Source organism: Pinus tabuliformis, chromosome Q (assembly GCF_031772625.1).
Source record: "Pinus tabuliformis cultivar Carrire ecotype Pingquan chromosome Q, CPIR1, whole genome shotgun sequence".
In the NCBI taxonomy this organism is placed as follows: Eukaryota; Viridiplantae; Streptophyta; class Pinopsida; order Pinales; family Pinaceae; genus Pinus; species Pinus tabuliformis.
The window spans coordinates 598,927,441-599,071,619 of NC_142296.1; the positions used below are offsets into that span (position 1 = coordinate 598,927,441).

Below are 144,179 nucleotides of genomic sequence, written 5' to 3' on the forward strand. Positions count from 1 at the left end.
AACTAAGGGGAGGTCATTTTATGGGGGTGGTTGTGATGGCATCAAGTAATGATAAATAATAGGTGTGGGTGGGGCCTTAGATCTATGGTAGCATTAAGTGCCTCCCACAATTAACTTGTGGAAATAACACCAAGTCACTTACACAAAGGGCCAAGTAAATAGGGGTGCATAGAGGTTCCAAATTTGGATGCAATAACCAAAACCAAGATAGTGAACAACGAGATTACCAAAGGAAAATCTCTAGTTCTATTCCCATGGTATTTGTGAGCATAGAGGTTATAAAAGACATGGTAGTTATGGGAAAGGATTGGATGTTTAATAAATGGTTAGAGGCCAAAAGAGTGAACCAAGGTTAGTTTAGAAAAATTAAATGGAAACATGTAGGTAGTTGAATACAAAGATACAAATTGAAATAGTAGGATATTTGACTGAGTACATCCTACATTAAGATCTAATCCTTGCGTTGCATCAGTAGTAATGGAATCGAGTCCTTAGCAAAGAAATCCATAAAAAAAAAGTATTCTTCTAATCCCTATTCGCCATACTGAAAGTACTCATCGGACCATGGAGGAATTAATGATGATGCTTTTTGAGCTATACAGGTCGTATGGAAGATAGTTCTTAAGCCCATTGTATGTATAAAAGACCCTCCTGGAGACATAATCAATTCAATGAAGCTCCTTCTCCTGAGCCTTCTAATATTGAATGCATTTTTCCTCGAGCATCACAAGAATTCAATGAATTTCTCTTAAATTTGTGTGTGAATGTATTGAAGAGTGGGTTATTTCAATGAGACAGAGGTAATGAATCGAACAATGATTCTGACCCTATGTAGTGTGAGTGATACCAAAGTGCATCCTTGAGCCCTATGTGCCATATGGGGGTAAGAAAGAACATAGTTGAAGATGGTAGTTATAAAAGAACTTTTTAAGGGAATTTTTGCTAATACATTGAAAATCTAAGGGCCAATTGTTGAGTAAAAGATGTGTGCATAGAAGATAATACTATCTAGAGCGATATTGTGTTATGGAATGCAATAGTGTGTGTGTGTGAGAGTGTGCCTCTGGAGAGGAGAAGGCTAACATTAGTGTGAAGTTGTGAGACTTAGTTATTTTAGCATAGCATGAATGGGCAAGCTGAGAATGAAGAGTTGTTGAAGCATAGGTTTTTCAGAAGTTGAGAATGCCGAGAGCTAAGTGGGATGTGTAGAGTGAAGGTTGTTTTGGAGAGAAGTGGGTTGAGATTTGATTGAAGCTATGCATCACGCTGATGAGAACCATAATAAAGGACAACCAATTCTTGATGGACAATAAGTTGGTGCCTACATAACAAGAAGTTGGTGTTCCCATCATAATGGGCGCTTGATAAACAACTTAGGGGTTGGTGCCTCCTACAAGTGGGATCTTGCAAAAATCAAGGAGTTGGTTCTTCTTCTAAGATAATTTGTCATCGACAAAGAAAGAGTTGGTGTTTCCAACAAGTTGGTGCTAGGAAAACAATTTCATGGAGTTGTTGCTTCTTAACAGTGAGTTCTCGCGAAACATGATGTAATATGAGTGGTGCATTTAGATTCTCATGATAACAAAAATAATATTTGTGGTTTTATCCATTTTTAGGTTTCCACATTAAATCTCTATCTTGATATGTGTATGTTTGTCATGGTCTTGTTGTGATGTTCACTTGTTGATTCATGTTGTTGTATACATAATATGCTATGGAATGCTCACATGAATGGTTCCCTAGTAAATGAAATTATAAATTGGAACTAACTAATTAAATTAGAATTAATATTGATTCAACCGCCTCCTCAGCTACCCCCCTCCTCTCAAAATTAATATTGTTTCCAACGACAATTATATCAACTAATCCTAATAATAATGTTAAGTATTCCTAGCACGAGGGAGATATTTTTGTGAACCATAAGGTAAACTAATACATCCATATAAATTAAATGGTTGGCAAATGATGATAAGAAACAAACTATTTTACTAATTATACATCTCACGTTTTTAATATTTAAAAAATCATACAAATTAGCTAAATTATAACTTGTTTTTTTGTTAAGCTTGGGAGGACCATTCCATTTTCTAATTAACATAAGTAAGTTTACACCACATAGATTGAACATGTGCCCTCAACTTGCCCCGAAGGGAAGTCAAGTCTGTTAGCCACCTGTCTGCATTGTAGGCCATCCAAAAACAATAAAGTCTTAATCTCTCTAGCCAAGCTAGATATGTCTCTATTTTGTGTCCATACACGACGTACCTATCCAAATTGATATTTGCAACACATAAATTAAAAGCTATCCGCATAAAACAAAAATATTCATGGGTAAGAGTCTATTCCTTTTGTTCCTCTAAGGAAGATTCAATAGGTGTCGGATTCTTGGCAGATGCCCCTGGCATGTGATTTTGCTTCAATATGCAAGGGATATGGTGGTCAATTATATCCAAATCGATATCTTGTTTATGCAGCTGTAAGAGGATTTTCTGCAAATCCCGCTTATAGCTCGGCATTCCCTGGAGTGTCATTGCCATTCCCACGGAAATATGTCTCATTGCATTGCCTAATAATATCTTCAATAACCAGTAAAGGTATAGAGTTTTCTTAAACTGTGTGATTCATCCTCGGGTATTGCCTGGATCCAGGACTAAGGTCCTCCAATTGTCCATTTCTTCCTTTGTCTCATTGCCTTGTTTTACTTCCTCCTCCCACTCTTGTAACAATTTCCAGATTCATGCATCCGTCCCCTCACGGTAAGCCTCCGTTGCTTCAGTGATAAGGTCTTTTATCGACTTCCTGCCCCTGTGCAGTTTCGAAGTGCTTAGCTCCTTGTCTTTCCTAAGTGCTAAACCTCTCCTGCCACGACCATGTCTCCTCGCAGCATGAGCCACGACCATGTCTCCTCGCAGCATGAGCCACGACCTTCTTTCCAAAGCACTGGTAACAATAACCATTAGTTAGATTGACACACACCATTGCAGTTATGTTCCACCCATGGTGGATCTGTTTTGATTTTTTTTTCCATTGTTAGGCATCATCCCCTGATTCTCCTCTCCATCGGCTCTCATGGTTTTCGAGATGGGGTGGTCCTAAGACCACAACCTGCAATGGGGAGGTCCATAGACCAAACCCCCTATCGCACCCTTTTTCCAATCCCCAGTACTAGCATTCGCATGCAGGTCAGCCAACCCTTGCCTAAGCCATTCTTGCAGACCCCTCTTTCTTCTTACAGTTTTCTCGGAGTAGTTTAGGTTCCTTTCCCCCTCTACCCAAGGATTAATGGCACTGCCCCTTAGTTCCACCCAATTGGGTTTCCACTCGGATTCTCTGGCCTTGCCATCGGTCCAATAGGAATTTTGATTAACCCAGCACTTGCTTTGCATGCAGTGGGAATGGCTGTGCCCCAAGCCTCCTACCATTTATTTTCCCATGCCCCCTTCTATCATCTTTTGCTCCTCATACACTCTCTTTCCATAGTTAACCTCCCCCCCAAGCATTGTTTAAGGAGCACGATGCATTGAAACCCAACAGCATGCAATTGTCCCCCCCGGCGGCCATAGGCATTACCTGTATGGCAGAGGGTATGGATACAAAACCAGGCAATTGTCTTCCCCATAGCCACCAACAGTTTCCTATCCCCCAGGCCCTCTTTCTATTTACCCTCCTCTCCTCCTAGCAAAACCCCTACCATAACATAATTACAGTGGGGGAGCAGAGCTGAATTACATAACCGAGATCAATAGGTGTTTGTTGTCGAGCTTGGCATCTCTATTTCTGACATCCTTTCGCACCACTGTGATACCACCTTTCTCCACAAGCTGACCCTGTTACACTAAAAAATGTCACCTTGACTACTTACAGTTAGTATGGCTCAAATCAACAGTCATACTACCCTCTTAGGCAAGTCTCATGCCTCTGTTATCCATCTCAAACTCAAAGAAGAGAGAAAGTCTTGTAAAAACTATGTTTATCTTTGGGGTCGCAGGTTCTCTCTAGCCTTACCTGCGGGGACGCTGACCATGTTCACAAAATCTGCGTCCATGGACGCTCTGTATGTTAAGGGACAGGTGCGTCCCTCTGTAAAAGGCAAAATGCGCGAGTTTTATCTTGAAAAAGTTACTTGTGGTTACTTCTAGAACATTCTAGAGGTCGGTTTGATGAAATGGATGCGCCTCCAGTTGGTTCATGTATCTCTATTAAGGGGGAACTTATCCCATCAATAAGGGAGCTATCCCACCCAAAGAGGGGGATGATCCCATTGATAGTGGACCTGAATAACCTCTTTACAGCACTATAAATAAAGACATTGAGCCAGAGGGAGAGGAGGTTGGAGCTATACATTTTCTTTGGGTAAATGTTGCAGGAATTAGGTCTTCCATTAGAGCCTTTGTGAGGAGAGATTGTCTTCACTTGATTCTACTTGGAAGAGGGTGAGCTTTGTCAAAGTAGAGGAAAACCCTTGATGGACCCTGGGAGGAACTTGCACAACACCAAGGCCAGGTTGTAAGAGTTTCTTTGTTTCGTTATTAATACAAACTGGTTTATTTTTCTCAATAGCTTGTGTTAATGAGTTATTTCATGTGTTCCTTGGTCTGCATGTTGAATATATGTTTTATTATATGAAATGCAAGTGCTTGGTAATTGTTTGATTGTTTGTGGTTGCAGGAATTGACTTGAAGGAGGAGCTCATCCGGATCGTCAAGAACGGACTTCAACAACAGCGTTTTGGAATAAGGTAAGCCTAAACACTTGTAGTTTTCATGTTGTAAAAGGTGTATTTAGAGAAAGATCACTCCATTTTGTCTTGTTTGTCATTAGAATGTCTTAGACTTCTAGGAAGGTCAGCTGTGTCTGCACCCTTGACAAATTCCGTGTGACAAATTGGCGACTCCGCTGGGGAATCCATTAATGTGAAAGTCTTTTCCTTTGTGTGAACTTTGCTCTGAGAAAATCATTTTTATTTTCTGGTTTTTGACTGTGAGAATTATTATTTGGGTGGCTTAGCTTTAGATTTAGTTAGATTTGGTTTTTCTTAACTTTTCCAGAAGGACGCACCCTCTGAGTACTGCATAGTGCGTCTTTGGACGCGCTGTTGCCGTTTGCACAGAGCGGGCCCGCGCCTGTTCTAACGGGTTGCCTGCGTCTTCCTGTAAAAATTTAAGAAAACTCCATTTTTGCTTTAATTGCTTTTAGATTTTGGTTTTTCTTAGTTTTTTCTGCCCAGATCCTTTAGTACCCTGTCAAAAATTTTCACCTGAACTTGTTTCATTAGCATTCCTGCTTTTAGCTTTCATCAATTGGGTGTTTTGAGTCTCTTTTTTGAGAAATTCTTAATTTGATTTCCTTTGGTCATCACTTGGAGGTTTCTCTCAGTCTTTTCACAATTTTGCATCTTTTTGCTTTTGTTTTTGCAAAAAAATTTCCCCCTCATTCGCCGGGGGGGGCTAAATTGTGTATGAGTGTTAATCGCCTTTGAGTGTTTTTATGTTTTGATCTTTGGAACTCTCACCCAATTTTCTCGACTTGCACTTGATTGGTTCTTAGATTACATTAGAATCATCTTGTGTTTGAGAATTCTCTTGCATAGATCACATTTGCATAATTAGAATTCTCATTTTTGGAATATGAATGGAAAATGTGCATAGATTACATTTGCATACTTTTCAAGTGAATTGTGCATAGATTACCATTGCATAGTTTACATTCTGAAAAATCAATTGTAGATTTAGATCAGCTTTCTTTGATTTGAATTTACACAAAAATAAAAATAAAAAATGGTTTGGAATTGATTTGCATTAGTTTTTCTTGATGAAATTAGTGCATTAGAGAATTTGTTATATTTTCTCTTAGTAATCAATTTTTTGCATTGTTGGAAGTGAATGGAAACTCTCTCCTTACTCTAGTTAGGATTCATCGAATTGAAAGGATTGCATTATCATATTCGATTGCATTCAGTTGAGTCGGGTCATAACACCATTGGTTTCATCTCCATTTACCCATTTGAGTAATAACAGCCTTAATAACACAGCGCTTAATTAAAATTCATCTAGTAATTTTTACATTTCTAGGGCTCTGAAACACCAACATAGCTTAGGCTAGGGTCTTGGAGTAGGTAAGTACTTAACTCTCCAAGACTACAAAACCAAACAGATAGTTTATCTTGAGTAGAATAAATCCAATTGTTTCAATTGCACTCTGGGAAAGCTCCTCTTAAAGGAGAAGCACGAGCTCGTGTCCGAACCAGTGAGGGGATCATTCCCCCCTCGTTGGGAACGACGCCAGACAGTACGTATTACAAATGGTAAACCTTGGATTAACCATTGTCGAGGAGCCAGGGGTCACTTATCGGTAAACCTTGGATTATTGTCAAGGAACCGGTAAGGGGATTGAGCTTGCTACTCTGCCCTTGCGTGCTGTCGGAGTTTAGACTGTTCCCCCAGGTGTATTTGTTACTGTTGGTGACCTTAGCGACCATAATCTTTAGGGTTCTACCGAGGTGACGGTGGAGGGAAGGTCCCACTGTACCTGGAGCAGACGTCGGTTATACTCACTTGGATTTTCCGGGGGGTTCACTTCACTTCGAGACGGTTAAAGTGGAGGAACTTGTGCCGGTCTATTCATTAAGCAGGTTGCCGGGGTAACTGTTCCACCCGCCATTTCTGTACTGAATTCTACGAGGTTGGGCTTCATCACCAACTAGTGTTTTCGGTCCGGAGAGCTTACTGTTTATGTATGGTTTGACTCCTAGATTTGATAGCGCGTGTTAATTTGTTTGTTTTTACTTTTAGAGACCATAGGTGTGAATTGTGAATTGTTAATTTTAGTTTTAAATTGTTAATAAAATTCACTGAAGTTGAATATAATGGCAAATGTTCCGGAATTTATCAACCTAGGAACCCCTCCTAATGAGAATCCTAGTACTTTTCCTTACTTTGGAAATGTTGGTCCTCCTTATATGGCTACTTTGTCATTACCTGGATTTACAATAGGTTTACCGATATGGTTATTTTCAACTTCGTTGGCCCAAAATACTCCAATTGTTCCATCTCAACCGGATGCTTCACCTCAACAGAGTTCACCATCTCAACATCACCAACCTTCCGTTGACCCTTTACCTTCTTCGCCTAATTTTTCTTCCTCCATTTCTTCCTCTTCGCCTGGTAAAAGCCTTGATGCTAGTAACCAGGAGGCTAAGAAGAAGAAGAAAGGGAAGAAGAAGAAGAAGAAGAAGAAGCAAGATAAGAAAGAAGTCAACCAACCAACCATGGCTGTAAGTGTTAGTTGTGTTGAGGAAAATTCCGACATGCATCGTAAACCCAAATACCCTTGCAGGCTTTGTAAGGGTGACCACTTCCTTGTCAACTGTCCTGGTATTCCAAAGGTCTTGGAAGTATGGTCAGAAAAATCCCATCAACTTTCCGTTGATCCATCAACCAGTGATAGTCAGGTTTCTGGGAAAAAGGGTAAAGTTAGGTTTCCTTGTAAGTTATGCAAAGGGAGTCATCAAACTCACATTTGCCCTCACATGGATGAAGCCTCAACATTGTTGGAAAAACTTACTGTTCCACAGCAAGAATTTCCAACTGGTTACCGTAAACTTTCTCCCAACCTACCGTTAACTGGCGGAGTGATTGATTTAAATTCAAGTACAGTCGATCACACTCTCCCATTGGAGAGTGAAACTCATGTCACTCAGGTTGATGATCCGTTAGTTGATCAAGTGGTCGATTCAATTTCACATTCGGTCGATCACACTCTCCCTTTCGAGAGTCAATTTCATACCGCTCAGGTTCTTCTTGTTACATCAGATTCTTCTATGCCGGGGGCATTTCACCTGTTTCTACAGAACCCCCTCCAAGTACTGAGGTCTTTTCCTTTGATTGGAATAGACTAACAGAACCTCGTCTTCCTTCCTCCATCCCTTTCCAAATCATTGTCAAGGCTGGTGGTAGGGACATACATCGTACTCAGGTAGATGAAGGTGCTTCTGTTAGTATTTTATCCTCAGTTGTTTGGAAAGCTTTGGGTTCCCCTCAGCTTGCGCCTATTACGCAGAATCTGAAAGCTTTTAACAGAACAATTAGTGAACCTTTAGGAATCCTTCCTAAGTTTTCTATTACCTTGGAAGGTAAAACTGTCTGTATTGATCTTATGGTGGTTCGAGGTCCCTTGGATTTCAATTTACTCCTTGGGCGAGACTATGTTTATGCAATGAAAGCTGTCGTATCGACACTCTTTCGCGTGATGTCTTTCCCTCACAATGGCAGTATTGTGACTGTAGACCAGCTTTCGTTCCCTAGTCTTGTCTCAACTACCAATAATATGACAGCCCTAAATGTTCCTGAGTCTGAAGTGGTATCTACCCTGCCACGGGTTAATTATGTGGCAACTGGTCCCATGTTTTCAGTTACCGACGTAAGTGAGCCTCTCACTGTTTGCTCATCTTCCTTTGATTTAGCTCCGGTAATTGACATGGAAAACTCTATGGGATTACTTGAACACGATGTTCTTATCCCTTTTGAGTCCCTTGACATGTGTTCCTTCCCAAGAAGTATTCTTCCTTCGGATGAAGACCTCTTGGAAGCCATGATCAAGGTGTGTCCATTGACATGTCTTTCCTCCAGTTGGAAGCCATGATCAATGTCACGAGGAAAGTTCCTTTTACTGTGTCAACCTCGTTAAAAAATGAATCAGTGTATGAGGATAGTTATTTTACTGAGTCAACCTCATTAAAAAATGAATCAGGTAGATTTTAGGATATGTAGGTAGATTGTAGAAAGTAGGATTTTGAGGACAGTTCCTGTTACTGAGTCAACCTCATTAAAAAATGAATCAGGTATGAGGATAGTTCTTTTCTTGTGTCAACCTCCATAAAAATGAAACAACTCCCTTTTCAAGTTAAATATTGAAAGTAAACCTTCATTTCATCCAGCCGGTTGAATGCAATGAAGCCTGGGGGGCATGTACCTCGCTTTGCATCATTATGCTGGGGGCATGCGAACTTTTTGAGCATAGTTCCTTGTCTTGTGTCAAGCTCGTTAAAAAATGAAACAAGGGTAGGTTAAGTAGGTAGATTAGTCATGAGCATAGTTCCTTGTCTTGTGTCAAGCTCATTAAAAAATGAATCAAGGTTCTTTGAGCATAGTTCCTTGTCTTGTGTCAAGCTCATTAAAAAATGAATCAAGGTTTTTAGAGCATAGTTCCTTGTCTTGTGTCAAGCTCGTTAAAAAATGAATCAAGGTTTTTTAAAGTAGAGTTTTTGTTAAGTAGATTGTAGAAAGTAGTTATGAGCATAGTTCCTTGTCTTGTGTCAAGCTCACTAAAAAATGAAACAACTCCCACGAGTCTTTCCAAGATCTTGAAAGTAAAGCTTCATTCCATCCACCTCATTGAATGCAATGAAGCTTGGGGGGCATGTACCTCGTTTTGCGTCATTATGCTGGGGGCATGTGAACTGTAACAAGCATAGTTTTTCGTTTCAAGCTTGCGTAAACATGAAACCGAATTCGAGCATAGTTCTTTTCCTGTGTCAAGCTCGTTAAAAAATGAAACAAATCCTCCTCTACTTGAGTCGAGAGATTGGCTAGATCTCATAAATGTTAAGTTTTTAGGTTAGTTATTTCAGTTTTTTACATAATTTTCTTATAGTTTTAGGTCGAGTCTTTCAAATGATCTCGTTCATGAACCTTCATTCCATCCAGCTTGTACTTGGTTGAATGAAATGAAGCTGGGGGGCATGCGCTCTAGCAATCATGCTTAGGGGGCATCAAGCACAGTTTTATCTCTGTTTCAAGCTTGTGTAAAAATGAAACTACTTCGAAGCATAGTTTTTCTCTGTTTCAAGCTTTTGTAAAAATGAAACCTATGTTGAGTCAATTTCAGTTATTTTCAAGACTCGTTAAACTCATGAAAATCTCGAGATTATTTTGCTATCTTTCATTCTCGTAAAACAAATGAAAATGCCGAGTTCTTTCCGTCTTTTCCTGCTCGTAAATTAAATTGAAAGTCGGCCACATGAGTACATTTTTATCATTTTTTCAAACTCATTAAAACTTATGAAAAAGTGAAACCTCAGAGTCATCTTTTAAGCCCTTTTCTGACTCCTAAAATATGAAAAGATTGACGAGCGTTTCTTTTACACTCGTTAAAATGGAATTAAAAGACGGTCCCCTTTTAGCTCTTTTCTGACCGTAAAATCAGGAAAAGATTGCCGGGTTTTTGTCGTTTCAAACTCGATACTGGAAATAAAACGACGTGTCCTTGATCGCTTTTTACTTTTCAGGTCAACGACACTATTATGAAAGTACTCCTTGGTCGCAAGATCAAGCGGTTCCCCCAGGTATTATTTTATACTTTTTCGGGCTTGAGGGACACAAATGTACGAAAAAGTTCAACGTGGAGTCTCCTTTAGTTTTTTCAGACTCTCTAAAATTGAAAAACGCCGAGTTTCTCCTATACTGGGCTCGTTAAAACTTTTACAGTAAAGGACCTGTTCAATTACAAACAGGAACGAACCACTCCTTCCTGGGGTTCGAATTTAAACTAGGTTGGACTCGTCCGAAGGATGAGCTTATAATCAAGCATATGTTATCCTCCTCAAGCTTGTTAAAAATAAAGAGGTACTTGCCAGAAATGGTGGGGGAAAAGAGAGAAGAATGAGCCTATTTGTTACCTTTTGTCTCAAAAGAAACTTTATTACCACTCTTGAACACGACACTTTTCATTCACCTGGGTTGGGAAATCTTTTACCTCACAGTTGACCAAACCACTTTGAAAGTCTTTAACCGGGTTCCGGGATTAACTTTGAGTTATTCGTCACCAAGCTATCTGTTGTGTCGTTATGTGTTCAAGAGGTCTGCAAGAAAAACTTTCATCTGCAAAATACTTGTCATCCATTTGACCATCCCTGAGTCAGTCCTTACAGCAACATTTCTTCAACTTGAACAATGATTTCGTGTTGTGGGCTTGCCTGCAACGGGTCGCTTTCTATCGACATCGACACATTATCTAGAAAGATGACTTAGGAATCGACAGTACCTTGAAGTCTGCATGCATCAATGGCAGGTTTCTCGCCTTTGACGTCAGTTTACATCATTGACTTTCGATCAAAGGATTCCGTGAAGTGTTCGACATCAAAACATCTATTCACATTTCACGGGTTGTGCTTGGTACTTTGAGGACCATTGACATTACTGGTGGTTTCTCTCACGCTTGTTAACAGTTTGCATCAGCGACTGGTAATCAAGTGGTTTCTAACATGTTCGACATCGAATCATTTAATCACATGGCTAGAATCGTACCAATTCGAGAAGTAGAAGTGAAGACCCTAGATCTAGTTTCTACCATCCAGGCTGCGAGGAGTTTTGTATTCATTATCTATGTAGACTAATCATAAACAGATGGCTGCGTCCATACTGTGTCTACAAAAGTCTATAAAAATGATGTACTGCAAGATCATTCCTGTATCAGAATAGTTAGTCCATTAGTTAAAGTTTTGAATCTGAGTATGGGAATGCCTACCTCAGTGATGATATAATCTTATCCATGTATTTTGTGTTGAAAATTGCAGGTTCCAACCAGGCCATCCACAAGACAATCCTTGAAATGATAAAGCGCTTCACCCTTCCTAGAATTACAAAACCCTACTCTATTCCAGGCTTCGCACTTTAGGGGGCAATCTGTTACACTAAAAAATGTCACCTTGACTACTTACAGTTAGTATGGCTCAAATCAACAGTCATACTACCCTCTTAGGCAAGTCTCATGCCTCTGTTATCCATCTCAAACTCAAAGAAGAGAGAAAGTCTTGTAAAAACTATGTTTATCTCTGGGGTCGCAGGTTCTCTCTAGCCTTACCTGCGGGGACGCTGACCATGTTCACAAAATATGCGTCCATGGACGCTCTGTATGTTAAGGGACAGGTGCGTCCCTCTGTAAAAGGCAAAATGTGCGAGTTTTATCTTGAAAAAGTTACTTGTGGTTACTTCTAGAACATTCTAGAGGTCGGTTTGATGAAATGGATGCGCCTCCAGTTGGTTCATGTATCTCTATTAAGGGGGAACTTATCCCATCAATAAGGGAGCTATCCCACCCAAAGAGGGGGATGATCCCATTGATAGTGGACCTGAATAACCTCTTTACAGCACTATAAATAAAGACATTGAGCCAAAGGGAGAGGAGGTTGGAGCTATACATTTTCTTTGGGTAAATGCTGCAGGAATTAGGTCTTCCATTAGAGCCTTTGTGAGGAGAGATTGTCTTCACTTGATTCTACTTGGAAGAGGGTGAGCTTTGTCAAAGTAGAGGAAAACCCTTGATGGACCCTGGGAGGAACTTGCACAACACCAAGGCCAGGTTGTAAGAGTTTCTTTGTTTCGTTATTAATACAAACTGGTTTATTTTTCTCAATAGCTTGTGTTAATGAGTTATTTCATGTGTTCCTTGGTCTGCATGTTGAATATATGTTTTATTATATGAAATGCAAGTGCTTGGTAATTGTTTGATTGTTTGTGGTTGCAGGAATTGACTTGAAGGAGGAGCTCATCCGGATCGTCAAGAACGGACTTCAACAACAGCGTTTTGGAATAAGGTAAGCCTAAACACTTGTAGTTTTCATGTTGTAAAAGGTGTATTTAGAGAAAGATCACTCCATTTTGTCTTGTTTGTCATTAGAATGTCTTAGACTTCTAGGAAGGTCAGCTGTGTCCGCACCCTTGACAAATTCCGTGTGACAGACCCTCCAACACTAAACTTCACTCGCCCTCTTATATGCCTTGCCTTACCTCCTGTCCTGCCACCTCCCCAGCATGCATTCATGCCAAGGGTCACTACACCTCTTGCCTTGACCATGTGGGGGGTGGCGGTACTAATTGTCGGGGTACCGTTCATTATTACAACCAACCTGTCCCAATTGTCGGCTCGCATCCCGATCGAGGTAGCTAAATTATAACTATTATTATTATTATTAGAAAAATAATTAATATATTAGTTAAACATATATACATTTAGAAAAGCATGTAACAAGATTGTTAAGCATGGAGAATGACCCGCAATTTCCTATAAAAATTCTTAACCCATAAACAGACTTTGTTATGTTACCATGACATAATACAATGACATACTAATACCACATCCCAAAAAACCATAAGTCATATTTATATGGGTTTTTTTTTAGTTCCTCATTTAATTAAAAGTGAAGAAATGACATAATCACTTTTGATATATAAATTTCAACCTTTCATTGATTACTATCACTAAGAATATTCTAGAGTTAAATTTCTACCATATACCTAATAATTCTTGATAACAAAATTAAAATTTAGGAAGTCTAGAATAAAAATAGTAATAACTAGCACAACCATATAAACTAAATTACTACTAAATATATATAGACATCAACATAAGAGTTACTTTCAATATTCCTTATATTCATGTAAATAAACAGATTTACCAAGAGTTGTTGCCCATCATAAATTATGCAACTCTTTGCATAAATTTATGTGGAAGTAAAAATCTAAAATGAAAATTTATCAAATTTCATGCCCACCAAAATTTATACATGTTTTTTCATAAAGTTTAGGTAGAATGATTATTGATATCGTCAATTTTCCTATGGGATTAAAATTAGATAGTGAAAAATAAAAGATAGTCTGGCGATTCAAACTATCCACCCCTTTCAATTTAAAAACTTTACAATTCCAACATATATACATTTATCGTTGTAATAAATTATAATACATATATCAATATTAATTTTTTTACATAATACTAAGTTTTATAAAAATAATAATGTTAGATCTAAGACTTTTGTGATCCATATTGCAAATGAGAATGTATTTCAACCCTAAAGAATAAATAGAAAGAATGCATCAGGTTGAGAGTTAGTTGTTAGGAATTAGTTATTAAATTGAGAAAAATAATAGCATAAACAAAGGTTGTAAATATCTTTATCACCGTGTCTAAATTAATAAATTAAAATAATATTCATTATCATTAAAACTAAAATTTACGAGGAAAATAAATGAGAAATTATGCCAAACTAATCAATATTGAAATTCTAAAGGCTTACATTTCAGAGTGGCACTTGAGGTAAAGTCTATGTCACATATTACATTTGTAAGTTTAAAGTTTCGAAAAATTAAATTATATATGTATAGAGAGAGAGAGAGAGAAATTTTGTTTTTTTGTTAGGTTATGTGAATCTTAAAATGATTGACATGTCTAAATTGTGGATTGATTAGCTATGAACTAAGTGCATCTAAGTTTCAAAATTACTGTAAATCCCATGAGGCTTGGCTACACTAGCCCTTAGCATGGTTGGATTTTTTCCCATAAAGTTTCGAACCAATAACATTTACACCATAGAGTTCCTTAACCAAACAACTTATCATAGTCTACTCTACACCCCATGCCCATGGTTGGATTTTTTCCCATGAAGTTTTGAACCAATAACATTTAGACCATAGAATTCCTTAACCAAACAACCTACCACAGTCTACTCTACACCTCATATGGGTGCACATACAGTTATAATTATTGAATGTTTTCTAACATATATTTTTTCAATTGTCTTTTATATTATATTATTAGTTACTAGTACAATTATAGAAATTAAACTATCCTAGATCCATCTTAACCCTGGATATACTAATTATAGAAAGATTTCTAACATATATTTTTTAATAATATTCAATTGTCTTTTATATTATATTATTAGTTACTAGTACAATTATAGGAATCAAACTAGCCTAGATCCATCTTAACCCTGGATCTACCAAGCTCCGAGAGGGATCAAATCTCCTTTCACTTTAAGAGATCTTTGAATATCAAGAAATTTGGTCCCTCTCAGTGCTTGGTATATCTAAAGCTAAGATGGATCTAGGTTGGTTTAATTATTATTTATAATTATAATTATAATTTTACTTTATTGATTTTATTTTTATCCCATCAAAATGTTAAATATTACATCTCTACCATATTGGGACGAAATGTTTACATAAGAGTTAAGTTTAATTATGAACCTCCAATATAAATATTTTTTTAATAAAAAAATGAATAGGGTAAGGGGAAATCTTGGATAGAATACAATATTACAATATTATATGTTAGTCAATATTTATTACCACCTGCACCCAATAAAAAGTGGCCATGGGTGGGGGAAATACTGATTAAAATGGAATATTATTACATTTTCCCTAATGTTTCCCGTCACGCCCCAATCTAAATATAACATTTTACTCAATATTCCTCCTCACTCCTGCTAATTTTATAGTTGAGTTTGTTTACTTTTAGACTTCAAATATAAAGAAAAGTAAGAAATTGATATGTTGAGGGGAAACATTGGGTAAAATGTAATATTATAGTATTATATTTTACCAAATATAACCTAGTAAAAATTGGATGGAGGTAGGAAAAAATATTAGATAAAATGTAATGAGTACATTTTTCCTAATATTTCCCTACCTTTGATCATATCCAGACAAGCATATCCATAAAAAAGTTTTACCTTTAGACGCTACATGAATTCAAGACCATCATTATTGCGGCTAGAGGCCCTCTACAACCCAAGCGGTAGATCTCACATAAACATGTAAAAGTAAACATAAATGTAAACATTTAATATGTAATGTTTAACTTTTAACATTTTTAATCTAATGTCGGCCCAAAATAAATTATATATAAACACAATCTAAATTTGAAATATAAAGAGGTTTATGAACACCCAAAAAATAGGTATGTTAAATAAATAAAAATATAAATAAAGTGGATGTAACATCCTACCTATGTATATATATATAAAATTATTTCGTTAATCTAACAAGCATTAATCATTATAATAGTAATGCCTTGTCTACCCCTTGGTCCATCATAACGTAGACTTGTATGATTGATGTGGTAATGAATTGGGTTAACGTTTGCGATTTGGGTTAGAGTTGGAGCTGCAGAGTTGAAAAGGGATCACCATGCTGGCAGCCTATGTTGTACATTCCACCGCTACCGGTATTGTTCCCATGCTCCTTCATCATCCTCGGGTAGGTTGCCTTCCATTAAAGTTGCAGAGTCCCAAGGTGTCCTCCTACCTAGATTACGTGTGCTCGTCCTTGCCACCTGTGATGGTGTTAATGCCCTTACCTAACTTACCGTGGAAGGATCCCGAGGTTGGGCTGGCTATCTGTCTGTCGTCTGATTGGCATCAATTGATGGTCTTGATTGTTCAAGCTTGGCTGAAGGGTTTATCAACTGTTTTAGCGGAATGGATAATTCATTTGGTTAGTCTTTACTTTGATGCTCTACTCTCTCATGGCGAACTTATGAAACTCTTCGGCCAATTCACCTCTGAGACTCCAAGTTCCATCTTCATCCCCATTTTGCTCGTATTATGTTGTTATGCCTTGTTTCTTCCACTAAGGTTGGGTTATGACAGTTCTAGAGTTGTTTAACAGGTTATTGACATTATGGGCAGCAATAGAGAGCTCGACCTGGTCCTTAGTGGTGTTGAAGAAAGGATCATTGCTCCGACATTCCGAGGTAACATCTGTTCCACTATGATAATGTCGTTGAGTCTTCTTGCAATTATTTTCCAATTCTTTCCTCGCTGAGGTGGTCCAGTTCCATACAGGTCTAGTCACAGCTTCAATGGCTTCCCAACTCACATACAAGTAAGCCTAATTACATTTCATGGTTGATGTTGCTGTCGAGTTATTACAAAGGTGGTCTTTTGCTCATGGTTGCTTATTGTGCAGGTATTACCTCAGGGTCTGGTTTGAAACCATCATTTAGTTTGTGCATTGTTGAGGATGATTCTAGTGTTAATCTCCACTTCTTCCTACTCCTTCCAGGTGTGTTGGAAAACTCATTTATTGTGCCTTGGTTCAGAGAATCACTCTCTGAGATAGACGGTTTCAAGTGTTGTAATTTGTTTGATGTTGCGGCTTTGGCCAAGATGAGTTCTAGACTATGAATTGTAATATTAATTAAGGTTTTGGGTTTATTTCTACTCATACGAGCCACCCAGAATTAATATAGTTCAATTCTCTGTTGAGCATATGACAAAACTTATTGTAATTTTGTAAAATGTTTTTCAGCTGGACTAGATTTGACAAAATATAATTATATCAGACTTGTTAATGAATTATTGGTGTTTATTTACGTAAACCCTCATTGCTATATAATCAGTTGTTGAGCTTTGGGATTTGGTTGATTACCGAGGGTTATTTTCTGTGCATGATTTTCTTCTCATTCGTTGTGCAGGCTATGGCATTCATTTTTGTTTAAAGTGCTTTATGTACATATTTGTGATCAGTATGATTAGAATTCATGGTTTAGTTTTAAGAAACCGGGGTACATGGCTATGGATGGGTTCTTTACAAACTCGTCCGCGGCTCAAACCCTAGGTATGTAAAGAATTGTAAAGTAATCGCTTAATTAACTGGAAGCATGGGGAAGGGTTTGCCGAGTTGACTTCTTTCTACAGTTTAAGGAAAGTATGAGGAAGGTCTGATATTTAGACATATATATTGCTATATGAATATGTTTACAATTCGTATAATTTATTTATTTTTTTCTAGCAGAAAACTGATAGGCATCTACTTTACAGTTTATATACTTATGTGTTTCCAGGTTAAAATGACATTCGTTGTAATGCTATTTAGCTTATTAGTTCAGCATTGATTGCTAACTAACAGTTGTACACAGTTCTCTAGATGTGTATGAGTATCCATTAGGAAAGCATGCATCATCTATTTGCCTTACTATTCTACTCAGAAATTAGTGAATGATAATTATCTATGCTAAACCATTTCCAAACTATCTACTTACAACAACCAGGTCATTCACTATTACTATGTTAACTAACAGTTGTACGCATTTCTCTAGATGTGTATGAGTATCCATTAGGAAAGAATGCATCATCTATTTGCCTTACTATTCTACTCAGAAATTAGTGAATGATAATTATCTATGCTAAACCATTTCCAAACTATCTACTTACAACAAACAGGTCATTCACTATTACTATGTTATTTCAATTTACAGTAAAAATTCAAACTATTCTACTACTAATGATTACCATGTTATTTCCTTAGGTATATATTAAATAATTAGAAGATCTCACCAGCTAGCCTCAAAACTAGAAATTACGTCCAGGTTCCCCCTCCGAGCCGTTCCACTTCTGCTAATAAGGAACAACTGGATACCTTGGGCGTAAGGTTCCCCCTCCGAGCCCTTCCACTTTTGCCAATAAGGAATAGCTAAGTACCTAGGGCATTAGGACTCTGTCCAACCTCAAGTCCCGTGCTAATAAGGAACAACTGGGTACCTTCGGCCTCAGGATTCTGTCCAGCCTCAAGTCCCGTACCCCACAGCTTGTTACCTCAACTTTATTTCCCACTGGTTATGTTTTCCAGGTAAAGGAAGAATACAACACAGTCCTCCTCTTCCAACACCCTAGGGTTCTGCCCTCTTTTCCCTTCAAGGAAAAAGGGTGAAGGAGTAATTGTAACGGTTATGAGAAGTTTGTTCAACTATTTCTTTGATTCTTTTAATAATCTGGTCCAAAGTCTTTTAAATAATAATTAACAGTATTTGTTTTGGATATTTTAAGCCCAATAGTTTTAATAGTTAAATAACATAAATGAAACTAAACTTGGTAAAAACAACTCATGATGTCTCGCTGTATGTTACAGTGGAGGTATGGTAAATAAATAAAACCTCTTTTTATATTTAGTCCATAAACATCTTTCTATTACCATTTTAATACCATGGGCCAAATGCCATATTTATAAAATAGGTATGGTAAATTAATAGAAATATAAATAAACTAGAGGTATGGTAAATAAATAAAATGTTTTTTTATATTTACTCCATAAGTCACTTTATAATTACAAACACTCAAAAAAGAGGTTTTATTTAGGTGAAGCCCATGGGCCAAATACCATCGGCCAAATTATTATTAATACCATGCAAAAAAAACATTATTAACCCTAATATTAATATTAAAAAAAATAAATATGTCACATGGTATTGACCCACTATATTGAGAATCAATAGTATTGACCCATGGTATTCACGTGGAATGTAGTATATTTAAAGGGGGGAATTAAACCAGCATAGATCCATCTTTGCTCTGGATCTACTAAGTGAGATGGGTCAAATTTCCTCATATGCAAACTAGCATAGAGTGAAAAAATATTTGATCCCTCTCCATGCTATGGTCTACAACTAATTATGTATCTAAATATAAAATCAAACTAAGATGGATCTAGGCTAGTTTAATTCCCCCCTTAAACATGTTATATTCCACATGAATATCATCCGTCAATACCATTGATTCTTAAAACAATGGGTCACTACCATGGGTCATTTTTATTTTTTATACTATTTGATTTTTATAAGGTTATTTTTATTTTATTTTCACCATTACTTAACATTACACATTTCTAGCATACTATAGACATGTGATCTAAGCTCAATGAAGGAATTACATATATGCCTCATAATAAAAAGTAGTTTTTTAATTCCAATTACTTTATCTCACTATATAAATGTAAAATAATGGTGAAAATTGAATATTTTATTTATGGTGGACATTGATTTTTAAAATAAAGTTATTAATTTTGTTTAAGCAAAACATATATATATTTTTAATTTTTTTTTAATGTAACATTACATGAAAACATCTCCCTCATGTAGTGGGTTGTAAGGTGCAATGATTAATAAACAAAAGTAAGCATCACTTCACCATCGACATCAAAACACTTACCTCAAAATACATCTCACAATGCCATGAAATTTTAAAAATATGATAAAAGTTAACTGAATTACAACTTTATTTTAAATTATTACTATCATTATTAAATACAAAAAAGATAAATATATAAGTTAAACATATATACATTTAAAAAAATATCTAACAAGATTCCTAGTTTGGAGATTCAACCCAATTTATCATGGAAATTCTGAACGTGAAAACAATTTTTATTACAGAATACTATGTGCCAATGTCATGACTTATCAATATCACATGCCCAAAAAACCATTACACACATAATTTTAATTTACTTTTATAACATTTTTAAAATTAAATTAAAAATAATACAAGATATAACTACTTTTAAGCTAAGTCCCAACTCTTTATTTTGACAACTAAAAATATACCATGGATATTTAGTTTAAGTTAATCTCTACTATCCAATTGTTACATATGGATTGTTAAATTAAAATTTTGGAATACTATTCCAAAATAAGCGCAACTCTCTCTATATATAAAATCATAAAAAACTAATCAATATTATAAAGTAATAATAATTAATTTTGATTCTATTAATAACGTTATAAACATATTATTTAAAGAAAAATGCATATGTATTTCACATGGGGATAACCTAGGCTCAAACATACTCTTGAGTCAACCATAAAACAAAGGTTCATAGGTTCATATTTGTAACTATGATATTTCATAATTTTATATTTAAAATTACTTAATAAATATAAAATGACGCTACAATATGTTTGTATCTCTATGTATTATCAAGTGTTTTAGTAAAATTAAAAATAGGAGTGTTTTCATATATAGAGATGTGCAATTTATATTAGATATGAATAATTCTATTAAGAAGCAACATAAATACATCTTATTCCATATACATCACTCGCTAAGAAGAATCATATTCTATGTTGTTAACAATAATAATAATGCCTCTACCAATTTGGTAGATTTGGAGTTATGATGGGTCTATGTTGGTGACAATAATAATAATCAGATTTTAGGGTCATGGCCAGGCCAGACATCAAAATTGGTATTTGAGATCCCCTTTGTCACGCCCCTACACCTGCGGTGATCTTCCAACCGCTTGTAGCGAGGTGCGGCACCACCGAGCGCTTTCTTTTTAACAATACTAACACCCGTGGACTACGCCTACTTCAACATGAACATACTTAGCTTATGTTTTTGAAACTGAATAAAGCATTATCCTTTATACTTTAGTGAAGACCATTCTCAATTATTAACCATGAACAATAAACCGAGAACATCAACAATAAGCAAGTACAAAGGGAGGGGCAACTCCCAGAAAGTCTGCCCAACAATATATTATAATAGCTCCTTCAATATTACAACACAAGTAATGCTTGGCAAACTCCAAGCCAATACTTAGAATAATTTTACAACAAGGCATAGAACAGCCTTTTACAACATTTTCTGCACCTTTGCATAAGAAGGAGTGCTCACCCGAGCCACTCAACCTTCCTACCAAATCTTGCATAAAATTGCACACCAGAACCTCCTCAAACCTTGGCGCACTTGCCAACCATTCACATAAGACAAACTTGCGAAGTCCTTAATTCTTATGCGCATGAGATATGCGCATATCCTTCCAAGACTACGCACCTTTTCCCCTTGTCCTTATGCGAGAGTGTATGAGCGAATGTTCGTTGTTGTTCCAAATGAACCTGCGCCTCAAGCTTTTATACGTTCACTTGGTGTGTCGTCCCTCCACGCGGCCGACCTTCGTTTCCATAGTTGTAACGCCCAACGATCATGCAAAACTCCGTCGGCTTACCCCAACGCTCTGTGCATACCTTCGTCGGCTCGTTCATAAGGCGAGCTGCCTGTCCGCCTTATAAGTGGGCGAGCGCACTCCACAACCGCGCGCATTCTCACACATGCCTTCGTCGTTTACTCCGCGCCCGCCTTGCGCCCGTCGTTCATCTCTCGGAGGCCTTACATTCTCCTCCACCTGAAATCGTTGTCGTCCTCGACAACATATCATCCTGGTAGCTCTCCACCAAGATCATCATTCATCCACGATGTCGACCTTTCTACACAAGGCAAACATCCTTGCAACATATGTAGAGACTCTTTCTCCACTATGTCCCGGCCTAGTGACTGCTGCCACCAAGCTCACCATACCAAAGTATGTATCTCCATAATCCATGCTCAGGTCCATGGAAACTCCATCCATCTCATCTGCAACATGTTGCCCATATGTTTGTCTCCTCCAAGTGAAGAGAACATCTCCTCAAACCGACTCTTGATGTGCCCCATTCAGGTCCATGAAGCTCTCTTCATCATCTGCAATGTGCCACCCTCAAGTCTTCATAGAAACAAGTATGCACTCATCTCACCTATCCATGTGCTGCCCATGATCCTCAATCAAATCAGCTCTCATGTATAGAAAGTCGTTGAGTCTCGGCTCAACCCATGCTCAAGTGTATCACCAAAGCATCATCATCATCATTGTAACTCCATCACTCCAAAGTGCCTCATTTCGATCCTCTACATCAAGTCACCCTTCCAAGCCATGCCCATACATGCACTTTGAAAGTATGCATCCCATACCGCATCAAAGTCACCTGACCTCAGCTCCTCAATGTATTAGATCTTTAAGTCCATCATACATGAAGTCCCTAAAAGTTACAACAATCTCATGTCCTCATGAGCTCCATAACCCGTTCCCATGTAGTAGGAATGCTCCATAGCTGCTCACAAGTCCATCCAAGTCTTCAATCTTACCAACTCTCGATGTGCCCCATTCAGGTCCATGAAGTCCTCTTGCATAACATTTCTGCCTTAGCACTCCTCTTTGGATGTCCCTTGACATCTCTACAAGTGCTTCCACACAATGTCCTTGCATAGGTCTGCCATGCTTCATGTCTTCAAGTCTCCAACCTGATGTCCATGACTAAGCTGCCCATGTAGTCCAACCAAGTAGACACATCACAACATCTGGCCATCTCATCCAAGTCTTCGATCTTCGGTTTAGTGAACTCGGTCACCCAACCATCTCATCATCATGTCATGAGTCCCTTCATCATAGCTCCTCCACCAAAGTGTCCATCAAGACTTACTCTTGGTCTCGGCCATGACAAGTCCACCCAAAACATCATCAAATGTGTGCCCTCCTCAATCTGTCCATGAGTCATGCCGGGCACTTAGCCAATTCTCCATGTGGCTAAAGCATGACTCAATCTTCCACAACGATCATCAAGTTCCACCCTTGTCACGGGTCCTTGCACCTTTCATCATAAGGTCACAAGTAACCCCAACAAGCCTTGCAACAATTGTCAATCCTTGCTTCTCCATACAAGGTTCCATCATAGTCATCCATGGTAAGATGTCCTCTTGCCTTGGCAAATTGGCTTTGCCCTTCACTGCACACGGTCCATCTCCCAAATGCCCAAATGAAACACAAGTATCATTACTTACTTCATCATCACGAGGCTCCTCCATGTGAGTGACCTCATCAATCCAATTTGACAAACTACACGATCCTGGTTCAACTTGATCAGCCTCAAGTTCATCCTCCATCGTAGTCATGCCTGCAACATCTTCATCATAGAAGGGGACAACAATAGCCTTGTTGCCCTTCAAGAAATCTTGTCCAAGTATCACATCGAAGTCGTTCATCTCTATCACTGTGAAGTCCAACTGACCCTTCCAGCCTTTCATCTGCACAGGTATATCATGTACCAAACCTGCCACCTTAGCTCTAGGGTTTACTGCCTTGACCTCCATATCTGATGGGGAGATCATCAGTCCAGCCTCTTTTGCTAACCGTGTCGTCATAAAGTTATGTGTAGCACCTGTGTCTACCAGAGCTTTAATGGTCTTGCCATGAACCATCAAGTCGATGAAACCCAGACTGTTCATCCATGATTTCTCCATAACCTTATCTGCATCGGCTTCACCCGCCATGAGCAACCCAGCTCTATCAGGCTTCACCATTTTACCTTCGTCACGAGCAACCCTGCTCACCAGCTCCGACCGAGCTCTGATACCAACTGTCACGCCCCTACACCTGCAGTGATCTTCCAACCGCTTGTAGCGAGGTGCGGCACCACCGAGTGCTTTCTTTTTAATAATACTAACACCTGTGGACTACGCCTACTTCAACATGAACATACTTAGCTTATGTTTTTGCAACTGAATAAAGCATTATCCTTTATACTTTAGTGAAGACCATTCTCAATTATTAACCATGAACAATAAACCAAGAACATCAACAATAAGCAAGTACAAAGGGAGAGGCAACTCCCAGAAAGTCTGCCCAATAATATATTATAATAGCTCCTTCAATATTACAACACAAGTAATGCTTGGCAAACTCCAAGCCAATACTTAGAATAATTTTACAACAAGGCATAGAACAGCCTTTTACAACATTTTCTGCACCTTTGCATAAGAAGGAGTGCTCACCCGAGCCACTCAACCTTCCTACCAAATCCTGCATAAAATTGCACACCAGAACCTCCTCAAACCGTGGCGCACTTGCCAACCGTTCACATAAGACAAACTTGCGAAGTCCTTAATTCTTATGCGCATGAGATATGCGCATATCCTTCCAAGACTACGCACCTTTTCCCCTTGTCCTTATGCGAGAGTGTATGAGCGAACGTTCCTTGTTGTTCCAAATGAACCTGCGCCTCAAGCTTTTATACATTCACTTGGTGTGTCGTCCCTCCACGCGGCCGACCTTCGTTTCCGTAGTTGTAACGCCCAACGATCATGCAAAACTCCGTCGGCTTACCCCAACGCTCTGTGCATACCTTCGTCGGCTCGTTCATAAGGCGAGCTGCCTGTCCACCTTATAAGTGGGCGAGCGCACTCCACAACCGCGCACATTCTCACACATGCCTTCTTCGTTTACTCCGCGCCCGCCTTGCGCCCGTCGTTCATCTCTCGGAGGCCTTACACCCTTGTTTATGGAACAAGGGACCTACCTTCACATACCTATTTACTTGCTAACTTGCAGGTTGCTGCACCTAGCCTAGGTTTATAGTGGCAGCCAGTTGGATTTGATCCTGGGCCTGCCCAGGATAACTCTCACCAGTTACCGATTGTCCTAGTGTTAAAAAAAAAAAAAAAATCTTGATGTGAATAGTTGGAATTGCCAATAGCATTGTTTGTTCTTTAATAATTTGAGTTCATTTTCCGAGAGACATGTTTAGCCCCTTTTAATAAGAAACATGTTTAGCCCCTTTTAATAAGGTTCAAAAAATAGATACCACCTAGGTAACATGCTGTCTATTGTTAAATAAAAAATTATTGTTATATATGTTTGGTGTTATAATAATAGTCCAAATGCATTGCCAATTTATAATGATTAAAAAAATCTTAATATTATAATATTTATGAAATATGAAATAAATAATAAGAAATACGGAATATTTTTATATAAAGATGGTGTATTATCTGCACTATAAAATAAAATATAAATATATTAAAGACTTGTGTTACTCAAAGTGAATACCATAAACGAACACAACGTCATGGACAGTTTTTTTATTAGTCCCTGCCATCTGGCATCCGGCAAGGACTATAGTGATCGATAGGACCCCCACTTAGCATTAATTGACCCCTGCGTTTCTCTGTTATACGGCGGTTATTAGTGGGATATGCTAAGTTTTGTTTGCAGTCATTCTTTGGCCATCGTGCGCCATCTTATTTGGCCTCTTCCCGAGGCGGAAGAGGCCGGACCATAGCTTAAAGGAGGAATAAACCCGGTGCATTTTCGCGCTAACCGTCACGGTGTCTGGTTTAATGCTAGCATTACTTCTGCCCGGTATGCGGTTTAGTAAAGCTCGGTGTTCCCTCTTGCAATGTTCTACATTGGCAGCTGGTGCATGCCATGATGCACCATGGTTCAACAGCTGTTAGCCTTCGTCGCACTTGTCAAAGCCCAAAGCCGGTTGGAAGCAACTTCTCCGGAGGCAAGGTAAGCGCTTGAGGTCTCTGCGATTGCTGATGAAGTTGCTGAACGGGAGGAACGGGAGGCCTCTGCGATTTCTGATGAAGTTGCGAAAAGGGGGAGGGCTTCAAGTAATAGTTCCTCGAAACCATTTCCCAGATCTCCTAGCTCTTCAGGTAAGCTTTTGAACTGTGGCTTCGCCAGTCTCAGTACTCGCAAATTGCTTAGTTGCTGAATACATTGGGAAGAGATTTTTATTACTAGCCTGCTGAATCATACGAACCTGCTTTTAAATTTTATTTTATTGGCTTTAGGTTTCTGAGGTTTTGTCCTCGTTATCTTTGTTACAGATTCTGGGGACTGGGATGGATACGCAAGATACATTCCCATCTGTTCTGCTGTTTTTTGATCAACAGCGCTTCATATTCAATGCTGGAGAGGTGAGTTCAAGTTAAACTAAAATATCATAGCTTTACCAGGCCATAAAAAAATAGAGAGCTTTCCACACAGGACTGGAGTCCCCGATGGTGGGGATATCTGCTTTCGGTATAGTGTTAAAATTACCGATTGAATCCATGTCGCGTAGGCAATTGAAGCACTTTGTGGGTTTTGAAACTGTGACTACTGGTTGGTACTTGCAACTATTGATTCCTAGACAAAACAGGCCAGCTAGTCGCTTCCTTTTGAACTCAATGAATCGCTTACAGTCATAGGTTATGCGGCTTTTGGGTTAAAAGTATGGGTAATCGTGCTGGTATTTTCAATGTATTTGAACATAAAATCTGGTCAACATGTCTCTGAATGGACTATTCTTTTTTGTATCAGGGGCTGCAACGCTTCTCTGCTGAACACAAATTCAAGCTATCAAGAGTAAGCTGTGCTTTTGAATTAGTGTTATTTGGATCACTTATATACAGCTTTATAAATCATTGTTTTCTTAATGTGTCTGCCTTCTCTGTAAGATAAAATATTCAAGTTTACTTGAGCCGTTAGACACCCAATAGCAAAATATCACGCTCTTAGATTTGATAAGATTATTATGCACATGGACTGATAACCTATAAGGGTTGGCTCTCAGTTAGATCACATATTTCTTACCCTGGTTTGCTCAGAAACTGCGGGTGGCATTCCAGGTTAGTTGTCGGAATATTTGGTCAGTTTTTATCTATTGTACGCAGAACTAGGGTTGATATGCAGGCAACAGGAGTGATCTTTTTCTTTTGAATTGGTGTCTATACCTAGATTATGATTTTCTCAAGCAATCACAAATGGAATTACACCATGATCGTGCTTTGCAGGTCTTCTCCTGACGATGGCTGGCATAGGGGATGATGCAATGACAGTAAGCAAATTTTATGCCCTCTTTTACGTTGGAAGATTTTTTCTAGGAGGTCAAATTGAACACTAAAGTATTAAGACATCCTTATACTAGTGAAAATTTATCATGTTCTAAAATTTGTAGGTTCCTATGTTTTAACAGGTTAACATCTGGGGTCCATCAGATTTAGAATTTTTAACTGGTGCAATGCGGTCATTTATTCCAAACTCTGCTGTTGTTCACACCAATAGTTTTGGTCCAGGGCAGTACGTCATCAACCTCTAAAGTCTTCTTGTTCATTTAGTCTCTCTGAGTTAGGCTTAATGACCCATTGGTGAGATTTATATTGTTTGCTTTCTTTAAATGACGTGTGTTTGCTCCAAAGGCTCCAGCAAACTAGCCAGGATGTTGAAGGATCACGTCTGAGATAGAAGGGTTATTCCTAAGATTTTCTTGCTGCGGATATGTAACAGTATTTTCACATAATGCAGTGTACATTTAGCGAAACATATAAAGTATGTACAAAATGCATCCGTCAGTTCTTTAGCGTATAATGTTTGTTTACTGCTGAGCGTATATCGTTTGTACATATTCTCACTGTAAAGCCTATATTTTAGATATTAAGAGTAGTCAAACCATTGTACTAAGTTTTTATCATGTTGGTACTTCGGTCTCAGAACGCAAAAAGTCATCTCAATACAGGGGTTGACTCGAATGAAAATTGTGGAAGAAGGGGTTTACTCTTCTTCTTTTTTCTGAAGATAATTATAAACTAGAAAGTATTGTCAAATCCCCTAATCGTTCATTTTCTTCTAACATGCCACTCAGTTATAGCTTTTTGTACACTCTTAATGTAAGTTTGCTAAGGAGTCCCTCTGTTCCAAAATTTACTTTAGAATTATATTATGTGAAGGTTCTAACATAATTGCTTTATTATAGCAGTTTTGGCTTACAAACCCCCAACTCAGAATTTCTCAATACAATAATTTAATTTTTCTTTAACTTTTAACATCCATTAACATTACTCTTCTTCCACAAGTATTTAATGATATGGAGATTAAGGTTTTGTAATCATAAATGCATATGCTTCTTCTCAGCTTATTGTATACGTTTTCAGCATGCTCAACCTCTAGTATGTTGTACTTATCTCGATACTTTGTTTCTTAACAATTTTTTCACTTAAATCCACAGTATCAATAAGAAACTTGTTTTGGAATCCTTTATGTTTATATATATTGTATTAATTTCGTATGACTAGGGTTCCTAAACCTACCATTTTTTCATAATTATTGTATATAATTTAAACATGTAATATGAATACAATTATGTATGCGTGTATGTCCATAATTCCATGCGGTTGTTTTGCATATTTCATGTAAAGCTGAGGAGCAACCGGAGAAATACGCTGACAAGTATCTACGAGATGTTATTACGAATTTCATGATAGCTGGCCGGGACACAACTGCAGGAACCCTTTGTTGGTTTTTTCATTTGCTTTGCAAGCAACCTGATGTTGAAAAAAAGCTTCTTCAAGAAATTCATGACGTGGTCAAGGAGAATGAATGTGTGACCATTAAAGAATCTATTACTATGTTTTCTCAGAGTCTGCCCAACACAGTATTGAATAATATGCACTATCTTCAAGATACTTTATCGGAGACCCTAGGATTATTTCCAGTTGTTCCTATGGTAAGACACTCGTGTATTTTTCTTGCGGCAACTCTTTAATGCACTGGCACACTCATATTATAAAACTTTAGCTATGATAACTTTATATTCTTATAATTTTAACTTGTAAAAGTAACTTGGCAGGGACTTGCTGCGATGCAGCTTCCCTTGTTTTTTTATAACCTGGAGCTTTCAGCAATGACTTTTCTTGGCAGGCTAGATGGCAAGCTGGTAGAGCATGCAAGAATCCTAATTAGAGGTAATTTCTTTTCTTGGCAGGCTAGATGGCAAGCTGGTAGAGCATGCAAGAATCCTAATTAGAGGTAATTTCTTTCAGGTCAACCTGGCTAGGTTTCATAAGGAGCATGAATCATGACAAATATTTGTAGCGTAAGCAACGGGTGAACATATCACCATGCATCTCTATCAAGGTGACAAATATTTGTAGCGTAAGCAACGGGTAAACCTATCACCATGTATCTCCAGCAAGGTTCAAACGGACCCACCCACCCATCTGCCATTTTTTTTTAATCATATGGTGAATCTGTAACTGTCAGTCCTAATTTACCCAGAATCAAACTTCATAGTTGCCACTATAACACCAAGAGAATAACCAACCACCTGCAAGTCGGGTATATTAAGTTCCTATGATTTTAGCGAGAGCAGACTCATGGGAAAGGGGAATCCGCCCCTCTAACCGCCACCACAGTAAGTCATTGTACTCAATGAGATTTGAACTTCGGTCTCCTTGGGCTTCGCCCATGTGTCATCTTTACTCTTCGTGTTTCTTGCTACGTGTAGTCATTGCTTGTATCAATAACTCTTGTTTAATAATCAGATGATCTAAAAGTGGAATGTATGAGTGACTCTCTTTTAATAATCAGATGATAGAAAAGTTGAATTTAATTACATTTTATAGTAATTTTAAAATCTAAGAAAAAAAGGCGATAAAATATTCAGAATAGAGCTTGGTCCTTCAACTAGCTCTCAGGAGCGTCTATATAAATTCGGTGGATATTGTACATTTTCAGCATCATATTGTTGCAGACTGTTGTTTATGGTGCTGGACTATGGCAACACTCAGTGCTTTATATGTTATGTCAATCGCTGCTGTTGCTTTCTACGCTTTATCATATCATGAAAGTTGCGCCACCAGGGCCGAGACGAAAGCACTTGCCACTCATCCGCATGGTCGCACTTTAAGAGTGGATCTTATACGTCGAGACTCCCATCTCTCTCCGCTACTGGGTGGCCGGAAGCTTTCAATTGCGGCAAAACTGCGCCGTGCTATTGAACGAAGTCATATCAGGCACCGCAGGATTCAACATTTGACTTCCCACAATGCTTACGGTTACTACAGCCCCACTAGCCCTACTAGCACTGGAGGCGGTGAATTTCTGATGCAGATGGAGATAGGATCTCCGGTTCCGTTAAATTTGCATTTCGTCCTCGACACCGGCAGCGACTTGATGTGGACGCAATGCCAACCTTGTGGTGATTCGTGTATTGCTCAGAATGATCCAATGTATAATCCCTTCTAATCGTCGTCTTACACCAATGTTTCTTGCTCTAGCCGATTTTGTTTAGCCTTGAACTTATTAGATGACTGTCAACGTGCATGTGGAGTATGCGGTAACCGGGACAATTGCATGTACAAATACGGGTATATGGATGATGCCTATACCCATGGAGTCTTAGCTCAGGAGACGTTTAGTCTGGCGACAGCAGGTTCCCCAGAACGGACAGCATCTCTGAACCTTACGTTCGGCTGCGCTCACGATCGAGGAAGCGGTAATTTATCAGATCCTTGGTCCTTGCGGGCCGGTGTAATAGGTCTTGGAAGAGGGCCTCTATCACTGATTTCCCAGATTGGATCCTCCACTGACAACGTCTTTTCCTATTGTTTAGGATCCATTTATGATGATTCAGCGACCAGCCCTTTATTCTTGGGTAGGGCAGCAACGTATGGAGCAAATTTTAGCGTCACTCCTCTGCTTCAAAACAAGGCCTTCGCGAGTCCCGAGTTACTACTGGAGTTTCTACTATCTCAGCCTCCGTGGAATCAGCGTGGCCGGCAATTTACACCCCATTCCAAAGGATACATTCCAAATTTATCCCAACGGAACCGGAGGCCTTGGCATTGATTCTGGAACGACTCTAGGGTACTTGGTGCGCCCTGCATTCAAGCTCTTTCTGTCTCCTGTGCAATCCAACATTCAAGCCCAGCGAGCTAATTCAACTGACTCCGGTTTTGATCTCTGTTATAATGCTACGTCTGATCTTCGGTTTCCAACAATAGCTTTTCACTTTGCAGGTGGCGAAATATCTTCTGCCAGAAAATAATTCATTATTATCACTTGATGGGTTACAAGATAATTCCTTCCTATCGCTTGATGCGTTACTTTGCCTTGCGTTCGGAGACGCAGGACCACCAGGTTCTATATCGACATTTGAAAACATTCAACAGCAAAATTTCCATATTGTCTACGACCTCGGCCATAAGCAGCTCTCTTTTGCTCACAGTAAATGTGATTTTCGAAAATACCTCTCGGTATTGCTAGTTTTTTTTTACCTCTAGCATGTAGTTTCTTATGTTACTGGTGTTTCTATGCTGTAGTGTTTGTAATGAGCTTTGTAGAAGCATATAGCTGCATCTTTACATCGTTCGCATGTTACTGTTTGTAATAAGCTTTGTACCAGCATATATTAGCATGGTCAGCATGTTATAGTATTTAAAATAGCCTTTGTTTTCTAAAGTTTTCTGTTATTATAAACAATACATCCATCGTTAATTCTATGTTGCTTTCTGTTATTATAAACACTATATCCATCGTTAATTCTATGTTGCTTTCTGTTTTTATAAACACTTATCCATCTTTGATTCTATGTTCTTTATCCTTATCGTCTGATGGCAGATTTCTTCTAATAACATTTTTATGGTTTTTATAAATCAGTCGCATTTTTCCCTAGCCTGGGTGCAGACCTTGTCATTTTATAATACATAACAGGAAAACAACTTATTAGACCTTGTCATTTTATAATACATAACATGAAAACAACTTATTAGGTACCGAATAATCATCCGTCTCTTACATTTTTAATAAAATTTTGAAATTTAAAAAACAATTAAAAATATTCTTTAAAATATAATGATAATATAAAATAAAAAACAATTCTAATACCTATCAAAAGTTCACAAATTCGAAGCCCACATACAAATCCAACCGTATCTCTATAACCTAAACGAGATCCTATCCATCCTTGATATTAAGTACTTTAATGATCTATTGGCCTGAGTTTCTCATCTCACGAGTTAGTCCCTCAGAAAATATGTATATCTTGGTTATTGGAAAATTTTGTGTTTTTTTTTTTAATATACTTGTTTGTTAAATATTGTTATAGTAAGTTTGGCAGCATCTTTTTATTTTCTATTAAATATAAATAAGTTTACACTATACAAATAAATGGAGTGGCTTCAATTTGCTTTGAAGGAAAACCAAGTCTATTGGCCACCAGACATCCAAAAATAATATTGTCTATCAACCTAAAACAAAATTATGCATGGGTGTAGTTTTAATCATTTTTTTCTTCTGTGACAAATGCAATAAGTGCTGGGTCCTGGGCGAATGCTCTAGGCATACCATACAGTGCCATGACGCAAGGTATATGGTGGCAATTATGTCTAGCTGAATATCATGCTTATGCAACTGAAAGAGGATTTTCTCCATATCCTTTTTGTAGTTCAGCAATCCTTGGTATATGGTGGCAATTATGTCTAGCTGAATATCATGCTTATGCAACTGAAAGAGGATTTTCTCCATATCATTTTTGTAGTTCAGCAATCCTTGTAGTGTCACCGCCATCCCCACTGAGATAGACTTCATTAGCCAATACAAGTACATAGTTTGCTTCAATTGAGTGATTCTTCCGTTCCTTCATCCCCTCTCGGTAAGCTTCTGTAGCCTCTATTATAAGATGTTCTACTGATTTTCTGCCCTTGCATGACTCCTACATGCTTGGCCCCTATTCTTTCGTGGTGCCTGGCCTCTCCTACCACACTCACGGTGCTTGTTATATATATCTATATATATATATATATATATATATATATATATATATATATATATATATATATATTATAGTTATTTATTAAATATGATTTTTTTTGGTTATATATTTACTTAAATTTAATAATTTTTTTAATAAATTTAGAAAAAGATTATAATTTTTGTTGTATGACAAATATTTTGCAATTTAAATTTAATTTCAGCATAAGATAAACAATTATCAGAATAGGTTTTTCATCTTCAACTTTTTCAATATCAAAAATATTATAATTTTGGTTTTGTGATAAATATTTTGCAATTTAAATTTAATTTGAGCATAAGATAAACAATGCAAGAGAATATGTTTTTCATATTTAACTTTTTCAATGTTATAAAGGTGATAGACTCTTTTGTCACGTGATATTTTTGGAATGGAGAAATGATTATTTTCTTCTTTAAATTCGTCAATATAGAGAAATAATTTTGATTGTTTTATTTTTCAATATTTTGATTGATCACTTCATGATATCTTAGTTTCTCTTTCCGGCTAACTATTTATCACTCAGTAACTTCTTAAATATTGATGTAATAATGTTTTTAATATTATCTTTATTCTTCACAATAATTTCTTCCTTTATCCCGGAGTGGCACAATAATTTCTTCCTTTATTCCGGAGTGGCCTAGCCAAGATTCAACGTCCTTATGCCATCCTTGCTTTAGCTTAATGTGGTTTTGGCTAGAGTTAGAAATGATTTCATGAAACATGTTGTCTTCCATGTTGTTTAACCTTTACTAATAGGATACCAAGTGATGGCCATGCTTTTAGAGTGGTAATGATTTGCTTTGATAATGAGAATATGATAGGGTATAATTCCTTCAATCTTAAGAAACCACTTTTCAATTTATTCTATCTTCCTCCGCTAGACTCTACAATATGACATATTTAGGCATTACATAAATATAAAAAAGTGGGAGTGACAAGAGTCTCAAAGTGCCTACATACATAAAAAATGAAAAAAAATGGGAGTGACAAAAGCCTCAAAGAGCGGCGTTTCTAAATCCCATATCTAAATATATGCTAACTTATAATTGTTTTCGACACCATAATAAGATTTCCATCTTCCATTTCCATTTTTTGGATGTTATTATTTTAGATGAACTTTTGATGGACATTGATTCCAAGGTATTTGTAAGAAGGAACTTCCTCTAAATTATTATTCTCGTATATGAAAGGTATGGTATATCATCTTACTAACTTAAATTATCATGATTTGTTTTCTCAATATTAAAATTTGTTCCTATTTTGATATAGAAATGTTGAAAGATTGTTACACATTTACAATGATAATATAGACTTAGTGACAAAAATATAATTATTAGTATAAAAAAGAACAATAATAATGAAAATAGTGAAAAAGGTTACCACAACCCACTTCTTCTAAACAAACCCACTTCTTCTAAACACTTTTCTGGCTTATCAATTTATATGCCCCAAAAAAAACACTTTTCTGGCCTATCAATTTATATGCCCAAAAAAAAACACTTTTCTGGCTTATCAATTTATATGCCCCAAAAAAATAGAAGACGCGGAAACCGTTTATTAACTTCAATATACAACCTTATCATGTAAACACTCGAGTCAAGTTAAAAGGGAACCTTTATTTTTTTTATATCGTGTTTCAAAAATATATCTTGAAAATAATGTCAAACACTTGTATGTAATTAACAAAGCATAGCATAATATAGTTTATATGTTTATATTTAATTATTAATAAATTATAATGAATAAAAATAATATTTTTATTGAAATTAATTTCATATTTTAAAGTTGAACATATTATTATATAAACAAAAAAAACTATAATAAAAATATAAAATATTAGCTTATTATATTTATTTAGAATATTTGAAATAAAATTTCAAAACAATTAATAATAAAACCATGCTTAAAAGTACTTTTCTTAGCTACAGATTGACACAATAAGGCACCATACATATATGTAATGAAATGTGATATTAGAGTTGTAATGACTAAAGCCAAAGCATGTTTTTATTGAATTTGAGTTTATTATAAATTATTAACTATGGAAGAGAATTTAAACTAACATGTTATTATCATGTTATTAGTAGTTGTAGTAATTGATTCTTGTTAATGAATTAGTTATTGAATATTTCAAATCATAAATCAAGATAATTAAAATAAAGTTTTGTTTTTTTTTTTATTGATGACTTTTTGCTGAAATATCATATTTTGGCAACAAATTCCTTTAACCAGTAAGAAACTTGGAGGTCTTATTTGGCCTCTTCCTCGAGCATCTCTTACAGTACAATTAGTCATATCTTTGTTAAAAGATATATTTCATGAATTGAAGTAATGTTGGCATGATGGCCTCTAGCATTACCTCGTATCCTTAAATATTTGCTCATATATCATCTATAACATGTTTGACATAACCCATATCCATAACATATTGCAATGTTTAGAGGAGGTGGCTCTCCTGCCACCTGCCATAACATAGTCTATAACATGTTGCCACATCTAGAGGAGGTGGAGAAACAAGTTTCAAAAGTTTTTGAGTTGTAACAGATAATTTCTCGATTTTCTCTAGATTGCAATGTTGCAATAGGCAGAAAAATGATTGACTTAGAACCAAGGAGTCTCTAGATGGAATCCATCTAGAGACTCTTAATAGTGGTCTTCATGCAAATAGAGGACTACCGTGAGTTTTCTTTCAATACCCTACTGCAAGTATTTGGTATACTACAGTGAGTTTCTCGAGTGAAATGTTTTTAAAATCTAGAAAAGAACCAACTTATACATACCTTGAGACCACCATTGTAAAAATGTGCATAGCCATGGTTGCAAGCTAGTAATCTAATTGAGAAGGATACATCCTTATTCTTTTTAGTTTACCATTTTTGCGAGGATTTCAATGTAACTTCTTACTCATCGATATGCTTCTAGTTCTACCTTTTCCTCAAAGGTGTAGAGAAAATACTTGAAAGCCCAACTACATGCTAGTGGTTTGTTGTTTCCCCTCGAAGAGCTCATTCACAATTACTAAGCATGGAGGAGGAAACATTATAAGCATATGAACCAACAACAACAAAGTTACTTTCATCAATACAACTGCCTAAATATCCACAAGATTTTGAGAGCAGAGAAATGAAGCAATATTTTTAATGTAACGAACCGCTAAACATACCATAAAAAAAAATTGTATCTTTTCCCCACTAAATTACAACGTCAAAAGTATGCATGGTGAATGGGTATTACAAGTGGTCGGTGTAATGATACTAGTTAATATATAATAACATAAGTTAGATTCCATTGTTTTTTTTCTTTCTGATTATTAGCTACCTATACACTAGGCATCCTAACGTTTTCTGAACAATTATTTTGTTACTATTCATACCCATCATGGGTTTGTCCTACACACTCCACCCTTCACACTCGCTCCACTAGCCACGACCTTGGGAATTATTTCTCTAAACCCAGGACAGGTTACGCGTCTATAGTGGGGGTATTTAATATAGTGGTAAACATAGTTTTTGGATGAGTTGGCACTATACATGATCCCCCTCTCACCGGATGACTCACTCCTTTACTAACAGTCTCTTGTACCTATCCCCCTTCCCAACTATTTGTTTGTCAATGTCGGTTAATAGACTATTACCTGTACATCTTCGCCCATGTGAACCTAGTACAAATGGTACAGTTCTTAAGGTTTATTATTTCAATGTTTCTCAAGGGATGAGCATCATTGGGTTTAGATCTATGGCTCTAATAGTTTGGGTCTAACCCTAACCATCCTCGAATACCTATGTTCGTGCATGCACTTCATTCTATGTTTTCTCTGTGTAGTTTGACAGAGTGGTGGCTCTTACATTTATCTTTCCTTCTTCGATTCATAACCTAAACTAAATAGAATCTATTTGAGACTAGTTTTCTTGTTGCCGCCGTATGAGCTCAGTGCGGCTCTGCAACTTGAGTATAAACCAATGTCGTCTTCGGTGTTGGCAGATTCTATCGCACAACTAATTTTCGAAAGAGGGTTTGAGCACAGATGGGGAGACAACAAAGACTCGGTATCTGGCTATGAAACCATTCAACCAGATTCAGGTAATTTCTCTAATCATAATGTTTCTGTCGATTTTCCTCAATGCCCTTACTCATTTTAAGTTTCCATGGTGTGTCTTTTGATTTTTTCCCATTCTAATGATTTCTTGTTTACTAGTGTAGGTGTGGCCCAAGGTGTTGCCTAGACCAACGCTTTCTTCTGGCTTAGTAATTTACTCTCACCACTCAGGTAAGTTTTCCTTATAGCCCATTTTAAATGTTTCTGGATTCTAGTATTTGATTCTTCTGTTATCCAAAATCGACTAATGATTTCGTCTTTGTCTCCAAGAGGGTTCTCAACACCTTGGTTCAACAAGCTACCTTAGGTAAAAGTCGTTTGATTAGATTTTGATTCCCCTACACCCCTATTCGCATATTCATTCCAAATTTCAAGGTTCTTCTTACCCATTATAGTTCTCCCTTTAAGTAATAGGGTTTTGGGTTGTCATTATAGGTAAACACATTGTTGGGATTCCATTCGGACGCTCTTGGAGGCAAATGGGCACTCTTCCTTTAACAATTAATTTTTTGTTCCTGGGTTGGTGGTCTCTTGGCTTAGAACTTCCCCTATCGAAGGGTTTCCTACTTGTGAATATTATTCTTCTCATTTCTTTTAGGCTGGAAAAGGCCCTACATAAAAAGACATAGCTACATGCCACCGTGGGGCTGATGTTTACCTTCGGTCTACATTTTTTCATGAGGGATATCAATGATTTCCCTCGATTCTTTCATTTGAATGTTTGTTCTTCAGTTTAGTCAACTGGCCTTTGCTTGGGTTGGCAAGTTGGAGGCATGCCAATGTACTACTTGTATTTTGTTTGTTCCTCTCTATGAGTGAACTAAAATATTAAATTGACATTTCATAGAATTGTTACTACCTTCGAATATTTAAAATCTTTGTATAATATATTTTGTTTCCCTCTACCTTCGTACTTGGCTGGGTCTAGCCTTAGGCTCATGGATTAGCTATAGTGGAATATCATGGTGTTGATTAAGTTGCAATCTGGACTGGGGTTTCTTCAAATTAATATGTTATCAAGAGTATTGAACTCTAACTGAATAGGAAATCTCTTGTATACAACAACTGTGATCCATTAACTTACTTTATTTTTTGTTTTAATTAAATATGCATGGCACTGTTTCGAGAAATGGGTTAACTATCTATACATTCTGTAATTGTGAGCATGACAATTCTCTAGAGTTCTACAAAGTTTAAGATTTCCTACAAAGATAAAATGTATCTTGTTTTGTTATGATTGGGCCTTGTGGAGAGAAAATAGATCATAATAACAGTCATTTTTTAATAAATCGGCTAGGAGTCACTTGATTCAGTAGAGTGTGCTTAGGTTGGTCATGAAATCTATGAAAATGACCAGGTAATTCTTTTAATTTGATTTTCATTCTACAGTTGTATTTTATTCATGTGCTAGTTGCTTGAACTGCATGCGTCCTCTCTTGTTCTTTTCTTCTATCCCATCATGCACCCACAAGTAGGCATTAAATTACTTTCACCATCTTCATGCACAGCTTACCATTTTTACATACTATGCATCAAACCATTTCTTTTCTATGCCATGAACCTATAACAACACGTATGAGCTTACTGGAAGATACTCAATATGTGCATGCAACCTATACTTGTTAGTTATTATCTACTGATGTCTGATGCAACTCATCTATTTTTTATTTACTGTGGTTTACACCATGTCATGCGCCAAACTAAAATACTATAATGAGATGCATATTTTCTTTCTGCAGATAATTTTAAATATGTCATTCAACTAGTATGCCATTCATTTACTCTTCTATTTACTTCAGTATAACTACTTGTAGCAGGCATGCATGATATTAAGAACATTCACTCGCATATTTATTGTACAATAACTTATATTAGGCATGCATGAAATTAAGAACATTCACTAACATACGTATTGCACAATAACTTGTATCGGGCATGCATGAAATTAATAACATTCACTAGGATATTTACTGCAAAATGACTTGTATCAGGGACACATGAAATTAAGAACATTCCCTAGCATATTTACTACACTATAACTTGTATCAGACATGCATGTAATTAAGAATTAACTCGAATCATAAGCCCCAACCAAATATCCAGCCTACTGTATGCTACCAACCATATATTAAGAAATTCCATAATTATATCAAAAATGAATTCTATAGTATATTCTTAGCATTCAATATCAACCTGTACATTCTATAGCTAATATATATACACAAACAATCATAACTTAATTCACACATTTTGTTCTCGCCATAACCACATAATTATTAATACTATTAAAATTAGCACTGAGTACAGGATCCTTTGACCAGGACTCCAACACTGCAAATCTATGGCTTGTAGCACTGATCCACCCAACCTTGAATCACCTCTGATTCCCCCAAAGATATGATAAACTTTGCAGGCCTCAGTAACCTCTACTGATCCTTGATCATGTTTATTTAACATTATCTTGCTCACATATGTTTCCTTGGTAGTGTCGTGCCTTCTGGGAATCTGTACACTTTAGCTTATGCTTTTTTGGTCTTTTTCCTAAAAGAAAAAGCCAGCTTTTCTCCTTGCAGCACTTTTATCCTTATTCTTTATCTCCCACCAAGATATAATATATATCCATATATTTTAAAATTTAGGCAAATCAATGTGAATCTGATTCTTCTCGGATTCTGACAAGTGCCATTTAATCCAGTGTCATCCATCATGATTTCCAGAAATAAAATAACAACTTTATTTATTAATTTAAAAATTCTTTTTCAAACATAATCAATTTGTCTCCATCATAGTAAAACCACTAGTAATAGCAACCATCAAACAACTAATTGTTTTAATTACAATGGGGGTGTTACATCTTCCCCCCTTAAAATTAACACCATCCTCGGTGTTCATTATTGCTGTGGAAATAATCCTGGGTAGGATGCCTTGATAACATATTCCTTTTCCCAGGTTGCCTCCTCAAGCATAAAGTATCGCCACTACACCTTAACCTGAGCAATGACCTAATTCCGCAGTACGGTTTCCCTTCGCTCCAAAATATGGAGTGGTTCGGGCAAGAAGTCTCCTTCGGGCTCCACCTGTAAAAGATGTCAATCAATTATATAAGAGTTTTCATGCACATATTTTTTTAATAATGACACATGAAATACATTATTCACTTTAACATGAGGAGGTAAATTCAGTTGGTATGCTAATATACCTATTCGATCTAGTACATCAAACAACCCACAAAACCGTGGTGTTAGTTTAGCACAACTACCAGTAGTGAGGGTGATTTTGCGAGGCTTGAACCTAGATACACATGCTCCCTAATACAAAACTCATTAGGAACCATTTTTTTATCTGCATAGATCTTTTGACAGTCCTAAGAGGTTTTACTGTTCTGCTAAATTCTCCACACGGTCTCCTCCATTTCAAGCAAGACACTAGCCCAAGGACTAGTCTATCTTCTGGTTGACTCCAACTGAGTGGGGTATGGAATTTTCTTCCATAAAGAGCTTCAAAGGGGCTCATTTTAATGGATTCCTGATAACTATTGTTGTAGGTGAACTCGACTAGATGTAGAAAGTCTTCCCATTTTGCGGCTCTATCCATTACATAAATTTGTGGATGGTAGGAAGTATTGAAGTTCAATTTAGTACCAAGATTCCCAAATAATACCTTCCAGAAATTTGAAGTAAATTCTGTGTCCTTGTTTGATATTATCATTTTTGGTATGTCATGCAGTTTAAAAATATCTTTCATGAAGATGTTTGCAATTTGTACAGTACCAAAAATAGATTGCACGGGAATAAAGTGTGTTCCCTTAGCCAGTACATCTACTACTACCATGATGGTACCATGCTGGTACTTGATCCCTGGAAATCCGGTTATGAAGTCCATGGAAATAACTTCCCATTTCCATTCTGGAATGTGTAATGGATTTAATAGACTTGTAGGATGTTTATGCTCTACTTTCACCTGCTAGTATCGTAGGCATTTAGCTAAATAATCAGCTACTTTTTTTTCCTTTATGGGGCAGAAAAATTGTTTTTTAAGAGAAGTTACCATTTTCTAGTATCTTGGGTGGCCAACATATGGTTTCTTATGCTTCTCGTCTAAAATCATTTGTTTTAGTGTAGTCACATTGGGAATGACACATCTATTTTGGTAGGTGATCAATCCTTGAGGATAATACCATACCAAATTTTTCTCCGTGTTGTATTTTATTTTGTAACTCTTGATATTGTAGATCTTTCTGCCCTGCCATCCTTACCTGCACCTCAAAATCTGTCCTTACAATTGTTCTTGTATATGAATTCAAGGCATGAGCATGTCGACTTAAGGCATCACCAATTTTGTTCTCTTTCCCCTTAATATGTTTGATTTCGAATTAAAATTCTCAAAGGAAGGCTAACCATATAGCCTGCCTTGCATTCAAGTTTGGTTAACTAAAAAAATATTTAAGACTGATGTGGTCGGTCACCAAAATGAATTTCTTACCCAATAGATAATGCCTCCATATTTTTAAGGCATGAATTACCAAATCTAATTCTAATTCATAAACATCATAATTCTTCTCATGTTTCTTCACTTTCTGGGACTCATATGCTACAAAAACATTGTCCTGCAGAAGTACCCCACCCAACCCTCTAAACATGCATCTATGTGTTAGGCCCCCATACTACTAGTGTAACCCCTTATTATTATTAATACAACTCCCTTATTATATTATTGTGCCCATGTAGTCCCCATATTGTTATTATTGTGCCCCATAGAAGCCCACTATTGTTATTATTGTGCCCTTACATTATTATTGTTATGTCACCTCTGATTATATTATGACCCCTTAGACTCCTATATATAGAAAGGATGTCTTGTCATTTATATCATCTAATAATTGTTCATTTGTGTAATGTAAAGGAGGTTTCCCCCTCAAAGAGGCTTAATTCTAAGGCGTTCATCTATCTTTTCTATCTTTTTGTGAGCTGGTTTCATAACATTTTGTATCAGAGCTTTGGATTCTAGGGTTTCGGTGCTCCAAATAGGTCATCATGGCATTTTCGCTATAACCTATTTTCTGCAACGTCTCAGAAGTGAAAAAAAAAACCCATTTGATACGAACCCGCGCTAAACCTCGGGTCCGATTTTTAGAGCTTGTCTCACTATATTTTCGGAGATATGATCTGAGGAAGTTAGGGTTTTTGCAAGCTCCAGAATTTCAACTAAAACAGTCATTGTGGTATTTTTGCTATAACTGTTTCGCTATAAAGTTTCAAAAGCTCAACCAAAAACCCATTTGAGACAAAATCAGTCTAAATCTTGGCTCTGAATTTCAGATCCTATCTCACTATAGTTTCAGAGATATAGTATGAGGAAGTTAGGGTTTTTGCAGACCCCCGAATTACATTCCAAAAAGGTCACCTTGGGAAAATCACCATAACTGTCTCTCTGAGCATCAGATTGAAATTTCTTTAGAAGTAGCAGAAAGAGGATGAACTATAGTTTCATGTATATATTTTTTAGATCCAAAGGTCAAAATAGTGACACGTGGAACTTCATACAAGTTCACTCTTCTGAAAATGTATATAATTAGGTCATCTTGGGAGATTGTGCATAACTCTTTCTTGGAGAATCCAATTTTGATCAGATTGGCGGAATTGGAAAGAGGACACAGCGGCCTACTGTAGGTAGCAATTTCAAAACTGGAAGAGATAATATTACAAAGTTATATTCGTTTCAATATCAAGCTCCTAAAATCAAGAAAAGGCGATATGAGGAATTTTGATGGCAAGGATCCGGTAAATTGGATACTATAGATGGAGCAATATTTTGATCTACATGAGGTGAAACTATTACAAAAGGTATGTATTGCATCTTTATATTTAGAACCAGATTAATTTTTATGGTATAAAGGGCTTTGTTCTCGTAAAACACTTGTTACATGGTCAATTTTCATGGAGGAAATGATAGCACATTATGAGGATACAAAGTGAAACACCTTCTTTAGCCAATTGATAAATCTCATAAAAAAAAGTGTTCAATGGAAGAGCACATTGAGGAATTTCAAAAATTGAATATAATAGTAAATGATATTCCAAAGAAGTAAAGGATTGATGTCTTCATAGGTACTTTAAAGGATAACATTCACATGAGGTTCGTCTTTTGGAACCTGATTCATTGGAGATGGCATTCAGGTGGGCAAGAAAAAGTGAAAGCGAAATTATGGAAACAAGGAATCCCATCACTCGTGACTATAATTATAGAAGTGTTTCTTCTCCTAGCCTTCCACAACCTACAAGGTTTACACCACAAAAATTGGAAGAAAAAAGAGAAAAAGGGCTTTGTCACAATTGTGATAGCAAATACACTAAAGGTCATAAGTGTGCTGAGAAGGAATTATTTTACATAGAGTATGAAGAGGAGGAAGAAAAGGATCAAGAAACATCAAAAGAAGAGGATATACACCAAGACCCAACCCCAGAGAAAGAAGAAATTAATCCGACCATATCTTGTAAAGCATTGGCAAGAATTACCACTCCTCAAACTCTCAAGATAAAAGGACACATCAAGAAGAAAATGGTTCAAGAAGTGAAAGATCACATCAAGAAAGAAGAAATGAATCCAACCATATCTTGTAATGCATTGGCTGGAATTGCCACTCCTCAAACTATCAAGATAGAAGGACATATCAAGAAGAAAAATGTTCAAGAAGTGAAAGATCACATCAAGTGTCAAGAAATGAATCCAACCATATCTTGTAAAGCATTGGAAGAAATTACCACTCCTCAAACTCTCAATATAGAAGGATACATCAAGAAGAAAAAGGTTCAAGCAGTGAAAGATCACATCGAGAATCAACAACAAGTTCTCCAACTTTTAAGGGATAACACCACTTTGGTGCAGAATCGAATGAAACAACAGGTAGATCAACATTGTAGTGAAAATAGTTTTGATGTAGGTGATTGGGTATTTTTACAGCTACATCTCAAGCAAGCTATTTATGAGAAGAAAACGTTGGAAATACTACATGCACTTAAGAAATGGCGACCTTACCCAATGGGAAGACACTTCAAGGTAAAAATGGATCATGGTAGTCTTAAATACCTTTTAGAACAAATATTATCTTTAGAAGAATAGAAAAATGGGTCACAAATATGTTGGGTTATGATTTTGACATCATCTACAGAAAAGGGAAGAAAATTTTTGTTGCAGATGCACTCCCAAGAAAGGATGAGGATGTGGAAGGATTGTTTCGTGCTATTTCTATTATCCAACCATATTGCATAAACGAAGCAAGGGATGAATGGAAGAAGGACAAAGAAGTGTGGCCACTCATTCAAAAGTTGCAGAATATCTCAATTCAAACAATATTGCTAGAACTTGAAGAGGAAGGAAAAATCATATTGGAACCTGGAGCAGTCACAGCAATAAGAACCCGACAACGACGAAATCGATCAATTTCAGAGTGTCTCATCAAGTGGAAGAACTTACTTGTTGAATATTCCACATTAGAGGACAAGAATTGTATACAGAAGCATCAAGATCTACTCAAGCGTTGAGGACAACACTTTTTGAAGGAGCGGGGCATGTTCGGCCCCTATACTACTAGTGTAACCGCTTATTCTTATTAATACAACCCCCTTATTATATTTTTGTGCCCATGTAGTCCCCATATTGTTATTATTGTGCCCCATAGAAGCCCACTATTGTTATTATAGTGCCCTTACATTATTATTGTTATGTCAGCTCTGATTATATTATGATGCCTTAGACTCCTATATATAGAAAGGAGGTCTTGTCATTTGTATCATCCAAGAATTTTTCATTTGTGTAATGTAAAGGAGGTTTCCCCCTCGAAGAGGCTTATTTCTAAGGCGTTCATCTATCTTTTCTATCTTTTTGTGAGCTGGTTTTATAACACTGTGCATACCATAAACTCCTTATCTAGATGTTCTATATGTAGGACAGGAGTAGTTGTTAGAATTTTCTTCAATTTATTGAAGCTTTCTTGGAATTTTTCCATCCACTCAAACTTCACTCCTTTTTTATGCAATGAGGTGATGGGGTATGCTAGCTTGGAAAATTCCTTCACAAATCTGCGATAGTACCTAGCAATTCCCATAAAGGAATGAACTATAGATACATCTTTTGGTACTAGCCACTCTAGAATAGCTTTAACTTTCTCTGGGTCAACCGCCAACCCCTCCTTAGAGATGACATGTCCTAAGTATTGTATCATGGGTTTAAAAAATTCACACTTACTGCCTTTTTTGTACATTTTTTGCTCCCTTAATCTTTGCAACACTAGCCTTAGGTGTTCTTTATGTTATTCCTTCTTTTTAGAATATACAAGGATGTTGTCAATGAAGACTAAGGCAAATACATCTAGATACTTCTGAAGTACGATGTTGATAAGACACATGAAGGTTGCAGCTGCATTGGTGAGGCCAAATAGTAGCAACATGAACTTGTAATGCCCATACCACATTCTAAAGGTTGTTTTCTAAACATCCTCCTCTTTTATACACAACTGATGATAGCCCGTTCTCAAGCCAATCTTTGAGAAGATAGTTTCTCCTCTGACTTGATCAAATAAATCATATATTTGTGGCAGGGGATATTTGTTTTTAGTTGTTAATTTGTTCAATTTTCAGTTTTCAGTATTCAATACACATTATGTACGTTCCATCCTTCTTTTCTACAAATAGTATTGGAGGCCCCCAAGGAGAAACATTGGGTCGAATATATGCCTTATGTAGCAGTTCTCATAACTGCATTTTTATCTCCAATAATTATGGAGTACTCATACGATATGGAGCTCTAGAAATGAGAAAATCTCTAGGTACTAAATTTATAGTAAACTCTATATCTCAAGATGGGGGTAATCCAGGAATTTCTTCCAGAAATACATCTAGGAACTCCTTAATGATCAGCACAGTCTCCAGAATTTCCTTTTCAGCCAACTGTGCTTTAGTTTCTACCTGTGCCAAGTATAGTTGGTAGCCTTTCCTGGAACTTCTTTTCAGCTGTAATGCTTAAATCTATGGGACTTATATTGGTTTTTTTTTCCTCTAATTATTTTAGGGATTACATCCATACTAACACATGCCAATGTTTTTTCTAAATAGTTTCTAATAACAGCTTTCTATTCTAATGAATCCATATCAATCAACAAATCATATGAACCGAGCGTAATAAGTTTCAAATCTACCATGGAGGAATACCCATTAAAATCAACCAGACATTGTTTCACGTGTCTGGTCATTGTTCATTTGGTTCTGGTTGTGATTTGAACCAGCCATGCATCTCTGAAATTTTTTATTTTCAGATTGCACTTTTCTACAATTTGGGGGTTGGTATAATTTATACTAGCCCACATATCTATCAAAATAGACACAGGTTAGTTTAGGATGTTACCTTAAATTTCTAGTATGGTAGCCTAATATTCATCTTGTTGATTATCCAAGGTTGCATTGATCCTAGGTATATTCCTCAGAACGTCATGGATGGTGTTTTCCTCACAAACTGCCTATATGTTCTGGACGAGCTTGGGATTGTGTGGAAAGTCCCTCAACATATGCGACTCTCTGTATCCCCAACATCTTAATGATTATTTGGCAGTACCATTTTTTTTGTTGTTTTGTTGTGTGACTTTTGAAGTATTATAATATTGGGTCTATAAGGGTACCTCTCCTTTGAGTCCCTTCTTCCTTTGATGATCTCTACCAAATTTTTTCAAGTAGAGTGGTTTATGTGTTTTCATTCCCCCATTGACTCTATTTCCTTTTCATTCTTCCATAAATTTCCACCTTCATTCATAATTTTGAATTGTTGATAGCATAACCTGGCCTTCTGACCACCTCATCCATGGTCTTTGGGTTATCAAACTCAATTCTCTCCTTATAGGAGACTGGTAAACAATTTAAAAACCATTGGATTTTTGATTTTGGATTTTTCCTCCTTCAAATAGGCATGTATCTCAATAAGTTGGTGAATTTATTTACAAACTCATCCATGGTCAGTTTCCCCAACTTCAATTCATGGAACTCTTTAGCCCGGTCATCATAATATCGTTCACTCAGATAGCATGACTTGAATTGCTTCTAAAATTCTTCCCACGAAATCGTCTTTTCTTCTAACATTTGAACACTCTTCCTCTCCTACCATCATAGTGTAGCCTTACCCTATAATTGATAAATTTCCAACTGTGCCTTTAGGTTACTTTCATATTCATAAACTTGAAAGTGCTTAATCATGTTCAGCAGCTATGATTTTGCATCTTCCTCTTTCTCGCCATCAAACACTGGCAGTTTGATCTTCCTAAATTCACCTTGTAACTCCACTTTTCTTCTTTTCTTATGTTCTTTTGGAGACTCAAGATTAGAGTCTCCTCCACTTCCCGACTTGTCAGACTCTGCCTTCTTCATGCCTTCAGTCTCCCAACTCTTGTGGCTAGAATTCTCAGTCCAATCTCTGATGAACTTTTCTTACATTTGACTAGCTTACAAAAGCCTCTTTTTACTTTTACGGGGTTGTGCCAACTCAAGTTGGAGGGTCTTTACCATATCCACCAATTGGGAGGATTGGGTGGCACTACCTTCTTCCTCCAGTTCCACATACATTTCTTCTCCCTGTATGCTAGTTGGTAGAAGTTCTTCCATCTTTCCTCAGAATTTCCAATTCCTACGAAACAACCCAAAGTACATAAGAACAACCATACATCTAGTTTTGTTTTTGCGCACACAATTCCTAACGTTGATGCTCCTGTTCAGGCTCAAGAGTAGAACTTTGCTCTGATACCATTCGTAACGTACCTCTAATCATACCATTAAAAAAATCCTTTCTTTGCCCCACTAAATTATTGTTGGGTTGTGTTATATTCTTTCCACGACTAGCCCACGTAGTTAACCGGGGGGTTAGGAGGGGGGCAGAGCCCCCCATTCGTTGCATCGACTGCGTAGCGGGGGGGGTCACAGGGGGTTTGAGGGGTGCATGTAACCTCACTCTATGGGGTCTGGGGCAGTTCCCCGGGAAATTTTGGTTTTGGACCCTATGTTAGGTTGGGTGGACCTACCTATGGTTTTGTGCATGTTTTTGGAACATGGTTTTGGACGTGATGGTTTTTGGTCCATGGTATTGGATGCTTCGACATGTATAAATATGTATTGTAACATTGAAAGGAACATAATGAAAAATCAAGTTGGTAGTCCCAGTTTTGGGATACAGGGGAAAATCTCTGTGTATATGTGTTTTATGTGTTATGCTCTCGCATTGTCTATTTTCTGTGTTTTAGAATTCGTATGTAGGTAATTTATGTACGGGGTTAAAACCTTCATTTGGTATCAGAGCTATTTTGACTTCAAGGGGACTCCTTTGTTGTTAAAGGGTTTCGATCGGGCCTATGGTAGACCCCGTTCAGTGGGAGATCTGCGGGATCAATTCTAGTGGTCAAAGAAGATGGTGATTAGTGGAAAGATAGAGATCGAGAAATTTAATAGTCAGAGTTTTGAGTTGTGGAAATTCATGATGGAGGATCTGTTGGTGGATAAAGATCAGTGGATCGCAGTAGATTTGGGTACTAAAACAATGAGAGTGTGTGGTGAATAATGGAAGAAGTTGGATTGGAAGGTAAAGAGCACAATACAATTGTATGTCTTAGATTTAGTATTATTGAATGTATCAGGGGAAGCTACAGCGAAGGCTTTGTGGGACAAGTTTGGGACTTTGTACCAATCTAAGTCTTGGGTGAATAAACTATTCCTACGGAAAAAGTTGTATAACCTGAGGATGAAAGATGGAGACTCGATGACAGAGCATCTGAATGCATTTAATACTATGGTAAGTCAGTTATATTTTATTGATATCAAAATTTTAGATGAACATAAGTGCATTAGTTTGTTGTGTTCTCTACCATATTCATGGGATAGTCTGGTTATTGCAATAGGTAGCAATGCAACTGCCTTGCCGTTTGATGAAATAGTCTCATCCTTGCTGACATAGGAGATGAGACAGAAAAATATGCAGAGCCAGAATGGTGATGCCTTGTCTATACGAGGACTATCCCAGAACAGAAATAGAAATAAGTCATCGAGTGGGAGATCTAAATCTCCAGGAAAACCTGTAAAGGTGGTGTGTTGGAAATGCAGAAAGGAAGGGCACTACAAAAGGGACTGTAAATCTAAAGCTCCTAACAAAGGAAAGGGATCTGATGATGCTCCTTCTCCAGAGGTGAAAACCACCTCAGATGAAGGTGGGGATGTGTACATGGCTTCTTCAAGTACAGATGTAGATCATGAGGCATGGTTGATTGACTCAGGTGCATCCTTTCACTTCACACCCCATAGAGAGTGGTTCTGCAAGTATGAGAAATACGATGGCGGTAATGTCTTTGTAGGGAATGATAGGAAGGCTAGAATCGTTGGTCTCAGAAAGGTAAAGTTGAAGTTGCAAAGTGGAAGGGTTAGAACACTTCTGGGTGTTCTGCATATTCCTGCATTGGCCAGAAATCTAATTTCTGTAAGCAAGCTAGATGATGCAGGTGTAAAAATAGTGTTTGAGAAGGATACCTGCAAGATGGTTTGGGGAGCACTGCTATTAATGCGGGGAGTTCGTATTGGAACTTTGTACACGCTGCAAGGTAGCACTATTGTTGATGGGTGCAATAGTTCTGTGTTTCTTGAAAGTGGAGCAGAAAATCTAGTGGTCTCTGGAGAGAAGACCATGCTGTGGCATCAAAGGCTTGGACATATTAGAGAGAAGGGCCTTTGAATACTTCATGGTAAAGGTATGGTAGAAGGTATGAGTAATAGCTCTCCGGATTTTGATTTCTGTGAAAATTGTGTATATGGGAAGCAGAATAGGGTGAGTTTTCCCCTTTGGTGGTAAGAGGGCAAAACATATATTAGACTTGTGCACAGTGATGTGTTTGGACCTGTGAAGGTTCCATCACTGGGTAAGTCTATGTACTATGTATCATTTATAGATCACTTCTCAAGGAATACATGGACATATTTCCTTAAGAAGAAATCTGAAGTCTTTGACAGGTTTAAAGAATTTAAGGCTCTGGTGGAAAACCAAATAGAGAAGAAGATAAAGTTGTTGAGGACAAATAACGGTGGAGAGTTTTGTAGTAAGAAATTTGAAGAATTCTGTAAGAAGTGTGGTATAGCATGGCAAAGGACTACTCCATATACACCTCAGCAAAATGGAGTTGCAGAAAGAATGAGCAATACGTTGATGGAAAGGGAAAGAAGCATGCTTAGTGGTGCCAGGTTAGGACAGGAATTTTGGGCAGAGGCGGTGGAGATAGCATGTTACCTGATCAATAGATCACCTTCATCAGCGTTGGAGGATAAAACTCCATAAGAGGTATGGACTGGTAAGAAACCCTCTCTTTCACATATGAGGGTATTTGGATGTGATGCATATGTACATGTTCCAAAGGAGAAACAAACCAAGTTGGATAGTAAATCTGAAAAGTGCATCTTTATTGGGTATAAGGATGGTTTAAAGGGTTATAAGCTTTGGAACCCAGTAATAAGGAAGGTTGTGTACAGCCAAGATGTGGTGTTCAAAGAGGTGAAAGATGTTATTAAACATGAAGTCCAACCAAAGGAACCTAAGAAGATAGAGTTTGAGCTCAAGGAGGAAGAATCGAAATCTACAGCAGAGGAGGAATCATAAGATGAAGAGCCACAAACTCCGGGTGTGAGAAGATCAGTTCAAGAAAGAAGGCAGCTAGTAAGGTATAGTCCATCTGATTTTTGTTCAAATTTTTCTTTATCTATTACTGATGATGATCCCAGAACATTGAAGGAAGTAGTAGATACAGAGGATGGAAAACTCTGGAAAGAGGCCATGGTTGATGAAATGGCATCTTTTCACAAAAATGAGGCTTAGGATCTGGTGGAGTTGCCAGCTGGAGGGAAACCCATTGGAAGCGAATGGGTGTTCAAGAAGAAGACAAATGCAGAAGGAAAGGTGGAGAAATACAAGGCTCGGTTGGTAGAAAAAGGTTATTCCCAGGTGCTGGGAATTGATTTTGGTGATATTTTTCTCTTGTTACCAAGATAGCTTCTATTAGATTACTTTTATATATTGCTGCTGCTTTTGATTTTGAGGTAGAACAAATGGATGTGAAGAAAACATTTTTTCATGGCGATCTACATGAAGCAACCTGAAGGCTTTGCCGCGAAGGGTAAGAAAGAATTGTATGCAAGTTAAAGAAGTCTCTGTATGTGTTAAAACAGTCACCAAGGATGTGGTATCAGAAATTTGATACATTTATACAGGGACTTGGCTTCACTAGAAGCAAAGAAGATCACTGTGTGTATTTTAAATTAATTGGTGACCATGTTATTTATCTGGTCTTATATGTGGATGATATGTTTCTAGCTGGAAATGACAAAGAAATTGTCCAATATTTGAAGACCCGATTGTCCTCCAAATTCGACATGAAAGATCTTGGTGCTGCAAACTATGTTTTGGGAATGGAAATTAAAAGAGATCAGGCAAAGAGGAAGCTCTGGTTAAACCAGAGGAAGTATGTCGAGACAATATTGAAGAGGTTTAATATGCAGGATAGTAAACTGGTGAAGGTTTCTATTCCTGTAGGCGTAAAGTTGTCTGTTGAACAGTGTCCCAAGATACAAGAAGAGGAAGAGGATATGTCCCGTGTTCCATATGCAAGTGCAGTCAGTAGCCTGATGTATGCGATGGTCTGTACTAGACTAGACATTGCACATGCAGTGGGAGTATTGAGCAGATTTATTTCAAAACCAAGGAAGGAGCATTGGAAAACAATGAAGCGGGTTTTCAGGTATTTGTGTGGCCCTAGTGATTATGGTTTGTGCTACCAAGGAAGACCAGGATTGGACAGAGTTTTGGATATCCATGGCTTTGTTGATGTAGACTGGGCTGGAGATTTGGATCAAAGAAGATCTACAAGTGGGTATGTGTTTAACCTATTTGGAGGTGCAGTCAGTTGGATGAGTAAGAAACAATATGTAGTGGCACTATCAACTACAGAGGCAGAATACACGGCAACCACTCGTGCAAGCAAGGAAGTAGTTTGGTTGCAGAGATTGTGTTCAAGTATGGGGTTAGTACTGGGAGCTATAAGGATAGATTGTGATAGCCAAAGTGCAATTTTCTTTGCAAAGAACCCTGCTTACCATTCAAAGACAAAGCACATTGATGTTCAGTATCACTTTGTGAGGGATATGATAGAAGACAAAAAGGTGTTGCTGGTAAAGGTGGACACTTTGAAGAATACTGCAGATGCATTGACAAAAACTATGAGCTCTGAGAAGTTCTTTTGGTGTAGAGAAACAATGGGAATTGCACGGCTAGATAAATTACTATGCTCTCTTGTGGCCCCCTGTGGAAAGAAAACAACAAGTGGGAGAATGTTGGGTTGTGTTATATTATTTCCACGACTAGCCCACATAGTTAACGGGGGGGTTAGGAGGGGGGCGGAGCCCCCCTTCATTATGCCAATTGCATAGTGGGGAGAGTCACAGGGGGTTTGAGGGGTGCAAGTAACCCCACTCTATGGGGTCTGGGGCAACACCCCAGAAAATTTTGTTTTTGGACCCTATATTGGGTTGGGCTGACCTACCTATGGTTTTGTGCATGTTTTTTTCACATGGTTTTGGACACGATGGTTTTCAGCCCATGGTATTGGATGCTTTGGAATGTATAAATATGTATTGTAACATTGAAAGGAACATAATGAAAAATCAAGTTGGTAGTATCGGTTTTGGGATCCAGGGGAAAATCTCTATGTATATGTGTTTTATGTGTTATTCTCTCGCATTGTTTATTTTCTGTGTTTTAGGATTCGTATTCAGGTAATTTTTGTACGGGCTTAAAACCTTCAATTACAATGTCAGAAGTAGGCGTGGTGAAGGGGTATTACAAGTGTTTGGTGTAATGATATTGGTTAATATATAACAACATAAGTCAGATTCCATTGTTTCTTTTTCTCATTTTGATTATTAGTCTACCTATCCACTACGCATCCTAATTTTTTCTAAACAATTCTTTTGTTACTGTTCATAACCATAAAGGGTTTGTCCTAACCACTCCACCCTTCACACTTGAGCCACTGACCATAGACTTTTCCATTAATGCTCTAAACCTAGGACATGTTATGCATCTACAGGTAGGGGTAGTTAATCTGGAGGAAAACATGATTTTTGGATGAGTAGGCACTATACATACTCCACCTATCACCAAATGAATCACTCCTTTACTGACCGCCTCCTATACCTATCCCCCTTGCCAGCTATTTAATTGTCAGCGCCGGCCAATATAATATTACCTGTACATGTTCACCCATGTGAACCTGGTACAAATAACACAGTCCTTAAGATTTATTATTTCAATGTTTATCAAGGTCTGAGATTCATTGGGTTCAGATCTGTCTCTGATGGTTTGGTTCTAACCCTAACCGTCCCTAGCTACCTATGTTTGTGCCTACACTTCATTCTCTATTTTCTCTGTGTAGTTTGATAGAGTGGTGGCTCTTAATTTTATTTTTCCTTCTTCGATTCATAACCTAAACTAAACAGAATCTATTTGAGACTGGTTTTCTTGTTGTCACCACATGAGCTCAATTCAACTCTACTACTTGAGTATAAACCAGCATCCTCTTCGACGTTGTAAGTTCTATCACACAGTGGGTTTTCAAAAGAGGCGTTGAGTATAGATGGGGAGACATCGAAGAGTGGGCATCCGGGTATGCCACCATTCAACCAGATTCAAGTATTTTCTCTAATCCTAATGTTTCCCTTGGTTTTCCTCAATGCCCTTTCTTGTTTTAAGTTTCCATGATGCGTCTTTTGATTTTTTTCCCATTCTAATGATTTGGTGTTTACTGGTGCATTTGTGGCCCAAGGAATTGCCTAGACTAGTGATTTCTTCTAGCTCAGTAGTTTCCCCTCAGCACTCATGTGAGTTTTCGTTATATCCCATTTTAGATGTTTATGGATTCTGGTATTTGTTTCTCCTGTTATCCAAAATAGGCTAATGATTTCGTCTTTGTCTCCAGGAGGGTTTCCAACACCTTGGTTCAGAAGGCTACCTCAGGTAAAAGTGGTTTACTTAGATTTTAATTCCCCTGCACCCTTATTCACATATTCATTCAAAATTTCAGTTTTCTTCTTACCCATAACAATTATCCCTTAAGTAATATGGTTTTGGGTTGTCATTATAGGTAAGCACACTATTGGGATTCCATTCGGACGCTCTCGGAGGAAACTGGGCGGTCTTCCTTTAAAAATTTCTTTTATGTTCCCTGGTTGGTGGTCTCTTAGCTTTGAACTTCCCCTCTCCAAGGGTTTGATACTTGCAAATATCATTCTTCACGTTTATTTTCCACTGGAAAATTACCTGCATAGAAAGGCACAACTACATGCCATCCTGAGGCTGATGTTTAGCTCTAGTCTGCATCATTTCAAGAGGGATATCTATGATTGCCCTCGAGTCTTTGATTTGAATGTTTGTGCTTCAGTTTGGTCAACTGACCTCTCCTTGGGTTGGTAGCTTGAGGCATACCAACATACTGCCTGTATTTGGTTTGTTACTCTGTATGAGTGAATTAAAATATTAAATTTACATTTCATGGAATTATGACTACCTTCAAATATTTAAAATATCTGTATAATATTTTTTCTTTCCTTCTCCCTTCGTACTTGTCTGGGTCTAGCCTTAGGCTCATGGATTATCTACAGTGAAATATCATGGTGTTGATTAAGTTCCAGTCTTGACTAGGATTTCTTCAAATTCATCTCTTATCAAGAGTATTGAACTATGACTGAATAGGAAATACTTGTATACAACAACTGTGAGCCATTAACTTAATTTCTTTTTTGTTTTAATTAAATATGCACAGAACTTTTTCAAGAAATGGGTTAACTATCTATGCATTATGTAATTGTTATCATGTTAATTCTCTGGAGTTCTACAGAGTTTAATATTTCCTCAAAGATAGCATGTATCTTGTTTTGTTATGATTGGGCCTTATGGAGAGAAAATAGATCATAATAATGGTCATTTTTCAATAAATCAGCTAGGAGTCACTTGATTCAATAGAGTGTGCTTAGGTTGGTAATCCAATCTATGAGAGTGACCAACTAATTATTTTAATTTGATTTTCATTCTACAATTGTATTTTATTCATTTACTAGCTTCCTGAACCGCATGCATCCTCTCTTGTTCTTTTCTCTTATCCCAGTGTGCACCCATCTATAGGCGTTAAAGTACTTTCACCATGTTCATGCATAGTTTCTTACCAGTTTTACATACTATGCATCAAACCATTTCTTTTCTACGCCATGAACATATAACAACACGAATGAGCTTACTGGAAGATACTCAATATGTGCATGCAGCCTATACTTGTTAGTGGTTCTCTACTAATCTATGATGCAACTCATCTATTTTTTATTTACTGTGGTTTACACCGCCTCATGCGCCAAACTAAAATACTCTAATGAGATGCATATTTTCTTTCTACAGATAATTTTAAATTTTAAATATTTCATTCAACTAGTATGACATGCATTGACTCGTCTAGTTACTTCAATATAACTATTTACTTTAGTATAACTACTTGTATGAGGCATGCATGAGATTAAGAACATTCACTCACATATTTACTGCACAATAACTTTTATGAGGCATGCATTAAATTAATAGCATTTAGTAGCCTATTTATTGCATAATTACTTGTACTAGGCATGCATGAAATTAAGAACATTCACTGGCATATTTACTGCACAATAACTTGTATTAGGCAGGCATGAAATTACGAACATTCACTATCATATTTACTAGACAATAACTTGTATTAGGCATGCATATTAAGAACATTCACTAGCATATTTACTGCACAATAACTACTTTCTTCAGGCATGCATGCAATTAAGAACTAACTTGAATCATAAGCCCCAACTAAATAGCCAACCTACTGTATGCTACCAACCATATATCAAGGAATTCCACAATATTTTACCAATGAATTCTACAATATGTTCTTAGCATTCAGTATTCAACGTGTACATTCTATAGCCAATATATATACACAAACAATCATAACTTAATTCCAGCATTTTCTTCTCACCATAACCACATAATTACTAATACTATTAAAATTATCAGTGAGTACAGGACCCTCTGACTAGGACTCCAATGCTGAAAATCTATGGCTTGCAGCACCGGTCCACCCAACATTGAATTACCTCTGATTCCCCCAAGCTATGTTAAACTTGCGAGGCCTAGTAACCTCTACTGACCCTTGATAATGTTTATTTAACAATATCTTGCTCAAATTTTTCCCTTGCAGCGTCCTGCCTTCTTGGAATCTATATCCCCTTAGTCTAGGCTTTTCAAGTCTTTTCCTAAAAGAAAAAGCCTGCTTTTTCCTTTTCGCGTTTTTATCCTCGATCTTTATCTCCTACAGAGATATAATATATATCCATATATTTTTAAATTTAGGAAAATCAATGTGAATATGGTTCTTCTCAGATTCTGGCAAGTCTCATTTACTCCGGTGTCAGCCATCATGATTTCAATAAATAAAACAACTTTATTTATTTATTTAAAAATTATTTTTCAAACATAGTCAATTTTTCTCTATCCTAGTAAAACCATTAGTAATAGTAAGCATCAAACAACTACTTGTTTTAATTACAACGGGGGTGGTACATTGAAGGCCCAGAGCCAGAATGATGTCATCTTCCATGTATTTTTTGGGTTTTATTTTTTCTTTCATATTTTTCTATAAAAATAACAAATAGATTACCTGTGAGACCATATTATTATGATAATGTTTATTTTTGAAAGAGTCACCACTACAATCAACCAAATTAGATCCTTTTATATTTCAGCATCATGATTTCAATAAATAAAACAACTTTATTTATTTATTTAAAAATTATTTTTCAAACATAGTCAATTTTTCTCCATCCTAGTAAAACCATTAGTAATAGTAAGCATCAAACAACTACTTGTTTTAATTACAACGGGGGTGGTACATTGAAGGCCCAGAGCCAGAATGATGTCATCTTCCATGTATTTTTTGGGTTTTATTTTTTCTTTCATATTTTTCTATAAAAATAACAAATAGATTACCTGTGAGACCATATTATTATGATAATGTTTATTATTGAAAGAGTCACCACTACAATCAACCAAATTAGATCCTTTTATATTTCAGCAAAACAAAAGAGGCATCACTACGTTTTTGTTTTTAGAAATTCGTGGGTTTGAAGAAAAGGGAAAGTGATGAGTTTGAACCATATGGATTTATTCAATTAAAAATACTTGTAATTTTTGGCACAATCTAAGAATCACATGTCATAGGTCGTGAGTTTGAACCATCTGCATTTATTTAATTCAAAATCCTTGCAATTGTTTTCACAATACAAGCATCATAGATGATGGGTTCGAAATGTATGGATTTCCTGCCCCATGATGGGTGAGTGTTGATGGAGAGGAAGGCTCCATCAGTCTGTGACCAATCAATTTCGATCAATCAATACCCCATTAATATAAAGTTTTTAGTCGTAGTGGTATGTGTTGAACTCATCGAGGTTCTGGCTTCCACCAGTCCAATTTGATGAAAATACTATGGACGAGACAACCATTTATTCCCCATATAATCATATTAGAATGAAGTAATTTTAAGCGGCATGGTTCATGCCTCGATTCTATTCTATTTTATGTAGATTAGAGGTGAGGCAAGTTCCTGTCATGTGGGGGCCTACACTGTCCTTCGAGTTGATTTAAATTTTTAATTTCTTTATTTCACACATTATGCTTAAAATACACTTTAGTCAGTTCACAGAAGATTACCTAGCTAGCCTACCTTCTCAAAATCATCTTAGCAGGAATGGAAAAAATCCAAATCTTGCAGGGCCAGGAGAAGAGATCTAATTCATGGTGAGACTATATGAATTTGTAGCTTGTCTCTGGATACTACCCTACTTCATCCAAGTAAGAGCATACATGTTGAGTTCATTTTAATTCTTGTTGCATTAATTTTAACTTGAGTCTCTTAGTTGTTTCCTCAGGTCAACACGATAAACAAGGGAAAAGGCACGTGTGTGAGGGTTTCACTCCATTTCCTTTTATATCCAATTGTTGTTTTAACTTATCTACTTGAAAACAACCTCGCTTGCTTTCCACAAACCCTACCACAATATTTCCTCAACTTCACCTTACAAAACAGGGTCTTGTTCAAGTTGGTGTGGTCTTTGAAACAAAGGGACATCCATTGGGATAGGTACCCATAGTGGATGTAATGTCATGACAATACAAAATCATTTTATGTCATACTAGACATTCTTAATCCCATTGTGTTTGCCAATGTCTTAAGTACTAAAATCTTCCTATATACTTTAAGAAACAGCACATCATTTCATTAGTCTTATAGTTAGAATGTTTGGACTTTGATCCAAATACATCCATGTGAAACAAGATTTATGAATAAGATGTAAAATATTATGATGTCTTCTGAATCCTACATCATACTGCCACTCAGTTTGTTGCAGCTTTTTGTCTACTAGTGGCTTTATGTTCAAGTTTGGTATTGGGTGCCCTTGTAATTCTCTCATCATAACATTTCATGTTGTAGGGAACAATCTATATATTTTTATAGAGTGGTTTCTCATGATGCACTCATCTTAGTTCTTATCATTAAACCTAGAATATTTGCTTATATTGAAAGAATAGTATACATCTAGTGCTACAATAATGTTCAAACATGTGAACACACCCCCTTCACCTGAAGGATGTGTTCACTTTGTTAACCAAACTTCCTTGGTATAGTTAGAGAAATTATATAACAAACTTTTTCTAAAGTTCTTTAGGTTTTCGAAAACTCACTTTGGATGTTTTCATCATGTTCATCTTAGTGAGATAATTCCACTAATATATTTTTTTTCCAAATCTCACTCTCGGATCTCAAGTTATACCCTTTTAAAGTTTTATTTTGCTAAAGTGACAACCTTCTCTTTTACGCCATGTGGCACCCACATGGTGCCCATGTGGCATAGCACTCAACTGCTTCTTGGCAGAGGTTCTTGGGAATTCAAGGACACATGCCTATGTGGCACTCTTGTTTATAACTGTGCACTATATATATATATATATATATATAGATATAGAGAGAGAGAGAGAGAGAGAGAGAGAGAGAGAGATTGTGTGTTTAACTTTAGTTTTGTGTATATACATGTGTTTTGTTTATTTGACTCTATTGAGTTGCAAACAACCAAATCATATAACCATGACCTCCACCATGGGCCAATATAAATGCATGACCTACATATAACACACACACAAACACACACATATGCATATACACCCCATCATACAATTAGTCCCAGTGCATACATATTTAATAGGGGCCCACCTACCACCCAATTCTCATTTGATGGACCAGGGTAAGTAGGCTAGATCAATGGTGGTGAGTGAAAGTGCACCCTCCCTCCCCGAAAGAGGGAGGGGGGGCTTCCACTATCATTTTTCCATCTCATGGTTCCAAACCAAGATCCGATGTTCTGATGAAATTGCATTCATCTAGTGGTTTAAATGAAATAGTGCTACCTCCCCTCCCCACTGACATCGTAGAGGGGTTGTGATGTTGTTTTATGGATATCGACTTCCCATTCAAATGTTTGTGTTCAATCAAATTAGTTGATTTTCCATCATTCCTAAGGTTATATGGGTTAAAAATGACACTATATGAAATGTTATATGGTATGTTTCTTATGGTTCACACCCGGTGTAACGAGTGTATTGTTGAGTGATGTTAATTTAAACAACTAATGTGACACATGAACAAGTCATTCCATTCACCTTAACATTTATACTTATAGAAAAAAGAAATAGCTCAGTGGTGGAACTAGTGGAATGTATCATACCAACATTTGACTATGATTTAAGGTGCTTGAGAAACTAGATGTAGATGTTTATTCCAAACCCAATGTTACCATGTCACCATAGATATATTCGAGCAACAACCCTCACAGAGGTCTTATGGAGACGGGACATTATCATAATAAATCTAGGTTATTTGTGTTATTACTTACACCAAATTTGCTTGATAGGTTTTTCAAGACTATGAATGAGCAACCAACTGTTTGATTCAATAATATTTGATAACTAGTGGTGTTCACCATCACAGTGATTGCATCTACCTCCTCAAAATCTATTTCAATAGAAACATGACTAGCTTCAATATTTGTGACCAAGAAGAGGGATGATAACCGTAAATATTAATGAATGACTTCTGGAACGAAAATTTCTTTCAAAATTATGCTTACTATGGTATGAATCTGTTATGAAACGAGCTCACAAAAAGATAGAAAAGATAGATCAACGCCTTAGAATTCAGCCTCTTCGAAGGGGAAACCTCCTTTACATTACACAAATGAATGATTCTTTGATGATTCAAATGACAAAACCTCCTTCCTATGTATAAGAGTCTAAGCAGTCACAATATAACCCAGCCGACCTAACAGTAATAATGCAAAGGCACAAAAATAATAATAGAGGGACTCTATGGGGCACAGTAATAAAAATATGGGGACAAAAGGGAACAACAATATTAATAAGGGATACAACTACAATAATAATGGGGTAATCACTAGTATTATAGGGACCTAACATGCCCCTTTCCTTCAAAAAAGTGTTGTACTCAATGCTTGAGTAGTTCTGGATGCTTTTGTATAAAATTCTCATCTTCCATGTGGAATCTTTAGTGGATAAGTTCTTCCACGTGATGAGATACTTCGAAATTGATCGATTTCATAGTTGTCGAGTTCTTGTTTCTGTGACTGCTTTCGGTTCCAATATAATTTTTCCTTACTCGTCAAGTTCTAGAAATATTGTTTGAATTGGGATCTTGTCGCGTATAAACTTCTTTAAACATGAAACGTGGAAAACATGGTGCACTCAAGAAGCTGCAGGAAGCTCCAATTTGTATGCCACAGTACCAATCTTTTGCAACACCTTGTACGGACAATAATACGTTGGTGATAATTTATTATCCTTATTAGTGATGAGCCCCAAAAATGGGTAACTTATTGGGCTCATTTTTCCTATTGTTCTCCATTGATCCACCATTCTTCATACTTTATGCATGATTTTGAGTATATTTATGTTGATTGAATGAATGAGGATAGTCACTTGACCAGGTAGACTAATACATGTTTATTGCAGATTTTTGGACAACTTTTGGACCAAGGTCAAGCATTTATAAGCCATTTGACAACCAAATGCAAGGGGACAAGGCTGAGGATTTGTAGGAAGGGTGCCTCCTGCACTAAATGGCCAAGCCCCTCGAATCAAGGAGGACTATTGGAGGTCCTCATGGTGCATAAATAGGAAGGCTTCCAGCCTTTGTAGGTTACTTTTTGAACAGTTGTATTCTGCACTATAGTGCTGCTAGTTTCTCAGCTCATTTTGTAGCTTCTGTTGTACAACTTCTTTTCTGACATGGTTATTTTTGCGTAATGGAAAGCAGTTTCATTTGGCACCAGTTCTGAGCTTCTTCTTAGGAGCCTGCAGCTCTTAGGGTTCGGCCCAACCTAAGTGCCAAGGCTTCTTTTGTGTACTGTTATGTGTTGTTGATGTCTTTATCAAATAGTTTCTGTTAAGTAGATTAAAGTCTTGCTTGGTTACCTAGATCATTGTTGATGATTAAAAAGGCTTTTCATGTTCAGATTGGTTTGATAGGTTGATAACATAGAATATATTCAGAAAAAGGCTATCAAGCACCCCTGACCTCACCTCTCCCTCCATGGGACCATGAGTTGGGACTAAGGCGTCCTTTCCGCCACCAAAAACATTGTCTTTGCTTCGTCATGCAGTTGTTAGTGTTAGATTCTCATTTGTGGAAGTTGATACCAGTTGCGGTTACATATTCAGGTCCATGATTGCTTAGTTTGCATAGCTATTTCACATGATTTTGTTGCCAATAAACTTCTGCTCATTTTCTTTGCTGATATTCAGGTCAGATTAGGTTAAAGTAGCTAGGTCTTTGGTTTTCCGAGTCTTTGTTGAATAGTTTGGAAAATAACTTGTAGAGCACCTGCGATACCTCTTTGCCTACCCCTACTCCATCAATACCGCCTGCTCCGTCCTCTAACTCTGATTCTTGCCTCACATTTGCTACGTTCCTTCACTTTGACCTAATTTTCATATTTTTGTGCAACATTGCTCCACCCCTCCTTGAACAAATCCAACCATCCTTATCACTCACCCGCTTTGTTTGCCAGGTCCTGGACCCCTCCACATCATCATCCAACCTCCGTACCCACTTCTTCACCTTTCTTCCACCCTCAACCCTCCAAAAATCCCCTTTCGGTACATCCTATAGAAACATCCTGTAGAAGCCACAAAACATCCTGTAGAACCCCTGCAGACTTCCTGTAGAAGCTCAAGAAAGCGGTTTCTTGAGATCCGAACACTGTGAAACTCTCTAGAAGGGTGCTAGGGACCCCTTAGGCCCTCTTCTCACCTTCCCAACCTCCTGCAAGCGTCCACTCCATTTCCTTTCGCCAATCAACCTCTGCACAGTCAAAATAGTCAAAACACCTGCAAAGTGATTCCACAAATATTATTCGAAAATACAAAAAGATGTTTTCTTCATATTTCTCTTCAGAAGTAGCTTAGTCACATGCATTTTACCTTTCTAGAAGTCAATGGCATCCATTTCTGTAGCTTTCATCCTTTTACTTGCACCAGTAGGGTTAGTCGGTAAAACTAGGGTTTGTTAGGGTTTGCGTTCCTTTCTAGATTTCAGCTTATTTCTGCAAGTAGATTAGCCTCTGGTTGAGTTAGTTTTCATCCATCACAGTTAAAATATTCTTCTAAGAACTCATAGAAGTTGGGTTAAGCTCCTAGCGAACTTGTGCCAGCTGATCAAGTGACAGCCTGCGGCAAGAGCTAGTACTTGTGCATATAGCACTGTCGCTTCCAAGTTTGTTACAAACTACCAAGTTGATAAAAGTAAAGAAGGGAGTCCTAGGAGTTGCAGTATTATTGCTGCAATACTGGAGCCCACAATTCTTTTTGGCGCCGTTGCCGGGGAAGCGTCAGAGTATTGGTGATTGCTGCTTTTCTTCTATTTTCTACTACAACCTTCTGCTAAGTAGTTTATTTCATATCCATTCTACAATTTCATTTCCACAAAAGTAGATTAGACATTTCCTACTTTCATTTCATTTCAGAAAGCATAGGTTAGATCTTTCCCGCTTTCATAAATTAGCATTTCAATTCCGCAATTTCAATTCTGCAAACATAGATTAGCATTTCAATTTCGCAATTTCAATTCTGCAAGCGTGGCCTAGAATTTCATTCCTGCAATTCCATTTCAGCAAAATAGATTAGCCCTTTCCTGCTTTCATTTCAATTCCACATTTTCATTTCAGCAAGATAGATTTTAGTTAGTTTCAATTCAATCTATTTCAGTTTTGTAGGTACAAGCAAAAAAAAAAAGAAAAAAAAAGGAAGAAGCAAACAAAAATATTTCATTTCATGCCTCGTAGGAACAAAGACAATACCGGAAAATTCCTACCCAACACCCCCACCACGTCACTGAGATATACAAAGATCCTATAACAGAAGAAGAGTAAGAAAACATTTCTTTTGAGACCATGGCTGAAAACAGAAATGGTAGAGAATATGAGGAGAGAATATAAGGTGCCTTTCCCATCCGAGAGACCAATGGGGACATGAAGATGAAAAACATAAGTCCCTCAGCCTTACCTCATTTCCATGGATTGACCACTGAAGACCCTGATACCTTCCTGTTTGAGTTTGCTATCCTTTGTCGAACTTATGACTATGCAGAAGACGAGCAAAATTTGAAACTCTTTCCCTCTACCCTCAAGGATGCAGCACTACGCTGGTTCATGGGGTTACCTGGAAACAGTATCACAACTTGGGCTTAGATGCAGCAAGCCTTTAACAACAAATACCGAGACTACTGTAGGTCAAAGGAAACAAAGGGAGAGATCTTTCGGATGACCATGGGAAGTGATGAGTCTTTAGAAGACTACGAGGAAAGGTTCCAACTTAGCTATAAACGGGCCAGGTGCACGTTTGACCCTAAATCTCTGAAGCTGGTTCTGCTTCGAGGAGTCCCCGAAGACCTTCTAGATACCCTTCATCTGCTAGCTGGAGGATACATCTACCAACTACCTTATGAGGACATAAATACTGTGTTTAGAAACCACTCTAGGGCAACCTGGAAACGAGGTAGGGGGAATCCACTCTCAGCTAGTACCACCTTCTCCAAGCATGAGTTTGCTAATCAAATGGAAGACCTCAAAAGTGAGATGAGATAGACCATTTCCATGCAAATGGATACTTTCTGAATCCAACAGAAGAAAGAGGAAGCTGAGAGGGCTTTGGCCATTTTTTGTCCCAGATGTACAAGGAAGCATCCTAAGAACAAGTGTCCATTGCACTCAATGGAGGTATGTTTTGTTTGTGACAAAGACCACCCCATGAACCAATGCCCAACCTTACCTAGACTTAAAGCCATGTACCAAGGGGCTGAAGGGGCCACTGAGCCACTCTACTTCCTTAACCAAAGGAGGCTGCATGGGTCTAGACCTTACCAGCAGGGGATGCAAGGAACATCCCAAACTTATTACAACCCCAACCAATCCACTCACATGCCTTCTTGGGGGCCCCCTTGTCATCCTTCCTAGTCAACACCTCCTCCTTGGTCTTATCCATCCCAATACCATACTCAACCTGCTGCTCATTCGTTTCACTCTCATGTCCAGCCACAACCTTAATGGAATGCACCTCAACTGGGGTGGAGGCCACAATACAACTCTCCTCCCGCTATTTTTCCTCCACCTCCTACTCAACCACAACCATTACCTCTTGCTCAACCAAACCCGAACCCCAATAATAGATAGGCCTAGCAGGTATACACTGGAGAGACAACATGCCCTACCTATGTTGTGGAGATTCAGGAGATCAACCTATGATCAAGAAAGGTCCTTCCAAATCGCCAACCTCCTCCCCCAGAGGAAGAGGAAGAGAAACTAGAAAGTGAACCCAAAGCCATTCCACCCTTTCCTGAGAGACTAACAATAGCCATGCAACCAAACCTAGAGGAGGCTGAACTTCTGGGAGAACTTAAACAATTGTGTGTGAAAATCCCACTTCTCCAGGCCATAAAAGATGTACCATTCTACAAAAAATTTATCAAGGAGAAGTATTTCAAGCACCCAGGCAGGCATAAGAGAGATGCCCTGACTATCAATGTCATAGAACAACTGTCCGATCTGATGTTGGGACAAGTAATATGTCCAAAATATTTGGACCTTGGGAGTCTTGTAGTAGATGTCCACATCAATGGCACCATAATCCCCCACACCTTGATTGATCTAGGGGCTACCATTAATGTGATGACCAGGGACACTATGCTTAAACTTAACCTTCAGAGTTCCTTAAGAAATACCTCGACAGTACTACAGTTGGCAGACCGCTCCACTATGACTCCCGAAGAGATTGTGGAGGATGTCTTGGTCTCTGTTGATTCTTGGGAGTACCTTGCAAACTTCTTGGTCCTTCAACCAAAGGCAAAACTCACTGGATACCCCCTCATTTTGGGAAGGCCTTGGTTAGCTACTGCGGATGCTTACATAAGTTGTCGAGCTAGAAGCATGACCATCAAGAATGGGCTTATGTCCAAACAACTAGTCCTATACCCTCCTGCCCAACCTCTATTAGAACATGACTTAACACTCTGGTTGGAGGAGGGATATGAGGGTGAAGTCTACTATGCACCATTGTGCACAGTAGAAGCTGCGAGGGGACGTCCTCTGACCAAGGATGACTTGATCGAGAATTTGATTCAAAATCCACCTCCCAGTGCACTATTGTTAGAGGAGTTAGTGGAAGGTACCCAAGCTAGCGCTTTAGTGGACCTCTGTGTGGCTGATCCAACCTCACCCAAAGTTAAAAATGTGGAATTTGGCCTTGAAATAACCTTAAAGATCAGCTCATCCCTATCTTCCTCTCAGGAGAAGGAGCTATGTAGCCTATTGAACCGCCATTTGGAGGCTTTTGCTTGGAGCTATAGGAAATGAAAGGAGTCCATCCGTCGATTTGTACCCATCACATTTACCTTAAAGAGGATTGTAAACCAGCTAGGTAGCCTCAGAGGAGAATGAATCCAGCCCTTAAGGACGTCGTTAAATCAGAATTGCAAAAGTTGTTGGATGTAGGATTCATCTACCCCATCTCGGACAGCGAATGGGTTTCTCCTCTGGTGCTTGTACCCAAGAAAAATGGGAAGTGGAGAATCTGTAGATTATCGAGAACTTAACAAAGCCACCAAGAAGGACCATTTCCCTTTGCCGTTCATAGATCAAGTGCTAGATGGGCTGGTAGGGAAGAAGTTATTTTCTTTCCTAGATGGGTTCAGTGAGTATAATCAGATCCAAATCAGCCTAGAAGACCAAGATAATACCACCTTCACTTGTCCTTGGGGTACCTTTTCCTACCGAGTCCTTCCCTTCAGGCTATGCAACGCTCCTGCCACTTTCCAGAGAGCAGTATTGAGCATATTTGTTGAGCTGGTTCACGATTCGGTGGAAATCTATATGGATGACTTTACTCTTTATGGGTCTAACTTCCAAGAAGCATTGTCTAACCTGGGAAAAGTTTTAACCAAGTGCATTGAGATGAACCTGTCCATCAGTCCTGAAAAATGTGAATTCCTGATGACTGAAGGGACTGTGTTAGGTCATACCATTTCTCAGCAAGGATTACAGGTGGATCCTAACAAAATTGCTATCATCCAAAAGGTTCCACCTCCTTAAAAGGTAAGAGATGTTCGGAGTTTTCTAGGCTTAGCAGGATATTATAGAAGATTCATTAAATATTTTAGTAAGCTAGCCTCACCTTTGTTTGGCCTCTTAGAGAAAGATGTTGATTTTAAATGGACTAATGACTGTCAAGGGGCTCTGGATGAGTTGAAAGATAAGCTGGTGTCTACCTCGATCTTGAGAGGTCCAAACTGGGCCCTACCTTTCCACATCCACACCAATGCCTCAAACAAGGCCATAGGGGTAGCCTTAGGACAAGTTGAGGAGAAACTACCATATGCCATATGCTTTGTCAGCAAAAACCTGTCTAAGGCAGAGATGAACTATATTGTAACCGAAAAAGAGTTCATGGCTGTAGTCCACTCCCTAAACAAGTTCAGACACTACATCACTGGTTATCAAACATTTGTACACACTGATCATGCTGTGATTAGATATTTAATGAATAAGCCTGATGTAAATGCTCGTATCATTAGATGGTTACTCTTGTTGCAGCAATTTGATTTGACCATTGTGGACAAGCTAGGTAAGGAAAATGTTGTTGCTGACTTTCTATCTAGATTGGATTTGCCTGCAGGTGAAGAAGGGACAGTGGATGACCAGATGCCAAACGAACACCTGTTTGCTATTTTAGTAGTCTCTCCATGGTTTGCTGATATAGAAAATTACTTTGTCTCAGTACAGTTCCCTCCACATCTATCCTCAAGAGAGAAGAGAAAAATTGTGAGGGAAAGTGCCCCATTCACTTGGATTGGGGGCAACCTGTTTAAACTTGGCCCAGATCAGATCTTGAGGTGTTGTGTTAGGGAGGAGGAAGTTTTCGACATCCTCCTGACCTGTTACGATGGGCCCTGTGGAGGTCACTTTGAAGCAAAAATGATTGCCTTCAAAATTCTATAGGTAGGCTACTATTGGCCCACTCTTCATCAAGATGTCAGAAGATACATCAGCTAATGTGACTGATGTCAAAGGATGGGGAAACCGACTCCAAGGGATGAAATTCCCCTCCAACCTCAAGTGACCTTTGAGCCATTTGAGAAGTGGGGCATGGATTTTGTGGGTCCTATCAACCCTCCTTCAAAGCAAAGGTCTTACATCATTGTGTGCACAGACTACCTGACAAAGTGGGCAGAAACCAAGGCAATCAAGGCAGCGACAGAGGGAAAAGTGGCTGAGTTTTTAAAGGAAAATATCGTCTACAAATTTGGCTACCCAAGAGAGATAGTCACCGATCAAGGAAGTCAGTTCACCTCTAACTTGATTGAAGACCCGCTCGCTCATCACAAGATCAAGCACATAACTTCCACCCCTTATCATCCTCAAGCTAATGGGCAGGTGGAAGTTAATAATAGATTGTTGGAAGAGATTTTGACTAAAGTGGTGAGCAGCAGTAGAAAGGATTGGGTAGATTGCTTGGTTGAGGCCACCTGGGCCTACAACACCACTTGGAAAACTACAACAGGTTTCACACCTTATGAGCTGGTCTACGGGAAGAAGGCTCTACTATCCATAGAATTCGAGTACAACACATTGAGGGTGGCAGCTCAGCTGGACCTAGATCTCAGCCATGCACAATGGGAAAGGTTACTGCAGCTGAATGGATTAGATGAACAGAGAATGCAGGACCTCCTCCACTCAGAAGTAGTTCAACTCTAGAGGAAGATATGGCATGACCGGCACCTTAATGAAAAGAAATTCCAGCCAGGAGATTGGGTGTTGTTGTATGACTCAAGATACAAGGATTTCAAAGGGAAACTGAGGACAAGGTGGTTAGGACCATATACAGTGGAGAAATGCAACGATAATGGTTCAGTCCTTATCAGGACCATTGATGAAGAAGCCATCCCCATGCTCATCCATGGGAATCGATTGAAAATCTATAGGAAACCCCTTTCGAGGGAGGAGTTCATTGAAACTTTGGACAAATCAGTGTTGGTAGTGGAGCAGGTCCCTGTCTCTACTCCACCCACACGTTGAGCATAAAAAAAAAACACAAAAGTGAAATAAAAAGATCCCTGGGTGAAAACTTCTTAGAGGCGCCCGGGGCAGACAGTGAGGGCGAAAACCTCATGGAGGCGCCCCAACTGTCTCTCAAAAAAAAAAAACAAAGAAAAATAAAATAAAAACAGGCCTAATCTCTATGGAATAATTGTAGGTTGCAGGGAATATATTGCAGGTTAGGAAGGTCACACAAAACAAGGACAGGGTTCCGCACTAGGCTATAGGACACCCTCACAGACACTTCCTCCATGACCACTCGCCTCTCCTAGGATTTGATCACATTCAGGGGCAGATTTCACCTTCTACATGAAGTTCTGCCTATTCTACAGGAAGTCTATGTCTTCTACAGGAAACATCCTATAGAACCTTCGGGCAAGCCAAACTCGATCTTGGAGGGGAATCTAAAGGTTGGAATCTGTTTGTTAGGCCTGCAACCACCCCTGTTTCCACCCATCACCATATGGCACCCTGTTCCATCTCTTTACACCTCCGTCACCCACCTGGTTATGTGTTCCTGCACAGTCATACAGGAAACCCTGTTTTCCTCAGATTGCTAGCAAGAATTTTTCAGTGACAAATTAAGAAATGATGTCTAGCTCACCCTACCTGTCAATCTCCATCTGGACTCTTCATAAACCGAATCCCTCATCAGCAATATAACCCTGCTTGTTTAGCTTGCATTCGAGGAGGATAAGCAGCTACAGGACATCCTATAGGAATCCTGTAGCAGCTGATCCCTTTGGGAGACAAATTCTGGAAGCAGGAACAAAAAAAACCAACAAAGGGAACATGCAAAAGGCTCCTCTTGGACGTGAAAGCATCCTCAACAGCCAAAACCAAACAGAGCCTGTACATGCAGCATTAACAACCGAAGGATCGGGTTCCAAAACCCGTGCATACAGCATCAAAGAATGAAGGAATGGGTTCTAACACCCGTGCATACAACATCAAAGAATTAAGGAATGGGTTCTAACACCCGTGCACGAGGCAGCAGTAAGCGAAGGAATGGTCACGAGACCCGAAGTCTACATAATGCGTCCATGGCCACGCAGGTAAGTGTCTAAACCCATTCTTCAATTTCATAAACTATATTTTGAAAGCCGCATACCTATGGAAATGGTTCAGATTGAATGGGATCGGTGGCCAGTCAACTGGCCACCCTCAGCCAGTTACACAGCTTCGTGGGATCCGAACAAGCTCAATTATGTTCAAATTTGCTGACGAGATGTGCAGCCGACACATGTGGAGTGTCCAGTCGGGGAAAATCGCCGGGACTGGCAGTGGTGGCAGTGGTTAATGGTAGAAGGGGAGGTGATGGCGGTTAGAGACACACAGAGAAATGATGGCCGTGACGTTGGATGAACAGTTCGGTCCAGCCACCTCATCCCCTTGCCATGAATTGCACCACAGTTAAAAGATACTCGTCTGAAGACTCTCACCACCCTCTGTTCATTCGCACTTGCAACGTCCTCGGTCGAAGTACGCGTCCTCTGCTTCCAAAATCTGTTAACCCATCGTCCTCCACCGAGTTTTTCGGCCTGTTTCAAAAAAAATCTCCCATGTACAGGGCTCGTTCAGAAGCGCAGTGACATCTTACAGAAGTCGGCAAGAGTTCTACAGGAAGTATGGCACAACTTTCTAGAGCAGGGAAGCCTGGACTTTTCTTCGTCAAATTTGAAGTTTTGAGAGAGGTAGGCTCGAAAACACTCTTTCATGCATGGTATGTTTCGAAAAGGTGGTGAATTGAACTATCTCAAATTGGGGAGTCCGAGAAAATGCGCCTGTGAGTTGGAAATAGCAGTTTGCCTGTGTGTTGCACGATATTTCTCAGTCATTTTTGCGTCAAAATTCTCCTCCACAGTTCCTGTTTAAAAAAAAGAAAGAAAATTCTCCTGTAACAAAGATACGCAACTGTGAGGGCTAGCTTGTGTATGAAGAATTTGAATTTGCATGTTTGTATGTATGCTGAGAATAAACATTGAGCTCTGTACTCTGTCTATGGAAACCCAATTTCTTCTTTCATAAACGGACAGCCAAGTTCTAGGAAGCAATAGCCTTAAATCCAGGGAATTGGTGCTAATTGATAGTTGAAATCCCTTCTCAAATTTCAAGGGAGAAATCCATAAACAACATTCCCTTTTTTTATTAGAGCATAAAACAGGGCACTCTCACCATGCGAGGGGGGTTTATCAGGAAAGAACCTTCGAATCCCAGCAAGCTGCATGAGCATCTGGGGGTGGTGGACCTCTTCACCCGTGCCAATTGGATGTCCTTTTGTGACAAAATTCAGAGTCATGACGATGAGATAACGGAGGAATTCTTAATGTCCCTAAAACCCGAATCAAAGACACAGGCCACAGTGAATTTTAGGGGTTTGACCTTAGAAGTTACCCCCGAGCTTATCAGTCATGTTACTAGTCTCCCATTAGGGCTCCCTTGGAGCAAAGAAGAAAGGTCATTAAGCCAGGCAGCCAAGAAAGCATTCTTCCTGCCTGAGGAACATCCTGTAGAAGACAAGAACGGGGTCCGGAGAACCAGCTTACCTCCTCTCTAGAGCGAAGTCAGTTTCCAAATCATGAAATACATTACCTGTGAAGGGAGGTTCAACATTGTCTACGGCTATCATTTCAGGTTGCTGAGTGAAATAAGACGTGGAATGGATTTACCTCCAGAACAAAAGTTGAGCATCCCCTATTTTCTTCTACAGTCATTAAGTGAATGTGGCACAAAATTGAATGAAGGGACACCAGATCAGTTAGCCCATCATGGGCTCATCAAATTTTTAGTGGAAGATGCCCTCCACTCCTACACTGTCCCCCTATCTTGGGAAATTTTCTGAAACATGTCCAGAGATGACGATATTAGAATTCTGGCTAAGGAGCTCACCTCATCCAGCAATGAAGAAGGGGAACACACTGAAGCAAGAGAAAAAACCAGTGGTAAAGAAACACAGGACAAACAAGCATAAGCAGGACAAAAAGAGAAAGAGGGAAAGGGCCAAATTGTTGAGCCTAAAATAAAGCAAGGAACAATAGCACAAACACCAAGGGAAAAGAGACTGCAGAGGAGAGAAAAGAAGGCAGAAACATCCCAAGTAAAGGTTGGCACAGCCACAATAGTCACACCAAAACAAAAGGTAAAGACAGATCTTGAAATGGCTGCAATACAGGCAGAAACAGTTGACACGGAGGCTTCTATAGGAAGCATGGAAACATAACAGCAAAGGGGGAAATCACCGGAAATATTGGCAAGAGAGGCAGCAGCTGTGCTTGCCGCCTTAAAAACACCTCCAAAACAAAAAGGGAAGCGAAAGAGGAAAACCTCCATGTACTTTAAAGCAAGAAGGAGCACACGGATCAAAGTAGGCAGACCCCAGCTGCAGTCAAAGGAGCCAATTATCATTGAGGACACAACCCCTAAACCAAAGGAAGGGTCTCCTTCAAAGATATCCGTCACTTATGAACGAGGAAGCCCAAAAACTTCCACCTGGAGAGAAATACTGAAGACAATGGACTCAACGACAGTTCTACAGGAAGCTGAGAAATCTCTACAGGAAACTTGGGCTAAGCTAAAAGAGACCGAGAAATTGGAGGAAAGGGCGGCCAAACAACCACAGGAAGAAGAAAGGATAGAGGAAATATTGGAACCAAGCCCTTGGCCAAGTTTGGGCTCATACTATAACCTGTTAGAAGCTGGGAAATAATTCCCCAGAAATTTGCGGTGCCACTATTCCTTTCACTGGAAGAAGGAAGCCCAACTGGCCTGCATGGATAGCTAGGCAATAGAGGCCGTACAGTGTAGGCAGCCTACCAAGTCATACACTTTGTACCTTAAAGATCAATGGTTGCAGTTCAAGATTAACACCTTGGCCCAAAGGGGCACTACTCCATTTCAAAACTACCATCAATTCATGGCTTTATGTGACAGTAGCTCATCAGAGGACAAGGCTAAATTATCAGAGTTTTATTTACACAACTTGGCCCTTCAGAACATGAATTCAAGGGATCCCAACTCTGTGGTAGGAGATGTGCAACTTATGGCCATCGCCTCTTGGTTGAATCATGAGGAAAAAATGGCAGTAGAGGTCCGAGATATTATGAACAGGGAACTCAGTGAACCACTAATGATCAGAGCAAAGCCAGAGGATCCCTCAATATTGATAAGCACCCACCAGCACTTGGCCAACAACCCTCAAAATTTACTAGGTTACATTGAACGACAAGCTCAAGCTATTGCCCACTTTGAGGACATGGAGAGACTGTTGGGGGACAACTGCCTTCTTGCTTGCACAAGGAGGTGGAACACACTGCCCCGCAGTTTGAAGATAAGAGAATACCACTCTCCAACCAGGATGAGGGAGGCCTTGGCAAGGGTACCCCTCTATAAACAGTCAATGCAAAATCTGCAGGTCAATTGGATTGGCCTAAAGTTCAGTCCTCCCTTGCTTTTGGGATTGTTGGAAGGAGTTAACGAAGAAGAGGAAAACAGACAGTGGGAGGAAGTGGAAAGAAAAGCAGGATTTCATGACCGAGAAGAAGAAATCACCTCAGAGGCCTGGGATGTGAGAGAGGTAGTCAAAGCTATCAAGGATGATGAGCTAGATTAGTTGCTCAGAAGATGAGCAACCCATTTAGCTGGGGGTGATGATGAGCCCCAAGAATGGGTAACTTATTGGGCTCATTTTTCCTATTGTTCTCCATTAATCCACCATTCTTCATAGTTTATGCATGCTTTTGAGTATATTTATGTTGATTGAATGAATAAGGATAGCCACTTGACCATGAAGACTAATACGTGTTTATTGCATATTTTTGGACAACTTTTGAACCAAGGTCAAGCATCTATGAGCCATTTGACAACCGAATGCAAGGGGACAAGGCTGCGGATTCATAGGAAGGGTGACTCATGCACTAAATGGCCTCTTCCTCGAGTTCTCCACCATCAGCTCGGAGTTCAGCAGCCCACCAACGTTGATTCCCAAGGGTAGCCGAGCAGCTTTTTTGAAGTGATTGAGTACTAGCAGTTTGGGCAGCCAAGCCCCTCAAATCAAGGAGAACTGTTGGAGGTCCTCGTGGTGCATAAATAGGAAGGCTTCCAGCCTTCATAGGTTACTTTTTGAACAGTTTTATTCTGCACTATAGTGCTGCTAGTTTCTCAGCTCATTTTGTAGCTTCTGCTGTACAGCTTCTTTTGTGACATGGTTATTTTTGCGTAATGGAAAGCAATTTCATTTGGCACTAGTTCTAAGCTTCTTCTTAGGAGCCTGCAACTCTTGGGGTTGGGCCCAACCCAAGTGCCAAGGCTTCCTTTGTGTACTGTTATGTGTTGTTGATGTCTTTACCAAATAGTTTTTGTTAAGTAGATTAAAGTCTTGCTTGGTTACCTAGATCATTGTTGATGATTAAAAAAGGCTTTTCATGTTCAGAATGGTTTGATAGGTTGATAATAGAGAAGATCTTCAGAAAAATGCTATCAAGCACCCCTGATCTCACCTCTCCCTCTGTGGGACCATGAGCTGGGACCAAGGCATCCTTGCCGCCACCAAAAACACTGTCTTTGCTTTGTCATGCAATTGTTAGTGTTAGATTCTCATTTATGGAAGTTGATACCAGTTGCGGTTACATGTTCAGGTCCATGATTGCTTAGTTTGCATAGCTATTTCACATGATTTTTTTGCCAATAAACTTCTGTTCATTTTCTTTGCTGATATTCAGGTCAGATTAGGTTAAAGTAGCTAGGTCTTTGGTTTTCCGAGTCTTTGTTTGAATAGTTTGGAAAATAACTTGCAGAGCACCTGTGATACCTCTTTGCCTACCCCTACTCCATCAATACCGCCTGCTCCGTCCTCTAACTCTTATTCTTGCCTCACATTTGCTACGTTCCCTCACTTTGACCTAATTTCCATATTTTTCTGCAACATTGCTCTACCCCTCCTTGAACAAATCCAACCATCCTTATCACTCACCCGCTTCGTTCGCCAGGTCTTCGACCCCTCCACATCATCATCCAACCTCCGTACCCACTTCTTCACCTTTCTTCCACCCTCAGCCCTCTAAAAATCCCCTTTCGGAACATCCTGTAGAAACATCTTGTAGAAGCCATAGAACATCTTGTAGAACCCTTGCAGACTTCCTGTAGAAGCTAACGAAAGCTGTTTCTTGAGATCCGAACACTGTGAAACTCTCTAGAAGGGTGCTAGGGACCCCTTAGGCCCTCTTCTCACCTTCCCAACCTCCTGCAAGTGTCCACTCCATTTCCTTTCGCCAATTAACCTATGCACAGTCAAAATAGTCAAAACACCTGCAAAGTGATTCCACAAATATTATTCGAAAATACAAAAAGATGTTTTCTTCATATTTCTCTTTAGAAGTAGCTTAGTCACATGCATTTTACCTTTCTAGAGGCCAATGGCATCCATTTCTGTAGCTTTCATCCTTTTACTTGCACCAGTAGGGTTAGTCAGTAAAACTAGGGTTTGTTAGGGTTTGTGTTCCTTTCTAGTTTTCAACTTCTTTTTGCAAGTAGATTAGCCTCTGGTTGAGTTAGTTTTCGTCCATCACAGTTAAAAGCTTCTTCTAAGAGCTCATAGAAGTTGGCTTAAGCTCCTAGCGAACTTGTGCCAGCTGATCAAGTGACAGCCTGCGGCAAGAGCTAGTACTTGTGCATATAGCACAGTCGCTTCCAAGTTTGTTACGAACTACCGAGTTGATAAAAGTAAAGAAGGGAGTCCCAAGAGTTTCAGTATTATTGCTACAATACTGGATCCGACCACTTAGCTTGCTTGAGGTACATTTGTTTATATGGTTGTAGCCATAGAAATACCCAATCACCTACATGAAAACTTATTTCGCTGCGATGTTGATATGCCGGTTGTTTCATTCTATTCTGCGCCAACACGAGGTTATCCTTTAAGAGTTGGACTTGTTGTTGATGCTTGATGTGATGTTCCACTGCTTGAACCTTAGAATTTTCTCTTAAATATGATGTGATGGATGGTTTTTTATATCTATATAGTGCCATAAATGGGATCATTTTTGTTGCTGTATGGAAGGAAGTGTTATACCACCATTCAGCCAGAGGCAACCATTTGACCCATTGTGTCTATTTATCAGATACAAAGCAACGAAGATATCCTTCCAAACATTTGTTTGCTATCCTAGTTTTTCCATCAAATTGAGGATGATAAGATGAGCTATGAGCTAACTGAGTACTGAGACAAGAAAATAATTTTGTCCAAAAATTTCCAGTGAAAATGGGATCTCTGTCACTTACAAAAATCTTTGGGTTTCCATGTAGCTTTTGAATTGTTTCCATAAATGCAGTAGAAATTGTACTGGCTTTAAATGGATGTGATAATGTACAAAAGTGTGCATACTTGGTAAGTTTGTCAACGACCACCATGATGACACTCTTTCCCTCAGACTTGGGTAAACCTGTGATAAAATCCATTGAAACCTCCTCCCAATGTTGGCTTGGAATGGATAAAGGTTGTAATAGACCCGAGGTCTTAATTGTTTCAAATTTATTTTGTTGGAAAACCAAACATTCTGCCACAAACTTTTGAATATCTGATTTAAGGCCATCCCAAAAAAATTCCTTCTTAACCCTATGGTAATTTTTAAAAATCCTGAGTGCCCTCCTAAGGGAGATGTGTGCAATTCCATAAGAATATTTTTTTTGAGTTGGGAATTCTTACAGAGGTATAAGCGATCTTTGTACCATAACGAATCATTTTTCCAACTAAATGTATTAGATGTACTAGAATCTTGTTGTAACTTTCGAATAAGTGCCCACACTTCTTCATCATTCTTCCATTCCTCCCTTGCTTCATTTATCCAATTTGGTTGGATAATAGAAATGGCACACAACAATGCTTCCACATCCTCATGCTTTCTTGAGAGTGCATCTGCCACCACATTTTGCTTCCCTTTTTTGTAGTTGATTTCAAAGTCATAACCCAACATCTTTGTGACTCGGTTTTGTTGCTCTTCAGAGGATAATCTTTGTTTTAAAAAGTATTTAAGGCTATCATGATCCGTTTTTACCTTGAAGTATCTTCCCATTAGGGAGGGTCGCCATTTCTTAAGTCCATGTAGTATTGCCAACATTTCCTTCTCATAAATAGCTTTGTGTAAAAACTTTCCCTTGATTGAACGACTTTCAAAAGCAATGGGTCTTTCATCTTGCATTAAAACAACACCAATTCAATTTCTTGAAGCATCACATTCCGCAATAAAGGTTTTTGTTAAGTCTGATGTAGCTAAGACCAGTGCTTGGCACATTGCCTCTTTAAGATGTTCAAAGGCCTTTGTTGCTTCTGGAGACCATGAAAATGCATCTTTCTTCAATAATGTTGTTAGAGGTGCTGCTATTCTCCCATAATTCTTAACAAACTTGCGATAATACCCTGTCAACCCTATAAATCCTCACAGATGCTTTATGGATGTGGGGATTTTCCATTCCTTAATGGCTTTAATTTTGTTAGGGTCTACCTTAACTCCTTCATGAGATACAATATGACCCAGATATTCCACCTCTTTTACTCCAAAGAAACATTTGGATCTTTTTGCATATAATTGTTTCTCCTCCAATAGTTGTAGCACCCTGTCAACATGTTCAACATGTCCCTTCCAGGACTTGCTGTAAATTAGTATATCATCAAAAAATACTAACACAAATTTTCTAAGGAAGGGTTTGAAAATGGAATTCATCAAACCTTGAAATGTAGAAGGTGCATTGGTAAGGCCAAAAGGCATGACGAAAAATTCATATGACCCTCATGAGTTCTGAATGTTGTTTTAGAAATGTCTTCAGTCTTCATTCTGGTATGATGATATCCTGAACGAAGATCCATATTGGTGAAGTAAATTGATCCATGCAATTCATCCAGTAATTCATCAATGGCAGGAATGGGAAACTTATCTTTAATAGTGAGCTTGTTGAGCTCCTTATAATCCGGACACATGCGCCATGATCCATCCTTCTTGTGCACCAATACTACTAGAGCAGAGAAAGAACTTTGACTAGGTTGAATTAAACCAACCTCTAGTATTTCTGCCACCATATGTTCAATTTCACTCTTTCGGGCATAGGGATATCTGTACGACCTGATGTTTGGAGGAACACTTCCTGGAATCAGATGAATAGCATGATCATGATCACGAATAGGTGGGAGACCTTTGGGAGTCTCAAATACCTTGGAATGATTGTCCAAGACTTTTTGGAGATCTGGAGAAATAGATGATTTCGATGTGGAAACATCTAGCGAACATAATTGTGCAATTACACCTATTTGTTCCTTTTTTAGAAGATTTGTCATATCGTTAGAGCTGATTATCTTTCTCGGTTTCCCTGCAATACCCCTTAATTCAACTTCCTTTCCTTTTGCATAAAATTTCATGAAAAGTTCTTGAAAATTAAAAGCTATTGTACCCAAGGATTGTAGCCATTGGACTCCTAGTACAATATCAACACCTCCCATTGGAATGGAAAGCATTGGGCTAGTCAATACATATTCTCCCACGGATAGCTTGATATTATGGCACTTTCCAGAGCAATTTATTATTCCTCCATTTGCAACCATCACTTGGCGCCCTGGTGCTGGATATAGGAAGGAATTCAATTCTTTTGCTACCTTACAATGAATAAAATTGTGGGTACTTCCTGAATTAATCAACACTATTACCTTTTTCTTCTTGATTTGTCCTTCTATCTTGATGGTTTAAGGAGTGGTAATTCCAGCCAATGCATTACAAGATATGGTCAAATTCATTTCTTCTTTATCCAGGCTTTGTTCCTGGAGTATATCCTCTTCTTTTGACCTTTCTTGCTCCTTTTCTTCTTCCTCTTCACAATTTATGTAGAATAATTTCTTCTCAGCACACTTATGAGCTTTAGTGTATTTGCTATCACAACTATAACAAAGCCCTTTTGCTCATTTTTCTTCCAGTTTTTGTGGTGTCAACCTTATAGGTTTTGGAAGACTAGGGGCAACAACACTTCCATCTTTATAGTTGTGAGTGGTATGCTTCCTGGTTGCCATAATTTTTCTTTCCATTTTTCTTGCTAACTTGAATGCCTTCTCTAATGAATCAGGTTCCCAAAGGCGAACATCATGTTGGATATTATCCTTTAAAGTCCCTATGAACACATCAATCCTATGCTCCTCTGGAATATTTTCTACCCTTATGTTCAATTTTTGGAACTCCTCAATGTGCTCCATTATTGTACCCTTTTGTTTGAGACTTATCAATTGGCTAAAAAAAGTGTTGCTTTTTGTATCCTCATAATGTGCTGTCAATTCTTTCGTAAAAATTTCCCAAGTGATAATTTGTTTACGGGAGAAAATCCATTGATACCATACAGACTGATTTGGTTCCAAATATAAAGTTGCAATGCATACCTTTTGTTTGTTTTGCACATTATTGAGATCAAAAAATTGCTCCATCTGTAATATCCATGTTGCGGGATCCTTGCCATCAAACTTCCTCATATCAATTTTTGGAATATGGTGGGTCTTCAATCCAACATTAGAGTCTATGAAATCATGATTAACATTTTTTTTTCGCATCATGAGTTTCCTTTGCTACCCTTTCACCATTAGTAAGTATTTCTTGTAGAAAATTTGTCAAATTTGTCTTCAAATCTATCTTCAAATCGTCAATCTTAGCTTCCACACCATTCATCTTAGATTCCACGCCCTTTATCTTAGATTCCACATCATTTATCTTAGCTTCTGTTAGCTTTTGTGAGAGTGAAATTTGTTGCACTTGGTCTTGTAATTTTGATATATCATGTAGCATTTCTTCCTCTTATTTATGAGTCATGCTAGAGCTTTCAGGTTGCTTACTAGGTGTTTGCATTTTCTTTCCTCAGGGCATCAGTTATCGATAACAATGCTCTACTATTCCCTTTGAATTCCTTCAAAAAAAAATTCAAACCAAGCTTAAGCAAAAATTTAAAAAAAAATCTACACACCTTTTTTCACTTTGTAGGAGCTTGATATTTCCTTTGATGTATCTTTGTAATTTCAGATGGTCTAGTTTTGAAATTGCGATCTGCAGTAGCCCTCTATGTCCTCTTTCCAATGCCACCATTTTGATCCCAATTGGATTCTCCAAGGAAGAGTTATGCCAAATCTCCCACATTGACCTGATTATAGACTATTTCAGTAGAGCGAACTTGTACAATGTGCCACGTGTCCCTATTTCGACCTTTGGCTCTGAAAAATATATACAAGAAACTACAGTCCATCCTATTTCTGTATCTTCTTACAAATTTCAATTCGATACTCAGAGAGAAAGTTATAACGATTTTCCCCAGGTCATTTGTTTGGAATGTAATTCAGGAGTCTGCAAAAATACCAACTTCCTCAGATCATAACTCCACAAATATAGTGCGAAAAGCTCTGAAATTTGGACCAAAGGTTCAGTGTGATTTTGTCTCAAATGGGTTAATTTTTTCTCTTTTGAAACATCATAGAAAAAAAGTTATAGTGAAAATGCCATGATGACCTATTTGGAGCATCGAAACCCTAGAATCCAAGGCTCTAATACCAAATGTTATGAAACTAGCTCAGAAAAAGATAGAAAAGTAGATTAACACCTTAGAATTTAGCCTCTTGGAGGGGGCAACCTCCTTTTCTTTACACAAATGAATTATTCTTTGATGATTCAAATGACAAAACCTCCTTCCTATATATAGGAGTCTAAGGAGTCACAATATAACCCAGCCGACCTGACAATAATAATATAAAGGCACAAAAATAATAATAGAGGGATTCTATAGGGCACAGTAATAACAATATGGGGACAACAAGGGAACAAAAATATTAGTAAGGGATACAACTAGAATTATAATGGGGCAATCACTAGTATTATAGGGACCTAACAGAAGCAACCGCAAAGTCACCCATACAAACTCTCCTATTAACATAGCACATGTAACTACAATCTTACGATTGTACTTTGGGATTGTTGTGAAGATTAGGCATTCTTTGAGGACTCATATTACTAATATTACTGATACATTGTAGATCTCAATAAATTCCCTAAACATAATGAACAATATACATATCAGACAAAACTTCTAGAGCAAAAATCTCCCCAGAATTAATAGAACCTAGATTTTATTATCATCACAACAATGAGAAACATATAGAGTGGAGTATTTATCAACGAGAAAAAAACTCTCATCAGGTATATAGAAAATATCATGTCTATTCCAGGAAACATTAAATCAATTTATTAATGAATATGAGACAGTAAAAATCACAGAGAAACAAGATTTTGTGTATGCTTGAGAAAATCATCGACCCAATAACCTAGGTATATTTTTCTATATGACTTGGTAAGCAAGCCATACAAAGCAAATAGGTCGATAGATCCAAAGAGTGAGAAATTTTCAATATCCCTACTTAGAAACATAGGCACAGGCTAGTAAGAGCTTACAACAAATTTAAGATTATCCCCCTATAAATACTAAAGAATTTTCATGTTGGTATATGTTATAAGATAACCAATACACACATTGTTTGGAATATGGTTCCACTCAACTTGGGAACTCCAAAGCACGGGATAAAAACTAAAATACAACAAGAAATCCTTCAAAATTTCTCTAGGATTTTTTGGGAACAATTCCTCCATGCTAGCCCTCACGGAACATAGAGAAAAAAATCCATCTCCTTCCACTAGCTAACAGGAATCAAAAGGCAATTTGTTCCTCACCAAAAAGTGATTTCCTCCTGCTTTCTTGCCAACTGATAGCTCATATATTATCTCCTCTAAATGCAGCCTAATATTTTTTATTTCTTCCTCTATCTTGTTGCCTGCACTCTTCTCTTCTTATTTTTTTCTCTCCTAGATCTCATTGCCTTCCTTTACCATTACTTTTCCTCTTTTTCATAACTATTTGAATTCTCTCCTCCTCTCTTTGTTGTGCAACCTTTAGATAGTTACCTCTATTTTCCACAACCTTTCCATACTTTCCAATGGTTCCATGTTTCTCTATCAACTATATCTGTTTTTCTTTTGTTAGCTTTTTGTAGTAGGTGTCTTGCACATTTGAGGACATGGAATTTTGCCTATTCTTTCCTTTTAAATTTTTGTTCTTTTTTCCTTGTAATTTTCTCCAAGAAACATGGATTCTCATCCTTCTTTTCAGCTAAATTAATTCAACTAGCCAGTCCATTGAATGCACACAAACCAAATTCAATGGTTGCCAAAATAGTTTATATTTTCCTACAACAAGGAAAACCTAAACCATCCTAATCTAGTAACCCCATCACCCTCTAGAATATATGTTGTTTGAATCAACCCATTTTTTGTCAAATATTTACATATGTAGAAAATAATTGGGATTTCATAGACCCCTACCCCTTGGGGAACACTATCCTTGGTGTTCTCTGTCCATATATAATATAAAATATATGCTAAACAACAAACATAATGTTTCGTGGAGCTTTATATTTACATTTCCACATAGTATTTACAAGTTTTATACACATTCACTTTAGCAAACAACAAAAAGGATATGATAAACATCAATTTATAGTTTAACCATCTTCTAATGGTCCAAAATTTCCATCTTCCACTCCTTATTCTTTGAGAAAATAGTTATCGGCTCATTGTTTCCTAGGTACACTGCCAATGTGCTTCTGATTTCTAACTAGCTATGCTTTGACAAAAAACAATTTATTTCCTAGGTTTCCCTTCTTTTCTTCCTAGTACCTCAAACAATCTAGAAACCCCCCCTTTCATTTAGTCACTCACCCTATAGGCTATGGCATCCCCTTCTCTACTTTCTAGTCCCTCGAGCAATCCATTCCTTGACAACGTTTCCTCGCAACCGAAGGGTTTTAGAACCAAGACATACCCCTTCCTCAAAAATATCATACTTTTCATAGCATGTTTATGGCATCAGTTGATACCATTGGTACTGGTGTCCCGTAATGGCCCTTTCCCTGAAACCTTTTACTAATATATTGGTGCATGCTTTAATTCTTTTGTTTTTGTTTCTATCAATTTTACAGCCAACTCCAACCACCCAACTGAGGCAATTCCCATGCTTTCCCAGATAATGGAAAAGGAATTTTGATTAGGCTCATCATAAGGGAATTGTAATTGATTTAATTCATACCTCATTGGTGGCTTTTCCATCAGGTGAACTTGGAATTTGAATCAGATTCCTATCATAACAAAACTAGGTTAGCTCTTCATCCAAACCTTTATAAATCAGAACATGGAATTAAATTCACAATATAGAAATTCAAGATTTGAATGGAATACTTATAATCATCCTTGAATTATTCATTGTTTCTTTCTTTACACATTGGATTTCTTTCCAAACGTGACAAGCATCATGTTCCTTCTCTTCTCATTGACCACTTACATGACTATGTACACAATATGAACCACCCAACCCATGAAATCCCCATGATTTCCTACATCATGCCACACAAATTTCCATTAGACCCATCATAAAGGAATTGTAATAGAATTAATTCCTACCTCATTGGTAGCTTATCCATGAGGTAAACGTGGAATTTTACTCTTATTCCTATCACAAAAAGCCATGTTAGCTCATAATCCAAACCTTCATAAATCAGAATATGGAATTAGATTCGCAATGTAAAAATTTAAAAGTTGAACGAAATACTTATACTTGTATTTCAATCATTCTTTGCTTCTCTCTTTATACACGTTGGATCAGTTTCCAAACCTGATATGCATCAAGTTCCTTCCCTTCTCTTTGGATGTGTATTAGGTCTCACAAATTCCATAATTCATATTGTCCCATTTCTTAGTTTCGATATTAATTTTTTAATTAATTTGCATAATATAGCCTTTTGGAGTAAATTATTTTTGTCATTTCGCACTAGTCATAAATCAATTCAGTTATAAAATCGTTATTTTCTCATGATTCGATCGTTATTGTAAACAGGGGTTTGTGATAATTGGAATTCGAGGCTATGTCCTAATCCATTCTTAGTATAATTAGATAACTCGATGTTATCTCTAATAACTATAGCGAAATAAGTGAGGTTGATTCTTATCCAGACGAGACTGTCGGGGGAAAATCCCTTGGTTATTTTGTCTAGGGAATATTGAGGACCTTTCGTAGCTGAAAACAAGCAACCTGAGAATATTTAGATTCTCAGGATTGCTATTTGTTGATAGATTTGTTTCTTTTATCAATTATGACTGCAGTATAACGATGGGGACTTATGTCCCGAATAAGAACTTTTGGATGTAATATTTTTTATACACATTTGACAAACTCGTGGAAGTAATGTAATCATTCTCTTCAAAATATAATGCAAGTTTTTTTTTAATCAAGAGTTACTTTATTTTTCGGATGTCTCTTTCAAGAAAGTTTGATTGCACTGATCTAGGCCCGCTCCTAGAAGAGGCTCTATCTTCAACTATGTCACTAGTTTCGCGTTCTCTTATTTTATGTCAATTATTTATCCATTAAATTAATTACAAAATTGAGTTCTTTATTTTGTAGTTGTAACATTGGTTTGCAAAGATTGTTCGTTGGATAAGTTAGTTTACAATGTTGTTGCTTTCTTTTTGTTACTTAAGGTTATCAGTGGATCATTGACATTTTCACAATAGTTATTGTTTTTTCATGTTATATGTTTCTTTCTATAGAATATAGTTTCTTCATATTGTTTATTCGATTATGAGATTTTTGTTTCTTAGGTAGCACTTATCGCTAGACAATTTTTTTTGTTGTTTCTTGTAAAGCGAAATGAGGATTCAATATTTTTATATGATTTCTGAGAGATATAATTTGTTGAGGAATTACATCTTTCAAATTTGTGTTTTAAGTTAAGAGTTGATTCCTTTATTGTTGTTACTTTAATTGTTATTCTAGTTGTTTTGCATAGAATTTGTAGACAACCTTGAAATAACCAGACGAAACCTCTTGTTGATAATTTAATATGTGGTAGTGAGTTTCTCTTTTAAGAACAATTAATTGTCCCAACATTTTGGCATCGTCGCTGGCGAGGTTATCAAAAGTGAGTGCCATTATTTAGTTGCATATGTAACTTCCCGAGGGTTGGATATTAAAGATGAATGGTAAGAACTTGCACACGCACCCTAGTAAATAAAAACTTGTGTTGATGTATGCCATCAATTGACAGATTTATATTCTTTTTGTGTGCATGAGTAGGAAGAATACTAAAGGTAAGAATCATGTAGAAATAGAGGAAAAACTGAATTCAAAGAGTACTAAAACCCAGGGTTAAGTTGACCTTGGGCTAGCGACCTTCATAGACGAAATCATTCAAAAGGAAGAATATGAGGCCTTGGAAGGACTTCAAACAGTATCTGGGAAGGGCTCTACTATTATTGCCCTGCTTGTAAAAAAATATTCTATTGCAGATAATGCTAAGGTTCGTGATAAAACTATAGGGTCAGAGTAGAGCTTTCAAGATCTACAAACTAGGCATCTTCATCCTTTTAGCAAGAACGAGGTGCACTCTTACAATTTAAAGCAAGCCAGAGGTGAGACAAGCAATCTATATCTTCAACCCCCTACGCAAAAATATCCTATGACACACATTAAAAAAGACGGAATCAAAATTCTAGATTTAAGTAGCATTGTAAGGCCTAGATAAGGTCTAGGGTCTCGTCACCATACCAGTCTCTTTCAGTTAGTACCTCCTGATTTTGAAATTCTTGAAGGGTAATAGCAGACTTTTAACCAAATGGGAAGAAATCTATCAGGCACACAAATCTAATCCATAGAATACCCTATTGTTGATCCGCAAGGCAATCCACCTATGAAGGTTATTCCACTTCAAAATGTTCCAATTTTCATGGGATGGCTTCAGAATACCTAACTACATTTTGTTGGAATTCGATTTCTTATGTTAGGGATATGATTACACTATTGACCCACAGAAATTGAAGCTACTCCCTTCCACTCTGAAGGCAGCAACATTGCGTTGGTTTATGGGATTATGTGGTGGTACTATTAGCTCATGGGACCAGATGAAACAAGCCTTTCTTACTAAATATCAATATTGTTGTTGATCCTAGGAATTAAGGGAGGAAATATTTTAGAATGGAATTTAAAGAAGATGAAACTTTAGAAAAATATAACGAGAGATTCCAATATAACTTGTAAATATCACCATATAATGTAGATTGTTGGCCACGATCAGTGCATTTGACTTCGAGATCAAGCACATTAAGGGTAAGGAGAATAGGGTTGCAGATTCTCTTTGTAGGAGAGTGCAGATGAACTATGTTGCAATAGTGAGATCGTATGGAGGAAATTTACAGGATCAAATCTTACATGCAAGACAATAGGATGGTAGATACAAGGAGATTAACCACAGGTTATATAAGCAGGGTACATGTGATCAAAATTTGGAGTATCTTCTGACAATAGATGGTTTGGTCAGATTTAGGGACGTGATATATGTGTTGAATAGAAATGAACTCAAGTAGCCTATATTGAGGGAGTTTCATGTTAAGCCATATTCAGATCACCCTGGATATCAGAAGATGTTGCCAAAGTGAAGAAGTTCTACTATTAGCTTAATCAGAAAAGGGAAGTGGCAATGTTTGTGGTGAGATATTTGGACTATCAGCGGATGAAAGCAAAGTGTAATCATTCGGGTCAGTTACTTCATCATACTACAATTCCATAATGGAAATGGGAGGTCCTTTCCATGGATTTCAATACATGTCTTCCAAGGACATCGAGGTAACATGATTCTATCATTTTTGTGGTTGACTAGTTGAGCAAGGTAGCTCACTTCATTCCAGTAAAGACTACTTATTTGGGTAGTGAGGTAGCACAGGTCTTCATCACAGAGATCATGAGATTTCATGGTGTTCTGAAGAAGATTGTGTTGGACAAAAATGCTAAGTTCACGTCTAAGTTTTGGAAGGAGTTATTTGCAATATTGGGGACAAAGTTGGCCTTCAGTAGAGCTTATCATCCATAGATAGATGGAAAGACAGAGAAGTTCAAAAAGATATTGGTGGATATGCTGAGGATGTATGGCATGCATCAACAGAGGACATGGGAGGATTATCTTCCATTAGTTGAGTTTTCTTACAATAATGGTTCTCAAGAATCACTAAGGATGAGTTGATTTTGTTTGAGGAATTGTATGGGTAGAGTTGTAATACTCCCGTCACCTAGAGTGATCTAATGAATAGGGTATTGTAGTACCAGACATGTTGGTAGACATGGAACAAGAAATGAAAGTTATAAAGAAGAATTTAAAGGAAGCGTAGGATAGATAGAAGAGTTATGAAAATCAGCATAGGTTGTTTAAGGAGTTTCAAGTTAGGGAGCATGTGTATTTGCACATCAATCCCAAGAAGAGCTCCATCAGGATTAGGTTGCATGCCAAGTTGGAACCATGGTATTGTGGACCTTTTGAGATCATTGAGAAGATTGGACCAGTGGCCTATAGAATTGCACTGCTTCCAACCGTGAAAGTACATGATGTTTACCATGTTTCATTGCTTAAAATATACATAAAGGATGTCAATCATGTTATTGATTGGTCTATATTACAGGTGGATCCAGAAGGAGAATTCCAGCAGGAACCTCAGTGCATATTATAGTGGAAATAACTCATGCTCTAGAGACAAGAAATCGAGCAAGTTAAAGTGTAGTGGAAGCACTTTTAGCCTGATGAAGCTACATGGGATATCACTCATCAGATGAGGGCTATGTATCATTCATTGTTTTCCAATGGAGGCAAATGAGATTTTGGTATTTGTACATATTTATGTATGGTTTCTATTGTAAATATCACAATGAGTTGTGTTATAAAGATACAATAAACAGTATGGTTATCATGTTGTCATGATTGTCATGATGATTTTCTTTTGAGCAGGTTTTTCATTGTAAGTAATGCATTGATCTATATTATAAATCTCCATGGATAGTATGTTTTTCTTTGTAGTGGTTTTTCTGGTTGTAGGTGCAATCAAACACCAAGGATGATGTTCCCTAATGGTGGTGGGGGGGGGGGGGGGGGGGGGGGGGTTGTTGAAGTAATAAATTTAATAAAATAAAAATGAAACCAAGGTCATGTGACACTTATTCCAAGATGAAAGTAGGGAAAAATATCCTAGTGGACATGACTTGTTGTGTTTATGGCTAAGGGGGAATTGGAAAAGGCAAGGGAAAAGACTTTGAAAAGGAAAAAAGTAATTTCTGTAATTTTATTTATGAAAATAAAGGAAATTAGGAGAAAAGGAAGGTGAAAGGTCACAGGATGCATGTGAGGAGGAAATTGAAGGAAAATTAAGGAAAATGAAGAAATTAGAGGCATGGATGATAAAAAGGATTCAGAGCATCAAATTGTAGATTTTTGTCAATTTTATTTTGGAATTACTCTCGGAGAGGAGAAGATCGCCAAGAGGAGAAATAAATCAAGCAAGAAAAGGAAGGACAAGGAAAGCAAATATAAAGTGAGGAAATGTTGGATCAAGTAGCTCTAGTAGGAATAAGTTTAGACGTTACAAGTTGCATGTATGATTTCCTAGATGGTTTTGGCATGCATGGAAAATGCATGTGTATATTTGGTCTATTTTTTATCGGTGGGATGGACTTTGTTAGGTTTTGATAGTGGTTTCAGCTTTGCCTTTCCATTTTTGAATAGTCATGGTGTGATGGGATTATTTCTCAGTTGAGATTCAGATTGTTGGAATGTTTTAGATCTTAGTGAGGTGGTCTCAGGAAAATACCAAGGGTTAGGGGTGGAGATAGATTTCTCTGGGAATCCCTCAACGGGTGGGTGCAGATAAAAAAATTTCTCAAGAGATGTTGAAGGAAAGAAAAAATGAATCTAGCATAGTTTTATGGGGAGTACACAACAACATTTCAAGGTACATGAAGAATGCAGGTTTTGGTAGAAGAGAAGAGTGATAAGGGGCCCAAAGTTAAGGTTAGGTCTATAAAATCAACCCTCAAACCAAATAATGGAAGAAATATGGCTAAAGATCAATAAGGAGAGTGCATAAACTAAGGGGGAGCTCCACAAACAGTACAAGTGGGAATCATCCATTGGTCTCAGGAAGAGTTGATTGCTCAAGAAAGTAAAGGTCTACATATATTATATGTTGTACTCTTAGTTCATTTAAGCAACAAATTTTATTATACCTAGCCGTTATAAGTAAACAAGTATTTGTTCTTTTCATGTTTCTTAGTTATCAATTGGGATCTCTATGTCAATTGATAGTATTTGATTTAGTTTGAGAAACCCTTTGCATATTGTCCATCTCTTCTATGACAAACAACCATTTCTATCAATATTGTTAGTATTATTTTTTATTTGGAGTAGCATGATCTCAGGGGAAGAACAAGTTATGGAGATGATTATGAATATGCCCAGAGGAAATGTGAAGAATCACACAAGTAGTAGCATTAGAATCCATGCCATTTATATAACAATGACCGGTACATGGATGCATTGGCAAATGGAGAGAGAACGCAACAATTATACTATTTCAACTTGTTATATAAGCTTCGGAAGTGTTTTGGCAGCAACCTCAGAATGTCAAGATTAGTAGCTATAAGAAGCCACTAGGACATCATGTTCTTGAGTGTAGGAATTATTATACCTTGACATTGATGTCAAAGAGGGAATTTTTTCTTCCTTGGATAAATGAAATGAGAGTCAAATATCATGATATTTTGTTTATTGATTATTGTTTTACAAGTGATTTTGGTTAAAATTACTAGTCATTGTACTTTAAGCTTAGTATAGTGGGTAGAATGGTTAAATATATGAGGCAAGATATATATCATCCATTGAGGAAAGAGAGAAGAGGGAGAAGAAGAAAATGTTTCTTGCTATCGTTAATTCCCAGACATTGTGATACTGGGAGACTAGTAGTGGCATAATGGGAGAATGAGAAAACATTGATTTCCCATAAGGAGAGTGAGCATTGGTGGTGCAATACAAGAAACCATTTTCCATTGGTTTCAATGGAGCAGAGTGACATCAATTCATATATTTAACTTGTGATTGTGGGAGATTTCCATTGCTTCCAAAGGGGGGATCTTGTTGGCATTGTTATGCTGGAAGTTAGAATTATTGTTTTGGCATTGATGTCAACAACAATGCACTAATGTAAACCTAAATGCATTGATGAGATTATTTTCTCATAATATATTGTTGGAGTGACAATGATGCCATCGAGTGTGAAACTACTTTGGAAAGGTGTATTGATGGTTGTTGCTGCCCTAACTGAGGCCAAGGAAGGCTTATCTTTGGAAGTAAATTTTCCTCAGCAAATCAACTCATATGATCCTACATATTTCATGGTTGCGTAGTGCCCCAAAAAACCTTTCCAATGGTATAACGTAGCTAGAAAATTCCCAAAGGATCAAATGTTATAGACAATTGGAGTTTGGCAGGGTTTCGGGGCCTCGTGGTTCCATTAGAGGCCACATCATCGGGTCCTGGGAACATGATTGAGGGTCATGTAGATAGGTTTTCTAAGGGAATTAGGGTAGAAAAAGGGCATGATATGGATCTAGCATATGTGTTTTATGGGAGCTTCATGCCTTAGAACCCTTAGTTAAAGGTTACAAAGTGTGAGGTGGCATCATTAAAGAAGTAGAGGAACTGCAATTTCCTTGTTAGAAGATGTGAATTATCATGTCTCGGCTTGGAAGCCCTAAGTGGGGATCACAAATTGTAATTGTTTCAACTAATAGAGTCAGAGGGGTGGAGAATTCTCCATTACAAAACATGAGTATTCACGTCCGCTACCACAGAGTTTTAGAGGAAGTCTTGGGTTGGCATGATGTCGAGGCATGAGATAGGCTCTAAGAGATAGATATGGTATTTAACATGAATTCTCTGCCTTGGGACATTTTCAATTAATAAATAAATTTTGTGCAAAACACAAGAACCCTTAGGCTTTCCTATGTATATAATGAGTTGGTAATAGGGCACATGGCATTTCCCTACTGATTAATGATGATGCGTTGTCCATTGTTGTGGTATCAAGTTAACAACATGAACCAATGGCAAGAGGATAGGTAGAAGATAGCTAGAATTTACATGGCGAATTGAGGGGATGACATGTGGCATGGCATGGTAGGACCAATGATGTTGCACACTGAAGTTGTGACATGTGGCAGGTATATTTGGATTTTTTGTGTGGGAAAAATTCACATGAAACATGGCACCACTTATACGATTCCACATGGATATGATGACATCAACATTACATGGAAGATAGGTGAAATGGTACCTCCATGGAATCCCTGCCAAGGCTTGTGTTTGTTAACGCTTCCCCACATTATGGAATCTCAACTTTGGGTCAAAAAATGGGAACTGTTGCTAACCAACATGTGATTGTTAACACAACAGAGAAATACAAGTCATCATAAGTGGAAATGTGGTAGGAAGGTTTTGCAAAGTGTGGTCCCATGATCGATGGAATATGGGGGATCGGAAAGTTGTCACCAACACCATTTGATGGGAAAATCGCACCTCGGACTACTAAGGGAAGTTCATTTTATGGGGGAGGTTATGATGGCATTAAGTAGTAATAAGTCCTTAGTAATTAACCTTGAGAATAAATAACCTAATGCATAAAGAATAGGTTTGAGTGGGGCCTTATGGCTATGGTAGCATTAAGCACCTCTTGCATTTAACTTGTGGCCACAATGCTAAGTCATTTGCACAAAGGGCCAAGTAAATAGGGGTGCATAAAGGTTTCAAATTTGGCTGCATTAACCAAAACTAATTGATACATTCAACAACAATAATACCAGAGGAAAACATCTAGTTCTATAACCATGGTATTTGTGAGAATGGACGCTATAAAAGACATGGTAGTTTTGGGAAAGGATTGGATGTTTAATAAATGGTCAGAGGTCGTAAGAGAGAGCCAAGGTTAGTTCAAATACATTAAAGGAAAACTTGTAGGTAGTTGAATACATAGCTACAAATTTAAATAGTAGGGGATTCGACGGAGTATATCTTGCATTAAGAGATACTCCTTGAGTTGCACCAATGGTAATGGAATTCAATCCTTAACATAGCAAGCCATAAGAAATTCTTTTTCCGAGCCTTGTGAGCCATACTAAAAGTACTCATTGAGCCATAGAGGAATTAACGAAGATACTCTTTGAGATTAGTATGAAAGATAGTTCTTAAGCCCAAAGTATGTATAAAAGACCCTCCTTGAGACATACACAATTAAATTAAGCTCCTCCTCCTCGAGCCTTGTAAGATTGAATACATTCTTCCTCAAGCTACACAAGAATTCAATGAATTTCTCTTCAATTTGTGTGTGAATGTATTGAAGAGTGGGCTATTGCAATGAGATAGAGGCAGTGAACTGAACAATGATTCTAATCCTGTGTAGGGTGAGCCATACCAAAGTGCATACGTGGGCCGTTCCATATGGGGGTAAGAAAGAACATTGTTGAAGATGGTAGTTATAAAAGAAGTAACATTTTTAAGGGAAGGTTGGCCAATGCATTGAAATTCAGAGGGCCAATTGATGAGTGAAATATGTGTGCATAGGTTAGAAGACTAGCTAGAGTGAGATTGTTCAGGGGAATCCAACAATGTGTGTGTGTGTGAGTGTGCCTCTAGAGAAAACAAGGCTAATATTAGTGTTAATTTATGAGACTTATTTATTTTAGCATAGCCTGAATGGCCAAGCTGAGGGCATAAGTGTTAAGATGAGAACAAAGAGTTGCTGAAGTGTAGGTTGTTGAGGAGATGAAAAGGCTGAGAGTTAAGTGGGATGTGTAGAGGGAAGGTTGTTGTGGGGAGCAAGAGGTTGAGAGTTGATTGAAGCTATGCATCAGGTTGAGTGAGAACCATAATAGAGAACAACAAATTCTTGATGGACAGCCTACATAACAGGAAGTTGGTGCTTCCATCATAGTGGGTGCTTGGTAAACAACTTGGGGGTTGGTGCCTCCTGCAAGTGTGTGCTCATGAAAATCAAGGATTTTGTTCTTCTTGTAAGCTAATGTTTCATCTAGAAAGAAAGAGGTTGTGTTCCCGACAGGCTGGTGCTAGCAAAACAATATTAGGGACTTGGTGCTTCCTATGGGTGGGTGCTCATGAAACATGATGTAATCTGAGTGGTGCCTTTAGATTCTCATGATAAAAAAAATGTGGTTTTAGCCATTTTTTGGTTTCCACATTAACTCTCTATGTTGATATGTGTATGTTTCTCATGATGCTATTGTGATGTTCACGTGTTGATTCATGTTTTTGTATATATAATATGTTATGGAATCTCACATGAATGGTGAGTAAGTGAAATTATAAATTGGCAGTATTTAATTAAATTATACTTAATATTGATTCAACCCCCTCCTCAGCCACCCCCCTCCCTCTTTGAATTAATATGGTTTCCACCAACAATTATATGAACTACTACTCATAATAATGTTAATTATGCATAGTATGGGGGATATATTATTGTGAACCATAAGATAAACTAGGACATCCATATCAAGTAAATGGTTGGTAAACAACCATAAGTAACAAACTATTTTACTCATTATAGATGTCACATTTCTAGTATTAGAAAAATCATATAAATTAACTAAATTATAATTATTTTATTAGAAAAATAATTAATATGTTAGTTAAACATATATACATTTAGAAAAACATGTAACAAGATTCTTAACTATGTAGAATGACCCCCAATTTCCTATCAAAATTCTTAACCCATAAACAAGCTTTGTTACCTCACCATGACTTACGAATACCGCATCTCAAAAAACCATAACCCATATTCATATGGAATTTTTTTGAGCTACTCATTTAATTAAAAGTGAAACATGACATAATAACTTTTGAGATAAATTTCAACCTTTGATCGATTACTATCACTAAGAATATTCTAGACCTAAATTCCTATCATCCACCTAATAATTATTGATAACAAAATTAAAATTAAAATTTTGGAAGTCTTAGACACTTATTTGAATAAAAATAATAATAACTAGCACAACCATGTAAATTAAATTACTAGTAAATATAAATAGTGGAAGAGTTACTTCCAATATTCCTTATATTCATGTAAATAAACATATTTACCAAGAGTTGTTTCCCACCTTAATTTATGCAACTATTTGTACAAATTTATGTGGAAGTAGAAATGTAAAATGCAAATTTACCAAGATTAGTGTCCACCAAAATTTATACATGTCTTTACACAAAATTTAGGTAAGATGATTATTGATATTGTCAATTTTCCTATAAGATTAAAATTGGACCGTGAAAATTAAAACATAGTATAGTGATTAAAAATATCGACGAGATTCAATTAAAAACATTACCAACATTACCAATTCCAACATATATAGTGATACAGCTTGAGTGGGCCTAATGGTTAAGAGCATGTGTTTCCTCCTAAGAGGTCACACGTTCAAAACCAAAGGGGGCCTCATACACCAATTTGGTGTATAGCCTTTACCTAAGGGCATCTAAAGTTCAAAATTACTAGGAAATCAGAAATTACTAGGAAATCAAAATTACCAGGAAATCAGACACATACACCAGTCCTTAGTGTGGTTGGATTTTTTCCCATGAAATTTTAAACTAATAACATTTACACTATAGACTTCCTTAACCAAACACCTTATCATGGTCTACTCTACACCAAATATTAGCATGGTTGGATTTTTTCCCATGAAGCTTTGAACCAATAGCATTTACACCATAGAATTCATTAACCAAACACTCTCGTCTACTCTACACCCCATGAGCATGCACACACAATTATAATTATAGAAATCTTTCTAACATAATTTTTTTAATAATCTTCAATTGTCTTTTATATTATATTATTAGTTACTAGTACAAGATCCGTCTTAACTCTGGATCTACCAAGTGGAGAGAGGGATCAAATCACCTTTCACTAATTTTTTTAATAATCTTCAATTGTATTTTTAAACTAATAACATTTACACTATAGACTTCCTTAACCAAACACCTTATCATGGTCTACTCTACACCAAATATTAGCATGGTTGGATTTTTTCCCATGAAGTTTTGAACCATTAGCATTTACACCATAGAGTTCATTAACCAAACACTCTCGTCTACTCTACACCCCATGAGCATGCACACACAATTATAATTATAGAAATCTTTCTAACATAATTTTTTTAATAGTCTTCAATTGTCTTTTATATTATATTATTAGTTACTAGTACAAGTATAGAAATTAAACTAGCCTAAATCCGTCTTAACTCTGGATCCACCAAGTGGAGAGAGGGATCAAATCACCTTTCACTAATTTTTTTAGTAATCTTCAATTGTCTTTTATATTATATTATTAGTTACTAGTACAAGTATAGAAATTAAACTAGCCTAGATCCGTCTTAACTCTGGATCTACCAAGTGGAGAGAGGGATCAAATCACCTTTCACTTTAAGAGAGCTTTGCGTGTGAAGAAATTTGATCTCTCTCTATGCTTGGTAGATTTCGAGTTAGGATAGATCTAGACTGATTTAATTATTATTTATAATTAATTATAAATATAATTATTAATTCCATGTTTTTATTTTATTTTAAGTCATTTTATTTTTATTTTATCTCTCCCATATTGGGACCAAAGAATACTTATGAACTTTCAATATAAAGAATTTTTTTAATAAAAAATGGATATGGTGATGGGAAATATTGGATAAAATATAATATTACAATATCATATGTTACCCAATATTTATTACCACCCTTACCCAATAAAAAATGGTCATGGGTGGGAGAAATACTAATTAAAATGTAATATTATTACATTTTACTCAATATTTCTCCTCACCGCTGATCTAAATATTACATTTTACTCAATATTTCTCCTCACCCGTGCTAATTTTATAGATGAGTTTGTTTATTTTAGACTTCAAATATAAAGAAGAATTATTATAGGAAGTGGATGTCTTGAGGGGAAATATTGGGTAAAATGTAATACTATAGTATTATATTTTACCAAACATAACCTAGTAAAAAGGGAATGGAGGTAGGCAAAAGTATTAGATAAAATGTAAAAAGTACATATTTCCTAATATTTCCAGGACTCCAATCATATCCAAACAAACATATCAATAAAAAAGTTTTACTAAATGAATTCAACACCATCATTTTCTACAACTAATTATGTATCTAAATATAACATCAAACTAAGATTGATCTAGGCTAGTTTAATTTTCCCCTTAAATAGGTTGTATTCCACATGAATATCATGGATCAATACCATTGATTCTTAAAACCATGGGTCATTTTTATATTTTATATTATTTAATTTTTATAAGGTTTTTTTTTTTTCACCATTAAGTAACATTGCACATTTCTAGCATACTATAGACATTAGATCTAAGCTCAATGAAGAAATTACATATATGCCTCATACTAAAAAGTAGTTTTTCCATTCTTAATTCCAATTAAATCATCTCACTATATAAATGTAAAATAATGGTGAAAATTGAAGTATTTTATTTATTAGTGACATTGATTTTGAAGTAAAGTTATTATTTCTTTAAAGTAACTTTACACACAACATATCTAGAATATACATATACTAGTACAACCACATTAAAAATATTAATATGGTTATAACAAAAAAGTATTGCAACAATTACATGCACACATTTACCTAATTAACCATGTATAAAAAGGTTATATAAAAAGGTTATAAGTCAGCTTTAACTTGAGAAAAAAATTACACATCTTAATGTAAAATGGACCGTTTTGCTAAATAGTTTTTTCTTATATATTAATTTCACCGTCTAATTAGAATATGAACTTGTTAGAATTAGAATAATTTCAAATCCCTAGGAAATTGGTGGGCCAGAGCCACTTGGCATGAATATAATTTAACTTGAGGAAAAAAAAGAATTACACATTTTATTGTAAAATGGACCATGTGGCATGAATATAATTTTTTTAATTTATTAAAAGTCAATGCAACCTAAGAAGCTTTGTAACACACTACATCCATTGATAAGCATTCAAAGAAGGATATGCTGAGCATATTCGAGGCCGTCACCTAAAAAAAAAAAAGTCAACAAGTCCTCATCACCTTAAGTTGAAATAGGAACCCTTTGGCAATTAGCCAACACACATATATATATTTTAATTTTTTAATGTAATGTTACGTGACAACATCTCCCCCATGTACTAGGTTGTAAGGCACACTCATTAATAAAAAAAATTAAACATCACTTGATAATCTACATCAAAACACTTACCTCAAGATACATCTCACAACACCAAACTTTAAAAATATGATAAAAGTTAACTGAATTACAACATTATTTTAAATTATTATTATCATTATTAATTACAAAAAAGATAAATATATAAGTTAAACAAATATATACTTAAGAAAACATCTAACAAGGCTCCTAATTTGGAGATTCACCCCAATTTAGCATAAAGATTCTCAACATATAAACATTTTTTATTACAAATCATGGATTATCAATATCACATGCCAAAAAAACCATTACACACATAATTTTAATTTAATTTTATAACAATTTTAAAATTAAATTAAAAACAATAAAATATATAACTACTTTAGATTAAGTCTCAACTCTTTATTTTGACAACTAAAAATATACTTTGGATATTTAATATAGGTTAATCTCTACTATCCAACTATTACATATGGATTATGCAACTATTACATATGAATTATTAAATTAAAATTAGAAAAAACCTATTCCAAGATAAGCACACCCCTCTCTATATATAATCATAAAAGTTAATAAATATTTTAAAATAATAACAATAATAAGTTAACTCAATTAAGCACACCCCTCTCTATATATAATCATAAAAGTTAATAAATATTTTAAAATAATAACAATAATAAGTTAACTCAATTTATTATATCGTAATTTTGATATTACTCATAGCCTTTTAAACATTTTATTAAAAAAAAATTGCGTATTATGTGTATCTCACTTTAACATAAATTTAAAGAAGCTCATGGGATAAGATAGGTTAAACTCATGGGATAGAAAACTGATGTTCATATTTATGATATTTTATCATTTTATATTTAAAATTACTTAATAAATATATATAAAATTACTTAATAAACATTATATATATATATATATATATATATATATAAAATCGAGAGTTTTAATAAAATTAATGATAAAAATGTTTTCATATATAGAGATGTGAAATTTACATATGATATGAATAATACTATTAAAAAACAACGTAATTACATCTTACTCCATATAAACCGCTAAATACATCTTACTCCATATACACCACTGGCTGAATCGTATATTTCAAGGTGAGAACTTTTCCTCAAGTTTTCTGCTCAAATGATTTGCATTTTGAGACATATCAGTCTACCAACATTTGCTATGTGAAATTTATATATGATATGAATAATACTATTAAGAAACAACAATTACATCTTAGTCCATATAAAGCGGTAAATACATCTTACTCCATATACATCACTCGCTAAGAGGAATCATATATTTCAAGGTGAGAACGTTTCCTCAAGTTTTCCGCTGAAGAGATTTGCATTTTGAGACATATTAGTCTACCAACTTTTGCTAGATCTAGAGTTAAGATGAATCTATGTTGGTAATGATAATTTTACTAACTCTACCAACTTGGTAGATCTCTAGTTAGGATGGGTCTTTGTTCGTAACCATAGTAGAGTTGTTTTTTCTTCCATCAATTTGAGTTAAATTCCAAAGGACATGCTTAGCCCCTTTTAATAAGGTTCAAAGAATAGGTACCCACCTAGGTAACATATTAACTATTGGTAAATAAAAAAATATATTATTATATATTTTTGGTGTTATAGTGATAGTCAAAATATATTACCAATTTATCATGATTAAAAAAATTCTTAATATTATAATATTTATGAAATATAAAATAATTAATAATAAACCCGGAATATTTTTATATAAAGATTGCGTATTATCTGTGTTATAAAAAAAATACAAATATATTAAAGATTTGTGTTACATGGTCTGACTATCATAAACGAAGACAATGTCATGGACAATTTTTTTATTTTTTTTATAACCTGGAATATAGCAGCTTTGAGCAATGCTTTTTCTGGGGAGGCTACATGGCAAGATGGAAGAGCATATCGCAGCAAGAATCCTGATTTTAGGTAACTTCTTTCAGGTCAACCTGGCTAGGTTTTATAAGGAGCATGGACCATGACAAATCTTTGTCGCATAAGAAACGGGTGAACCTATCACCATGCATCTCCATCAAGGTTCAAACGGACCCACGCATGTGCCATCTTTACTCATCGTATGTCATGCTACGTAGATACCAATGACTCTCGTATCAATGACTCTTGTTTAATCAGTTGTATATAACCGGATTTTTTGAAAGCTTTTCCGGCGGGTTTTTCCGGTCGAAATCTGGCAGGAATTTATTGGAATCACAAGTTTGATAGCTAGTTTCTGCACAATGAAAGCCTCCCAGGGATTTTTCAGGGTGCTGAATCCAAATATGCAGTTAAAAAACCATTTTAACTGCAACAAATCAAGATTCAACCTCAATTTCTTCCGCCGGATTCCGTCAACAGAATCTCCAAAAAATCGCATTATAGACAACTCCCTTGTTTAATAATCAGATGATCTAAAAGTGGAATGTATCATTGACTCTCGTTTAATAATCAGATGATTGAAAAGTTGAATTTAATTACATGGCTGACTTTTATAGCAATTTTAAAATCTAAGAAATAAAAGTTGATTAAATATTCAGATCAACTAGCTCTGAGTAGCGTCTATATAAATTCGGTGGATATTGTACATTTTCAACATCATATTGTTGCTGACGGTTGTTTATGGTGCTGGACTATGTCAACCCTCAGTGCTTTACATGTTATGTCAATCGTTGTATTTGCTTTGTACGCTTTATCATACCATGGAAGTTGCGCCACCGAGGGCGAGACGAAAGAACTTGCCACTGTTCGGCATGGTCGCACTTTAAGAGTGGATCTTGTACATCGAGACAAAGAAACAAGACAGACCAAAATGTAACTGAGATTGCTAATTTAAATAAAGAAATCTCAAACATAGAGTGGGATTGAGCACCTATATTTATACGGAATCCGAGTCAGTTACCTAGATTAAGTTTGTCTCTTCCAGTATTGATGAAGCTAGAGGGTGTTTGGCCTTTCGAACTTTGGTGTAATGAGTGGTGACTTCCGAGGCGGTGGACTTATTGAAAGTGGTGTGGCGGTGATGAAGTTGATGAGATATTAAGTATTCAATATCTTTTTTTCTTAATTATCTCATCAAACAAAAAATTGAATTGCTGAGGATTTTTTAAATAGGTTTATAATACGTAGAACTCTATAAACATTGTTTTTAGTTGTTATTATTTTTTCTTTGGGCTTTCGTCACAGTCTGTATTTTTTTTTCCTGATTATTGATTTCCATATAAAAAGAAATCCATCTAGCTAGGTACATGAGTAATATCAATTTTAATAGCCATTTATTTAATCATCAGCTTAACATAGGCGTACACTTACCATCCTCGTATCTACTTAGTGGTTAATTCCACAACTTAATGTCACATCCTCTCTCTACTTAAGAGAGATAAACACTACATTCCTGACTCAACAATTACAAATCAAACATAGATACAAGTACACCTTCTGTATCTATCTAGTGGTCAATTCTACATCCTGATATCACATCCTCTCTCCTCCTAAGAGAGATAAACTTTGCCTGTACTCAATAAATCTTACAACACACTTCAGAAATCAACTAAATCAACTTTGAGGTGTCAGGTATTACAAATCATGCACCCATTACAACACAAATGTATTATTACAATAATCTCAAATCAGATACAACAAATTAAAAAGTCAATTATATACCCAAATATATAAGCTAATTTAAATTCCATCTTTACTTCATCTTCATTAAAATTATCTATAATCTTCATTGACATTATCTATACTCATAGTGTTGACATTATCTATACTCATAGTGTCTTCATGAACCATCTTTCTCTTCATTATCATCATCATAAATGAGTTTAGATAGTAGAAAACATGACAGGTCTTTTTTTTTCCTATCAAAATGTAAATGATTCCATGCTTACCACACCACGGAAATTTGTTCTGACCGGCACTAGGTTCCAACTCAGCATATCATTCTTGCCAAAAATGTCCAGCACATTATTTTCACCTTTGCAACAAGAAACTCGTTGCTGACCGCTACACATAGAATACATTCTACGCAAGGTTATATACATCTCTTCGCTCGAGCTCTCACAAGGTCAAAATCATAGTTACTAAATTCGAAATCGAATTTGATACGGAAAAAATTATAGTTACTAATTTCGAAATCGAATTTGATAAGGAAAAATCTGTAAAAATCTGTTCTTATAAAATTTAATACGATAAAAAAATGTTCATGTAACTGGGACTGCTAAATTAAACAAAGAAATCTCAAAAAAAGAGTGGGATACCTGACTCTGTTGAGAACCTGGGACTGCTAAATTAAACAAAGAAATCTCAAAAAAAGAGTGGGATACCTGACTCTGTTGAGAACCTGACTCCGGTTTTGATCTCTGTTATAATGCTACGTCTGATCTTTGACTTCCAACAATAACTTTTTAGTTTGCAAATGGTGCGAAAGATGTTCTGCCACAAAATAATTTCTTCGTATCACTTCGTGGGTTACTTTGCCTTGCGTTCGGAGACGCAGGGCCACCAGGTTCTATATCGACATTTGGAAGCATTGAACAACAAAATTTCCATATTGTCTACGACCTCAGCAATAACCAGCTCTATTTTGCTCACAATTTTCGATGATACCTCTCGCGATTGCCTCATAGCTTCTTTTTTTTGTTGTAGTACTGGTGTGTTTCTAGCATGTAGCCTCTACGCTGCATGGTTCGTATGTTGTAGTGTCTGTAATGAGCTTTGTAGGAGCATATCGTTGTATCTTTACATCGTTCGCATGTTACTGTTTGTAGTAACATATATTAGCATGGTCTGCATGTTATAGTATTTAAAATAGGATTTGTTTTCTAATTTTTTCGGACACCCCGGACCTCAAAGCTTTATGTTGTTATAAACACTATATACATCGTTGATTCTATGTTGTTTATCCTTATCATTTGAAGGCAGATTTCTTCTAATAACATTTTTTTTATTTTTTTATAAGTCAGCTGCATTATACCCCAGCCTGGGTGCAAACCTTGTCATTTTATAATACATGTCAGACCTTGTCATTTTATAATACATAGCAGGAAAACAACCTATTAGGGACTGAATAATCATCCATCTCTTACATATTTTGATAAAATTTTGAAATTTAATTTATTATTAAAATTATTTTTTTAAATATAATAAAAAAAAAAAAAATAATAATAATTCTAATACCTGATTAAATGTTCACAAATTCAAAACCCACCACCGATACAATCCAACCATATCAATATAACCTAAACGAGATGCTATCCATCGCTGATATCAAGTACTTTAATGATCTATTGGCCTGAGTTTCTCACCTCACAAGGTTGTCCACCAGAAAATATATATTTTGGTTATTGGAAAATTTTGGTTTTTTTTTAATATACTTCTTTGTTATATATATATATATGTAAATATTTGTTAAATATTTTTTTAGATTTTATGTTATATATTTACTTAAATTTAATATTTTTTTAATAGATATATAAAAGATTATAATTTTGGTTGTGCCACACATATTTTTCAATTTAAATTTAATTTTAGCATAAAATAAATAATGTAAGAGAATATTTTTTTCATTTTCAACTTTTTCAATGCAAAAAATATTATAATTTTGGTTGTGTAACAAATATTTTGCAATTTAAATTTAATTTGAGCATAAGATAAACAATGTAAGAGAATATGTTTTTCATTTTCACCCTTTTCAATGTCAGAAAGGTGACAAATTCTTTTGTTACATGATGTTTTTGGAATGGAGAAATGATTATTTTCTTCTTTACACTAGTCAATATAGAGAAATAATTTTGATTGTTTTATTTTTCAATATTTAGATTGATCACTTCATGATATCTTAGTTCCTCTTTCCCTCTAACTATTTATCACTCAATAACTTCTCCTTAAATTTTGATGTAATAATATTTTTAATATTACCTTTATTCTTCGCAATAATTTCTTTCTTTATCCCCCAATGGCCTAGCCATTCAGCATCCTTATGTCATCCTTGCTTTAGCTAAAGGTGGTTTTGGCTAGAGTTAGAAGTGATTTCATGAAACTTGTCGTCTTCCATGTTGTTTAACCTTTACTTATAGGATACCTAGTCAATGGTCATGATTTTAGAGTGGTAATGATTTGCTTTGATGCTAAAATCCAAGGCCAAGTTTGCCTTGGGCAAGCGACCTTCATAGACGAAGTCTTTCAAAAGGAAAAATATTTGGCATTGGAAGGACTTCAAACAGTGTCCGGGAAGGGGTCTACAATTATTGCCCCATGCGTAGCAAAATCTTTTGTTGCAGCTAACACTGAGACTCATGATAAAACATTAGGGTCAGAGTACAGGTTTCAAGATCTACCAACTAGGCTTCTTGATCCATTTAGCAAGAGCAAGGTGCAATCTTGCAATTTAAAGGAACTAGGAGGTGATACAAGCGATCTATATCTTCAACCCCCTAAGTAGGAATCTCTTATGACACCCATTGAAAAAGGAGCGTTGTAAGGCCTAGACCAAGTCTAGGGTTGCATCACCATACCGGTCTCTTTTAGTTAGTACCTCATGATTTTGAAATTCTTGAAGGGTACTAATAGATTTTTAACCAAATGGAAAGACACGTATCAAACACACAAACCTAATCCATAGAATACCCTATTGTCGATCCACAAGCCAATGCACCTATGAAGGTTATTCCACTTCAAAATGTTCCAACTTTTAATGGGATGGCTTCAGAAGACCGAGACGCATTTCTGTTTGAATTCGATGTTTTATGTTGGGGATATGACTACACTATTGGCCCCTAGAAATTGAAGCTACTCCCTTCCATTATGAAGGGAGAAACACTATGTTGGTTTATGGGATTACGGGGCGATACTATGAACTCATGGGACCAGATGAAACAAGCCTTCCTTACTAAATCTCAAGAGTATTGTTGATCCTAGGAATTAAGGGAGGAAATATTTAAAATGGCTTTTAAAGAAGATGAAACTTTAGAAAAATATATCGAGAGATTCCAATATAACTTGCATATATCACCATACACCATTATACCTAAAGAAGTATTGAAAACAACTCTAATTAGGGGAATGGGGGATGAATGGATAGAAACACTTAGCTTAATGGGCCATGGCAATTTTACTAAAGAATAGTATGATGATATTGTGAAATTGTGTATTAGGTGCTTGCGTGGGATTACATGAACCAAGCCTAGGATTTGTCGTCAACTTACTAGAATGAGTAGAACTACAAGCGGAGGAGTCACGCATTTAGAAATTGGTCGTTTGCTAGAAAAAATTAAGACTGATATATTAAGCACATTGAATACACAATTGGATGTCCTACAGGTAAAGCAAAAGTAGGCTGAAGCAGAACACACATTAGCAATTTTCTGCCCTCGTTGTCGACAAAAGAATGTCCATAAGGAACACCCATTGGATACAGATGAAATATATGATATTTGTACTAAGGACCACTTGATCGATCATTTCCCCTCTCTTCCTAGGTTGAAGACCATATTTAAAGAAGTCGAGGAAGATCTAGAACCTACAATTTTCATGGCATAATGCCGACTATGGAGAAACCTTCCTATAGGTATGGTTCAACACCCCTCCATGTTTATTTCCAAATAATATAATCAAAATTAGTTTCGTAAACTAACTTTGCAGGGTCAAGAACCTGGTAATACCACCTAGAAACCCCAGTCATGCCCCCCATCACCTTAGTCAAACCATTCATTTCTTGCACCTTCCTGGTCAAACCAAAATACCCTGCACCTTCATGGAAGAACCTGCAGAGTAATATGTATGCTTCTTAATGGCTAAAGTAACCCCATTAGGGGCCAATGTGGTCCCAAAAGTAGCAACTCCCCACAAGAGTCATTAATTAGTTAGTTGGAACATTGTCGTAATCACAACCATTGTTAAAACCATTACAACCACCACTTTAGTTACCCTAAAATACCCCACCTCCATTACACCCTCATCTACCTGCACTACCAAACCCAAACCCAAACCCAAAAAATATCCGTATATATCCCTATGATATTTTTAGAAATAGTTGATACTTCTAACTGTTGTCCTCCATCTTTGGAATGTAATGAACTCCGATTAAGATTTTGGTAGACCATTTTTCCAAAGGACCCTCCAATGAGCTTAGAAGAGCCAGAAGATGAAAATTCCACTAAAGAGTAGCATAAGTAAAAAAAAACCTTCTACTGTAAGTATCACTAAGACAAAATTACCCAATAGACCGACAAAGAACCAAGAATCTAAAAAAATTCTAGAGGTTTCTCCTTCATTTCCAAAAATACCGACCATAGTAAGGCCATCTAGATACCTTGAATTCAATCTTTTAGGGGAACTACAAAATTTTTGTATTAAGATGCCCATTCTTCAATCTATTAGAGATATATTGATCTATGTTAAGACCATCAAAGAACTATGTGTTAAGAAGCCTAGAATAAAACCAAAAGACCCTCCTACAATCCATGTCCTTTGGAAACTTTTTTATCTTATTTTAGGGAAACAGATACCCATCAAATACGATGATCCTGGAAACCCAATGGTCATTGTTTAGATTCATGTATTTAGCTTTCTAAGTACTTTAGTGGACTTACAAGCTACTATAAATATCATAACACTTGAAACTTGTGCCCTCCTTGGAATAACCATGTTAAAACCAACCCCAACCATGCTAGTTCTAGCGAACAAATCTATGGTAAAACCAGAAGGAACCCTGGATGATATCACCATCTTTGTGGGTTCTTACGAATACCCATTGGAGCTTTTGGTTGCTAACCCCATAAATAAGCTAGAAGGACACCCTCTCATACTAGGCAGGTTGTGGTTCGTCAGTACATATGCATACATTGGGTATCAGAGTGGAAGTATGACTAATGTTAAGGGAACTATCATCAATAAACTCGTCCTATATATCCCTACTAAGCCTAGAATTCCATCTAATAATGATAAGTGGCCTCCTCCTGAGTATGAACAAGGTTAGCTATGTTGTCCCCTTACCATTGATAAAACTCTTATATTTAACATACAAACTGAGGATGATACAATCAATGGTTTCATTAGCTAACCCTCTACTATAGGATATCCAACATGTTAGATGCTGAAAGTAGTGCTCGATAATTAAGCCCAAGGTGATCCATTGGAGGAGTTAAATAGTGGTCACACACCTACAAACACAGTCCACAACAACATTCCTATTGACCTTGAATGAGGAAAAATTTTGAATGTTAATGCTAGCCTATATGAAATCAAGTGTGAGAAACTAATTCAAGTTCTTCAAAAATACAAACAAGGCTTTGTCGTGGACTATGTAGACTTTAAAGGTATTGATCCATAACTGTGTACACACCATATTTACGTTGTAAAAAATGCTTCAAAAATTTGTCAACCACAAAGGAGATTGAATCCACATCTTAGGGACATAGTGAAGCAGGAGCTACAAAAACTACTTGATGTCAACTTTAGATACTCTGTATCTAAAAACCAGTGGGTTTTACCATTGGTGGTAGTCCCTAAAAGGAATGGGAAATGGTGGGTTTCTGTAGAGTACAAAGAACTAAACAAATCCACACAAAAATATCATTCCCCTCTCACATTTACAGACAAAATTCTTGATACACTCGCTAGGAAGAAATATTTTTCCTTCCTAGATTGTCTTTAGTGGATATAATGAAGTTTATATTGCCCCTGAGGATGAAGAAAAACCATGTTCACATGCCCATGGGGAACGTTTGCATACAACGTTCTACCAGTTGGGCTATGCAATGCACTCACCACTTTTCAGAAGGAAATTCAGAGTATATTTTCTGATTTAATAAATAATGGATTCTAACTTTATGGATTATTTTACTCCTTATGGTAGCTAATTTTATGAAGCTTTGGACAATTTGGAAAAGGTTATTGTACAATGTATACCTAGCACACTATGCCTCAATAATGAGAAATGCCATATGCTGATGACAAAGGGTTTAGTCTTGGGACACTTCATTTTTTCTATAGGTATTCAAGTAGATATGGCTAAAATCAAGGTGATTATTAATCTCCCTATTGCTTGTACGCCAATATAGGCACTTATTTTATTTGGTTATGCTAGGTACTATCGTCATTTTAAACACATTTTTTTAAAATTACAGTGTTATTGTATGCATTAATTGGGCATGTTGAATTTGAGTGGACTCATAAGTACAATATTGATTTTATAGCGCTGAAGAAATTGGTCTCAACAATGCTTATGCTGAGGGGACCAAATTGGAATCTTCCATTCCATATACCCTTAGATGCATCTGATACAACAATAAGGGCAATTCTGGGACAAGAAGATGATAAGAAACCTTATGCAATTTATTAAATTAGCACAAATCTAACACTTTCAAAACTAAATTATATTGTGATAGAAAACGAACTTATGCCTGTTGTCTTTGCTATAAATAAATTATGTCATTACATAACATTCTATCTAGTTTTATTATATACTGATCATTATGCTATTTGATATTTAGCTAATTAACCTCTTACCAATGGAAGAGTAACTTGTTGGTTATTGTTACTATAGGAATCTGATATCACTATAAAGGACTAACCAAGGAAAGAGAACCATGTTGAAAATTTCTTTGTTCTTGTTGATAATTCCACCTACAACCAATTTTTCACCAGTGGAAGATTGATTCTTGGATGAATATCTATTTGTTTTGACTATTAAAACATCGTGGTATAGTGACGTTGCAAACTATCTAGCCGCTGGAAAACTACCATCACATCTGTCACCATGAGAAAAGAAGCACGTTATTCAGCATAGTGCTCAATTAACATGGATAGATGGATACCTCTTCCATATAGGAACATGTCTCCAAGTCTGCAGATGAATTAGAGAGGATGAGATTTATGATATCCCCGGGGGCCTTCCACGATGAACCTTGTGGAGGAAATTTTGACGATCACAAAACTGGTCACAAGGTGTTGCAGATAGGCTATTTTTGGACTACAATATTAAAAAATGCCAAGAAATATGTTTAAAGATACGATAACTATCAAAGGGCAGGTCATCTCATTTAGACTGATCAAATTCCTCTCTGACCATAGCTTGTACTGGAAGGATTTGAGAGATGGTGAATGGAATTTGTAGGTCCCATTAGTCCACCTTCAAACCAAAAATCATACAATTCAGCCTACATAGACTATGTAACAAAATGGGTGGAGGCAATAGTAGTTTCAAGAGCCACGGAGGAAGTAGTAATCAACTTCCTATTTTAATTTTTGTTTGATATGGATTTACCTGAGAACTTGTAACTTATGGAGGAGCACAAATTATCACCTACAAAATCTCTGCCACATTGCAAAAATATCATATCAAGCATAGAATCACTTCCCCTTACCATCTGTAAGCAAATGGTCAAGTGGAAAGCACAAGCAATGTTCTGGGAGGGATCCTAACCAAGACAATATCCACAAACCACCAAGATTGGGCCTCTAAACTCTTTGAAGTCTTGTGGGCTTATGAGATGACATGGTGCAATACTACTGGATTTTCACCTTAGCAGCTTGTATTTGGTAAGGAGCCTATATTTTTTATCAAACTTGAAGTACTATTGCAAGTTGATAAGGACCTCTTAGGAGGTTAGTCTCGACCTTTAAGAAGCACAAAATAAGAACGTCCAACAACTCAATGAAATGGAGAAAATGCACTTTTCTTCTCTTCAATGCCCAACAATAATTCAACAACAAATAGCTAAATGGCATGACAGTTTGATTAAAAAGAAGACATTTTAGAAATGGAATTCCACATTGTTATACAACTCCATATTTCAAGATTTTCCAGGTAAGATTTTGTTGGCTTTGTGGGCCTTGACCCAGGTTCAACGTTAATTTAGCCAAAAAAATCCCTACACTACTGGCCCTTTCGGCGTCAATCTGCGGAGCACAAACTGAAGTCTCACCCGAAGCAGTATGGGGGATGCTAGAACCAAGTTTCTGCACCCAAAGATGGTCGTGATGTTGTTTTATGCCCTAACTCTACCTTCACATATATCGATAAGCCTTTTAGGGCTTATTGATATACTTCTCTTAATCAGCCTCTATACCTTCATGAAGGTCTATGACTGTCATTCATGGACCTTAACCAAGTGAATCAACCACTTGCGTGCTTCTGTAATTACTCTTACTTTCGTATTTACCGAGATCGGCTTAAATATCTGATAACTTCAATATGCATTAATATGTTCTTCATGTAAATAGATATTATCACTTGGTTCAGATAACAATGTAAAACATATAGATTTTTGCATCAATATTTCCAGAGTAATCTTCTTTATTAGTACTTCAAATCTTCTTACGGAATCTAACTACATTGTGCATTCAACTGCAGGGGTCCACACACTCAGCTGCAGACTTCTACCATAGGCCTCTACACACACAGCTGCAAAGCCTCCCTTCTACTCTAAGACTCTTCGCTCTTTTTGCTAATGACCCCTTACATTCATCATCATCCAGCTTCAAAACTACTGCCTTAGAATCTTTTAAGACTCTCCTTTTTATACAATCCCATGGTCTGCGGACCATGGGTAAATCTTCTAAAGCCGACACAACTTACATAAAAGAAGAGCGGAAACCCTTTTTGATACTTTACATCTATGCGCTCCGCGACCACAAATTGTGGAGACTTTACACTTTACATATGAAAACTTGGGCTTTTTACCCCAAAATTGACCCTAGGGGACCCTATCCCAACAGGCCCCCAACACAAATATGGTGACTCGCCCTCGAGTCACTTTGTTGGCCTTAAGATCTTTCTGTGAAGACCTCTCAGCTCCACTTATACCACTGCAACTTCCATTGTACACTGCGTAGCCGCCTGCTTGACCTACTCCACCAGCTGCTCCATTGTTGGTCCTGTGTTATCTGCCTGGATCTTCTGCTGCATTTTTGCAAGCTTGCCAAATTCTCCCCAATGGTGGTGGAGAGCACATAGGCATCATCTAGCCAAGGCTCGAATCTGTGTTTTGGGAAGTTTTAGTGTCTACGGATAAACGCTTGAACCCATAGACTAGTAGCTAAGTCTAGAACAACAATGCAAAGCATTCTCCAAATTTTCTATAACCAATAGATTAAACAAGATAGTAAAGGAACCTACCTATAGCTTTCTCTTACTCCTTATCTCCCTTGATTAATCCTATCACTCCTTTCTGTACTTAATCTGCTTGAAAAGTACCTGCACAAATACAGAAGACAAAAACCGATCAAAGCATATGATAATGATCTATTGATTAAACATAGAATGGAATCAAGTTCATAATACACATATGAAAGCATCAATGAACAATACAAACATATGGAAAAAACTTTGAACACTTTATTAGCAAAAGGAAGAGTTACAACCCAATTTGCTTGATTCAGTACCACTCCTCCAGTTCAAACCCATCCTCTCCTCATAACAAGCAAGACATTTTGACATCATTACAATACTTGAAACTAACTCAAGTCTCATACTAACCGGATCTCCCTATAATTCAATGATTTCCAGCCCCTGATCACTTAGATGAGTGGTCTTTTTATAGGTGAATGAAGGAAGTTATGCCACAAATGATGATAATGAATGCCCTCCCAAACTTAGGATTTAGTTCCATGGAGGAAGGGATAAAGGGATTGATGTTCCTTAACTCCTCCCTCATCCAATTTCAAGCCCAAAGGAGTAGATAAACTTGGGAAGCTTCTAGATGCATCCAATGGATAAGAATATTCCCAAACCCCAATGAAATTTCACTCAAATTCACCCAACGCGGGCCAAAGAGGGCTCAAGTGTGCTGCAATGCACCCTAGAAGTGTACTCGACTGCACTACAGTGCACCCTGATAAAGGCCTTCTTACGCTAATCTTCTTAGATGCAGTTTTTGGATGATTTTAGTCATGGAATCTCTTGGGAAGGAGGCATTTTGATGGTTGACTTAATTTAGGGCATGTAACAACTGAATTAGGGTTTAATGGGCCCTAATAGTATCAATCTGTAAGTTGGGGTTGATGTGCCCAAATGGATCTGTAACAATCTGGCCTTGAGGACTGCCTCTTTTTATTGCACTGCTTCCACTTGTTCTTTTAGTTCTTTCGCCTCCTGCAGCTTCGCCAATCTCTTTGTGATGGCGACAATGCGCGCCGTCGTTCTCGCTTCATCATACTATTGCTGTAATTCTCTTGCCTCACTATTCAACCTATGCATGTTGGGATTTTCCTGCAGAGTTGTGAGTATTTCCATCAATTACTCGAAGAGCGCAATGCATTTTGCCACTGTGGCATCTAATGTAATGACTGCATTCTTGACAGCTACCTCACATTCTTCTCTGACCTCTTGTGGAGTTGAAAGTTGTGCCCTCAACTTGAGATCTGTAATGTTGAGGTTCAGCTCAAACTGAACCTTGGACATCTTGGTCTGAGTATCGCACATACTTGTAGCAAACTTCCAAATCTTGGCCTCCACAGGTGCCTCTTCGGGGATGTGCAGTTCCGGAACAGTTTTGCATGCTTCTGCTACCATCGTTGCAGTGCGCTCATTCCTCTCCTGGACCTTCTTCCAGACATCTATTGTTGTTGTTTTCTCAATGAAAAATTGTTCGTTGTTAACCGCTTGCTCACTAATCACGCTCATCGCATGCTTCTCTCAGGCCCTACGTTCAGTGATCACACCTACTTGTAGTGTGTGAAGGAATTCGCTTGGGAGTGCAGCCAAGTTGAGATCAATGTTCCTTAAAGCAGCCTTGTCAACATCTTTCTCTGTGCTTAGTGCTCCATTAGGCGGCACGATAGCCCGAGGATCTAAAGAGCAAACTATATCTGCTACTCCAGTGGTCCCCGACGCAAAAATAGTCAACGTCGTGTTACTATGCCCTACACCTACCCGCAGTTAAGTAGTTTGGATCTGCAACTCACGTAGACCCATCTGAATGGAAACCAAGGCTTTCTTCTATTGCTATAGCAGTTCCGCTGTCACGTCCCTTACCTTATCCCCAATTTCATCTAAGTTGCCCTCTGTCAAGGTGATTGGGTATAGGGATGACTTAGTGGCCTTAGTGTTTTTTTGCGGCCCTTCCTTCTCCTACTCCCTGTTTCACTTCATCCGGAAGGGAATGCTTTCCAGATCTAAACCACCCTACTCTGATCACTCTTCTTCTTCTATTTGTGGTGAACGGGATTTTTTACTTATGTCAGAATCACATTCTTCCTCCTGTTCCTTGGCAACGCACTCCACTTTTGCCTGTGCCTTCTCCTCAGCCTCCTTCTTTCTCTTTTCAGCCAACTACTAAATTTTTGATCGGGTCGCTTCCTTCTTCTGCTTTCCAGCGGACTTACTAGACCCGGCGGATAAATCCAATGTTGTGCACCACTCGGCTAGCCAATGATCGAGGACCGCTACTATGGCATCATCTATCGCAAGGTATGGTAGATCATACCACTTATGTTCCGAGTCCTTGTGCGCCCGGATGGAGATATAGTGGAAGTCTGCTTTGAACTCTGTGTATCCCTACAACTGCTAAAAAACAGTTGATGACAGTCACCGCTTGTGATTGATGGCCATGTGGATGCTTGACTCCATCAGCACCTAAAATATTTTACTCTCCCGAACCCATCCAGTGTCCTTCGTGGCCCATAGCAAAGCAAACTTTGCTGCTTCTGGTAAATCTATTGCGATCGGAGGAAACTAGCCGTCCTCTAGCAATTCCCATGTAACCAACACAATTGACAACAACATCCATCAGTAGTGGAACATTTTGATGTGGTCATGTGCCTCCTTACAGTTCGCAAGGAACTCACTGCATAGGTAGTGCACACAATTTAATTGTATGCCCTCTGTGCACTGGCCCACCAATGAAACAACTAGTGCCGACACCTCATCTACGTGACACTTCCTAATTACCTTCCTAGCCAAGATCTGGGTGGCCACCTTCACTGCAGGATCTATAATACTCGAAATTGAATATCTATGTGACTTCTTGACAAGCTTAAACGTGTCCTTGATCCTTTCGGCCAGGTCTCACTCACCCATATTTCCACCAAATTCCTTGGCCGGATTCAGCCTTGAATGGGGTAGTAGGGTGATCCTATGGATCAGAATATCGACTATAGGGATCGGTTCTCCCAACCACAGCCACCCGTCATGCACCATGAATAGCAACTGTTTTATAACTATCAAATTTATGGGAGCGTAGTGGTAATGCGGCACCCATAGAAGATTAAGCAATCCTGCCTTTTCCACCCCACGAATCCACTTCACCAGCTCCAGCATAGTGACACCCGGGTTGTTACACTAAAATTTGTCACCATGACTATTTGCAGTTAGTATGGCTCCATCAACTGTCATACTATCCTCCTTGGCAAGTCTTATACCTCTGCTCTTCATGTCAAACTCCAAGAAAGAGAGAAAGTCTTTAAAAATCTATATAACTCTGGGTACGCAGTTTCTCTTAGCCTTACTTGCGTGTACGCACCTCAAGTTCACATTCCATGCGTACTTGTACGCTCTGTCTGTAAAGGGGTGGGTGCGTACCCCTGTAAAGGTCAAAAGGCGCGATTTTTACTTCAAAAAAGTTACTTGTGGTCGATTATAGAGCATTCTAGAAGTTTGTTTGACGTGTATTGAGCGCCTCGAGATGGTTCATGTATCCCTATGAAAGAGGAACTTATCCCATCAAGAGGGGAGCTATCCCACTCAAAGAGGGGCTTATCCCATTGATGGTGGACCTGATTAACTTCCTCCAAAGCACTATAAATACAGGCATTGGGCCAGAGGGAGGGGAGGTTGAAAGCTGAACATTCCTAAGGGTAGATGCTGCTGGAATTAGGACTCCCTTATAGAGCTTGAGAGGAGAGATTCCCATCCTTTCTTAGCTTCATTTGGAAGTGGGTGAGCTGATCAAAGTAAAGGAGAACTCTTGCTGGACCCTGGGAGGGACCTGCACAACACCAAGGCACAGGTTGTAATGGTTTCTTTTGTTTCCACTTAATACAATTAAGCTCATTTTTCTCAACAGGTTGTTATACATGATTTGTTTCATATACTCCTTGGTCTGTATGATGAATATGTTTTATTTTATGAGTTATTCAAGTGCTATGTAATCGTTTGCTTGTTAGTGAATCCAGGTTTCGAAGAGAGAGAGGAGCTCATTTGGATCGGAGAGGCTGGACTGCTACAAACAGCGTTGGACTAAAGGTATGTTATAAACACCTGATTGCTTGTATTCTAAATGCATATTTAGGGAAAGATATTGCTTAATTGTCTTGTTTGTCACTAGAAAGCCTTAGCTTCTAGGGAGGTCGGTTTTGTCCGCAAAATTGACTCTTTCCGCATGACACGAGTCCTTGTAGAATACTCTCTGCATGAAATTACCACTCAGTGTCCCCCAAGTCCCAATATTCTAAATTCAGATGTGGAGAGTGCACCAAGCGCGGACCTTCAAATGTAATGTTTCCTAGCAACAAGGGTGTGTTAAGGAGAAACTTTTCCTCATCAGGATCCTTCGGGACCTTTACCTTTCCTTGGTGCAAAGGGATGTATTCTAGCAACTTTGAGATAGGGTCTTCACCCTCAATATCAATGTCCTCTGTGCCCATACTAGTTTCCTCTACACCCTCGTTGGACTCTAGGTTTACCACCTTGCTTTTATCCCGCATAGTGGGCTTCTCTTTTCTCTAATGCTTCCTTGGTGACTCGCGCACCAGCTATGTATGACAGTGGCTATGTATGGCTCTCATCATTTCTTTACTTGTAAATGAATGGATAATGTATCTATGACCTAATAGATGATAATGCAGCAAATGATACAAGGGAACAATGGTTCTTATGATCCTCGGATAAGTATGAGATCCATATGCTTAAATTTGTTTCTTATACTTGTAGATTACATATTTGTGATATGTTTGAGGAAATTCCTATCATGGCTAGTAGGGGTCCAGTTAAGGGTTTGTTCAAGTATTTTATTTTGCATCATTGTTTATCTATTATCTTACTATTATGAAGGTGTTATTCAATTTTGGTCAGTGACTTGGGTTGTGGGCCTGAAAAAAGTGGTTCAAATCCTAGGGACGCTAGCACAACACTGAGAAAAATAGTCCCTGGACGTTGGTATGCCTTGTCATGAGAGCATCCAAAGCCTCCTAGACACTGGCAGGCCTATAGAGTGAGTGCATTCAGAGGTCAAGTGGTCAAAAAATTTAGTGGGACCCAGGGGATAGCTACTTGAGTGGTTGGGATGGTTCCTAAGTGTCTTGTAGCTAATATGGAAGGTTTATATGTTTTGTTTCCATCAATTCAATTTCCTTAAGGTCACATAGGAGATTGAATCTAATCATAGTAGCCTCTCATCACACACTTACCCTGGTTGGCCAGTTACTTGGGTAGATGTGGGAGGAGGGTGGTTACAGAGTGGTATTAGAGCATGGCTCACCCCTCGGACTGGATGGGTTGTGTGTTGGTAATGCATTCATCTTAGTTGCACGTATGTCAGTCATGCTTTAATGCTTATTTCATATGCATGGTGTTGGTCATGGTCATAGTGATGTCACCATGGGAATAAGGATGTCATTGTGTGAATTGTGTTTTCATGAGTGTATGATTAGTTACATATTGTTTATTCTTGTGTATTGTCAATGTACTTCGGTATGGCTATTGTTTTCGTGCATGAGGTCATGGTATGTGTAATTGATATGGTCATGCATTGATGATTGGACTTTAGCTAGGTTGATGGTTACATGGTTACATGCCTATATATCATAGGTCTATATGATGTTATGATTATGTTTATACATGTATCACATTGATTTGATGATCTTGCAGATGATATATCTTCCTTGAATTTTGCTAAGGTATTGTTGATAGTGCTAGACCCACCAACATGTCAAGGGGATCCCCGTGGTAAGAAGTCCCAACTAGACCTTATACCTTTTGGAGTAGGAATTCCAACAGTGGGTAGTAAAGGAGTGCCTTGACCTGGGTAGCGTGCATAGGTAAGTATGATAGATTTGATCAGAAGGAAGGGGGTTCTAAGTGTGCCCTTTAGAAGCCTATAATAATATGTAGCCTAAAAGGAACACACGAGTGGAATGACATCATAAGATGAAAGCAGAATGACATCATAAGATGGAATAGTTTCTCGAGAGCAAGGCTAGTTTCCCTCGAGGATTGCACAGTTCACTAAGGCAAGCCTGGAACCAGGTTGAAACCAAGTCAAGAGATTGACTTGTGGGTTAGACAATAAACCAAGTGAGAAAACACAAGCTAAAATGCAGAAGATAAAGCAGTACTTGGGTCAGTGCGAGATGAGTTGATGTGATTTTGGGAGGGAGGCTCCAAAATGAAACATAGGAAAAATTTGGGAGGGTGGCTATAGCCACTATAACATTGGTGACGCACTAGTAGAACTCCAGCTCTCTGTATGGACCTTGTCTCATGTAAAGTGAGTCTAACCCTTTCGGAAGTATTGTTCGATTCTTTGATCTTCATGTCTTCTTCACTAGCTTGAGTTGAATATGTATTCCCTACCATTCTCTTTTATCGACAACACACATACCATGCCAAGTCAACTAAGTTGTTTCGATTGGGGATGAGGGGTATATTGATTCATAAGTAATATAGACTATCATAGTTTTATTTTCATTTCTGGTGTTTCTCCGCTACTAGTAGGCTTGGAAAGTACCCTGGCAATGTCACTTTAGGAAAACAAGCATTTCTCCACTGCCAATGAGCATAGACAGTACCCCAATGGAGTTACTTGCTTCACCTCTCTTTGTAGGAAGCCTTTCTCTTCTTTCGCCTTTATTTTATTTTTTCATTTTTTTCATTTTTCAAAGAACTGTGCATAGGCAGTGATTTATTTCATGAGGCAGAAGATGGATCCCGACTTATTGAGAGAAGAAGAGCTTGTCCCTTCAGAGAAGGATGTTATATATACCTCTGATATAATTGTTAATGTTTTCCCCCTCACCTTACTTCTATTTTACTGAGTCAACAAGGGTTAACCGAATATAGAAAATCGATTAGAGTAGGTAGTACTAGTTAAAAGTGCAAGCGTTTTGTTTCACCAAGACTCACTCTGAAGGGAATGTATTATCCATCAGGGTACCATTGACTAAAGAAATGAAAGATCTTCATAAGGAGATGGAATATAAAGATAACAAAATGTTGATAGTTGTAAAATTCCTCTTGTATTTCACCCTTCTTGTCTCAAAAACCCAAACACAGAGTCATTGGAAACTAATCCTACCATACAATCAAACAAGCAAAGGAAAGCAGTAAAATGAGAGAAAAAAAAAGTAAGCAAAGCCAAAAAAGAAGAAAAAACAAATAAGAAAGAAAACACTACTCCTACTCCTAAGCTAAATAGTTCATGGCCATTCTCACCTGAAGTGATATTTACAATGCAGCCACCGGTGCATTTGTTAGCCCATGTAAGTGAAGGCATGGTTAACAAGAAAGATAATCAAACAAACCAGCAAGCAAGAAATATAAAGTAATTAAAACCAACATGATCGATGTTTGAATGTGTCCACAGAAAATAAAAGAGTAAAAGCACATGACAAACACTCTGCAGATGTGTCATGGTGTTCTATCACATTGTGCGCAAATAAAAAACATGTAAACTCTTTCGATCTTGAAAAATGAGAAAACATGCAGAAAGAAGAAAACTTTTGATTCGCAACATGAATTGCTATGCATGACTCTTTTAATGCATGAGCGATAGGATTATGTGATTCTGGTGGAGGATGTGAAAAATGTAGATCGGGTTGATTTTCAATGTGCACAAGAGAGTGAAGAGGAGCCTAGGGTTATTCAATAGTTTTCTAATTGCAAGTGGAACTGACCTCAGGGTTGTGAGAACCTAACATAATCATTAGCTTAGGCTGAAGTGCCTTGACAGCTTGAGGGGTTTCCACGTCATTAGTAGATATATCATCAAAGACCGGTGTTCCACGTCATCAGTAGATAGATCATCAAAGACTGGTGGCTTAGAAATATCAACAGCGAGTGAATTAGAATTGTGATCAAATGAATGAGCAAAAAGATCACGACAGCTAGAATCAGAAAACTCTAGATTTACATCAGCATCCTCATGATCTGACAAATCATACATAGGGGTTAATGAGAAACATAATTTTTCACCCTCTGAATTTTCAAAATTGAAAGATGAAGTATTGGGTGGATTTGGAAATAAATATTTTTCCTTTCCTCAATCAAATGATGGATTAACATCTTGTGTGTCCTGTGAATGGTCAGAAGTAGAAACATCCGTGTATGAATTTTCACAAGAAAAATCATAAATGGTAGGGTCACAGAAGATGTCAAGATAAAGAGAATGAGGTGCGGACAGAAGGAGGTCATCCTTCAGCACAAGTTCTTCTTCAGATTCCCACATATAATAATAAAAAATGACAACATAGGTTGGTTGTTCAACACCAACTCCATCAACAACTTGATCCTCATGAACAACAGATGTGGAGTCCGGAATAGATGAACACAGCACAATCAAATCCGGAGGATCATAGGAACCATAGGAAGAAGGTTTGGAAAATGAGATGACGTGACAACCATCATGGTTACAGTCCAAATCTGTGCAGGTATCCACCGTAGGTGGGGTGGGAGGAGGTGACAGTTCAACATATTGGTCCACAACTTCTCCCACCTTGTCCTGTGGAGCTAGAGTTGTTTGATAAGAAGAGGATGGAGAGTCACTCATGACTGTGACCTTGTGCATATTAGATTTGGAAGATCTAATACCGAGGTATGATGGGAGGGCTCCAAATGATTCTAACTCATGTGGATTTTCAGATATGTGAAGAAGATATTGAAATCTCTCTTTGAGAAATTTCCAATCAGCTTCATCTTCCAAGATTTGAAATGTAAGATTATGAAAGTGGTCCCAAAATTTCGCAATAGATTCATCAGATGCTTTCTATAATTCCATATTTTTTTATTAAGTGATTTACGGTCATAATGGAAGAAATAATTACCTAACTCTCTGATCATGTGATTACAAGAGTGAATAGAGGTTGTAGGAAATGTGAGACACCATGTTGAATGCACCATCCGAACATGTGAGTAAACAGACCATAGGCAATGTCATCCGAGTGGACTTCGTTCCTCTCACAAAAGCCTAAGAAGGCAACTTTGTGTCTTAGCAAGGTTATTCTACCTTCACTGTTGTATGTGAGTCGTGACAAGTCATCGATGACATCCTCTGACACTTTGAAATCATGTTCATTACAAAAACATGTCGGAGTTTAGATTGTGATGTAAGTCATGAATGAAGTGCAAAGATTCAAGCAGACTTTGAGGGCTCAGCCTGTTATCTAGCCCTCCTTCTGTGCAAAAATGTTGACGGTGTTGGACGTGCCAACATGAAAAGGGGATCTCCCCAGTAAGAATTCCCAACTAGACCTCAAACCATTTGGAGTAGGAGTCCCAACAGTGGGTAGTAAAGGAGTGCCTTGACTGTGGTAGCACACAGAGGTAAGTATGAGCTTTTGTTAGAAGCAAGTGTGTGATCTTGTAGTGAGTTAAGTGATATGTATAGGGGGTTCTAACACACAAGGGGGAAAAGGAAGTGTGCCCCTTAGAAGCATGTAATAGTATGCAGCTTGAAAGGAACACACGAGTGGAATGACATCACAAGCTAGAAGCAGAATAGTCCACAATCCAAATTGATGCATTAATCGAACAACACATCTTCAACAAGAATCATACAATTGCATACAAAATAGTTCATACACAAATGCATAAGTTAAACAACATAAATTGCTAAAGCAACCATAATAGTCCAACTACAATAACAACATATGCATGAAAACGCGTTGGATCAGTTATATTATTAAGTGAAAGTTCCATCCGTACATATACAATTGATAGCCACTAGCCTCAATAGTGGAACATTGTAGTCAACACCGCATGCTCCTCGAAAGAGATGTACTTGATCTACATTTTGGAGAATCCAAGGCTCGTCACAATACTCTCCAAGACTTTCCTAAGCAAATCTTATCCATATTATTGGCTCCCAAAAGCCTATTTTATGAGTTATGAGGTTCTATTTATAACTAAGGGTGGGGTGATCCTTGACATTCCCCCTTGTGACTCTTTGACTACCCTCATGACTCTTCAACTTCTTTACAAATAACTCTTTACATTACATAGTGATTGTTCAAATTCCACTAACGACACTTGGAATTTCACTTACAACATATTTACAAATAATATACATTTTCCACATGTACCCATGTGAGACAAAATAGGTTAGAGACAGCCTAACAAGACACAACACTATGACTCTGAAGTTTGGGGCAAGACCAAATTGGCAACCTCCACTTGATTATTCTTGGCCACATACTGGTGCCAAGCTTGTTACTATGCTATGACGTCCCCAAACTGATTGATGGTGTCTTCCTGATAGTGGACTCTTGCCTCCATAGCTTCTGGGTATATGGTCTTGGAACCTCTGTCCATCTCATCCTGAAGCATGTGTAGCATGGTGTAGACCATGACAAGACCACCGATGTACTTTTTCATGTTTTGTGGACTGACCTCCATGTCATCCCTGGTGGCCTCTCACCTTATCTTGTCCATGTACCTATCATCCTCTAACTAGACTTGGTTCTTGTATTTAGCATTAGTCAGGGAACCTACATCTGTTCACTGTCTTCCTCAGTTACTCGATGTTCTAGCTCATCAACCTATATCAGCGTTGTTTTCTCTATCATTGAGCATTGGCTTTGTTCTCATTCTTGCTTCTACTTCTCTTTTTGTTCTTTCCTCCTCAGCTCCCGTCCTTCCTTCAGTTGTTTTTCTGCTTGTTGTGGTCTCAGCTCTGCTACCTCCACGATATGCTTTTCTCTATTCCTTTACTATGTTTTCTATGTCCTCTTCTTCATTTTTCTTCTATTTTCAAACTTTACTGGATGAAGATTGAATCCACTTTTTCTCTAGATCTTTTTTCTTCCTTTATTATGTTAGTAATTTCCTCTTTCCTTGATCTTGTACTGGATTGCTTGCTTCTGCCAATCCTCCTAGTTTTGCTACCATGTTAGTGTTGACTCATTTTCTATAAATAGTTGGGCGTCTGCATATATGAGAAAGTTCCCTGGCGCTTGCTCAAATGCTTCCCAATTACTTATTTCAGTGGTCTCTCTTGAAGCAGCTCTCTTTGGAACCATGGTATAATGACTGCTGGAGAGAAGTGCTTCATGAGTGTGGTAACCGTGGGATAGAAAGGACCTTCATGGCAAGAAAACATTAGCTCTTACAAATATAACTTCACATCATGATCAAGCAGCAACCAGGGCATCAGATGAGAGGAATCGTGCAATTTTGACTAACAGTGGTTACTGACTGACTATGGGAATTGTGCACTACACAGTCCCAGCAGTCAGTGTGCAAGCTTGATGACTAGAACTACGCAATGTGCAGTTCAGTCTGAGTCAGGGCTTGGGAGAGACTACGCATTATGTAGTCTTAATTACCAAGCTGGGATACTAGCTCCTAGAACTGCACAGTGTGTAGCTGGAGCCAGCCTAGGATAGGCTCTTCACAATTCCAGAAGCCGAGGTAGAGTCCTTGAGGTCCTATATTATGCAGTGCATGTAGTGAGGTGTGATATTCGAGCAAGGAGGAGCCCAGATCTATCCATGGGGAGTGTGAAAATAAGAAAATTTGAAGGATGGTGTAAGGATGAGTGCATATCTAACTAAGTGTAGATGTATGCATGTAAAACAAGTGTAGCAATGGATCCAAATGAAGGAACAGGAGGCATGTGAAGGGATTCAGTGTACAAGGACTATTGGTGCAAAAATGGGAATACTCATGTGACGCTTGCGGAAGGCAATGTATAACTTGAAACAAAACTTCTACAAGCTAAAAAGAGTTAAAGCGCTAGTGTTCGTTCAAAAAATGAGTGAAACAACACTCTCACAAGCTAAACAAGCAAAAGGTGATAAAAGAAAAACTCACCCTGAAAAGTGATGACAATGCTCTGAAGTCTCCTTGACCTCCTAAGGAAGCTAGAGCTTGATGATCAAATGTATAAGTGAGCTCTAGAGGCGTCCATTACATAGATTTGAGAAAAATGGTTTTCATAACATGTGTGCTTGAATCAATGACAACAACGACACTAGGTTGAAACTTCTAAAGATGGAAATTTGTCACCTTCAGGAAACTAATAATAGATGCCTACTTCCAAGGGATGCTTTTCCTCTTAGGTTCTTTATTTTTGGGAAAACTTTCATGCACTACCTGGAAAGATTGCACAATTTTGGGAAGGATCGAGAAACTCTCTAGTTCATGCACTAAGCAGTCTTCTGGGAACAATAGGTTCTGCACAATTTTTGGGCTCAGTGGTTTTGGCCTGCCTCTCAGGCTTTGCACAATTTACTAGGTGAATGCAGGTTGTCAGCTCCCTCTACACAATTCTTGAGTTGAAATCTCACTTTCTGGCTTGGATTGCGCAATTCTCGAGGGCAAGGTTGGTTTCCCTCAAGGATTGTGCAGTTCACTAAGGCAAGCCTGGAACCGGTTTGAAACCAAGCCAAGAGATTGGCTTGTGGGTTAAACAGTAAACCAAGTGAGAAAACACCAACCAAAATGCAAAAGATAAATCTCAATGAAAGCACAAGTATGTGGGTTAGTGTGCGATGAGTTGTTGTGATTTTGGGAGGGAGGCTCCAAAACGAAGCATAGGAAAAAATTTGGAAGGTGGTTGTAGCTGCTACAATGGGTATGTTGGTTTATTGTGATTTGGTTTAGCTGACATAGTATGCCTTGCAGGAGAAAGATCAAAATGACTAGCAAGATGGTATACTACAAAGTCTCTCCTTATTAGTTATATGAGTAGTGTGGTGTTGGGAACTCTTCTAATTTGGCAAACACCTTGAGAATCTAGAAGGAAGAAATAAGGAGTTGTAAGGTAGACAATGGCAGAATCGTATAGGCACAAGAGAAACAAGAAGTTAATGCAATAATTCTTCAGAGTTTGTCAGAATTGTAGTGTCAAGGGCCACTTCGGATCAGCCATGGACAAGAGGACAAAACAAATGGGGCATATGGAAGTAGGTATCATGGTGGTTATAGGTCAGATAGAGATGACACAGTTAGAGATGGAATATTGTTGGATACTCCGGATAGGAGAGGTGATGGATATAGGTATTATTCTAGTTCTTCTTCCGATAGGCATCATCATCGTCATTGTTATCATCCTTATAGGATGATTGATAGGGGATATTTACCAGATGAGTTTAAGAAAGTTAAGCCACCTACTTTTGATGGGTATGTGAAGAATTCGGAAGCTGTAGAGGCTTGGATACTTGGGATGAAGAGGTTCTTTGAGTTGCATAATTACACAAATAATATGAAGTCCAAAGTATCTATCTTCAGCATGAGAGGTAAAGCAGACATACGGTGGAAATATGTGAAGCGTGTTAGAGACATTAGGACCAATGGCTTGAGTTGGCACAAGTTCAAGAAGATTTTTAGGAAGAACTACGTGTTAGAAAGGTACTACGACAGTAAGGCAAAAGAATTTTCTGAGCTAAAGATGGGATCAATGATAGATGAAGAGTACATGACTAAGTTTATAGAGTATTGAGGTATGTACCATATCTTAAGGATGAGAAGGCTAATGTTAAGTGATTTTTCAGTGGATTTCCATTAGCATTTAGAGATTGAATTGAGTATGATGAGCCTCAGTCACTTGAGGAAGTTATTAGGAAATTGAAGCATTTCTATGAAGAGTAAAAGAGAAATAATGAATCTCAACAAGGAAGGAAAGGCAAAGACAAAGGTAGAGGTAAATGGAAGCTGAAAAGAACAAGGCCTTAGAATGTAGATGAGAAAGAAAATGTGGCACCAAAAAAGAGGTTCAATGTAGCTAGATAGGGACATCGGTCACAACAACAGCATAGAGGTTAGGGTATTGGTAAGTTGGAGTGTTGGGCATGTGGAAATTAGCACCTTAAGAGAGATTGTCCATAGAATGAGGGTCGTAGGCCTCAGATATATAGTGCACAGGAGGCACATACTATTGGGGATGTTGTTCAGAGTGTTCCTCGTATTTATGCAGCATTGGATAACAAACAAGCAGACCATCAGTCATCTATCATTAAGATGGATTGAAGCTTTATGATAAAGTTATTTCTATTTTGATTGACCCTGGATCTAATTATAGTTATGTTAGTCCTGACTTGGTGGACAAGTGTGGTTTGAGTAAAGAATTGCATGCAGAATCTTGGTTAGTGTAGTTGGCCACAGGTACAAAGAAGCGAGTTCATCATTGGGAAAGAGATTTTGCATTTGATTTGAATGGTATGCCTACCACAACACATTTGAATGTATTACCAGTGGGATAATACAATATGTTTTTGGGCATGGATTGGTTGTATATTCATAGAACCAAGGTGGATTGTTATGATAAATCCATTGAGTATGTTGATGACAATGGGGAACCAAGAGTCTTGCAAGGAAAGAAGAAAGCCACATCAGTTAGCATGGTGACAGCTATGCAGGCAAAGCACAATTGTAGAAAAGGATGTGTGTTGTTCGTAGTGCACATTTCTAGTGACAAAGGTAAGTAAGTTGAGGATGCAAATGTTTTGAGCAGGTACCCAATTCTACATCATTTTCAAGATGTGTTTCCCTAGGAGATTTTAGAGTTTCCACCTCACATGGAAGTAGACTTTTCTATTGAGTTAGTGCAAGGGGCATCTCTAGCATCAAAAGCACCTTACAAGATGAGCACACCTAATTTGGTGGAATGGAAGTTGTATCTGAAGGAAATGTTGGACAAGGGATACATTAGGCCAAGTGTATCACCTTGGGGTGCACTAATATTATTTTTGAAGAAGAAATATGGCACTCTCATATTGTACATTGATTACAGGCAGTTGAACAAAGTGACTATCAATAACAGCTACCCATTACTGAGGATTCACGATTTGTTTGATCAGCTGGAGGGAGCAACAATGTTCTATAAGATTGACTTGAGATCCAGATATCATCAGGTACGCATCAAAGAGGATGACGTTTACAAGATAACTTTCTAGACCAAGTATGGGAATTATGAGTTTGTTGTAGTTCCATTTAGTTTGACTAATGCTCCAAGTACATTTATGTGCTTGATGAATAATGTGTTGTGTCTATATTTGGATAAGTTTGTTATTGTGTTCATTGATGACATATTGGTATATTCTAAAAATGAGGAAGAGCATGCCAATGCCAAGCATTTAGCAGCGGTGTTGAGGTTGTTGAGACAACATCAGTTGTATGCTAAGCTTAGCAAGTACAATTTCTTTCATACTGAGGTAGATTACTTGGGACATGTTGTCTCCAAAGAGGGAGCTGTAGTAGATCTAGAAAAGATAAGGGCCATCATGGAGTGGGTAGCTCCTAGAAATGTGGATGAGGTGAGATCTTTCATGGGGTTGGAAGGCTATTACAGGAGGTTCATCGAGAACTTCTCATAGATTGCTTATCATATCACATCATTGCAGAGGAAAGGTAAGAAGTTTGATTGGACAGAGGAGCATGAGGCCAATTTTGAGTAGCTTAAGTAGTTTTTGACACATGCACCAGTGCTACAGATTACACATCCATACAAAGAGTTTGTAGTATGCACAAATGCTTACAAGAGAGGACTTGGTGGAGTCCTTATGCAAGATGGACAGGTGGTATGATATGAGTCAAGAAAAGTAAAAGAGCACGATTAGAACTACCTGACACGTGATCTTGAGTTAGAAGCGACCATACATGCATTTAGGATGTGGAGGAACTATCTTCTTGTCAGGAGGTTTGTACTGATGAGTGATGACATTGGGTTAAGGTATTTGTTTGACCAGCCGAATCTGGATGCCTGATAAGCTAGATGGTTGGCCATGATTAGTGATATTGAATATGAACGTTAGGAGAATAGGGTGGCAGATGCTCTTAGAAGGAAGATACAGGTAAATCACTTAGCATCTATGAGCTCGTATGGGATAGGCTTACATAATAGGAACTTGTAGGAAGGTCAGCAGGATGTCAAGTATATGGATATTATGCACAGGTTGCAGCAGAGTATAGGTACAGGTATAGGTATAGGTTCATGTAGTGGTACAGGTGCAGGTGCACAAGATGTGGATCATTGTCTTACATTAAATGGATTGGTTAGATTCAGAGACAAGATACATGTGCCAAATAGCAGTGAGCTCAAGAAGGTGATCTTAAGAGAGTTTCATGCGAAACCATATTCAGGTTACCCAGGTTATCAAAAGACATTGACTGCAGTAAAAAAGTTTTATTATTGGACAAATCTGAAGAAGGATTTAGCAAAGTTTGTGGCTAGGTGATTTGATTGTCAGCGTGTGAAGGCAAAGTGTAAGAATCCAGGTGGACTGCTATAGCCGATTGTGATTCCATAATGGAAATGGGAGGTCATTTCCATGGATTTTATCACATGGTTTCTAAGGACAGTGATTCAGCATGATTCCATCATGGTTGTGGTGGACAAGTTAACAAAGGTAGAACACTTCATTCCAGTGAAGTCTACATTCTCGTCTAGCGATGTAGCACAAGTATTCATTCGAGATATAGTTAGATTTCATGGTGTTCTGAAGAAGATTGTGTCATACAATAATGCAAAGTTCACTTCCAAGTTTTGGAAGGAGTTGTTTACAAGTTTGGGTAAAGAGTTAGCCTTCAGTACAGCTTATCATGCGCATATACATGGACATGCTGAGAGAGTCAACTGGATATTGGAGGACATGTTGAGAATGTGTGTGATGCATCAGCAGTGAAAGTGGGAAGAGTATCTTCCACTAGAAGAGTTTTCTTATAAAAATGGGTATCAGGAATCTTTGAAGATGAGTCTGTTTGAGGCATTGTATGGGCAGAGTTGGAATACTCCCATCAGTTGGATCGATCTAGTTAACATGGTGTTGATTGGATCGGACATGTTGGTGGACATGGAATAGGAAATGCAGGTTATAAAGAAGAATATAAATGAATCACATGATAGGTATAAGAGTTATGCAGATCAAAATATGTTGTTCAAGGAGTTCTAGGTTGGGGAACAAGTGTACTTGCACATCAAACCAAAGAAGAGCTCCTTGCGGATTGGATCATATGCCAAGCTGGCACCAAAGTTTTGTGGACCCTTCAAAATTATTGAGAGGATTGGGCTAGTAGCCTATCAACTTGCACTGCCTTCGAAATTGAAATTTGATGATGTTTCCCATGTGTCATTTCTTAAGAAGTATGTTAACGATGTTGATCATGTGATTGACTGGCCTGTATTGCATGTGGAACCAAATGGAGAACTCCAGGCGAAGCCTCAGTGTGTATTGCAGAAAAAGGTGCTCATGCTCCGGAACCAAGCAATCGAGTAGGTTAAAGTGTAGTGGAAGCACTTTGGGCCCGATGAAGCTACATGGGATATGGTGGATTAGATGTGGGCTATGTACCCTTCATTTTTTGTCAGTTGAGGCAAAGAAGATTGGTATGGTGTTTTGGTATATGTCTTTGGTATATGTTTCGGTACATGTTTGGTGATGTGTTGGTATATGTGCATATGTATATGGATGTAAATACCTCCATGAGCTATGTTAGAAAGCTCCAATAAGAGGTATGGGTGTCGTGTCATGATGATGTTATGCATGTTATGTTGTCATGTTGGTTTTCTTCTCAGTAGGGTGATCATTATAAATATTACATCGAGCTATGTTATAAATATCCATGGGCATTATGCTTGTTTTCAGTGATTTTTCTGAGGTATAGGTGTGGTTGAACACCAAGGAAAGTGTCCCCCAAGGGGGAGAATTTTGTAACAACCCTGGTGAAAATTCTAGGTAAGAAAAGTTAATAAAGGCAAAAATAATGACCACGGTTGATGGGACACTTATTCCAAGTTGAATGTTGGGAAAAACATCCTAGTGGGTGTTCATTTGGTATATTATGTTTAAGGAAATTGGCAAAGGCAATGGCTAAATATTTGGAAAGGAAAATTTGCATTTTTGGCAGATTTATTCATGAAAATAATGAAAATTAGGAGAAAAGGAAGGTGAAAGCTCACAGGTTTCATGTGAGGAGGAAAATAAAGGAAAATGAAGAAAATAAAGGCCTAAATGATAAAAAGGCTTCTGAGGATCAGTTTGTAACCTTTTGTTACTTTAGTTTTGGAGCTCTCTCATTGTTCTCTCTCTATCTCTCACTCTTGGAAACTTAGAGTTTTCATGGAGCATTTTGGCATTGGATAAATAAAGGCAAAGAAGGAAGGAGGAAGCATAGATCAAGCAAGGAAGAGCAGGATCAAGCAGCTACAATAATATTCTTTGTAGGTATCAATTTGTGTGTGTATTTTCCTTGCTATATTTGGCATGCATGGTATTGCATGTGGTTCTTTTGTTGATATGGAATGGGTTTTTCCAAGTGTGATAGTGTTTCCAACCTAGCCTTTCCATTTCCGAATAGCCATGGTGTGATGGGGTTCTCTTGTTCTGGTTGAGCTGGATTTCTGGATGGATTAAAAGATGAGTGAGGTGGATCCCCGAATGATAGAACACATGGCCTAGTAACCCTTGAACTAGACTTTGGGTTTTGGTAAAGCTAAATTTTGTGTTGCCTCGGTGGGCCTAGATATCCTTTCCGATGAATGGCAGGATATACAGTAAAGCCAAGCAATGGTTTGATCTTCGTTGGGCCCAATAATCATGCGTTAGGATATGTGGTGAATCCTGGAGAGTGGGTCTCAGTTTAGGGCCTAGTAATCTTGGGTTGGGATATGTGGTAAATACTGGAGAGTGGGTCTCGGTTTAGGGCCTAGTGATCCAGTGTGGATTTTGGTAAAGCCTAAGAGACTAGGAGAGAGGAAAAATCCTCACAGTGTAAGTGGAGAAATCATGTCGTATCCATGCTTGTTTGGCCTAGTGATCAGGTGGAGATCATGGTAAAGCCTATTATTACATCTTCATTTTGTTGGCCTAATTATCTGGGATGGATTAAGGTAAAGCCTGGTTTCTATTGATGAGGGTGAGGTGGTTTAGCCTTAGGATGCCCTAGTTGGTTCTTTTTGTTTGATTCCCACATTCATGCTTGGAATATGGCATGGGGTCGAATGGTTTAAGAGAGATTTGGCTCAGTCATTCTATGGTCGGGTGGAACATGGTAGTCTCATCCCGAGTTTGGATTTTTCATCATCCACATGAGGTTATTTCTCTTTGTATTTCTATGAGTATCATATTGGTTTATATGTGGATCATATCGTTGTGATTTCATTGGTATTTATGTTTCTATTATTTTGGTTATGTATGAGTTTATGACAGTGGCTATATATGGATCTCATCATGTTTATACATGTAAATGAATTAACAATGTATCTATGACCTAATAGATGATAATGCATCAAATGATATGAGGGAACAATGGTTCTTAGAGATCCTCATATAAGTATGAGATCCCTATGCTTAAATCTATTATTTACACATGTATATTACATATTTGTGATATGTTTGATGAAATGCATGCCATGGCTAGTAGGGGTCTGATTAAGGGCTTGTTCAACTATTTACTTTTGTATCATTGTTTCCATGTTATCTTACGATTATGAAGGGGTCATTCAATTCTCGGCAGTTGTTATGAATAAAATATATTAAATATAAATAATGATGATAATTGTAATAATGATTAGTTAATTAGTAATTATTGTTGAAGAGGCATGTCTAAATGGGACATCACCTCCATGAATAGGCACCTGCCTATTATATAAGCATGCCCCTCACTCTCATTTGTAACATCACTCTTACTCATACATTTTAATATATATATATATATATATATATATATATATATATATATATATATATATATATATATATATATATATATATATATATATATATATATATATATATATATCTTGTATCTCAATGGAGATCTACATATTCCAAGTCTTCTAGAGTATTTAACTTGAAGAACCAACTTTGTTCGTTCCATTTAGTATTAGAGTATTTCAATCCTCTAGCTGCTCCACCACTGCACAGAGTCATGCTCTCTGATCCAGGCCCTTGGCCATCAAGATTTCGTCAACATTGTTGTCGTCAAGATTGAAGTGTTTTGATATAATTTTAAAGTTTCTCCATTGATGAGTTCGTGAGAGGTGCTTGGACATTTTTTTAAGAAAAAAAGAGAGTATATCATATAAGAAAAAACAAAGAAAAAAACATGAAAAAAAGAGTAAAAAAAAAATTTCAAAGATTTGAAAATATATATATATATAAATTAAAAAAACAAAATTAGAGCCACCGACAGCTAGAACAGACTTCACTGCAGAAGCCAAGGAGCAACTCCAAACTGATGTTCTCTCCCTCCTCTATCACCGCAATCAGCATGTGCAGTGATACCACAACGTAGACCGGCCACAACAGACTGCTGGCCATACCTACACAAGTTGTTTTCATTTCCCAAGCCAGAGGCTATCTACCCATCAACAAACCATGTCTTGTGGCCATTGACTATAGTCATCAACCAGCACGCACCAACTAACCCTAACACCATGCCATCCATTATGCCATATTGTTACTCCAATCTCCAATACACTGCCTGCACACAACCGCAATCCACTCATTTGCGCTAATGATTATTTCCGTAATCACAACATTCTTCCATAAAATTCACCCTTGTCAAGACACCATGGACCAAGTCTCCCACTGTATCAAACCATCGTGTTTCTCATTTGTTGCTGTATCAACCTATTCTATTTCAAAACGCCACAGGCCGTCACCTAATCTCTCTAGTCAGTGCATCCATTCATATAGTCGTTGCACATCCCACAAGCCATTGTGTACCACCCTATGCCATCCCTGCTCATTCCCCCTTGTCGGAGTCATCATACCACTATTGATGAAAGACTAGTGACAACTAGTTCATGTACCATCAATGTGGAATTACCTCTGAGTTGTTACCTACTGTTAAGGAATTCTAATCACTTACAATGACCGATGTAACTAGTGAATGTGGATCATCACAAAAAAAAATAAAAAATTGACATAATAAGGTATAATTTTCATAAACTACTCTAATAGAGTGATGTTATATTAAAGTGTAGTGAAAATTCAAGAATTATATACAATCTAAAATAGAAAAATAAGACACTCAAGTCCATAAAAGGTGATATTAAAACACAAAAGGTATTACTAATTATTAAGAGCCAAATTTTAGGGGTGTGAATATTTGTATAAAAGTACATGGTGTGATGAAAAGAAGTATTAGAAAAATATATTAAAATAACTAGTTAACTTTGATTTTAAAACATTGTTGACATAAAAATATCGACAAAGAAAAATGGAGTCTAATTCAGAATTGAAGGAAATTTTCCAGAAACCTCACATAATTATGCTTCAGTGCTATTTAGAATTAAAGGGTCTATTGTAGGAGAAGAAGTTACTATTTCTATCTCACCAGCATAAGATAAAAACTATATAAAACCTAATTAACAAACCAATTAGTGATTTCGAGGCACCTGCCTAGTATATAAGCAAGCCCCTCACTCTCATTTGTAACATCATTCTTACTCATACATTTTAATATATATATATATATATATATTCTTGTATCTCAATGGAGATATACATATTCCAAGTTCTCTGGAGTATTTAACTTGAAGAACAAACTTTGTTCGTTCTAGTAGTGAAATGGGCTCTGGGCCTGAAAAAGTGGCTTAAATCCCAGGGATGTTGGCACGACACCGAGAAAAATAGTCCCAGAATGCTAGCATGCCTTGTGATGAGAGCGTCTAGAGCCTCCTGGACAATGGCAGTCCTATAACATGAGAACGTCTAATGGTTAAGTGGTCAAAAACTTCAGTGGGACCCAAGGGCTAGCTACATAATGGTTGGGATGGTTCCTAGGAGTCATGTAGTTAATTTGGAAGGTTTGTATGTTGTGTTTTTGTCGATTCCACTTCCTTAAGGTCACATAGGAGGTTGAATCTAATCATAGTATTCTCTTTTCACACACTTACCCTGGTTGGCTGGTTACTTGGGTAGGTGTGGGAGGAGGGTGGTTACAAATGTTGTAAGGTCAAGTCAAGAGATTGCTTGTATCTGAAAGGTATCAAACCGAGATTAAAACAACACATCACAAGCATAGCATGAAAAGATAAGTCTTTATCATGGCATGAATACTTGCCAATAGTAAATGATAAGCTTACGTGGACAGAAGGGAGGCTCCAAAATCAAAGCATGGGCCAAATATTGGAGGGTGATTGTAGTATCTACAACACTTGACAACACACTAGTAGAACTCCAGCTCTTTATAGGGGTCTTGCTTCATGTAAACAAGTTCTAACTCTTCATGTTGTATTGTTCAGTTCATTGATCAACTTATCTTCTTTATTTAGCTTAACTTGAATATATAGTCCCTACCATTCTCTTCATCGATGACACATTATAAAGACAAGTCAAAATTAGATGTTTTGATTGGGAATGGGAGTATATAGATACACAAGTGAAAAAGAATTTTTAGAGTCTTGGTTTTCATCTGTGGTGTTTCTCCACTGTCAGCAGGCCTAGATAGTAGCGTGACGGTGTCACTTCAAGGACACAAACATTGCTCTGCTGCTAACAAGCCTAGATAGTACCATGATGGAGTTTCTTGCTTCACCTCTCTACGCAGGAATCCTGTCTATTCTTTTTCCTTTTATTATTTTTTATATTTTTGTTCAAAGAATTGTGCAATGACACTTACTAATTTAATGAGGCGAAATAGGGACCCAACTTATTGAGAACAGTAGAGGTTTTCCCCTTAGAGAATGATATTTATACACCCCCTAAATTAAAATCCACTTGTTAAAGTTCCCTCCCCTCCTTACTCTACTCAAATCAGTTGACCAGATGAAACTAAACAATTATTAAACTAATTAGAGTAGGTGGTACTAGTTATATATTAAGCATTGTGATTCCACTATGGTTTTCTTCGAAAAAGAATGTATTTTCCATCAAGGTATCATCGACTAAAAAGTGATTCCACAAAAATAGAGGGAATAAAGAGATAACCAAGCATTGACAATAGCACAATTTGTTTTGGAGAATTTGGTATCTATGGATAAATACTAATTCCCTAGATACGTAGTTACATCTAGAACAATAGTTTAAAGCACTTTAACCTTTTCCTATAAACAATAGATAAGACAAAGAGAATGAGAGGACCTACTTGTACTTTCGCATTCCTCTTATCTCCTTTGTATGGGTCATGTCGCTCCTTCCCATACTTAACACGCTTAAGAAGTACCTGTAAACATCAACAGAAGACAAAGAACAAATCAAAGCAAAAGATCTATTGATTTCATGTAAATGGAATCAGATACATTCACACGTATAAGCATAACATATCAAGATAAGCATATGGAAAACAATGAAAATACTTTATTAAATAGAAGGAAGAATTACAACCATGAAGCTTGATTCGAAGTCACTCCTCCAACTTTGGTTCCATCCACATCACATCATAAGCATGACATTCCAGCAGCATAACGACACTTACAATAGTCTCAATTCTCAAGCTAGCATTATCTCCTTACAATTCATCAAAGTCTAGCCCCTAATCACTTAGATGAGTGCTCAATTTATAGGAAGGCAGAGGAGGTTTTGTCATCAATGAGAGTATTGAATGGCCTTCCATACTTGGAATTAGTTCCATGGAGGAAGGGATGAGAGGATAGGAGGTATCTTAACTCATTCCTCATCCATTTTCGAGCTCATAGAGATGATAAGTGTGGGAATCATCTAGATGGCTCCAAAATATAAGAATGTTCCTAGAACCCTATGTGAATTTCGCTCAATATTTCCTAGCGCAGTGAAAGTAGGCCTAAGTGCTCTGTAGAGCACCCTTGCATGGGCCTACCTGCGCTGGTCCCTCTGGGAGTCATTTTAGGATGTCTTCAGGCCATGAAACTGTCTGGGAAGGAGGCATTCAAAAGGTTTATTTGTTTAGGGCATGTAGCAACTGAAATTAAGGTTTGATGAGCCCTAAAACACTGATCTAGATGATGGGAGTGATGTGCCCAAATGGATCTGTAACAATTTCCCCCTAAAGCATGAAGTCGAAAATTTAATGTCGAGTGAAATGCTTTATGATGTGATGAGGAGGTTCGGAAGTGGTTGGTGACCTGCATCGATTAAAATACTATATCGTGATATTTTGATTTTTTCTCATGAATCGTTCAGGGAAGGCATACCCATGCTCAGCATATAAACTTTCATTACACACACATAGACAGTTGTCTACAGATATAGACCCATGATTGGAATGACCATCAATGTAAAGCCATTGTACAGATGATTTGGTACTTTTCCTGAAATCACAGCCTGGATGGATGAAACTAGATCCAGGGTCTTCTATCTCATTCAATCGTTTCCTCAAGTACGAGTCTAACCATGTGAATATGAGATTTGAAGTCAAACATGGGAAGACACTGTCTGATTACCATCCAATGATGTAAGCCGTTAACACATTGATAATGATAATAATCCTCAAGGTACTGCAATACATTCTGCATGGTGTGAATGGATGATTTGATGTCGAACATTATCTTTTGGTTGAAGGCCATTGATGTCAACCTGTCGCCGAAAGCGAGAAACCTGCCATTGATGTATGTAAGCCTCAAGGTACTAGAAGGGTGTTTCTAAGTCAACTTATTGGATAATGAGCTAATGTCGACAAGAAGCAACTTGTCACAGGAGGGCCTTGATGTATCCCACATCAACGACACAAAACGAGTGTAATTATTTTGGAGACGGAATTTGACTGAAGACACAAAGTTCAAGAATGGCGGTCATGAAAATGAAAGTTTATGGTATTGCAGAGGATGAATTTTAACTGAATGACTTCTCTTGAACATGTCAATGACACTGAAATGAATTGGTAGCATTGACCCAAAACAAAGTGATGGATGGTATGATAACCACCAAGCTGATAACACAACCCAAATAATCACAGTGATGAGGTGAAAGTGTCATGCTCAAGAGCGACCTACTACCAAAAGTGGTTTACCCCTTTTTCCATTTTCCCCAGTCATTGCTAACCAGTACCTCTTTATTTTTTATCAAGCTTGAGGAGGATAACATATGCTTGTTGTATAATTCCACCCTTCGGGTGAATCCATCGCTGTGTGATTTTTTAACGAGTCTATCGAAGGTGAAACTTGTTCTTGTCTAGATGGACAAGTTTGTCGCTATTTGATGTTTTAACGAGTTTAATGACAAATATAACTCAGTCCTTTTCGTGTTTAGAGAGTTTGAAAAGGGACAAAAAGAAAAACTCCACAAGTTCTTTTTTCGTAGATTTGTCTCTCAAGTCCGAAAAAGCGTAAAACAATACAAGAGAGAACCTATTGACCATGTTCGGTCAACGTATTCCTTTTTCGTAAATAATCTATCTCAGCCTGAAAAAGGGTTAAACTTATACTGAGTAGATGTCATTTCCAATCCATTAACGAGATGAAAAGGACAAGCGCTTGGAAATATTTTCATATTTCGAGAGTCTGAAAAGAGCTTAAAGAGAACTCCACTTTGAGGAACAAGTGGTGTCTAGGATAGCAACTGGTTCCGGTGATGTTGGAACTTCTCAAAACATGTTGATTTATGTGAAGAGGTTGCCTAATATGACCACTCATTGCAATTGTTCCTAAAAAAGGGTAAAACAACCAATTGAAAGTGTATGATCGGCCAAGTAGATAGATACGATGGAAGGAGAAAAACCAAGGTTCACTTGATGGAATAGGTTGATAGAATGGAAATCACGAGGGTTAAATGGAGATGGGTTCATTTTTACACAAGTTTGAACCATAAAAAACTATGCTTGGATTCAGTTTCATGTTTACAAAAGCTTGAAACGGAAAAACAATTCTTGGATTCAGTTTCATTTTTACACAAGCTTGAAACAAAAAACAATGCTTGGAATTGGTTTACATGCCCCCAGCATGATTACTCGAGACTAGGTGCATGCCACCCAAGCATCATTGCATTCACCTAAGTAGAATACTCGTGGCTATCAGGTGGATGGAATGAAGTTTCATTTATGAGATCGAGTGAAAGACTCGACTGGGATTTTACGAGATCTACCCAAAGACTTGAATTGGAACTTTGCTTCCAGGAGACCTTGCTTCATTTTTTAATGAGCTTAACACAAGAAAAGGATCTCTGCTCAGATTCCTTGTTTCATTTTTTAATGAGCTTGACACAAGACAAGGAACTCTGCTCTGAGACCTATTTCATTTTTTAATGAGGTTGACACAATAAAAGAACTATCCTTCTATTCCTTGTTTCATTTTTTAACGAGGTTGACACAAGACAAAGAACTATCCTCATATTCCTTGTTTCATTTTTTAACGAGGTTGACACAAGACAAGGAACTATCCTCATATTCCTTGTTTCATTTTTTAACGAGGTTGACACAAGACAAGGAACTATCCTCATGGGAGTTGTTTCATTTTTAATGAGGTTGACACAGTAAAAGAATTATCCTCATATTCCTTGTTTCATTTTTTAACGAGGTTTACACAAGACAAGGAATTGTCCTCATGGAATTTGTTTCATTTTTTAATGAGGTTGACACAGTAAAAGAACTATCCTCATATTCCTTGTTCACGACTGATAAGAGGTCATGACTTCCAACAGGTTCTCATCAGATGGGGGAAGAATTCTCTGGAAGGGATCCGTAGCAAGGAATCCATTAGAGAGATCGGGTTCCAATGCCCCTAGTACATAATGTACAACATCACTAAATTGATCGTCAGTTGATGTAGGCATGGAACAGGTTGCTACATAATTGACCCGTGGTGGGGAAGATACTGTTGGGAAAAAAGGACCATTTAGGGAATATGGTTGACTGGAAGCCATATTTGGACTGGGAAATGAAAGCTGGTCAATGGTGAAAATTCTGTTTTCATTCGGGAAACACATCACTCAAAAGAGTTTTGAAACAATAGCTCCCATGTCATAAACATAGTCATGTCCAAGAAGTAAATTGTAATCTAAAGGGCCTGGGAGTACCATCACATTGAGATAAACAATTTTTCCTCCCAAAGTAATAGGCAACTAAGGAAGGACCCCTAATGGTTGAATGGTTCCTCTTTTAAAATCCAATAGATTCTGGGTAATAGGCACAAGTGGTGGCGAACTGAGCTCTTTCCAAGAAATTGAGGAAAGGATACTCACTGATGCACCTTCATCTATAATAGTGTGGGTACAATCATATTACAAACCTGTGCTATGATCTGGAAGGGCACATAAGAAGGAAGATGACATCCTGTTAGTCGATTCCAATCAAAGGAAGTGATCAGCCTACTTGGAGGGTCTACCGTAGGAACGGGAGAATCACCCCCTTGAGTTACAAGAATTGGAGGATTTTCCTCCTTTCTTGATGGAATAGGAGGGTTGCCCCCAAGCTCGTTGGAATCTGAAGAAACAAAAAGAACGTGAGTGGTATCATACTCACTCTCTACAAGAAAGGTACAATTAACTGAAGGTGAAATCAGGTCAACTGTTACCTCGACCTATGGATTTGGGCCGGGTATAGGCTCATAGGATTCACTTTATGAGAGAGTGGGTTTGACTGACGGTTGATTTGAGTCAGTCAATTCATCAACTATTGAAGGATTAAGGGAGAGTCTCCTCTAACTAGATGGAAGTCGTTGCAGTGAAGCAGGATGGTTATCCAACACTTTGTTGGCTTCATCTAGATAGGGACAAAGGTGAATGGGGTGATTCCCTTCACACAACCTACAAGGAAACATAACTTTACCCTTCTTTCCATGAACTTTACTACCACTAGTTGATGGTGTGTTACCAGCATGATCTCTAGAAGTTGATGACATAGGATGATGTGTACGGGAATACCATTATTCTAATATCTGAGGAATACCAGAACAATTTCGAAGAAGATGGTCTCCCATACAAAGTTTGCATGGATATCGAACTTTGTGAGGCTTGGCAAATGGCTTTTCATCAGATGTTGCACTCAAAGCAATGGTTGCTTGGTTGCCCCTCTGTTGAATTGGCTTCTTCTTCTTCTTCTTCTTCTTCTTCTTCTTCTTCTTCTTCCCTTTCTTCTTCTTCTTAGCCACCTGGTTACTAGTATCAATACTTTCACCAGGTGAATAGGAATAAGGGGAGGAAGAAACAACCAACGAAGAAGGAAAAAGTTCAACTTTGGGATCAACTGGAGGTTGATTTTGTCCAATTGAAGGAGTACTCGATTGTGGAGAAATCATGAAATTTTGAACCAAGGAGGTTGAAAACAACCATACTGGAAAGCCAATGGTAAATCCTGGAAGGGATGATGTAGCCGTATAAGGAGCACCAATATTTCGAAAAGGAGGAAAAGGACTAGGATTCCCATCAAAAGGAATTCCTTGATCAGTGGACTCTGGATTTATTAACCTAATGCTTCAACCTAAGATCAACTAAGGAGTGACTGTGGAATACGTTATTTGAGGTCAATTAATTTTATTTTAATCAAAGTAACATAAAAAAATAAAAGAGGGATAATCTAGGGAAAATGTTTACCAAGTAACGGTGAACTGCAGAATACCTCCCGAAGAACTGAGAAGTATGGGCAAGCAATCTCCCCGAATTTTATGTTCGTTGTATCACAGTGTACAAGGAGGCCGACTCGGTCACCTAAGGATGAATAGAAACCTAGTGATGTCCTCCCATATATACCCAAAATTACATAGAGGACCAATCCATATTAGCATTTTCTAATGCAAAACTGCACAGTGAGAACATTCCCATATACTTTACGTACTGTAACACCGCCCTATATACCCAAAGGTACGTGGACAAGCTATGATATACTTATGTACGTGGAATGAGGTATCATACTTGGGATGTATTGCAGAAAAGTTAGTGATAACTGCTATGTTTTATGACATCAGAACACGTCTCTAGCCTAGACCTCTAAATGTTTTTCGTTAAGTGACAATGCTCCATTAGGTTAATTCAGATAAATTTTAAGTTGATATTCTTTAGAATTTTCCTCTCAAGGTTCACCACTTGATGTATGTTTGCAATTCCTAGAATGCAACTAACATTATAAGCATTCTTTCCATTCAATTTAACAATGAAAATCTTAGCTAGTAGGGATAGAGCAATCAGATTTCTTTCAATCAAAGAGCAAAGAGCACAATCTAATGAAATTTCCCTAAACTATTCCTATGAGCACACACAAACTTTTTCAATGCACGATGCAAGTTTTTATTTTCAATTCGCTTAATTTTATTATGAACAAAATGGAACTAATGCACATACAATCAATCAATCTTTTTGCAAGAACGAAGACTTTATGATAGTTCTTTTTCAAAAGAAATGAAGACTTTTACGACACTTTCTTTTGAGAAAATATTAATCAACTATAATCTAACTTTGAAAATGAATCAATAATGACAAAGAAATCATTTAAGAAACATTAATCAATCCAAGCCAAAGTAGGGCTAGCAAAGGAAATACAATGTTGATTTCAGAGACATAACAATCATTGATCTTTCAACAAACCACTTCAGAAGGAAATTTGGAAAAAATCAAGCCAAAGGTAGAATTTTTGGCTTAAGGAGGATCAGCGCAGCCCTAAATGGGAGACAGTGTGCTATAGAGCACTATCTCTAAGCCAAGGGTGCTCTACAGAGCATTGTCCCCTGACCAAGGGTGCTCTGGTTACAACACATTCCTAGAATAGGCATTTTAGTGCAAATTTTGACCAAAAACACTTCAAAAAGGCTGAAACAAGATCAATGAAGGCAAGTAAAGTCTACTAGAGTGTCCTAGGATGTGGATAAGATACTTAGAACAATGATCATTCCCCAACTGATTCGCCAATTTGTTTTGGAGAATTTGGTATCTACAGATAAATACTAATTCTCTAGATAAGTAGTTATATCTAGAAAAACAGTTTAAAGCACTTTAACCTTTTCCTATAAAAAATAGATAAGAAAACGAGAATGAGAGGACCTATTTGTACTTTCTCTTTCCTCTTGTCTCCTTTGTCTCGGTCTTGTTGCTCATTCCCATACTTAACACGCTTGAGAAGTACCTGTAAACATCAACAGAAGACAAAGAACTAATCAAAGCAAAAGATCTATTGATTGCAATTAAATGGAATCAGATACATTCACACATATAAGCATCACATATCAAGATAAGCATATGGAAAAAAGTGCAAATACTTTATTGAATAGAAGGAAGAATTACAACCATGAAGCCTGATTCGAAGTCACTCCTCCATCTTTGGTTCCATCCACATCACATCATAAGCATGACATTCTGGCTGCATAATGACACTTGCAATAGTCTCAATTCTCAAACTAACATTATCTCCTTACAATTTATCAAAGTCCAACCCCTGATCACTTAGATGAGTGCTCAATTTATAGGAATATGGAGGAGGTTTTGTCATCAATGAGAGTATTGAATGGCCTTCCATACTTAGAATTAGTTCCATGGATGAATGGATGAGAGGATAGGAGGTATCTTAACTCATTCCTCATCCATTTTCGAGCTCATAAGAGATGATAAGTGTGGGAATCTTCTAGATGGCTCCAAAAGATAAGAATATTCCCAGAACCCTATGTGAATTTCACTCAATATCGCCCAACGCAGGTCAAAGTGGGTCTAAGTGCTCTACAGAGAAACCTTCCATGGGCCTACCTGCACTGGTCCCTCTAGGAGTCATTTTAAGATGTCTTTAGGCCATGAAACTGTCTGGGAAGGAGGCATTCAAAAGGTTGACTTGTTTAGGGCATGTAGCAACTAAAATTAGGGTTTGATGAGCCCTAAAGCACTGATCTAGATGATGGGAGTGATGTGCCCAAATGGATTTGTAACAAAATTTCCTCCTGAACTTTACCATGCATGCTCCGGAAACAAAACACGGTCTCATGAAGAATATATCCTACAATGAAAAGGAAATAAAAGAGTAAGGCGGAAAGTGAATCAAAACAAAACAAAACAAAGAAAACAAACAAACTACTCCTACTCCCAAACTAACGGAGAATAGGCTAGGCTTACGTAAAATGAAACTTCCAGTGAAACCACCGACGCATAAGCTAACATATATGGGCGAGGGAATCCATATTAAGAAACATAGTCGATAATAGCAATAGACAAGAAAGATAAATTGATACATGCCACAACATTTGGAGAGTGAAAATGCAAGTAGAAAAATATGATAGAAAAGCATATGCAAAACATTATGCTGATGCATGATGGTGTTTTTACACATCGCAACAAGGTGACATGCAAGAGCATCCTGTCAAACTTCTAAACTCATAAAACATGAAGAAATTAAAAATTTTACATTTCACGAATGAGCTTTCTAGGCATGATTCCTCCAATGATTGAACGATAGCATCGTGAAAAATAGATGGAGGGTGTGAAGATTTTTGAAAGGATTGATTTTCACTTTACACGATAAAATGATGAGGATCCTTGAAAGATAAGGGACTATTTTGGTCGTGAATAGAGATAGCCTCAATACTTTGAGAACCAGACATAACCATCAACGCGGGTTGAAGTTCCTCAACAAATTGTGATAGTTCCAAGATATCGAATGGTAAGGCATTGAAAATCTGCGGCTCAGAAAGATCAATAGCAAAAAAATAAGAGTCATGACCAGATGAATCGATGAATAGATCACGACAACCATGATCAAAAAGTTAAAATTCAAAATCAAAGGCATCCTTTTGATCTAACGAATCGTAGAGAGGGGAAGATTGAAAACAAGAAATTTCACCCTCTGCTTGATCCGGATTTAAATAGGAACGCAACAAATTACAGAGATAACCATATACCCAAAGATGCAGCGGAAATAATACTTCATTTCATTAATGGAAAATACTGAAATATGCTTACAACCAGAAATGGAAATAAACCAGCTAGGGCGATGGTAGCTTATCTCTGAGAAGAGATGTGGTGGCTACATGCCTCTGAACTGTTCTCAAACTGTGTTACAATGAGGCTCGAAGGCCTATTTATTGTTGAGAAACAATGGAAAACCCTTCACATTCCAAAACCTAACCCTAGAAGATGAAACGCCAAATTGTGGGCCCCGTTTGGGTAAATTGGTACATCAATTTCCCGGGGTCGTAACTTTGGCATACGATCTCCGTTTGACGCGTACGATAGCTCGTTAGAAAGATCTATCCGAGTAATACCACTTTGGGAGGCAACATGGGTCCATGGACCCATGTTGCTCCAGATTCCCAAAAAACGTCGTTTAGGGCCTCAAAACGGCTCCGGAAGTTCAGGACCCGAAAAACTGCTAAAAATAGTAAACTGTGCTGTAATTTAGGAAACTGAAAAGACTAAAAGAGACAATTGTGGGGGTTCAAATGGGATAGGTGGGTGGCCACCAACATCCACCTGGATCATTCCTCCCCCCTTAGGAAGCAATGGTCCCCATTGCGTTGAGTTCCTCCATCTGCTGAACTTGTTCTGTAATCTCTGATGTGTCCAGTAATGGTGGGAAGCATGGTCGACGATGGTCCACATTGAACATTTGGTGCAGGCGAAGGAATGGAGGAATGATGTGCTCCAAAGCATTGTTCCCCATAGCCTTGGTACTGCTGTAAGGACCATGTTGGAGTGGTCTAAGCTTCTGATGGGTTCTGGTAAGGCGTTCTTTCCGTTGATGCAACCAGACTTTGTTGCCCACTTGAAACTTGTGTGGTACCCCTGTGGGTGAGGAGAAGTTGTTCCTGTGTTTTGTCATGACTGTATCTCTTTGTTGCTACTGCTGCATGGAGGAACCCTTTGCATGGGTCATGGATGTAGCAACGATCTTCCCCTTACTTTGGGAGTGAACCAGACAGATGAATTTCCTAGTCTATGATATGAGCTTGCTGCCTTTCTTGGTAGTGATCAAGGATGTGGCAGTAGGTGGGGCTACCTCTGGTATCCTGTATAATGAATTATTCAAAGAAATAATGACAGCACGATGCCTTGACTCATACACAGCATGTCGCCTCCACAAGTATGGTTGGCCTAATAATACATCACAAACATCCAGAGGTGTAACATCACACAATACCTCGTCTGTGAAGGGCTTGATGCTGTAGGGAAGGCGGCACTACTGGCGAACTTTGAGATCTCGTCCTTCATGAAGCCACCCGATACTATACAGCTGTGGGTGTGGTGTAGTCGGTAGGCCCAACTGCTTCATGACCTCTGCTGAAACGAGGTTCTTTTGGCTGCCACTGTTGACAATGAATTGTAGTGGCGAACCCTTCACCCACATCTGTGAGTGGAAAAGATGCTCCCCTTCCTCTGGATTTTCGGGCTCATCTTTCTGGATCTTGGCGGTGGCAACAGTGGCGCTGGGATCCGCATCAATGATCTGCTTCCCTTTGCCATTCCCCTTGTCAGGTTCTGGCGCGGGATCAGAACATGCATCTGATTCGGAAGCCTTCAACTCAGCCACCAGTGACTGCTTGGTCCGACACTCACTTGTGTTATGAGTGGGACTCTTGTGGAACTCACACCACTTTCCTGTGTCCTTCTTCGGCTTCGTGGTGTTGTTCTTTTCTTGCGGCTTCCACGGGTTGTCTTGGGTCACCCCGCCTTGGCTTTGTCCTTTGGGCTTTGGATTTGCAGATCCAAAGTCCCGCTTCTTCTGTCAGAGCGGTCTGCTTTTTCTCTGTTTTTCTTTGCATGTCCCCAACGAGGTCGAGATATAAGGAGTTAGGGCTTGAACTGGTCGAACCTTTGCAAGACCAGCCTCGCAAATCCCGACGACCTCCCATGGTGGATGAGAAGAAAGACGAGGGGGCAGGAGATCCTATCAAAATCTTGCTCGAAGAAGCGCTCGAGTGGCAAAGGAACGCGATGATGGATAGCTTTGCGCAGATCCTTCAGCGGCTACCTAGAGGCGATGCATCGGCTTCCAACAGCGACTCTGGAAATGCCACACCCTTCAAGGTACAAGTTAATTTTGAAATCCCCATCTTTGAGGGTCAAATAGATGCAGATGCCGTAGATAAATGGTTAAATCTGCTAGATGGGTATTTTTCTGTTCATGAATTTTCAAATTGGGAAAAGATCTTTTTGGCCCTTCTCAAAGCAGCCCCCCACGTCAAGGACTGGTGGGAAACCTACTGCGAGCAGAAGGATGAAAGTACAGGCTCACTATTTTCAGCCGCACCCACTTAGAATGACTTCCGGGATGCCATCAAGGAGCAGTACTACCCTGTCGGAAGCTATGAGGACAAATACATCAAATGGACCACACTGCGGCAGGGACGA

At 37.7% G+C, this 144,179-nt stretch overlaps 1 protein-coding gene across 3 annotated transcripts; it reads left to right on the plus strand.

The window, feature by feature from the left end:
* The first annotated feature begins 25,574 nt into the window (after positions 1-25,574).
* Positions 25,575-28,597, plus strand: LOC149220878 (tRNAse Z TRZ4, mitochondrial-like). 3 transcript variants are annotated; one of them, XM_089384932.1, is made up of 7 exons: positions 25,589-25,864; positions 26,039-26,128; positions 26,514-26,558; positions 26,767-26,821; positions 26,987-27,030; positions 27,169-27,272; positions 28,388-28,597. In XM_089384932.1, exons 1-7 carry the CDS (start codon positions 25,745-25,747, stop codon positions 28,389-28,391), a joined length of 462 nt encoding a protein of 153 aa, XP_089241058.1. In that variant the 5' UTR covers positions 25,589-25,744; the 3' UTR covers positions 28,392-28,597. The 3 variants fall into 3 exon arrangements, with proteins under 3 accessions (XP_089241059.1, XP_089241058.1, XP_089241057.1); XM_089384933.1 differs by lacking the exon at positions 27,169-27,272 and having other exon boundaries at positions 25,575-25,864; XM_089384931.1 differs by lacking the exon at positions 28,388-28,597 and having other exon boundaries at positions 25,601-25,864; positions 27,169-27,492.
* Positions 28,598-144,179: the final 115,582 nt, after the last annotated feature.

Coding starts and splice junctions, on each gene's coding strand:
- LOC149220878 (XM_089384931.1), top strand. CDS start 25,745: ATGAAGTTGCTGAACGGGAGGAACGGGAGGCCTCTGCGATTTCTGATG. Junction 26,129..26,513: donor TCATATTCAATGCTGGAGAG/GTGAGTTCAAGT, acceptor TTTTTGTATCAG/GGGCTGCAACGCTTCTCTGC. Junction 26,822..26,986: donor AACTGCGGGTGGCATTCCAG/GTTAGTTGTCGG, acceptor CGTGCTTTGCAG/GTCTTCTCCTGACGATGGCT.